Consider the following 144179-nt stretch of genomic DNA (forward strand, 5'->3'; position numbering starts at 1 on the left):
AAACACGTTATTTTATTCGTAATTTCCCAAATAAATGTTTCAATAATAGCTGCAGCCTAACATGAGTCAGTATAAGAAATTCGAACGAGAAAGTACAGTGCGTTTGCTCCGTACCCTTTTTTAAATATATTTTAAAATGTTACACCTAATCGCAATTTTCCGAACAAAATCGAAACTTCTTTTTAAATGTGCCTTGTTGTGGTCAAATGATTCAAGTGCATTGGTTCTGGATTTGATTTCCAGTGAGAGCTAGTGTATTTTCGTCCAAGAGATATGACACATCGGTGCAAAGAAAAGTGTTTAAATAAGCCTAACCAAGCTAATCAATAATACAAAGAAATAATACAATGTTACGAAATTATCGAAGAAACGTTGTTAATATTAGGTAGATGCTACTCAAATGTCCAAACGATGATTGTAAATTCCAAAGGTAAAAAAAGTGAAAAATACAATGCAAGGTTAATCAGTGGCCTCTAGCTAAAGCTATCCTACTAAGAAGTGATTGAGATACCAAAAAATATTGTAATCGCTGGGAGACATGTTAGGAGAATACAGAGGGTGTGAGAGAGTTTAATACTGCAAATCATGGATAGTTTGTACCTTCGTTCGAGGGCGGTATTGAAGTCCGTAGGCCTACATAGGTTAACATTGAAATGAACATTAGAACACAATACCTATTTAATATTGATAGGGGCTTGCTGACAGGTTTGCATGTATTTGACGGGGTTTGATATTGTAACGATCCTTGCGAACTCCTGAGCCTTCCCCACTGTACACTGTAAGGAAAATTCGTGCTTAATTTAAACTATATCCGCCTTATGCAGAGTCGTTTTGATGGATGATTAGAGTCATACTAAAGGCCTGACTACTGCAGGAAATATATGTTAGTCGAACTCTTTAGGATGGTACTAATCATGCGTCAGAACGACTCTGCATAAGGCCCTATTTGTTTAAATTTTAAACTGTTGACTCTTATCAACTGTGCATCACGGACAGCAATCCGCCAGTAATTCTTTGTTTCCCTCCGGCCGGAGCTCATGTGGTTCGGATTCCACGTTAATCAGTAGGTCCACGTCTCATATAGTTTCGCTGCTGAAAGGGACGTTAAACTCAAAATCACATCACACACCTTTGTTTTCGCCTTTGTTTTAGCCAATAAGTGTCTTTGTTCATGAGCTCCTTCGTGGCTAAGCGGTTAGCGTGCGCACCTTTGGCGTGGGAGACTCGACGAGAGCTTACGTGGTTCGTAGTCTACGTAGGTCGACGTCTCATATAGTTTCGTTGCTGAACGAGATGTTAAACTCAATTCTTTGCTCATAAATTTCTTTGTGCATGGTTTTGCATATACGTGGCGTGGTCATTAAATTTTGATTTCTACGCCATATGTATCTAATTACATACGCACCTATAGAACGAACACAACAAACTTGGAATATCTATAGGTCTATTGTTTGTGTATGGAAAATCATCACGCGGCGCTGCACGGGAGAGCCATGTGTATTGAATTCCATACGCATGGCAATCAACGTGTTAAGAAATGTATAATAATAAGAATTAATAATGAACAGAAAACGATACCATCACTTACATAATTTATAAACATAAGTTAACATTTATTAAAGCACATAACTGCAATGAAATTAAGTTGTTTCTTTCTCTCCCTGAACGCAACAGCCTTTATTATGCCAAGGCATAGAAGAGAACTTGTGGCACTCACGACTTTGGGGTGGTGTGTGGTCAGAACATCTGATCCCTTTATTGTTAGTCCTAACTTTCCAGACAGATGCAGTTATTTCTGGTAGAATATACAAGCAAAGAGACTTTTCTATTACTATGAAGGTGAATAATTATACTCATTCCCTTAATGTGATACTTGTGGTTGCTTAACTGTGCACAGACAGCTGGTCCATGGAAGAATCGTTGATAATAATAATAGTAATAATACATAACAGAAACTCGACAAATATTATTGCAAATAATAGGAAAAAGTTTGCATCACACTGTTCACTTGGCGGGACACACCAGCGTGCCGCGTTATACCGATTGTGGCACACTGGAATATAGGGTATGGCTTTTTAATTTTTCCCAACTATTTCAACTGCTTCAATTAAAATGGATCTATAATAATAAGAGAGCGAATTTAGTCTTCTTACCCTTCGATTTAGAAATAAAGTTCGCGAGAATTTCATTAAAAAAATAATATAGTCAGAATTTTATATAGCAGTTTGTTTTATTCGAAATTACATACTTCCTGCAACTGTTTTTGATTGAAATTATTTGAAATGAAATCTTTAAGTTTTACGACCCACGTTTATGCCGGCTAGGCTAAAGGAGACAGTGATGATGAGAAATGAATGAAATGGTTGAAGAAAGTGGGAGAACCCCGAGAACCACGCACACGGCGTTTGTCAGCACAAGGTTCACTTGGCGCGAGCAGGGATCGAACCAAGGACTTCATACACCAGAGGTGAACGCTCTACCACTGAAACACCGCGGCCTCTGAAATTATTTAAAGGGGAAAGGGACTACTCTATGAAAACCTGATAAACACGTTTGTTAAAAAATGCCAGCTTTTCGTGAAATATTGCTTATAGACAGGGATAGATTAAGGCTTTTGGGGACCTGGAGCCGACTATTTTAAGGTAGCCCTATGTTACGAATAGTTCCAGCGCATTAATTACCTTTGCTGCCTTCCACAGCCTCATAGGCTTATCGAACCACCGAGAACTATGCTGTAATATTTTAATGTGCTCCAAGTTTACAATAATTAGTTTAGTTACATGCATTATTAACAGTTAAATACTGCTGATGGAAAGGCTTAAATCTAGCGATACCGCAAGCGTAACGAGACGAAAGAAATTTAGCATAGATCTGAAGTCTATCATGTAATAAGTTGATTGCTATATTTTAGTATTAAAAAGAAGGATTTTAAGGGGTCCCGGAGCCTGCGCTCCATTGGATCCGCCCTTAATCTGCTAATGCTTATAGATTCAAGGTCCGGGCTAAAAATTCCGGCCCGTGCAGACCTCTAGCCCCTGTGTATATGCTATATTTGGAAATACAGTAGAGTTTCGCTTATCCGACATAAAACAGGCAGGCAGAACGCCGGAATTTATGGATGTGTTAAGAAAAGACCTATTATAAGTCAAACTATGATATAATTTTACACATTACGCATCTAATAATCATGTTTTGTAAGAAATAAATATATTACATTGAATCACGAAGGTATCGAGCGTGAGGTTCTGGAAGCTGTCTCCTTCCAAAACTCAAGTACTTTTTAATAAACCGTTCTCCCTTTTGAGGCTCTTTTATATCAGATACTTTGAGGCAGTGTCCACACTGTGGGCAATACGTTGTTGTTATTCTAAGAACATACCGTAATGCCATTGATACCAGGTGGAATTAAACAACACTTTTAAATGGGATTACAATTTCGATTCCGTTCTGTTTATAACGTTAATGTATTAGAACAATACTCATTGCCATTTGCTATTTTTGTTGTGATATACGTAGCAGACAGTTTTCCTTACATGTTTTCAAAAATATTTTTGATTTCGTTTGTCTTACAATGCAGTTTGTTTGAAGTAAACCAGTTCATAAATGAAAAGTAAGAAAAAGTTTAAGAGAAATACAGAATTGTTGCATTATTATTATTATTTATATTTTTGAAACATTAGAATTACGTGCTTATGAGGATTCGTGTTGGGCCTCCTCCGAAAAGAAAACCTGGTTACGTGCCTGCACTGAATAATAGACGTATGAGTCATGACGTAGATGGGCGTCCAGAGCATCAAAAACAGACTAAGACCACAACTTGCATTTCTTCTTGCCGATTGATCCTACATTTTACCTGCAATGGTATGTCGGATAATACGGTATGTGGAATAAACGAAGGTCAGATAAGCGAGACCATGGCGTATTGGTGTTTCATGCACCTAAACCTGTAAAATATTTGTGCAGATAACATCTTTCACTCACTAGCTAAATTTGTTGGTATGATCGCACATCTTGCCTTATAAAATATAGTCTTATACTTAGCATGCTAAAGACCAACTTCAATAATTTTCTATAGCTTTTTTTCTTAATAACGGGAAACTTGTTCATTTCATCACGATAAATCACGTCTGGTACTAAGATGTCTGTTTCTGTCTATATATATTTTTCACACTTCATTGAAGACAAAATTGTTCTTTTTCCAAGAAAAGAGGATGAGAGAAGCTATACAATAGCATAAACTGAAAACAATCGCTATTACTAATAGTACACTAATTCTGAATAAATAAGTCATCAGAGGAAACAAAAAGTTATTTCCTTATTATATAGTTTCGGTTCTTAACATAAAAATTATACACTTTCTATAATGTTTTGTAAAAAAAAAAATTTGATGGGATTCGACCTGGTGTCAAAACAGTATAAGAACTACTAGTCCGCCACTCTACCCACTTGACCACAGAGGCTACGTTTTGTTCCCTGTCTTTTTCTTAATAAATAAATGCTCATGGCTATAGAGGATGTCACTTCCAAACTTAAGAAAGTTTTCCTCTGTTTCTATATTTTCGTACATCTTGGTTACAGAAGTTAATTTATATTTAGCAGACAATTTAAACCTTAAATTTAAGCCGACAAATGCAATATTTTACTTTACTTTCCAGTTCCTTGATTCAGCTCTCCCCGTACTAATCGTGTTATTCCCTCTGCAATCGTGCTCTGCTACTGCAAAATACCTCGAAAACAGTATTGCCAGTATACACTAAACCGAGCATATTTTTTTTTGCTTATATTTTTATTATTTTATTATCTTTTATGGAAATATCTTCTTAGATGGATTACTTTCTATTATCTCCACTTACTAATAACTGAATTTTACCCATAAACGTAAGGAAAATGGAATAATTGCGAAAAATCGTAGGTTACAGTATACGCGCATTTTTTTTTTTTTTTGCGCATGAGGGTATATTCCTGGGCGTGAAATGCTTTCCTACAAGTCACGTGATCGCCCTACCTCTACTGTAGACATTGACTGGGCTACTTTTTTGTAGCAGACTCTGTATAATACACCTAAATGAAATATTTTTATTTCGAACTTTTTATTACATGAAAATGAATTTTTTTTTATTTCAACTTGTAAAAATAATTGTATTACAAACATTAGTTTTACATTATTTATTAACGATACCAATTTTATAATTCAATTGTTTTTCTTACATTTAGTTTTAATATTTGCATTTTAATTTCTTTGAAAAAAAAAAACATTAAAATATAACATTTTTGCAGAAAAGCATATACATTCATTCCTTGGTACATCCTCTACATATCACCTGTTTCCCACATTTTCCACACACAACCTTCTTGCATTTGTAACAGTAATCAATAGTTCTATTCTTGTTGCATGATCGAACTTGATATTGGTGCTTTCTTCATCTGTAACGCTGTCGCTATTCTCCTGAGCAACAGAACTCTCTTGTAACTGCAGGGCAAGCTCTCTCAAAAAGCGCCGTCTGGTGATTATTTTATTAGTTTCTTCCCTGCAACAGTCCATGAGTTGATACGTGTTAAATCCAAAACATTTAAGTAAACATGTAATTGCCATCTTATACTTGGAGATTTTACTCTGTGCACCTTTGAAATTAAGTCAATTACATCACGATATTTCATGTTATTACAATACGTAGATGAATGTCTGTTTTTCTTTCTACCTGTTGAAATTGGAACAGATTTATGCGCTGAACTCAAGGCAGCAACACTTTTTTCAACCTTATACTCGTATACTGCAAGTGTATTTCCTGATTGATCTTAATATACATATGTAGTGAATATTCTTTTCTGATTCAAGCACACTTTTGGAAGTTCTCTTCTATTTGGTTGCATAGTGCTAGTCAAGGTAGTCTTGTTTCTTTTTCGAAGATTTCGCTAATTTTCTACTTGTAAAAAGTTATCGCAAGTAACATCCAGTCCTCTGTTGAGAAAAGGATTCATCAGCTTCAGAACAATATATTCGCCTAAATGTAAATCCTGAGGTCGTTCTTTGTCCTTCTTCAAGAAGGGAACCCCATTTAGTACTTATCTTGACTCTGCAAGTAGCCAAAATTTGAGACTGCTCATCGAGGCAAACACTATTCTGGAGTTATACCGCCTTATGCAGAGTCGTTTTGACTTATGATTAGCACCATACTAAAGGCCTCACTACTGCAGGAAACTTACGTTAGTCGAACTCTTTAGTATGGCGCTAGACACGCGTCAGAACGACTCTGAATACGACCGATAGTGTCTATACAATGCTCAATGAAAAAGGTCCACACAGAAGATGGCAAAGCAAACTTGTCCGCTTTTACCCTTGAAGACCTGGTCCTCTTTTCATCAAATCGAAGATACTTCATTATTTCAAGAGCTTTCTTTCTTCCCATAGTCTTTCTGTAAAACACTGGGCCATAGCGTTCGTTCTAGTTTCTTCACGGGTATACCTGTAGTTGCATGAACCCCATGCCGTAAACGTCGCCAACACCTAGTGGCTCATTTGCCTATCGTCAATATAGCGACGCGTCGAAGAATTGCCGCTAGTGTGCCACTGGCGACAGGGTTTAGTCAGTCGAAACAGATACTTAGAGTCGGGCTGTTGAAGTTACCACCATATAGCAGCGAGGACTTCATTTTGGTCCGCGCTCATATTTGTCGCGGAGAATTGCAAAGGGACCAACTCGAACTACTGCCAGTCATGTGCATGCGATTATTATTATATGTTATTTTTTTATGAATTGTTCCTAAAACGAGTCCGGGTGTCAAGAGTAACCTCCATGAAAAATCTTGAGGTGAGTATAATTGTATAAATTTAGATGGCAACTGTCGCCTATCAATAAAAAGTGAATATGGGAGAACTATGATGAAGTAAATAGATGCGCATCATTTTATTACAAAATTACATAGCGAACGTATTTTATCTGATCCCAAACGGCTACCGTCGAATATACACGGTTAAAGGAGCGCTCTGATTGGGCAAATTAAAAGGACCTCAACGATTTATCCCCCTACAAGCGAGGTTTTCTTCATCGCCTCCGAAGCGCACGCACCCAATAATCATAAGATTGGTGGTTCGCGACCATCCCTATGTACACTTTTCTTGGTGCTTAATGTTAACAAATCAGACATACAGGCGATTTAACATTTTGGAGAAGTAATTTTGTGTTTCATTGGCGTTTCGTCGCGTCTCTACCGCTGGTGATATAATTTTCAAAACGGATGAGAGACCAGAGCGGATCATCGCTACGGGGCTGCCAATTTCTTTTAGCGAGATGTTGCTAGTTGCCCATCGGTGGTCCGCCCACCGATTCTTACGGCATGAAAAAATATCAATATCGCTAGAAATGATTCGAGTTCTGCAATTGACAGCTGCCAAAGGGAATCTTGACGCTGTCTATGAGCTTCAGTAACGGTACATTTCAGAATATTTCTCAACATGGTTTCGTCTGTGAATAAGCGAAAAGCACTAACAAAATCACCATCTTCAATATGATGTAACGCATAAGATGACAAACCAGCTATCTTACGAAGGATGTTGCGTGAGACAGCATGCCCAGCATTGTTCTGTCTGTCCTTTTTATTCCAACGTGTCCCGTCGGGTGTTATGATATTTGATTGATTACTTCTGGTATCTTCTGTATCTAATTCTTCATTTTCATCCGAAGTAGTTGTTTCAGACATTGCATTCTCGCTACTACTGCTGTCTTTATCGGAAGAATCTCTCTCTTCTTCCAAGCCGGATTCATTTTCCTCTAATCTTGAAGAACAAGTAATATTTAATTAGGCCTCATGTTGCGTTTGTAATTATTAATATGTACCTTCAAGTATTACAAACGAGATATGAATATTATTGAAGAAAAAATCATTCACAGAGGTGAAATGTGTTTTACGTTTACAGCAATGAAAAGCAGAAATTAAAATGAAATCTTTGAGTTTTACGTCCTAAGACTATGCAGGTTAGGCTAAAGAAGAAGCTGATGATGAGTAATGAATGAAATGGTGGAATGAAGAAAGTGGGAGGAAACGGGAGAAACCCGAGGAAAACCACGCACATGATGTTTGTCCACCACAAAGTTCACTTGGCGGGGGCTGGGATCTAACCCAGAACCCCAAGCACCAGAGGTGAACGCTCTACCATTGAGCCACCTTGGCCCCAAGGCAGAAATTAAGTCTATAAAAATATTATTATACCCAACTCACTGGAAAAATAATGTAAATTTCAACGTTTATTATTTCCAATAGAGATAATGCCTTCTAGCGTACAACCTAGAAACAAAAACTATTAACAACAACAAAATAAAGATTTTTAAATGAGTTATTCAAATTGACAGTCTGGTCCATCTAGGGATATACAACAAAAACATATTTATTTCAAATACACACACACATGTCAAACTCCTCTTTGAAATAATAATAGTCATAAAGTAAGGTTGCGTAACTCAAATATATGAAATAAAGAAAATTATTTTAAGTGATGCCGCCAAATAACAGCTTGGTCCTTCTAGTGTTAATTTGTAATAGCGCGGAAAAGTTGCCTTTGGTGTAGATATTAAAAATTTGAGAAAAAAAAAATGGAGCACGTCTTGAGGTGCCGCAAGATCGATAAAGTTTCAAAAAATTGCAATTTTCGCTAATTTTTTTTTTAGAAAGTTATCAAATATTTCTTTGATATCAAATACTGTCACAAAAGCAGTTTTTATGTATTAAAAAAAAAAAAAAAAAAAAAAAAAAAAAAAACACTTTTTAAACTATGTCTTGAGCGAGCGATAAAATTATGTAAAAAGGTACTTTTTGTAACTTTTTCAAAGATTTTTGTATCTCGATGATGCACTGAAGTTTCAAATAGGCGTTTCAATATGAATAAAAAGATAAAAACAGCTTAACTATTGAATTGGTATCCGAAAGATGAGTCATCGCCGGAGCTGATGTTGAGAGGTGAAGGGGCGGATGGCAGAGGTTGGTTTGTGTGTGTCGACAAGCTCAGATCAGGTGTCAATCGCTGTCCCGAGTTCAGGTGAGTTGGCGTATATTGTGCAACAGAGTAACGTAATATTTTGTTAGTTTGTGTGCTAGTTTATTGTTGTGAATTAAAATGGCTCAGTCTAAACAACTGAAGACAAGATAAATGTCGAAATGCCCCATTTTTGAAAGATTTACTAATTTGTGTAAAGTTATACTGCCTACTTACGAAGGTGAAATGATGTCGTACTGTTTCATTAGACATAACCTCAGTTGAAAATAACCTTCCTCTGTTGGAGACATGGGCGCCCGAAGGAAGGGCCGCCATATACGTAATATAACAAACCACGTATGTTAAATACCAGAAATACCAGACACAATATAGCAACCATGAAGACAGACCCCTAGAAAATTTTCTTCGGGCGCTCCTGGTTGGAGAACATACATGATTTAAGTACTGATCAGAAGAATTTACTGGATGTGTATCCCTGTATCAAGTGGAAATTGCTCACTAGATTTGTCTTTAAGAAACCCTGGAAAACTTGCACACTCCAGGTGGCATACAATTAGAAAACCATATACTTAGATTGTATGTGCCAACTGAAATTCTTAAGACTCTGGCTGAATGCATTGTGAAAGTGTATGCACCTATGTGTTTAATATTAAGTTAAAAGCTTCATGTGTTTATGGTTCCAAACATTCGTTTAAGCTTATCTCATATTCACGCCATATCTCTGATTGCAAGAACGTTCTAAACCAGGTTATTAAAAGAAATTAGTACTTTGCTGCTGCAGAAAATCTCCTTTTTTCCATGCTATGTGATGAGCGCAAAAATGTAAGAGAACTTTGTTTATGACGTGTTTTAAAAGCAAGAACAGAAAGTAGAGACGGAGTCAAACTTTGACGCAAATGATTACATCGCCATGATCGTATGAACTGAAAATGACGTAACTAAACCCCCCTTGCTAAAACAAGTTTCCAGTCATTCTCTCAAAGACTATATGAAAGACATCTGAAGCTCAACCAAATAGGAAATGTGTTTATAATGTACGAGGGTGAATTGTTGATTTACAAAAACGCGTACAGAGATACGTCGATGAAGCTTTACTATGTTTGAACTATGGTATCACACTATTATTCGAAGAAGGAACCGTAGTTGTCTATCGGCACCAAATCATCCATGCCCTGTTCAAAGAAATGTGGTTCCAGATTTCCTAACGAGGTACGTGTAACCTGTTGTGCCTCTGTCAGTGTCTGGAAACGCTGCCCACGGAGATGTTGCTTCAGGGTGCCGAACAAATGGTAATCCGACGGGGTTAAATCAGGGCTATATGGAGGGTGATCGAGAATTTCCCACTTGAACCCGCGGAGGTGTGTACGGGTCCGTTCGGCTGTATGTGGACGTGCGTTATCATGCAGTAACAACACGCCCTCTCGGAGTGCCCCCCCGCTGTTTCTGCCGTATGGCTGCTTTCAGCCTGTCCAGGGTTTAGCAGTAGGTATCTGCATTAATGGTCGTACCCTTTTTCAGAAATTCAACATGAATAACACCGAGACGGTCCCAAAAGACAGTAGCCATTGTTTTCTGGGCAGATGCTATTGTCCTGCATTTCTTGGCCTGTGGTGACGATGGATGTTTCCATGTCATGCTCTGACGTTTGGATTCAGGTGTCCATAAAGGTATCGGAGTTTCATCGCCCGTTATGATGCGATGAAGGAATGAATTTCCTTCGTCGGCATAACGTGAGAGGTGGCTCAGGGAAATGCCCATTCGCTGGTTTTTGTGTTCGTTACTCAGAAGCTTGGGTACCCAGCGCACACACACTTTTGTGAAGCCCAGTTGGTCATGGACGTTACCGCTCACGGAACCATAAGAGATATTCAATTCATTGGCAATGTCCTGCAACCGCACTCTTCTGTCTTCACGAATCATGGCATCGACAACAGCCACATTCGTGTCGGTGATGGACGTTGATGGTCTGCTATTTCTGCCATCAGCTGTGACAGTACTCCTACCACTTGCAAATGCGTTACACCATACGTACACTTGTTTCAGCGACATAACACTATCTCCGTAGACCTGCACCAATTCTCGATGAATATCACATTGTTTTGTTCCCTTGGCCCAGAAAAAACGAATGACACCGCGCACTTCCTCCTTGGTGTAATGTTCCAGTCGTTGCGCTATCTTTGAGTTGCTCTCAGCACCAGACGGGTGGACATAGAATGTTGTACAAGCCGTTACACTTCTATTACCAGATTACCTGTAACATGGAAAAGAATTAATTAGCTACACACAATACTATGGGTTTGACAGGCAATTTCACCTTATTTTTTGATTTATCCTTGTATGAAAAAGGGAAATTTGGGATAAATACGAAGATTTCCCTCCAAAAACTTTTTTGTTTTAAATTTGGCGCTACAATCTACTCAAATATAATCTACTCTGAAAAATACTATGGATTATACGTAATGCGTATGCCAAGTTTCGTTGTAATATTTAGAATAGTTACGAGGGATAAAATATTTCTCAATCCTGTTTGCCAATTCAAATGAGTTGCTATCGGAGAATCAAAGCCAGTACTAATACAATTATGCTTCTAATGTAACACGCATTACACTCAAATTAGTGGCCCTGCGTAGCGTAGTCGCTAATGCTCTCGTCTTTGGTGCGAATGGTCCTGGGTTTGATTCCCGGTGGAGATAATCAGCAGATAAAACTTATAATCTTTTTCAGGCCAGTCTGCCTAAATGAAATTTCCTTATTCATACTATGCACATGCCGAGATGACACATAACATGATCCCACGCTCCTTCCTTTCTTCCTCCCAACTTCCCCGGGTAGTATGAACGCCGAGGGACGTCATCTCTCATACGTGATGGGCTAACACGGGCCACAACTCTAATTTTCATTCCTACAATCAAATTACACCATTCAATTACCATTCGATAATAGAAATGCAACACACCCACACAAATAACAGCTAAAACAATCCAGACTTCCCTTGTTTCGCTCAGAACAAAATCTAGAATTTTCTGAATATAAGGAAGGGAATGAGAGGGAGGAAAGGAGGAAAATGCTGTAACTCATTTTTTACCATGCGCATTAAATGTGAACCTAGCGTACCGACAAACAATGCCGATAAACTTCCTTTTCCTCTTACTTTTGCGAACTGAAAACACAAATATTTCTACGCTACTCAAAAACACGTGGTTTAGTTTCAAGTCCAAACGTCAAAGGACGTCATCACCCTATATCGTCGAACGCAAAGAGCAGAAAATGCATTTCGTTATAATATTATCCCTGTGAACACAAGAAAAAAAACTTTGAATTAAGCATATAGATTCTAGGGGATGATAAATGATTACGAACGTGCCTGTTACAGGGTTTGTGCCATAAGTTACTATATATACAGGGTTTGTCCGGGAAGTAATAGGACTGATTTTATTCCGCCATGACTACTTCAGAGCGTGCGCGCACCGACTGGATCCAGTAGAGGGCGTCCCTAGCTAACGAACGAGCGGCTGGTCAGTTGTCTCCGAGCATACGGAGGGTCAGGACAGGCTTTTTCGCACGACGTGTTTCTGTGAGTGGTGCAAGCCGAAAATGCAGCGTTCGTTAGAGCAGAGGTACGCGATTAAATTCTCTGTTAAACTCGGTAAATCTGCGACACAGACGTTTGATATGATCAAGCAGGCTTACCCAGATGATGCTTTAGCAAGAAGTGGTGTGTTTCGGTGGCACAAGGCCTTTTCGGAGGGCCGAAAAGAGGTCGCCGATGAAGACCGTGCTGGAAAACCTTCGACTTCGACAAACACCGACAATGTGACTCGTGTGCGCGAAGTTTTGAACTCAGACCGTCGACTAAGTATTCGTTTAATTGCCGAGATGTTAAATTTACCAAAACTTGGTTCATGAAATTGTGACGGAGCATTTGAACATGCGCAAGGTGTGCGCGAAGATTGCCCCAAAAGTGCTCACTGACGACCAGAAATTGCGGCGAGTGGAATTGTGCCAAGAAAATTTGAACATGTGTGAAAGTGACCCTCAATTTTTGAATAACGTAATCACAGGTGACGAATCATGGATCTTTGAGTATGATCCCGAGAGAAAGAGGCAATCTTCCGAGTGGCACACGCCGGCGTCTCCTCGCCCAAAAAAGGGAAGAATGAGCAAATCCAAAGTGAAAACGATGCTCATTGTCTTTTTTGACATCAAAGGCATCGTCCACCATGAATTTGTTCCTCCTGGACAAACCGTCAACGCCAAGTTTTACGTGGAAGTGCTCAAGAGACTCAAACGAAGGGTTAATCGAAGCCGACTGGAAGCTGCACCACAACAACGCCCCGGCTCACACCGCCTTTCTTGTGAACAGCTACCTGACCAAGGCCGGCATCCCAACGCTTCCGCAGCCGCCCTACAGCCCAGATGTGCCCCCCCGGACTTCTTTTTGTTTCTTCGCCTGAAACTCCCGATGAAAGGCAAGCATTTTGAGACGACAGAGGGATCCAAGCAGCTTGCACCGCGGCTCTCAAGGGTATTCCGGAGAATGACTTCCGTGACGCCTTCAATGCTTGGAAATCGCGCTGGCAGCGCTGCATCGACGCAGAAGGAGCCTATTTTGAAAGTTTTTTAAAGAATTGTAACGATTGGCTCAATAAGTTTTTTTTTAAATCGATTCAGTCCTATTACTTTCCGGACAAACCCTGTATATATTTGTCCCTTATATATATATATATATATATATATATATATATATATATATATATATATATATATATATATATATATATATATAAAGGGACAAATAACTTATACTTTTCAGGAACACATTATGCAACATCTAGAATAAATGTGGAAATTCTTACTTTTAGAGAGAAAAGCACGCTGTTTTCCTTTCTATGTATGGGATACACGTGTCATATCGTCGTATGAGAACCAAAGGAACGTAATTCCAAGGATGGAATTTTCGTTTGCTTGGACTATGAACATAATTCTGAAAGCCCCAAGAAGTTTACTTTGTCATTGACTTGTCTGCTATGCAATAATATGTTTACCATCTTATTAAAACATTTGCTTGAAAAAAACACTCCTCTCTCCTATAAACCTACCAAAATTGAGTTACATTCCCCTAGTTCTCATACGAGGATATGTTTCTACTATTAACGGTGAAATTCACTACACTTTTTGCTTACATGATTCCATTTGATTTATGAAATGAGGTTCAAACAAATACATTACATGACTAAAAATACTCTGGAAACATCCCAAAACAATTAAAGCACAATCATAAACATTATTAAAAAAGTGGAGATGTTTTATTTTAGCATCTGAGATACAACAGCGGTGTGCACTATGCCTTTCTCTTGTTATACAAGTAAGGCAGAGGCTTCACTCTTTTACATAAGAAGCAAATGGACTTTTTTTCCTCGTTTTAGCCAGAACATGAGTAGATTTTCAACTAAAGCTGCTTCTGTTACATGAAAAATAGCAAATGTATTACAACAAAATAACATATATATATATATTTATATTATATATATATACTAGGTTTGTACGATTTGACGATGTTTTCTAAACTAAAATACAAAATTAATAATAATATAAGAGCTCTCGATATGAGGATAAAATTTACACGTAAAAAGGATTCAAAAACTTAACACAAAATCTACAGCTCAGTCAACGCCTCTGAAATCTTTAGAAATATTTCAAACAGAGACAGTTCAGTATCTTACAGTAAAAAGAGTAACTAAAGTTAATCATACCAAACAAAAAAAACGTTTCTATTAAGTCCCGAAGGTTTGACTGGACTTGTTTTCCTTAAGGAATAGGAAAAAGGAGGACTGCTAGTTATACGAAAAGCACGAAAGAGTTTTGAAAGAAAAAGCTTCAGGCTTCTTTGTTTCCATTCTCGAGACTTAAAAAAAAAAAAAAGTTTCCCCACAGCGACACACACACTTAGTCAAAATACTGCTGCCATTTCCCGAAGCTGAATATTTTCCTCATCTTTCTTTTCCCACTTGCGTCAACAGACAAAAAAAAGTGCAAGAAAGCGTTCAAGCAGAGAAACGTCATCCTTTTATGTCGTTCATATGCACACACATTCACACACCCACACACAAAATGAAGTCCAATCTCCACTCCTGCATTTCACACGATCTACTGCAAGGTGTTTCAGTCAATGGTCCAACATCGTTTAGAAGTAAATAGCAAGGCATCTGGCATCTTTATGTATATATTAAGTGTTTCATTTATATATATATATATATATATATTTATTCTTTTAACTTCTTTCATATTCATATATATATATTTCTCTTAACGTCAATAATTAACTTTTCACATGACGTAGTAACAACACTTTCTACATTTCCAAAACATTTATATAACTGGCACTTTTCCATTAACCCGCTGCAGGAACCTGTAAAGCAAAATATAAAATGGTTAATGTTAGCATTGTAAGTCAACAAAATCTTAAATAAACGCACCTGATTCCATTTATTTAGAAATTTAATTTAGCTAGCTCAACTCGACTCTTAATGAAAAACATAGTGGAGAAAGATCTCAACTGCAAGGTAAACTGGACAAATCACGTGCAAATCTTAAAAAAAAAAAAAAAAAAAAAAAAAAAAAAAAAAAAAAAAAAAAAAAAAAAAAAAAAAAAAAAAAATCCGGACAACCATCAAATTAGCTGCTTTTATTATTTTTGACGTTACTTTGGAAATGAAAATATAAATCCAAATCAATTTTAAATAGTGTTCTTCTATAGTACATCAAATTATCTTTTAGTTTTATCTTAATTTTTGACGCTGCAACAAAAGATGCAAATCTTCTAACGTTCCACGTTAATGCAGTTCAGGTTAAGGGAGACGGATGACTAGGCAAGTGAATGAAGGAAGTGGGGGTACACTAAGAAAACCCGCAGGCACGATCTTGTCCACCACAAATTTACCTGGCCAGGGATCGAACCAAGCAAACTACACATCAGAGTTAAGCGCTTTGCCACTGAGTCGCTGTGCTCCCAGCAAAGTATGCGTATATATATATATATATATATATATATATATATATATATATATATACGCTATTCATTTAAATAATTTTAATTCCCCGAATATGTATCACTTCGTAAATTCTGACAATTTTATGTGAAATTCTGGTCAATATACAAGCTTCAAGTAAATAATAAACTTACCTCTATATTCCGCGACGAACTTTCTTTTACTCATGAATAATACAGGTCCGCTCTATGATCTTCCTCAGCACAAATTCTGGTTGTATTACTAGATTTTTTAAAAATAATCACTGTTGAAAATTGTCATCTGGAAAATTAGAATCATCTGATAAAGCCAATGACTGGTGTATTACTTGTTACTCCTCCAAATCTGGAATGCCGACTTGCTCAACAGAAATTTTCTGAGAACTCAAATTTCCAAAGATGTAGAATTGAGGGAGTAACAAATAACATACAAAGTTTCTTTTTCTTTTCCTTCTTCCTTAGATGATCTTGTGTTCCTATACTTTTCCAGGGTAACAACTTTCAACAGTTTTTATTATTATTATTATTGTAATACAATTGAAATTGTACTGGGGAAAGTCACAAACCGGACTGATACTGTTCGAAAAGAAAATTTGTCGTAGGATAGAAAATATTTGTTTATATGATATGTATCTTATAGTGTCCATTAGTAAATGTACATCCACGTACTTATGAAAATTTATTTTCCCCCTTCAGGTATTTAATACAGAAACAATACAACATACGATTGGCTTAAAATTAATTTAAGTATTAGTAAGAATAGGAAATAGAAACATAGGTATACATCTGTACCGAAGAAATACCGTATTTACGTGATTCTAAGACGCACTTTTTGTTGATTTTTTTTCTCCAAAATCAAAGTGCGTCTTAGATTTGAGTTACGCAAATTTAGGCCAGATTAGATGGAGTTTTGCCAAAAATTGCTATAAAACTGACGCAAGCAAGTGTTGTATCGTAATTACATTAGGAAAAACGTACCACCAGATGTACATGAATATATCGTAAATTCCAGGAGTAAGTTCAATGCTTCTTTATTTTTTTATAATATTATTTGTTTGCCCATGTTTATTAATCATAATTTTTTATTGGAAAGTGATAACTTTTGCTACAGATTGAGAATGTATGCAAGAATTTATTTTTTAAAACTTTTTTTTTACCTATTCTAAAGTAAAGAAACGCCAATTTGGTCAAGGTATTAAATACTATTCCCAAACGCACTATTAGATACGTTTTCAACTTCTAGAACAAAGGAAGTGGTCTGTTTAGACAAGAAGTCCATTTTTCTAAACGGAAATACTTAAAACAACTAAAATGAAGAATTAATCTACTTTGTTACTCATTTGTCTAACTGGAAGCACATTTATTATATTATTATTATTGATACATAAGTGTCTGAGTTTGATCTTATTTTTTTCTTCAAGTAGGGTTTATTATTATTATGATCACGGATACCCATCTGAACGCAGAGCCAAACAAATGAACGTCCATAAGCAAATTTTCTTATGAATACTTTATTTGTGCATTTTCTGCAACATAATTTTAACTTCATGCACTGTCAAGATCTAAGTTTCAATTAAGTAATATTCTCAAAATATTTATGTCTGGGGAATCATTAATGCTTTCATATTCTGAAATAAGACTTTTGGTTTGGTTTTAGTATGTAAGAAGCCCGGCCTCCTGAAAAAAAAAAAAAAAAAAAAAAAAAAAAAAAAAAAAAAAAAAAAAAGTCGTCATGGCTCCCGTTAGAACTACTTGTTATCTACCCAACTGTGAATAGGTAAATACAACTACGAAATGGATATTACTTTGTTAAGTATGAACTCAGTATTTATTGTTCGGGTACCAAAGATGGATTAGATAAAAGAGAATGCACATTATATAACGAATCCAAGTTTCCTTATTTTCTAGTTACTCCAGTAGTCTGAATTTGAAAAACCGTTAAATCGCTGTAACAAAGTTACTGCTCAAAGCGCAGTTTTGTCATATTTTAACATAACCTAATCAGTTTAAGCAAATTATTAAACGGCTAGAGTTGTTATACTTAGTGATCAAAAATCTTACTTAAATGATATTATATCAAATTTAGATAGCAAGCCAAAAATGTTAATGATTTGTTTGACTAAATATTGACAACAGTATCAGTAACAAGGAGCAACAGTTTCTAAGGCACACTGAAGTTTTGCCTAACCTCAGAGCCTCTGCCGGGCAGGCTCTACAAACTTTGAAATCAGAAACGTTTTAACAGGGCCAATTTTGCTGCCAATGCACTTCAAATATAGTAATGGTAATTACAAAGTTTCTCCGTTAATTCTAAAGAGATCTTAGTTTTAACGGTAACTAAAACAGCTTACCACAGCCATTACAATCTCAATCGAAATAAAAAGTTCTACATGAAATGTTTAAAATGAAATGACATATTTGAATTTTATGCCCGTTATGTCGGCTAGGCTAAAGGAGACGGTGATAATAAGAAATGAATGACATGATGGATTGAAGAAAGTGGGAGGAAATGGAAGAACCCCCGAGGAAACCCACGCATACGGCATTTGTCCACCACAAAGTTCACTTGGCGCGACCATTGAAAAATTTAAATTCACTAACGCTAAAAATATCAATGTCATAAAAGTACATTGAAGGTCTACAACCACAAATACAAACACACCCACCTCAAACCTACCACACGTATTTTATTGGTTCCCCTAATCTCATTGTGCTGACTGTTGTTGAATTTCGATTTTTTCCACAGTCATATCTGGATTCATTGCAGTGGCTTCCTGAATTGCTTCTGCTAGAGCACGGTCGTGATCAATGGGATCACCATCCGACTGAATTGTGATTTTCTGCTCGACTCTAGTTTCCACTACGCCATCACGTTCGGTTTTATACTGAAAGAAAGAAGACACCCTGCCCATCAATCATAGGAAATTTATTCAAGTTCACAAGTACACACAGATTATTCATGTCAAATCACAGATAATTATCGAAATGGTAAAAGATAATTTTAAAGTTATGTTTAATTATTGACATATATAACCACCGTGAGCTACGGAACTACTTGAACACGATTTAAATACACTTACTGCGTTAAAAAAATCCTTACGGCTCTTGGATTGTTGGTTTTTACTTATTTATTTTTACAACTGACTAAATCAAATAATGGTATATATATAAACAGTGAAATGATAAATACCCACAACTCTAAGCAGAACAACATGCGATTGATTCGTTTTACGTTATTTACCTTTCGTCCCAGAACCTGGCTCACGTATTAAGGCACGTTCAATATATTAAACTGAACAATATCTTTCTCGGCACCCACAACATACTAAGAGTGGAAGTTCTACCTGTTACAGATATCCTTATCTACTTATATTTTTATGACTGGTTATGTACTTGGTTGATTCGGGAGTTCAGTATTCTTTTCAGCACCGAGGCCATACGAGACCTGAATCTACAATTTAACATAAGATCCGAACGACGAACTCCCACCCGGACACAAACCTGCGTCTTTCACGCCGAAGGCGCGTGGTCAGGTACTGTATACAAAACTGGTTTCCATAACTCTCTGGCGGAATGTGAAAGTGAACATTTCAACTTATATTTCTTACCTGTTCCATAGAAATGGAAACGGATGTCATCTTAATCATTTCAGTTAAGTTACTACTGCAAGATAAGCGAATTAACCAGTACAAAGTTATAAAGTTTGAATCAGATAGGGGATTAGCTTTCTTTTCTTGCCTCTCATTGTTCCTATATTTTATTTGATTAATAGTGGTATTCGATATCCGGACGGTGGTAGTAGCAGTGAAGTAAATTGGTGCTTATGTTTCTACTTATTTTAACAAGTCAATACACATATGGTCCAGAACACAAATTTTACACTATTTACAATATATGTCCAAATGAAAGCCAAGAAAGAAATGAAATGTGAAACTAAAGTAAAAATAGACCTAGAACTTAAAATAAAATGAAAAAAGCTACAAACTTACAGTAATTGTTTCTACTGTTCGCGTTTTGCTGCTGATGGTTTGTGAACTAACAATTTCTCCAGTTGCAGTGTATGTACCATCCTCTGATTCCATCGCCACTTTCCTACTTTCTGTCTGCACCACAGGAACCTGAGTGGTGCTCTGAGCGGTCACTTGCACAGCTGACGGATCGTATTTTATGCTTTCGGTTTTCACAATCGGAGGCTGTTAAAAGCAAAGCAATACGAAGGATGAAAAAAGCAAAATACTAAGGAAATAAAAATATGCTTATGGATAAAAATATGCTTGTCGGAACTTTATTTAATTAACAAAAATACTACATTTTTGATGTTTTACAATACAAAATCAATCAGTGCGCAAGATGAAAACTGAAGGAACACAAAACTACGAATTAACCGATCTTTACTTATTTGCCAGATACGTAATTGATTATGTCGAACGGGGACGTCAGTTTGCAGGTGCGTTTTAGCTCTCTGATCTCTTAGACTTGAATTATTTTAATCTACCACGAACGTTCGCTTCCTACAAAAGCCTATACGATAACTACAAACTGATAAAGAACAATCTTATTCCATAATCATTAGTTTTCATTGGAGGTTACTCCAAGACTGATCATAAACAAAAGGACATCCTAACAGACTTTGATCACGGAAAAATTACACGGCTACGGAGGAAAATTAGTGTAGACGAGCGGTCTTGTCCATTACATGTAAACACGTTACTACTAAGTCATCCTACCATTAAGGCTGGTTGTATTTCCCATGTCTACTATCTTATCAACCGATTTAACTGTTGAAGTAACAAATGTAGGCGGAGACTAGGGATGGAAGAAAATGTTTGATGTCCGACTTACGCAATTGTCTTAAATGCAAACCATAGCATGTGGTATGTCATTCAAGTAGCAAATTTTCGTAGAAATTGAATGGTACTATTAGTTTTGCTCTAACGTAAACAATTACGAAGTTATGACTATTTCTCTGTTTGTATCACTGCAGGTGACATTAATACGATAGCAGTTAAAATTGTCTACATGCGTCAAGGCTATCATCTGGAAAGGACTTCCATCAGCAATGGTACTGTGTTCGAAGTGCTGAAGAAATGCCAAGAAATCGGATCTGTGGTAGATAAACTCACGACTAGTTCACATGGTGGAAGACGAGACGACTGTGGCAGTGTTGGCATCATTCAGTAATGATCCCAAGAAAAGCGCATGTAGCGTAGCCCGTAAAAGTAGTGTTAGGCACCTTACTCATGCGCATTATGTCAGTCAAATAGTAGCACTCTTATAATCTACAACTTCACCAACACCCACAGAAGATAAGCCAAATTATCGTCTGGAATTTGCTTGATAGCTAAGAGCAGATACGACAAATTCCCCATATTTGCCGCTGTAGTGAGCACTGTTTACTGACGAGGCAAACTTTTACGTGTCAAGCGCGCTTAACCAACAGAACGTCCGGTACTGATCAGATAGTAATCCGCATTTACAGGTGTTCACAGAAAAGTAATGGTGCGGAGTGGCGTGTGGGGGGACTCCCATTGAGTCCCTTCATTGACGGAACCCTAACGGCTATGAATTATCGGGGATGTTAGAAGACATCATCTTGCCATCACAGCTGTCGGAGGATGGGTTATTCCCTAAGTTTTTCCAGTACAATGGCGCCCCGCCCCATTGCAGTATCTATGTCCGTGAGTTACTCAATCAGTTTTCTAATGCGTGGATTAATCGGTGAAATATTCCATCGTTCCCTTGACCTGACGCCACTGAACTACTACCTGTGAGTCCATATGAACTCTATTGTATATGAGGTGAAAATTAGGGATGTTCAGCATCTCAAGGAACGAACTGTGGACGCATGTTTTAACATTACAGCCAACACTTTGCGCAAGGTTTTGCGTGACTAAGAACTCAGAATGCATCTGACAATCGACCTTAATGGGGAACACATTGAACACATCCTGTGACAGTGCGTGGTCCTTGCCGTATGACTAACCTCTTTTGTTCAGAACACAAAAACAATCAACTTCGCAATGATTAGCGCTAGAGCAAAAATACCAATGTCATTCAATTTCTATGAAAATTTGCTATTATCATGACATACATGCTATGGTTTCCATTAAGACAAGATGCATAAAATTCGAGATGGCGGACGTCATTGTGATGACATATATCTCCATTCCTATTCTCCATCTATACATTATTTTAATTATATTTTCAAGCGTTTACCACTTATCACAGTGTTTCCACACTTTTGGACCACCCAATATTTAAACAGATAATAGTTAAGATTACTCATTGCTATCGGAGGTCGTTGTTCGGTGCTAAAAGAAAAGGCTCATACTTTGATTACAAGTGAAATTTAGTAAACTTGATTATCGAGTGGAAATGAAGTCAGTAACGAATTTAGATTTCAAATGTGTGAATACTTTTGAAGGTAAGATTAAACATTCATATACGTACGAAGTATCAACATTAAAACAAATAACTGTAAAACTTATTACTCCTAATTTAAAATCCAATACTAAAGAAGCATTAATAGGGTGAAATTGTGACAAGATTTAGGACAAATATTAGTGTGCAAGAATAAAATCTTGTCATCTTTAAGAAAATGTTTAAAGTACGAGTTATAACTTTTCTTCTTCTTTAATAATAATAAGTTGAGGGAGACAAAGTTCTATATGTTTACTACTGCGTAAGAATATTGTATTACGGACCTTCAACCCTTCAATATGATTTTGGTTGCTTCCAAAGCAGTTACCATATGTTGGAATAGTTACTCTAATAAGGTAACGACACATAGCTAGTTATGAACCGTATGTATTACATGGTAATAATAATGAATTTTACTCATCTTCTTGTATTCTTTGTCATTTTTTTTAAAACATCATTATTATTTCGAATGCTTCAATGGGCTATTTTTCCTCAAAATAAACGTAGGTTTAAGTAATTTTTTTAAATAAGTTCGTCACATGTTTAATTCTATCAACACGGCGGAAATAAGAGTTTCATACAAACTGTACCAGTGCATTGTACTAACAGCTCTCAGTAAAACTGGAGGTGACTTTTTTTTTTTTTTTTTTTCTATCAACAAATTATAACTATATACATACGTTTAGTGCATAAACAACTAAACAAATACCCTGTTTGACTGTATTACAGGTTTCATGAGGAATTTTCTTCAAGTTTTCCTTTAATTGGTTTCTTCCCTGAAAAGTTTCAAGATCTTTTATACAGAATAGAAATGTGAATGCCAGAGAATTATGACAGTGAAGTGCATGCAGATATCTGGGTTGTAAGCATCTGCATTTATTTTACTTAATATTTTGTATGTTACTGGCTGGGCTATTTTCAGAACTTTTAATATTGTCTACTGCTTCTGCGTTATTCACGACACTATATACAGGGTGATAATGAATTATACTGACAAACTGTAGGAGATGAATCAATCACAGAGAAAAAGTTCATATGGAACTGTAGGGAGAAGTGCATAGTATCACAGCTGTGGGTTCAAAACTGTGGAAAAGCTAAATTTCAATACGCACTATTTCGAATACGAGAAACTGGAATGGTGATCCATATAAGTCGCGAAGCAAGTCATACATTTGCAATCCAAAAATATGTATTTCATCAATGTGCAATGGATGTGCAGAGGATTTCATATAGGATATAGCTTCCAGATATGGTCTTACTTTAAAGTGGATCCAAAGTAAGCAAAATATAACCACTAACAGCAGTGAACACGGAAGGATTCGACAGGAACTGCCAGCACCACCGTCTCTTGTGTTCGGAATAATGCGTGCTGCAATGTTTTGTTTTACGGTTATATAGGTGAAAACACGTGAAACAAAATTCATCGCAGTATACGTTATTCCGAACACGAGATACCGCGGAGATGGTGGTTCTTAACCTTCGATTTCCTACCGAAGCATTCCGTGTCCACTATGTTCAAAGCTTTATTTTGTCTCCTTTGGGCCCACCTTTAAAAGCAGAGCGTATCTCAAAATTCTGGAGATCACATCTGCGAATTATACCCTTGCAAGGAATCCCCTGCACACCCATTGCTCATTGATTAAAAATGCATTTTTGGAATGTGTATGTATAACTTCCTTTACACTGAACGGACTGCTATTCCACGGTTCCTCAAATTCGAAATGAAGAGTGCTGAAATTTAGCTTCTCCACGATTTTGGGCAACTCTAGCTTTGAAACTACAAACTTTTCCCTGAAGGTCGATGAGAACCTTTTCTCTTTGATGCGTGGAACAGCCTCTTACAGTTTGTCCAGTTTCTCGGTATAGTTCATTAACATACCCTTTGGCTAGCTGGGGAGCGTTTGCTCAGGCTACGGTCTCGCACCTCAAACTCACAATTTTACGAATTTCAAGTTTATTTTCCTATTTCAACTAACTAAAAGATAAGATTATGCATCCCAAGAAAACGCCAATTTAAACAACATGGAATTTCTTCATCTCCCCTTTAGACCCCTTAACTAAAAATATTCATCTTTGGCAATTTCCTTGTGGGTTAGTTCCCGAAGACTACAATCACGCCAAATTTGATCATTCTAATCCTGCCGGAAGTGCCTAATTATTGTGGGGTGTAGAAAATGTCCCATATAAATAACATGGGAAAGATTCTTCAGTTCTCCATAAAACCACTTTACAGTTGGAAATTTTTATTTTTAGTGATTTACTTACTATCCATTTCATAAAGATAGGCCCCTGACTTCGTGGTGCTGCCGTGACGTTCAGTCAAAACTTATATTGCATTGTCGTACCTCGTTGGAATTGCTGAAATGTTGTCTTTTCAATACTTAAGACATAAAAATTTTCTCTGTACTATGTAGTGAGAAAAAAATAAAAATTAATGAAAAAGTGCGTATTTTTTCGTATTTTTTTGGTAGATCAATGTTTAGAGGACTATATCTCAGAAAAGAGATCACGTGAAATAATTTCCTGTGCACAATATGTAGATGCATCCATTAACTGTAAGTTGTGAAAAGTTCAATTTTCATCACTTGATACTTTTTGTGTAATTAAAACAAATGTACGACGCTCTGATCTCCTTTACCATGGTAGTTAGAGAAACGTACAATCCGCGGCAAAAAACCTGCAACATGAGGATGTAAGTTTATTGTGAAACTACGCCTAACAGCACAGAGAATGAATATAACGTCTAAGTGGAACGAATCACATCAGGATAAACCTCGGCCTCCTCCCGTGCACACTTATTTTGGAGCAAAAGACTTCGTCATTTCACAATAAACTTATATGCTCATGTTGCAGGTTTTTTGCCGCGGATTGTACAAAACACTGTTCGAAAATTTGGAAGTCTAGTGTTCCAAATATTTGAAACTATTAACATAAAAAGGTTTAGTTGATAGAGTATTTATTTTTTTAATTTTTTTAATTCAACATGTTCTCTGCGTTAAGCGGTGAGCCATGTTGCAGCCCAATCTTTAAATTCCCCGCGCTTATATGAAGAAACAGCATACAGTAAGTGGAAGTGCGGCAACGCTGTCGTGCAGTGTTGTCGCGTTCAGGAAGTTTGTAGCGCGAAGCTTACTTCATAAGAATGTAATAGGAAAAAGTATTTATTATAACCTTTCACAACATCATAAGAATAATAATAATGCATTACACATCTCAATTTAATCGAAATAAAACGTTGAAGTAAAACATCCGAAAACTCATCTATTTACTTCATTCACTTTCGTAATGGGTTTGTTGACTCATCGCTGCTCCTGTTATCTTTCTGTATACTTATTAACAATGGCTCCATTTCTACCTCAAGATCCTGTATCAGTATACACACTTTCCAGCTTACGAACATGTTAAAGGTTAAAAAGAAATGTATCCTTGGCAATCACGTGTTCACCTAAGTTCTGCGATCAATTCCCCTGCCGAATGTACAATAACACAGAATGGGTCCTTTGTTTTCTTTCAACGAAAAAAAAAAAAAAAACCAAAGCAATGAGTAGGTGACGAGGGCTGTATTTGGGTCTAATCACGTTGCACTGATTACGTCTTCAACACTTCCCTTCGGTTCGTAGGCGTCAAAAACTTAGACATGCACTCACACCATATGGGTTCATTGCAATGAGACGGACGAATAGGCATTTATATTTTCCTTAGTATATGTCGTGGCTTTTGATTATATATATATATGGATATTCCTTTACGAGTGGTGGTATTACAAAAAGAAGAGAGAAAATTTTTAGGGATAATGAAATTGCAGAACTGATGAATGACTCCGACTCAGACGGTTATGAGTTAGTAATGACATTGATTATTCTGTGCTCAGTGGCGTATTCGGGAGTGAACAAGATAGTAACTCTGTTTCAAGTGAACCTGAGGCTGCGTCGGGAAAGAGAAAAAAAGTGTCGTTCCTATTCAAAGACAGATTCTGATGTAGCTTGGAGCGATAAAATTCAAGTAAATGCATACCCCTGTTTAGTGGTATCCCGGAAATTGATCAAAATGCTGGGCTATCTACAGAGTATTCCGCATATAAAGTGTTTCAGCTGTTTTTACCGATGAAGTTTTATAGTAAAAAAAAAAAAAGTTGAATTGATTTTGAGTTGAGTGAGGCTATATGAGGCGTCGACCTACTGATTAACGTGGAATCCAAACTACATGAGCTTCTCCCAGGAATAGTAGTAAAAGTTATGAATCAATACGCAAAACAGCAGATTGAGAAAAAGAAAAAAATACTAAAACAAAAATCTTTGTTTTCTAAATGAAAGCGTGTTACTTTAATTAAAAACAAGGAAATTTTTACACTAATTATTCACATAAGCCTTGTACGGAAGCCAGCTTTACGCGGTTTTACAAATCAACTACGCAAGAGCTATTAGTATGTCTGTCAAGTGGTGGAACAGATTTTCTGTGAAGTGTAAACTCAATATTACATATCAATTAAGGTTGTATCATATAATAAAGTTTATGCTTGTATTTGTTTCTGTGCAAGTGTATTTTGTACTGCGTGCAGTAAGTGAAAAACTGATAAAAAGCAACAAATTTTCGAAGACCATCACATGCAAATCCAAACAAAATAAGAGTTCGCTTTTCTAATTTTGAACATTTGGCACATTTTCTGTATATCCTGTTAATTACTAAGAAATTGGTTTAAAATCTGTGGAGATAAAATTTTAAAAATATCTCTAAAAAGTGCCGGACAGTGTGCGTGACAAGTTTAAATACCCGTCCGTCTGAGAGTGTATACGCGCCAGGAAAATGTGGCAACGTAGCACTCCGTATAAACTGCGATAGCGAAGGGCGCAAAGCTGAGAAAATCATAATGTCATATTTGTGATTATTTATCTTTTAAAACATGTCAAAACAGTTTGGTTGAAAAAGCTACTTTAAGATCTTTCTAAAAGTTTTTTAAGATTGTTAATACACCGCAGCAATTCAGAGATAATGATGTCTCACTTTTTACTGAATAACAAGAAAATTACTACGTGTTGAGTGATGAAATTTTCAGAACTTACAGGTAACATATGCATCTACATATGGTGCACAGGAAATTATTTCATGTTATCTCCTTTCCGAGATATAGTCCTATAAACATTGATTTACCAAAAAAGTACGAAAAAATACGCACTTTTTCATTAATTTCTATTTTTTTCTCACTACACAGTACAAAGAAAATTTGTATGTCTTAAGTATTGAAAAGACAACATTCCAACAATTCCAACGAGGTACGACAATGTTTTGACTGGACGTCACGGCAGCACCGCCAAGTCAGGGGCCTATCTTTATGAAATGGATAGTAGGTAACGTTAACGTAACGTACAAGCATACTGAATTTCAAGTTTTTATTCCAATTCCAAGTACCTAAAACATGAGATTATAGATCCGAAAAACGGTCCACTTAAACAACATGGGAAAATTCTTCATCCCCCTTTCGACCCCCTAAAAATTAAAAATATTCACTTTTGTCAATTTTCCTGTCGGTTAATCTCGGAAAGCTACAATCATGCCGAATTTCAACTTTCCACGTCAACCGGAAATACTTCTTTAATTTATGTCAGTTCATTTATATATATATATATATATATATATATATATATATATATATAGGGTGTTTCAGAGGCGGACTGGGAGTACAAGGGCCCACCCGGAGAATGATGCTTAGGGCCTTGATGAATACCGAGTTGGTCTGGAGTCTGGACTGCCTTTTTAGGAATGAACACTTAGCTGGAGATTTGAATGGCTAAACCCCCACCTCTACGAAATGTAAAGTTGCGTATGCGTATCTATAGCCAAGTATTATTTTGCTTTCTTTATTTTCTATAGTCTGAAAATCTTTGCAATGAATCGTACATGTGCCTCCAAAGCAGCTACTGCTTATATTAAAAGAAATCTGAATATAAAATGATTCCATCTTCAAAATTATGAGGAATTTAATTTTTATAAATGGCACATGCAAATGAGTGAATACATTATAATAAACTTAATTTCATCGTGTAAAATAATAGTCTATCTTTGTAGATTCATTTACATGATACGTAATGAAGAACATTGAGTAACCATCCAATTATGGAAGTGAGAAAAAAGAAAGTAACATTTTGAAAACACAGAAAGTTTAGAAAAACAGTTAAATCATTTCTGATAAAACACGCTGAGTTTGATAAGAAATAATTTCTTGTTGAGTTCTTAAATAGGGGAGGGAGAGACATTGCTACACGGGACACATATGTACGAGGTAGATATTTTTCCATTGTGAAGAGGTAAATGGACAACAGTTTGGTGTTGACAACTGGTGTCAAAAGAACATCGTAAGGCACAGTTAATGGATGGACGCAGCGTTCTATTCTCTGTACAAAAAACTTAATTTCTTAGAGGAAAAGTAAGTTTTCAGTTGTGTCTTTGTAAGCTTATATTTGTAATATGCACTGGATTTTTGAAAACTTATGTATGTTGCATGAAAGTGTAATTCTTTACAAATAATTTCATATATGCTCAATTACCCTGCGTGGATTAATTTTTCAATTATAGAAATTAATGGTCCTGAACTTCGGTTGGGCCACATTAGTACACATGCGTGTGGGGTGGATTGGTACGGACCTATGTGCCCCCACTGTTCTGTACCAATCTACTCCTTCCATTTGTAATTATAAAGGTAGACTACTCTTTGTGCATTCCCCATGTATCATAGTTTACATTATTATTAACATCACGTAGAAAAAGTTACTGATATTATAGACTATCTCTTGTGTGATGGCTTGATTTCCGTAATCAAAGCATAAAAATAAATTAACCAAAATAATATGGAAAATCTTTCCTTTTATTATATTTCCGACTTTCCAGAACCATAGGTATAGTCGATAGGTAGGTCTACATATAAACTTTCGATTGGAAAATGGTTTAACCGTTTAGGACGCATGATAGCAAAAATGTGAAGATTCTTCCCCCGGGTCGTAACATGCGAGTGATTGCAATACGCACATGTATAACAAAACCAATCTCAAATATATATATTTGTATATGGATGCTAAAAGCCAGTATATAGTAAACGTTATATTTATTCGACTTTCAGCAACCTATTTGAAAGCTATTCGGCAAAGTTCTTGAAACTTTTATATTATAAAGTTAACCAAGAAAGTCCTGTCGCTTTTCGTGGAGGTCTGTGTTTAACTGGCCCTCACACCTTAAGTTGAATGCGAATGAAGAGAAGGCGAAGGTCAGTTCTTGGTGTGGATATCCAACATACTCCTAGTTGTGACAGTTCAGTTACACAGTGAACTTGCGTAAGGACAGAATGAACATGGGACCTCCGCAGAGAGCCCTAAGGGCGTGTATGCTGTACGAGTTCCAACTGGGGTCAAACGTCGCTGTAGTGGGGCAGAAGATATGCCAGGCCTTGGAGAGGGTGTTGTAACTACGCGGACAGTGCAGCAGTGTTCAACAAGTTTCAAGACGATGGCGAATCACTCGAAGACGCACCACGTGCCGGAAGAAACACATGTACAAAATGAAGATCTTCAGGTAGTTTGAGACGAACAGTGGCCAAACATGTGAGGAAATGGGACTGCAATTCAGTGTGAGTGGAGAAATTATTCAGCAGTACCTCCATCAACTTGGGAACCACTAAAAGTTGGGTCGATGGTTACTACATGATTTGACACCGGAGCAGAAGGCAACTTGAGCAGACACCTGTTTCTTAAATGTCTAGTCTGAGGAAGGAGCCATTTCTGGACAGGATGTTGACATATGACGAGAAGTGGGTCCTGTACGAAGCTCCACGTCGTCGTCATCATTGGTTAGCATCCCATGAACAGATTCCGAAATAGCCGAAACCAGCATTGCATCATAAGGTCATCCTGTGTATTTGGTGAAGTTTCGCGGCATTGTGCATCGGGAACTGCTGCCACCTGGTCAGAGCATCAATGCAACTGTGCACTGTCAGCAGTTGAGCCCTGTTCAAGAAAAACAAACTCTGGAGCGAGAAGTTTTGAATCGCAAAGTGATTCTCCTGTTACAGGACAACACTAAGCCCCACGTGGCTATGATGTCCCGGCACACCATTCTACGCCTTGGATATGAAACATTACTGCATCCGCCCTAATCCCCAGACAATGCACCGTCCGATTATCACCTGTTCCATTCCTTCGACAATCACCTTAGAGGACGCCAGTTCAAATCCCCAGTAGAAGTGCAAAATGCACTTGGTACCTTCTTCGCTTCATGGTCCACCAAGTTCTACCGTGATGTAATCTATGGCCTTCCAGAACGTTGGCAGAAGGTTGTCGATATTGATGTGAACTATGTTTGATCTTCCAGATACGTCTTGGGTGACATGTCGATGTTCGACGGTGGTGGGTGAAAAAGCGACAGAACTTTCTTGATTCCTTTATAATAGCAAAACTTGACCTCGTTTGGAGACGAGGGATACCGCTTGAACCAAAAGTATATCTTTTCCAGTTAGTAGTTGGAGTATGAAAGATTTCAAAATTTTGTAAACTTCAGATAGCTCTTGGACTGTTTACTTCTATTTTTCCTTATAGAGACAAACCTCATTTATAGTACGTTATCTTTGTAAATAGTTCGCAAAATTTTTAATTTTTGATAAGAACAGAAGCAAGCATTGCACTTTAAAATTTTATTTTGATTTTTTTTTATTGTATCTTATTTTACTTTTTTGTAACAGGTTGAACTAGATCTGTTGAATTACTAAGGATTTTTACAATTCTTCACATTCTTTTTATGAAACTTTTTTATTTTACATTTTTGCTGCTGAAGGGCCTTAAATCTATTGTTACAATACTAGAATTTGTGAAAGTTTAGTAGAATAATATCTCAAAACATTTCATGGAAAAATAAAACAAAAATACGTTATCTCTATTATCGCAAAGTCTGTGTGATGTTTGACTTTGATCGTACGAATCTGCTCTAAGCCAGTACCAATCTGCCCCTACATGGGAAGATTGGTACGCATTACAGACCTTTCTAAAAGCTTTCATTACAGACCTTTCTAATGTCCTAGCTGTAATTTACTCCAGCTAGGACATTAGTAAAAACAATATTGTACATTGAAAATGTAGCTAAAGAATCACAGTTCAAGTAGGAAAAAAATCATGTTTCTCAAGCTGACGACATGTTCTAAAATCTCGGGTAAGTAAAAATCGTACCAATGTATCCTCCTCTCCCCTACTAATTAAATTGGAAAATTACTACAATATATTAGCACTACAGCCTAAAATACTTTTTCTACTAACGGTAGTTAGGAATCACCCTCTCAAAATCAAGAAAGAAAAACATAATGAACAGAACGAACTTTTGATATAAAATTTTGCATACTTATTGACTACACAGAGGTGATAACGCATTTGTCAGTCATGTTTCTGATGCGGTTTGCAACTCTTATAAAATACGTGAGTAATGAAGTTCATTATTCAAACCAACTTTTACAGCAGCAGTTTTCTAAAGACAGAAGAAGATTTCCCAATTTCATCGATAATTTTATCATTAGAGATTTTCTGCAGAACATCCTTTCAATGGCCATAAACATAAGTGATTCCCGAATATGATTTGACAAAGATGAACGCGTATGAGTTTTATTTAATTTAAGATAACTGAATGCTCGCTCACACGATACTTGAGTAACTGAAAGAGTTATCAAATATTTGTATACAGTAAACAGTGTTTGTAAAGTGGAAACATGCATATTATATCTTCATAGCAACCTGTAGCACAGTGTAACACAAGTAACACTGTTTACACGGATGATTTTCGTTGCACACCTTATAAGACTGCCTTCTGAAAAAGAGGCAATTCATTCCTCAGGTTCACTTTCGCCCTCCAAGGCACTACACTTAGTAGAACTGTCGCATTCTGCAACATCTACGTCGGGTTGTATGTCAGTACAGTCTTTATTATTTGTTTTATCACAGTAGTCTGGCAGATTTTTCTGGAGTTTTTCCCAAAATTTTAGCAAAATTCAACTATTCAGATTTCAAATTTTCATGCTCAACTAAACATTTTTCAGCTATCTCCTGCAAAGCATCTTCTGAAATACCCTCATTTCGTAAATCAATAAATTGGCGAACATCAAGACAAAAAGCATCGAACATTAATTTTTTGTTCATCTGTCCCGTGGCCCGAACCTCAAGAATTTGAGCACCACATGTTTGAACTCAGGTCCCTTCTATTCGCTATCAAATATATTGCGTTGTCCCTTACTGACATGCAGCATCACAGTATTGTCTTGTAATGTTCGGTTGAATAACATTCAGGCAAAGCATGGAGAATGGCATGAGATCCTCTGGGGCCAGATTTCTTGGACTTCGGTCCCGGGCCAGATTTACATAACCGGTGTGCTCGGAGGAAACCGACCCTTCCAATGCAACCATCCACGTAGAAAAACTCCGTGTTTCATTGGTGAATAGAAGGGACCCGATCCTATACTTTCGGGGCACGACATCTGAGAATATCAGGCCTCAGGCTCGATTTGTGATATCACCGCTCTGCTCAGGGGACCACCACCTTTCCATTGCCACCTCCCACATTCCAAAAACTACATATTTCATTGGTGTATCTTCTATTCAATGAACAGAAGATATCCAAGCTCGAAACTTCGGGGCCTGATTTTTGGGGCTTCGGGCCCGTTTTCTGACATGACCACTGTGCTCAGGGGACCATTATTTATTGCCACCACTCGCGTCCAACAACTTCATGTCTAACACGGTTTCCTTACCGTAGATGAATCAGCTCCATGCTCTTTTTATGTTATCGATTGATCATCACATAATTGAATACATAAATTATGGACGAGATTACATTTTTGAGTTAATAATTTACATGTATTTTTGAGATTTTTTACTGTCTTATTGATTTTTCAACAAACAAGGCTACGGGTTGGGCACGGGCCTCTTTTGCTAGTGCCTTCCCCCTTCGCTAGCACTGCGGGCCCATCAGTTACGCCACTGGTTATTATGAACGAGAACGGAGTTTTGAATTAGTTATAACTAATCGACCAATATCTTAAGTGATTTTGCATAGGGCAGGGCCCAACCGAAAATCCTCTGCTGACAACGTTTGGGAGGTGATTGCTGACACCACGATAAGACAAAAAGTATAGACCAACCTGGGTGCACAAATACCTCCTTTCGGAGTTATAGACTGCCGAAAAGATGAAAAAATTAACTTTAAAAGCCCATAGTTCAAAACTAGAGAACCTACCGTAGTCAAGTCAAGACTTCACTTAGGAACTAGTATGTGCCCTATCCAAATACCTATGTTTCAGAACCCTGCGGTACTTCCGCAACAATTTTTATATAGGTAGTTGGTGAGTACTTCAGATTATATGCCCATAGTTCAACTCCCTCTATAAAAATTGTCGCGTGAGTACCTTAGGATTCTGAAACATGTATTTTTGGATAGTATACGTATTAGTTTCTAAGTGAAGTCTGAACCCGACTACGGTAGGTCCCATAGTTTTGGAGCTATGGACCTTTAAAGTTCATTTTTTCATGTTTTCGGCAGCCTATATCTCCGAAAGGAAGCATTTGTGCACCCAGATTGGTCTATACTTTTTGTCTTATCTTGCTGTCCGGAATCATTTCCCAAACATTGTCTGTGTTTTGAAATATATATATATATATATATATATATATATATATATATATATATATATATATATATATATATATATATATATATATATATATATATATATTGGAGGGAGAGAGGGGGGGAAGAAGGAAAAACAGCAAGTCTCATAGCTTTAAGTATGATATCTGTATCAACGAAAATAAGTACAACTGATACACTAATTATATCATATTAACACAATATGGGCTCCACACGATGCTCTAATTGAACTTGCTGAAAATCAATGAAAAATGTGATAGTAATCTATTTTCTTCTCAGAAGATTTCATATAAGTGTATAACAAAGTATTGTCTAACTATATTTATGAAAGGTGGAAACAATCGATTTAAAATATGTACACACCACAATCCTCTGTAGGTGCGAATTCAATAACTTACAAGAGAGGAATTGACTGGACCGTGATTCGAGCCCGGGATCTCCGGCACACTGTGCTGATGCGTTAACTTCACGCTACCAAGTACGCTTCCCAGACCAACCAAACACTCCCTCACTCCTGCAGTCGGTGATCTTCATTTAGACCACATGGCTTGTACCACAGCCTAGCAGCAGTACTTGGACAGTCCAGGGTCCATATATTGAGAACACCTTCTTGACGGTTGTGATTTACTATATCCATATCATTGACGGTTGTGATATTATATTCAATAGAATATGAAATCATAACCGTCAAAAAGGTGTTCTCAATGGACACTGGATTGTCCAAGCACAGCAGCTAGGCTGTGATACAAATCATGTGGTCTGAGTGGAGAGCACCAACTGCACGAGTAAGGGAGTATTTGGCTGTTCTGGGGAGCGGATTTAGTAGCATAATAGCGCATCGACACGATATGCCAGAGGTGTTCCGGGCTCGAATCACGGGCCAGTCAAATCAATTTTTCATTCTTTGTAAGTTACTGTCTACTCTGTAGCCGAATACGAATAACCATCTTCGCAACCGTAACCTTAACCGCAACCGCAAGCTTGACGAAATTCCACTTGAAACTCATCACTTATTAGCAACAATGTTGAAACAATAACAAACACTTGATGCAGATTGGGGACTTCAACTTTATAATCATAACTTAGATCAAAATGAAAATTATAAATCAAATTATACTGCAACTTTGTAGAAATTTATCTGGATATTCCATCTCATTCTATCGGACATTAATTTCTTTTGTTGGGTTTTGGACATCACACAACATGCAGTTTGGGTGCAACTTTACCTTGGACGAATTCATCATGCTATGAGTGTCTTCCACATCAATGGGTGTGCCAGAATCATCGCTGCTCAAACTAGAAGTGCTTTCTCTCCTATAATAAGCCTAATAAGTCATGCAAGTTAGTAGGAAAGCGAAGTTACATTTAAAAATAAGAGGCACCATGTAAAAGAATCCACATTGTGCAATGTAACATGCTTTAATAAAATAAAGTTAATAAATTAAGTTTTAATAAATAGGAAAGAAGTATAAACAGAAAATATATATTTCAAAATAAAATTTATCGTTATTTATGATTACAGCTTATAAATTATATAAAAAGCACAAGCACCAACACAGGTATTGTTATTGTTTAAAATTAGCGAATATCAATCACTTTTTCAGACGCAATGTCGTTCCAACTATACGTGGAACAGTATGTTATGGAACTACTTTTTTGTGTCCTCGGTTTATCACGTACTTAACGCACAACCAAAATCTTTCTTACAATTTGCAGAAGTAAATTAAATAGGCAAAAATATGCATTTCACTACATGGAAAAACAAGAATGTAGATACCTAAAATTAGAAGTACCGGAAATATATGGCACAGATCACCATTCACGTATCTGAAATGCGTAAGAATTACAAGCACACATTCAACTAGTGTGGAACATTTACACACAGAATTAATGGAATATTTTAAACATCTCTTTTAGAAAAAGTGTTCGCGGACGTTGATGATAAAAGCATTACCCGCAAAACGAAAGCCTATGCAGACATGGATTTCCAAATAGTTTTCTTATATCTGGAATATTACTCTGCCGCATACATCAATTTGATATACTACGAATGGTCAGTGTGGAAAGTAGGGAAAGGACTATTATGACTAGTCTCTATTTTGAGGAACAAATCATAAGCTATATTATTTTGACAGAACTAGGAAAACTTAAAATAGTATCAAGACGGTCCGCAGGCCAAACTTAGAAGTTAATTCAGGAACCTTTACAGTCTCTACTACTGTCATTTTCTTTCTAATCTAACTTGAAATAAATGATTAAAATGTAAATTGAAACATACAATAATAATAAAAACATTTACAGGTATCCACAGATAAGTGTTTTATAACTTCTACACGACTTACTTTATCTGATAAATATAAAAAACACACAGTAACAAACTGTTTCGAATTAAGAATATTTCATTCGATTCTTTCAAACAATATCATCGAAGTAGTTTTGTTGAGCAAGAATCTTAAATATGGAATTCATGATATATTGATTTTTCATGCTGTTTCCACCATGTATTAGTATTTAAAAGGAATTTCTGAAATGCTTAGGATATGTTTTGTCGTTAAACTATTCCCATCTAGTCGATAGAAGTACGTTACAAACAAGGAATGAGGACAAAAGGAAGATTTGACTGAATTCTTATTACGGAAATTTACATTTCAAAGGTTACCTGTTTAATGCCCCATTACCTTTCGGAATATTCTTGGGCATACTGATTTGATCTGATTTTGAGTTTAGCGTTCCGTTTAGCAGGCAGGCTATATGAAACGTGGGCCGAACGCGAGCTCCAGCATGGAATCGAACCCGGATCTCCCACGCCAAGGTGGGTACGCTAACCGCATAGCCACGAGGGAGCTCTCTTTGGCATACTGAGATCCCCTCATTTCTTTCAGTGGCATAAGATAAAAATGCCGATTAATTAACTGAACACACTTGCACGTTAGTAATTTTTAACTTCTGAAAGATAAAGAATTATTTTTGTTGTGATGAGTGTACACCGCCTTTCCAAATAAAAAATCGAATAGCTACAGCTCAAATATCAAGTATTAGCACTGTACCCTCATCCAAGATTAGCAGTACTGTTTGTCAAAAATAGAATCCATCCACCTTTCAGGGTTTTGCAAGTTGTTTATCAAAATTAATACACTGTGCGTAGCAGTACAACATGCACAAACTCTACTAAGGAATTTCTGAAAGCAATTAAAAACAAATCCTTGGAATTAAGTATCGTGTTACCTGTGAATCTCCTGTTAACACAGTTGACATCGCTCTAACTTCTTGTGTTAATACCCGCTGCTCTTGCCGTGTTGCACTTGTTGTGGTAGTATGTGCAAACGTTTTCTCTTCAATCTAAAATACATAATCACCAAAATTAGCATACATATGTTAAGAAGGAAAATAACACAAATAGTTAATTGCGTACATAAAAAACTATTAAAAATCAATGTTAATCTTCAGATTCGAGGAAACCAACCTGTTAAATCACAAAATAGGTCTCCAATTTCGAAGCGCTATACTATGATGGGCGCATAAGGCTGTAACTGCTTAAACTTCAGTTGAATGACCAAACTAAAGGTGGAACAAATGCTCACTTCTTTTGAAAAAAACGTTTTTCGACTTGTACCTGCTTCCAATGAAAGGTGAGGAGTGAGTATTAGTATCATATCGTCTAAATGCATAGTAGGAATGTGGATCAAAACCTACTTGTTAAAATACAATGTAAATTTGGACACTGTCTATTTTTATCTTCAGCTTCAACAACTTATTCAGAACTACCAAGACAACTGACGAATATTTTACCTACTAACTGCTACAAAACGAATAACTGGGTTATTTTATCTTACCTTAAGAGGGAAATACGAATATGTTGCGAAGTTAAAAACTAACTGATCATTCTATTTTAAATATGGTACGGTACTATCTACGATTTGTTGAAATATTCTACTGGGCAGTGTTGTTCTGCATCATCATCACGCCCGTTTCTTATGTGTCAATAAAAACATGACAGGGCATTGCCACAACAGAATGGGTAATAATGACGCAATTCTTTCTAGTCCTGAATTAGATTCATCAGACTTCGATTTTCTCAAAAACAACCTTCTTAGATAGCATTTTACAATCTGGAAGACATAAGAATCTCCGCGAATGCATGGGTGAAAACAACCTCTGAGATTGTTTTTCTTTTTTTTTTTTTCAGAGTGGATTTCACCATTAAGTTGAACAGTGGCAAAAGTGTATAGAAAAAATAAATAAATACATAAATAGCTTTGGTACGTAAATTCTTTCTCCTTTACATTAAACTTTTGGAACAGAAGTGGCATTACTTTCGGGATGACATACTTCGTCCTGAAAGGTTCTGTCGTCTAAACTAAACTGCTCCACGAGTATCCTTAATCTGCTGAACGTCGGTAAATAAATGGGCATAATTATGATGAACTACTTCCAGCTCTGATACTGTGATTTAGCTCGAACTTGTAACTGCATGACAACAGAACTTCTTGTTACAATCAATACCTTTAATTCACATCATTAGACATGCGAAAAGTTACTTGAACTGAGAAGTATTGGGATGCATGTAGTCAAGGAAATCAGAAAAATAGCTTTTGGACACAAAGCAACGGCCACGCATTGATCAGGCGCTCTTTGGCAAATAACACCTTCGTGGGTTGAAAAGGACAGTTTATTTCTCATTAATAATATAAAACTAAATTCTTCACTTTTTGTCTAGTGTTCAATGTAGATAAAATAAAAACCATGGTGTAAATTAACTCTCCTCATAAATCATTAAGATTAATTCAATTATATTCATAAATTCCAACAATAATATAGCAACAAAAACAAACTATGGTTTCCATTTTGAGCAGAAATATCGCGGAACTCACAGTGGGTCAGTTAACCCTTAGTCCTATTACCATGGAATTGTTATACTTACATTAGAACTATGATATATTGTTCATGTGTTCATACACGGTTTTTGATCACTGGAATCATATTCAAACTTATTTTTCATTATCCAAAACTATATTTCTATATAGAAAATTTGGTACACACTACAACAAAAATATTACTGAAAATGAAGGGTAAGGGGAAGAAACAAGGAATGTCCATTTATGCGCTTTTAAGGGTGCTTTGTCCTATCTGTTGGTGACTATTGGTAGTATTTGACTGTATATGCCATGTATGCGTAGATGTAGAAATGTCCATGTAAAAGGGGCAAAAGATTTAATTAACCCTATTCTTTTTACGCGGTTTTCAATATTAAAACGTCGTTTTCTCGAAAATGCAGTTTTGTGACATTCCTTCTTTTTTCCCCTTACCCTTCAAATATGATATGACTCCATAAACATGACTATACATAATAAAAGTATAAGAATAATATAAATTATCATGTAATAATATAGAAATTATTACATGATTCATAATACGGATCACAAAATTTAGTATCTGCACTAATAAGATATCAAACCAACCCTGTACTTTTCCTTCCATAGTAATGCAATAGAATGCAACAGATGATGATTTCAGCATTTAGCACAAACAGAAAGCTGCCACTACTAATCGGCAGTTAGCTCATTAGTACACGTGATGTTCATAAAATTATCAAAGGAGAGTATCTAGCAAAAGTTCTACATTTGGAGTTGAGAATAATGCGGGATTTCACCAGAAACTCGCTATAATGAGTAAAATTATGTTACATCTCTATATTTTTTTTTTTAAGTATCACTAGTAGGAAAGTTATCTTAAGCTAACCTGGCTTGTTTTGGCATTCTTCTCTTTATCCTCGTGTGTTGTTGCAGTTCTCGTTGTTACTTGAGTGGCTGTAACGTACGGTGCAGACGTATCATCCATGCTCTCCGCCTAATTAAGCAGAAAAATTATATAGAGCGCATCTACAAAACGACGAGCAAAACTGCGAAACTTACCTTTGTTCAGAAACTGAACTTAACCAATATGCAATAAGCAAAATCATTAACGCAGCATGAATTAGCTACGAAAAGGGAATGGGAGAGGAGATATGCAAATAAATGCACATACAAAAAGATTTTATTCTTACAGAAGCATCGACTTGTTGACTATCTTTATATACTAAATACATAAAGGAATGAAGGGTAAAGTTATTTAAAAATCTACAAGAAAGTTAAAAGCAAATAAACATGCTCGTTTATTGGTAGTAAAGTAAACTAATTTCTTTATTGTTTATATTTCGGATTTATTTGTTTTTTCTATGAATCGGACTTTGTCTCCTAACAATGACTTACAGAAATATCTGAAGAAGGAAAAATAAAGTATTTCGAAGAAAATGTCAAGCTTAATGGCTTAATTGATGATATAATTAGAATGCTACAAACTAACATGTAACACTCTTTTCTTTTTAAGCTTCCGTCCCATGGTTACCCATACACGCTAAACAACGAACACTCTAGCCTAGAAGGGACTCTGAACCCAGTTTGATACGCGGATCTACTCGCCAACCCAGTGCCTGAAGACTACTTAACTACACCAGTCTGGATAATGAAGAAAAAAACTAAACAGCAATTCTTAGCTTTCATAGCATACGCTTCAAGAAAATGGAGGATGACAAATTTTAATTGAAATTAGTTAAGTTTTAAGATGAAAGCAAAACGAATGCTGAATTAATTTTACGATCAAAATCTAGGAATGTTACACAGTCAAAACTATTAAATCATATCACTCCTTTCCTAATACTGAACTCAATCCATGGATAAGTTACTCAATGTACACTCATGTCCAAAATTACTGTCGCATGTCTATAAATATGTTGTTGCAGGAATATAATTTGATAACGAATTCGCTCGGTATTTTTTATAATGTTAGTATATGTATAATCGGCAAAGACATGTATGTGGCAAATTTCCATGTCAAAAGAGCGGTAAATAAGAACAATAAAACGAAAATAAAACTTTCTTGTTCATTTAGCAACATTTTGTTTTACTCATTCCAATTTTCGTATTTATAATTCTTTTCCTATGAAATTTACCACAAATATACATTTCCCGATTATACACATAGTATCAGTATTACAAATACCCTGCAAAATCATTATCAAATTATATTCTTACAAAAAAGACAGTTATAGATATGCGACAATCATTTTGGACATGAGTGTACGTAAAAAGAAAGAACAGAAATACTAACAACGTACACTATGGAAAAACTTTCATCAGATAAGTAGGGAAAGAAACGAACAGAAAAGCTGTAAAGAGTTCAGATGGACGCCATGCTGGAATGCAGGATCACAGAGATACGTGATAAATTTACCAGGCTGAAAGTAAATGGAGTTCTAGGGAAGAACATAGAGATATAGAAGAGTGGTGTAGACTTTTGAAACTACTTATGCGAAAGGTGTGATCAAATGTACTATTTTAGTGTGTGGTGTGTTTTGAGACAGAATGACAAAATATGAGCACTGTTGGAATATCGATGATTGCTGATGCGAATCGAAAGTAATATCAGCAATATAGAAAGCTGAACAGAAGGTGCATTTAAAGATCAAAATAAGACTGGAAAAATCACAACGCACTGAAAGGTCAAACTGGTACCGAATATAGGAGTTTCTGGAGCTGAGAAGGTGAGTAGATGGGGGTTTTAGTAAATGATTTTACAGTCAGTCGGGAAAGCGTTGCAAGTGTGGTAAAGTATAGGGGGTAAGCAAGATCCATTAGTTTCCGCAGGGAATGAAGGGTGGAATGATGTTGGTAAATCAAGTTTGAAGTAAATGATTTTGTAGTTGTTTATTTATTTGGTGGAGTTTTTACACGATTGAACTATTTGCTGATAAGGCTGAAGAAATACCATGATTGGAAAGGACTAACGAGACGATCCTGAGGTAGTTGCTGATGGACGATGTGGTGGAACAGAACGAGTTCCCTAAATGACCAAGACATTGAGTAGGGAACGTTTTATATCCTTATGATGGGAGCTCTTACAGTGGACGAATGCACACTGTTGGAAGTTTTATGTGTACGTCAATCTTGAGATGTCCATTCTCAAGTCTGACGCCTATATTCAGAAAGGTGACTGTATGGTTAAAGATGCAGTCGAATTTGACTGGGCTCTTGCTGTTTAGGGACTGTAGGAAATCTTTCAGTGCTAGTTGACCTTGGCCACTGATTTCAAGATAATGGTTATTTTCAAGGAATTGTGTACTTAGTTTTTGAGATTCAAGGTATGTATTCTGGAACTCAAGAGCGCTGAGCCCATGAGTAAATAAGATAGTGGGGTATAATGTCGTTAAGTCTACGGAAGCTAAGATAGTATTAGGAAGCAGAAATTCAGTGGCAGTCTTTGAGGTACAATAAAACACCTTAGACGTGGGGTTTGTTGCAGTGGTCGTCGAGGAAAGTAGAGATACGTTCGATGGGGCTACTTAGAGACGAGTCTTCCTGGGTTATAAGGTTTCTGTATTTTGGGAAGAACAGAATTTAGGGGTTTGGCTGTTCTTTTAGACTTGAATCGAAGATAGTAGCTTGACATATGCCAATAGAATGAACCCTAGATAATTAGGTAAAACTGAATTTTAGTGAGCAAATCATTTGAAGTTCCTTATCTGATTCTGAAGGACAATATATTCTTCGCAGCTTTTTCTCTGATCATTATTTTTTTTTTTCTTTCTTTATTTTTGCCCTATCAATTTCACGAAGTGTTTAGCGAAAGAGATTATGGTATATACTGTTTTCAGTGTGTGTAATTATGTTTATACAAGAGTAGAAAATACTTTCTAAAAATAGTGTAAATATGATTACACACTGAAAACATTACACTATACGATAAAGTGGAAATTATTTAGAAAAGACAGTCAACCAATTTTCAATTACTTGTACGGAAAGATTCAATTGTACTTCGTACTCAAAGCATCAAAACTATATTGATGCTCTTTCATTATGGAAAAAATATATCGCATTGGAGTTAAAATGCACACTACGAATATCTATTCCTAACATTAACAGGGAAGTATGCCCCTCAAGTTTTATATTTATATTTGTTTCGCTTAGTTACTTAACATGTCAGATAAGCAGGCATCATCCATAAAATGTAAAAACTTGCATAAAAGAGTTGGACACTAGCAGGGTAACTACAAGGCTCAATACTGTTTGTCTTATGCAACAGAAACGCTATATACGCACTAGTATAGATGTATAGAACTATTTTCCAAGCACTCAAGGCAACTACTTCTTACCTTTACTTATGCCAGTTAATGTCATCAGTTCTTGTTTTAAAAGAGTCCAAATACATTATATATACAACATAAAATTATACAGCATTAACCTGCGTGAATTACAGACTTATACATTTGTGTCAGTGTATAAATGCAGATTAGACTTAAACAGAGCAAATCAGAAGGAAACAAATACTGCCCTAACTTAACTGAAAATATCTCTGATATCTATCGCAGATCAAAAGAACGAAAAAAATCAAAGTGTCAACAGAATGATTTCACTCTAGGATTCCAACTATCAAAAACAGAAATTAATACAACTTTCAAACAGAATGAATATCAGACCGGTAAACATTAGTGATGTCTCAGTCATGTTATAATTCTAAAGGAAACTACGTTTATAGAAAGAAAACGGACGCAGATGTAACACTTGTACAACACGAAAGAAAGGTAAACAAAACATGAAAAATTTAAAGAAGAAAATGACGCATGTTTTCGAAAATTGGAAAATGAAAAAATGATCATTATTAAGCTCTTACGTCTACTGCGTTACGAGAAGTTAATTCTGAACTGTTTCGGTGGTTGTTACTATCAGCCTTGTCAACACAGATGGATTATTCAAGCAGCACATTTATTCAATGATGAAAAAATCTTGTACTTTTTATGGTGCGAATCAAGGTAAAGCTATATCTAACTATCTTTTTAAACTGATTTCTTTTACTTATAGGTGTTTTCTGTAGTGAGATTTTGCTTTGTGCAGCACCATAAAGAACAAGCGTTTATGCTGAAACTACGTTTTGATACTAAATTTTGGGATCTAATGTAATTTTCAGTCTAATGTCACTTATTGCTGAATTATGGAACTTACAAAATATTAATACATATACCAATCATAGTGTATTTGTATTCATTATATTACTAACAATGAAGTAATGAGTAGCTTATTTTAAACGTCTCGCAGAATCCAGAAATTTGTCAAGACGTAATTTCAATATATATATAAATGTTTATAGTGTTTTATAAAGAGAGCTCTTAATGCAACAAATAACTACGAATGAAAGGAATCAGTGTTTCATGATCGCTGAATTCAGCTTCATCCTGACGCGTCATAAAAGCACAAAATGTTTTCATAAATGTGCTCCACTAGTGACCCAACCCTACTAAGGCAGTGGAAAGAACTACTGAAACAGTTCAGAATAAACTATTTCTGATCCAATAAAAGTACTTATTTATTATTTTTCAATGTTCAAAACATATGAAAATCTCCCAACCATTATTTCCAAAATATGAAATCAAGTTACTCGTTCATTCCCACATTTCCACAGTATAAGTTAACTACTAAAAGAAATAGTTCATATAATATTCATATTTCCTACCATAAAATATTTGTTCAAGGTATTCTTTTAGTTTTGTGTCAAAACGAAGCACTATCAGACACAGAATTTTAGACAAAATACATGAAATTTTGAGTTGCAAATCTAGTAAATAAATTCAGATAGAACACGTAATCGTTAAGTGAAATTCAGCAGCAGAATCACAACATTAACAGGGTGTCAGATTTGTTATTTGAAAATCTAGCTAATTTGAATTACGTGTAAGAAATAATAAATTAAGTTCAACTTTTTCAGCTCAAATTAGCTGGCCTTAGCATTGTACTTGTGGTATGCTTTCACATTTCTGTTTGGGTACAAAAAACCGCGAAGTACGATAATCTAACACTATATGCTTCTTAGCTGTCGGAAGTTTGAGAATGATTTGTTTTAACTTTTTAAATACCTGCATACGTATATATTATACTAACTTCTATCACAATTATTTGAACCCTATTTGACAGACTAAGTCCTTCTCAAAAATATTCAATGAATTAATAATTTCAGTTCAGCTCTATTTGACAGTCAAACTCAGAGCTTTTGTCGCCTTTTTGTATCTCTCATTACAATTTGTCTTTTAAAAATTAGAAATTAGTCATTTCACATGAACAACAGAACGTCTACTGATCTCTAGAAAATTAGCTTTGATACGTGAAATGAAAATGAATTTCCTGAATATATACGAAATTCGAAAACTCAGTCAATATCAACTCAAACGTCATGCAATAACTTTTAAAAGCTACTCAACTATAAGATGATGAAAAGAAACATTATTTACCTTATTCACCTGCGTAGAAACGGTAACTGCACCGGAAGTCAGATCTTCTATTTTCTCTTCTATGTTTTGTGTAAGGCCCTCAGCATCTTTAACCACGGTGTGCTTCGTTGTCGTCTTAACAATTTTAGGGGTTGTTGAAGTGTTAATCTTGGCGCTCGATGTCAAATCTCTTATAGCTTCCCTGCCTTCTTCGTATTCTGATAAATCAGAGCTTGAATCTTCACTTGAAACAGAATCTTTATTTCCTTCTTCCTTCTTGCCATCTGATGGTACTGAAACTCCCACTATACCACCAACTTTATTCTTATTTGTTCTATCCTTCTTAACTTCTGCATACTGTGGAACCTGGTCACCAATACCTGCCCTAACTTCTTTACTGCTCGGCTGTGATTCTAATCTTTCCGCATCCTTAGCATGCTTGTTTGCATAGATGTCTCCTGGTCTAGGAGGCCTATAACCTACTAGAGACGCCACAAAATCTTGTTCTGTATTGCCTTGGTTCCCGATTTCCTCTGGAACATTCGCTGCATATTGTTGTTGATGTCTAATGCCAAGTTCTTGTCCTTGCATGCTAGAATAGAGTGGAATATCTCCACCAGGCTGCTGCTTCATTCCTTTTAAATTTTGTTCATGAATGCCTTGGGTAGCTGCAGCAATCTTCTGGTTATCTCCATGAAGACCTTTGGCTTGTTCTTTCCGAGCTGCTGATTCAACATAGTCAATTTTTGGTGTGGTGATTCCTATAGGAGGTGCACCACCTTTTGGCTCAACAGCTGCCTTTCCTGACGTCTTGCGTTTTTCAACAGTCTCAACTACCTTTTGCTCTTCTCCTGGAGCATAATTAAAAGCTAACCCTGTTACTCTTTTACTAGTAGGAGATACTTCCATAATTGGAGGATTTGCTGATTCTTTGCTGACGTTTTCCTTTTCGTACCTAAACCCAACCTCTTGAGGTTCGAAATTCTTCTTCGTAGGTGATACCTGTTCTTCATAATCATACTCCTTGGTGTAGCCTGGCAGTTGTGGAGAACCTTCGGGTGGCCCTCCATCTTTAAGTGCTGTTCCTGTTTTCTCAATGCTTTTCTCAGGACTCGCTTCTCCTTTCCCAGCTTCTTTCGATTTATCTTTATCCTTTGTCGGGGACTTGAAGAGGAATCCAGGACTCTACATGCAAAGGAAAACATGCAATGGCAATAAAAGATAAATCTTTTATATACATGCAACTCAAAAGAACAAATTAACTTCAAAAACAAGCATGCAAAAAATATATACATCATAAAATAAACAAGCAAAATCAATAATATAACTCATTAAAAAAAAAAAAAAAAAAAAAAACACTGAATTCTACAAAAATTGAATGAATGGGAAAAAGTTTAAGACAGTACTCATTCGAAAGATAAAGAAAAAAATCTCTTAATATTCTACTTTACCATATACAGGAACTACACCGGCAGAATTAGGAAGTGCAATACATACAAATACATGATATTTACATCGATTTCTCGTAAAACAAACCTTTATTTTGGACTTTTCCTTCTTATCTTTTTCTTTGTCCTTATCTTTCTCTTTGTCTTTCTTTTCTTTCTCTTTCTTTTCCTTCTTTTGTTTCTCCTTCTTCGATGGTGAAGTTTCTATTTCAGCTGCATCTTTTGTAGGGGATTCTCCGCTCTCCTCTCCTTTGGAACTCTCTTGTTCCTTCTCTTTCTCCTTTTCTTCCAATTCCTTCTCTTTCTTCTTAGACTTCCCAAAATTCAGTGCACCCGGTGGCAACACAGCTACACCACCTACTGGTTTCTGAAAAGCAATCACACCAATTAAGTATTAACATTATTCTTTTTAGTATGTCTGGAAAATCACATAGATTACAAAGGATAGAGGAAAATTTAATTTGTGAAGTATTGTGCCAACGAATAAGCTACACTGATCTCTACCATCACCACAAGAACAAAACGTGTTCACTACACAAATAAACAGCATGCAAATAATAATAATAAAGCTTAAGCTGGATTAATACTTATTTAAGTACACATGTGTTATGGTTTACTCTCACAGTTAAGTATGACTAAGTAATCTGATAATGACCCTAATATTTGCCTATAAATAGTTGGAATCTCAAGAAGAAAATATACAATTAAAACTTGTAATACACTGTAGAATACTAAACAACAGTTCTATCCAAACACATCAAGTTCTTTTTTCCCCTCTTTTCCTATGACTTCAATAAATTCGGCAAGAATATATGTAACAAACTCTTCGTAATAAACGTCCTATCTACGACGTGAGACAGAACAGTTAAACCACGCATTTATGGTAAGATTTCTTTTCTTTTCTTTTCTTTTTTTCTTTTTTTTAAAATCCGATCTGATTTCACATCATTGCTTTCAACCTTAATATATATATATATATATATATATATATATTCTTTCTTCAGAGTGAGCTTGCTCGAACATTACTTTGCAACTCACTGTCAGTGAATTTTTCGCTCGTGTATCCAATAAAAGAAACGACAGTGCGACATTATTGCATCAACCAAAATTTTTTGGTAAATGTCTAATAGAAGTTAATACAAATCAAACAGTAGTGAAATAATATAAAAGACAACTGCTAGTCGGTAGAACGTAATGTTACAATATTATCGACGCAAATTGTGAAGGAAATGCACGAATGGTACAGGGAAATAGGTAAGCTGACAGTAATATATTGTGGATCTACTATTTATGACTCCGACTTTCTGAAAAAGATGACAACTACAAATGAAGCTTAGATGTACAACGAACAATTCTATGCCATAATGGAAACGAAAAGCTTTTTTTTTCCCCATAGAAGTTACTTTGAGTATTGCGATGTCATCAATTATAAATACTTGATGAAATCTATTTGGTCGTCTCCCGTATGCAATTCGTCGTTACATAGCTGACATAATTAGCAACGAATTTAATTCTATCATGATAAATGCCCCATGTTTTCAGGAATTTCTACGTAAATGACTATTCAAATTCACTGACTTCCCTACCCTCCATCAACATAACATAATTAGTAGTTTTGTTGAAAAAATTAATTCATTTTCTTCTAAGTTCCGTACTTTCAGCTGTAAAGACGGTGCGATAAAAAGGTGCAATCTACTTTTTATTTTACAACTTGAAATTCTAATTCATAAAACAATCTTTCTTTTTTGTATTAAATTCGGAATAAAGAGTGGGCAGACACCCATATTTTCATTCCAAAACTACAGTTTTATTATTCTTAGTCTTTCATTCTTATGTTGTTCACAACCATGATCTCCATAGCATAGTAACGAATTTTTCTAGTTTCTGTCGTTTCTCGACAATACATTGTTCACTTCATATTGCATTTTGAAATTGAAATAATAGTATTAACAAGAATGTATGCAAGAGAACGAGACCAAAGAGGCGTCGTAATTTAATGACTGTTGTTTGCTTGTTGTATTTATACTTCCTTCGTTATTCCATAGTTAGTTGTAGTATGTTTTCTCGTTAGCACACATACCAGTATGTGTTACGAACTTGATGTGTTTGCATACATCTTACAATAATTATCTATTTCCTAACAATACCTGTTCTCACGTAACTAGTTTCAGAGAGAAAATATTTTCTAATGTTCGCATTTGAAGACCATACAGCGAACTTTTTAAATCAGTATTACAGCAATTTAAAATTAGTAAATATTCTTTAGAAAGACTCAGCATCTTTCGAATTTAAAATTATGTAAACCTGAAAACCACAACAAAATATTAACAGTCATGGACAAACAACACCTCACTAAAGCAAAGCGCCACAAGTAATCTGAAGCTAGATTGTGCAAAGTTCATAGTGATTAAAGCACTGCTTATGTGATTGTATTAACCAATATTTACAAGAAGTAAATTTTAAAATTCATCCCAGTATGTCATTGCAAGGACCACGGCATACTTAAGAAAAATATACTCCCTTAAGCTCCTTTTCCTAATGAATATTCGATCTAATTTTCTGTCGACAGCTACAAGCTTCAACAAGGTTAGTGAGAGACTGATATTTTCGTTAAACTTCTGCCATCTCTATGAAATCGTACTTTTACCACCATTCTTAACTAACATGATGATGACAGACAATTTACGAAACAGACAACGATGACAGAAATTTCTATATTTCAAAAAGATAAGTATCCTATCTTTCCTTTTACATAGCCGAAAGCCGAACTACCATTTCCTCACAATGCCTATAAAACTGACTCTGTTGAAGGTCGTAGCTTGTGACCGAACATTAAGCTTAAAATTCATTAGAAAATGGATCTTACAACTGGTGTAATTTTTTTCAACTTTCATTCTTACGTTGTTCACAGTCATGGTTTTCTTGGCAGTAACAACGAATTTTTCTAGATTCTATCGTTTCTCAACAATACGTTGTTTACTTCATAATATCATTTGAAATTTAAATAGAATACTATTTCTCCCACGGATACGCTTTCCCACTAACCTGCCTACCATGCGTTTGTTTTAATTAAAGAAAAGGAAAACTAACGGACTACTTCAACCCAACCACTAACGTATAAACTTATCGTTTAACTCTTTTTTGATTTAATATGTACATTTTAACAGATTTTAAGTGAAATTAATAGACATAATGACGTTTCATATAATTAGTGGTTAATTAAGATTCAAATACTTAATAGATTTTACGACGACGCATGAGATAAGACAGATGTGGCGTTTCCTATGAAAAGCGTACAATTCTCTGGTAAATAAAATTAATATACAAAAGAAAGATGATCTCAAAATCTGCAATGATAATAAATGGTTACCAAAACACACATTTAAAGTTCTAAGTTCCATCTCATTTAAATATTATTCCAGCATGATTCAAACGCTCCCACCTAAACGCTTCACAACCTTTCTCCCTACTTCTTCCCCTTTCTATCTGATAAAGTGTATAGTAGAAGTTTTTTTTCTGTACGTGTATGATCATATTTCTAAAATATATAAAATCAAAACAAAATGTTTCTAATAAAACTTAAAATATACAAAAAACTGATCTGATTTATCCATGTTCATGTTCGAAGTACGATAAAACCACTCAACAATCAAACTAAGGTAAACTTTATCATCATTAACTGTTAACAGCTGTACATTAGCTTAATGATTAAAATTATTTCATAAAATCTAGTACCTGTCTACAAAGCTGCGTTTTTATTGATTTTACCACGACATACGAGCTGAAAACGAAGAATTAAGCGGAAGTAGAAGCGATATATGACTTAATGATCTGTAGCTTGCTTACTAGTAACTTCTCAAAAGCTACCGCTATAAAGCCGAACTGTTGTTTTTCGAAATTCATGAGATCATAAATAATTAATTCTTTTCAAAATAGAATACCTTGAAAGCACTGTCCATATTAGTTAAGCATTGTGTAATAAGTCAAATTATGTAGTGGTTTAGTACTTTGATATATTAAGTGGAAATTTCGGCACAGTACCTCTCAAATGTAACTGCAATAGGATTAGAAACCAATACATGTTGTTGCAGCTATCTGTTCTCTCGGTGTCCTATTTTACATGCAGGAGACGGTACGGAATTTACATATGTAAACGCTACAAATATTTACCAGATATTCGGCAATACTGCTCCCATCATGGAAAGATGTACTTATCAGAAGTAAACTAAAAATATAATCCTTAACGGGAAAGAAATGCTCTTAAAAAATAGCCGAAATAATAATTTGAAATAAATGTGCATTAGCATACCTATTGGAAAGGAACTATGTACAATGTTGATCTATTTTGGGAAACAAAACATTAGGTTGAAAGTTTTTTTTTCTTTCCTTTTTCTTTTCTAGATTTATCAGCATATTAGCTAGAGTTAGAATTTTTTTTACGAAATAGAAGGTTCCTGTTTCCTTAAGGGGGCAAACTACTCTAGCCACATGTCTAACAAAATTACGTTCAACGCAACAGAATCGAATAATTCGATTAAATATCCACTATTTTTTTTTCTCAATAAATCCAAATTGAAGAATTTAGCTCACTACGGTCAACATTGTACAAAAATGTTAGGAACTCTTTTCCCATTAATCAACTACACTAATTAATTATAAAATAAAGAGTCAAAATCACTAATTTCATTACTGGCGTTTGCATAAAACATCTGCAAAATGATTATGTAAATTAGTCTCCGAACTGTGTGCAGAAAGCTACTCAAAGCAAATTAATGTAAGCTTTCATAACTATTCACTCTAAAGTTCTATCTTGCACAATACGATCTATTTCTGAGGCTTTTACATATTTCATATATAGACAAGCAATGGGAAATTATGTATCTTACACAAACCCACTTCTTTCTTGCCCTCCCCGCTGGTCTAGTGACTAGTGCATCTTTGATGCACGTGGTCCTGGGTTCGACCTACAATGGACAGCTTTAAAATCTGAACGCATGACGATGGTTCTGATTACACCTTGAACATTTCATTACCACGATCTTGAAGAGGAATATTATTATTACTTAATGAATAACAATAGTTTCAGTTTATTGTCTGTTTTCTGCAAACTCAAATGAGAAACTATGCTTCATTTTGCTCATGTCTGTATTTACACAACAACTGTTCTTCAGTTCAAAACTCATCGTTACATCTCGACTTCCTTTGAACTCTATAAAGAGTCACATGTATGAACTTATCAATACCAGTTATACCATGATGATCTGATTATGACAGACCAAGGAATGTTAGGATGCTAAGGGAATAATGCTTTAAGTGCGATCCATTACTCCGAGGATTAGATTCTTATCGGTCCCGGGGCCACTTGAAACGAAAGAGTAGTTTGTTCTGATATTAAAACATTAAAACTAATAATAAAATTATCTCATGTCAGCGAAGTCTACTACTAGAAATATATATATATATATATATATATATATATATCTGACAAATTAATGATGTCATATCCAGATCATACATTGGTGCACTCATCATTAGATCGTAAAATGCTGAACAAGGACATACAATAAAATACATCAAGCGTACGATGCAGTCTTGTCGCTCGTCAACATACTTCAATTGTACATACGTATACACAATTGTTGACATACCCAGGTCACTCCTATTCGGACAAACAGAAAAAACTGTATTGTGCAGTTATACGAAAAGTCTTTGTTATGGCCATGCAAAAAAGCTTATGATAAAGGTGCAGCACACCACAGCCACTCTACCTCCTCAGGAATTGTGCCATGCTTTCTATCGTTAGAGGCCAGCAGACCCACTACCTTAGGCTTTCCCTCGTGTCCATCTGCCTTCGTCCCCTGCTGCGACTTTTGGTCAGCGTCGTCTTTCTCAGCTTCATACTCCCCTTCCATAGAACTGGAGGAGCTCGCTGAGGTGGTGCTGGCCTTGCTGGCCTTCCTATTCAACTAAGGTGCAAGCACAAACATGCAGGGTTAGTCAAAGATGCATTAGTTCCCAGCGAAAACCATTTATCATCATGAAAAGTTAAAGATTCATATTAAAATCATCACATATAAATATTCTCATTTAGATACTCAGCACAATTATTAAAAAAAAAAGTTTATGAAACTTTATCCGGTTAGCAATATCAGTTGGAATTACATTTCTCACGTCACAAGAAAGGAAAAATGCATGCCTTCCAAATGCTTATTAGCAACTCTGTATTCCTAATACCCACTTGTTAAAAAGAAACTGGAATCCAGGCACAACACACACATTCATTCAAAAATCCCAACTAAATTATGATCTGTTAATACTGCCACTTACTAATTCCACACTGTACTTATTTTTTAGATTTTCAATAACTGTTCCAACGAAACATTTATGAAAGGACAAAATTAGTTTCACTAATTAGATTATTTCATTAGACGTTAACAGTACTAGTGTCGGTTTACTTTACATTATGCTCAGAACTAGGGTTTTACTATCTGGGAAGTATCTAACCAGTGCCAATTAGTTTTAAAGTAGTAAATTCTACTTACCTGTGTGTATAATTTATATTTTCAATTTATTATTTCAATACCTTGTGTAGTACTGGTATCATCTTCAGGGATAACTTTACCTATGAATATGAATCTACTTGACATTTACATGTTTATCTCCTTATCTCCATCCATAGATTCCACTAACACAACACTTCAAGTCCCTTCACGGAAATCCTAAGAACTTCAACACCCCACTTTAAAAAAATATTTGTAAGCTAATCGGGAAAAAATATTTTTTCTTTCTTTTGTTTCAACATATATGCACGCCAAACTTCCATAAGAAATAAAAGTAGTCAATCACTATCTTAATACATTATTTATCAAAAATCGTTGAAAACAATCCAGTAGAACAGCATGAAAAAAATGTTCGTACTCAATCTACTGCAGTTAAAAATTATTTTTGGCGGCACTAATAACTTAAGAGTATCCAATCCCTATGACTAATGCATTTGACACACTCGACACACGGAAATTTGTAAAAAAAAAAACCTGAAGAACAGTTTTTTTTTAAAATCTAGTATTAATCATAGGAACTGGTTACTCGGATATATTAGTAACACCAAAAATAGCAGTAAATTACGTACATTTTTTTCATACTGTTCTATAGGATTGTTTTCAGCAATTTTTTCATAAGTTAAGTACTAAGCAACGGGAATGACTACTCTGATTTCCTATAGGGGTTTGATGTGTATGTGTGTTGGAGGAAAAAAAATCCTAATTAGCCAACAAGGTGGAGTGTTGAACTTCTTAGGATTTCTTTGCAATGACTGAGTGTTGTTTTAGTGGAATGCATGGGTGAAGATAAGGAGATAAAAATGTATCAACTAAATTAATATTCAGAGGTAAAGTTTTTCCTGACAAAGATACCAGTACTACACAAGGAACTGAAATAATATGATTAAAAGTACAAATAATACGCACAGGTACGTGGAATTTATTTATCATCCTAACGGTGTATAAAATGGAAACTTCAGCTTATTAATAAATAAATAAGATTACGTCAACAATTATTCTATTAATATTAGATTCTAATAATTTGAGATTGCAACAGAATGAAATGATTCCGCATAACTACGTATCACACATGTTAATATATTCTTCTGTAATTCATAAACAAAAATTAAGGTCATCTACTTAAAAATCGAAGTTAGCACATCATTCGGGACTACCAAATCAAGCTAACAGTTGGTGTGAGGTGCAGTCACACATTTACGACGCTTCGACACGTCCAGATGATGTGGTCGGCACTACTCTCGGAACCCTAACTCCCAGTTTTTCTCACGTATCCATTTTACAGAGGCTGTGTGAACACCTGAACAGCATTGGAACGAGGATAGAACACGTAATAAACTCCGTCCCCATCTAGGATCGAATTCGAATAATCTAGTTGGTAGTTACACGCTTTATCGACTATGACAAAGAGGCTCTAACATTTCTACACGTAAGTAGCACTTACAATATTAAGATATATTTAGCTAGACACAAACTGAAAATTCCAACTACAAGGCAGTTGTGATAATTAAAACTTTGTGTTAAGATAAATTTTATTGTCATATATTTAGTTACTTGAACCCTTTATTTAAGTGTCAGTTGACTGAATATTTAAGAATAAAAATATACATAGTGTGTTCTGGTATATGTTGTGCATTTGTTGTGAAGACTGTGCCAGTTAACATTCCATTACTAAATTGAAAAATATTAAATTTATAATAAAATTAATAGTTTCGCTAATTTCCAGTCTTGTAGTAAACAAAAATATAGTGCGATATCTAGTTAAGCGTAATGTGCATAGATATTCTATGAATATGTTTATGTTTGTGTGTGTGTATGGGCGAGTGTCATTATCAATACAAGTTTACCTGTTAATATGATGCTACATCTTCTTCTTGGTATCCACTGCTAAATGGGTTACTATTTTTATCTAACTCTAGCCTCTTCCCCTCTCCTAAAAATCTGAATTACCTGACAACTGCTATCTTTGTACTAAGTATCAAGATAGATATGCACCGTGAATTTCTTTTAACATTAAATTCAAAACCTTAGTACCTTTTAGAACACTAAGACTCGGCCAATACAAGTATGAACTATATTAACAGCACGAATTATGTAAACACTCGCAAATTATCGTTAAACGATTCATCAGTAACGATAATCAATATTTTATAGAGTTCCTAAAAAGTAAAACTAATCTGACATTTTTTCATGGAATATATCCAAATGGGGTGACCTTAACGTTAGATATAGAAAAGTTAATTAAAAATAATTAAATAAAGAATAAATAAAACTGTTATTGCAATTGTAATTTCATTTATTAGGCTTCCAAACTATGCTATGCATAAGCATCGGAAGTAATATAGAACGGCTTTGTCCGTTGGTCGACAGGTATCAGAGCAAAAACGATAAAAGATATAGAGATGATGATGCTTGCAATCGAATCAGCTTTCCAAGGATAGATTCTATCTCCTCTGTTAACTGGATCTTCAAACCGAAAGTGGTTCAAATTAGTAATTTCTGGCTTCAACGTTTATCGACATACCACGAAAGCTACCAGATAGCGAGTTTTTTTTTTTTTTTTTTTGATTCGGCAGCATCTCGACATCATATGACTATCTACAACACACTATCGAAACCAGAAAGGGTTCAAATTTACTATTACTTCAGGTTTTAACACTGAGTTCCGTAAAACGAAAACAGTAAATGCTATCGAGATGCTTTTTTTTTTTTTTTTTTTTAAATCAATTCAGCCTCTTAGGGCAACATAACATTACTATCTACAAAATTCTACTAAATGTGGAAGTGGTTCAAATTTATTATTACTTACGGTTTCAATACTAATTTCCGTAGAGCAAATAGAAACTGCGTTTTGCAATCGATTCAGTGTCTCTAGAATAGGTTCTAGCTCCTTCCTAGCCCTCTATCCAAACCGGAAGGTGTTGAAATAAACTATTTTTGATTTTAATCTTTATCCATAGAACAAAAGTGGAAGGGATAGCGAGTAATGGCTTTCTGATATGGATTCAAGTGTCCGATGTAAGATGTTCTATCTCTGATCTTATTATTCTATTGCAACCAGTACTTACAGATGGACTACTTCAAGTTTGAGTTTGAATTCGCATAGTTTGGAAGTCGTGAAACTATATTTACTTGTTTAAATGTGAAAGCGGATATTGTGGAAACCAAAACCTAAAGCCACCAGGTTCATGTAACACCTTGATTACCAACCAAGACTTTTTATCTTGGTTTGAAATGTCCTAAATCTGATTTGATACCCTAATAGTGTATTTTTAAAAATAAATAAAAAATAATTTTGTGTATCCAAGATGCAACTTGAAGCTGGCACATTATTTTTACCACCAGAATACTGTTTTTCATACTAACAAATTCACAGCTACTGTCCTTTCATAACACTTCTTGAATAAAACATCTTCCGAATCTCCATTCTAACCGTGAAAGTAGTAAGTGGATCCACGAACTTACGTACTCCTTTGTAAAGTGGTAAATCACAAACATACTCTATATACTGTACTATGTCAACACTCTGAGGTTTGTAAGTTTGCAGACATTAACAATTTATATTTAAATCCAATGTAACGAACAAAACACAATAAATTAGATCTACTAACAGATGTCCCAATATATATTCGACCTCTTCGAACTCTTTCAAACAGATATAACACGAATATTTAATAACAGAAGTGCTACATTTGCAGCCATGGTTTCCAAAATTCCACATTTTATTTGCGATAATTACTATTACGAGGTATTTTTTGTAAATCATACAATGAAAAACAATTTACTACTAAAATTGTTTTTTACTATAGGATTTTTGAAAAATCGATCATACAATTCAGAAATGAAAACATACTATTTCGAACTATGGTATTTTAACGTAATGAAATAAATAAGATACATATAAAGCCTGTATACGTTTGCAAAAAGGAAAAGAAATTTATAAGCAATTACTTAAAGGTGATATTCTCTTTAGTTTTTATTTAAGCGGTTCGCACATAGGTTCGCTTATGCTAAGAAGTTTCAATATGAATGTAACTTAAAAGCATTTAGAACAATTTTGCTCTCTATTTCCACTCATTAGCCACCGAATACCAATCACAGACTATGTAATAATATAACTGTATACATTTTGGGAACCATTCTTGTTGCTTATGGGAGCTTAATGTCTAGTTACATAAATATATATAGGAAAGAAAAGAAAACAAAGAAAGAAAAACTATACAATACAAACAGAAGAAATTTACTTTTTGCATGTTACAATAGCATTTCTTTTTTATAGTAAGTATTACGAACAAACACAAACGTTAGGACACTTTTAATACATAAATATTGATCAAATTAACTCAGTTGGATACATAAAAATTTAGAAGTTGGTTAAATTACATTCCCCCATTTTTAAAAATCATGAGATAGAACAACATAAAGTGCACCTGACATACGTAAAACATTAAAACATCGCTGAACCATAACCGAAATGTGATTTAGAAATAAATTAAGAAAGAAAAACAGATTATGTATCAATGGGAAAGCACATAACTTCAATCATAACGTAATAAAATGAATTTGTTCTACAAAGAGGAAGAAATATCTAAATGTAATGCCTTTTCTAATTTCTCCACACAATGCAAGTAGCAATTTGCAAACTGGCAGGCACTTAATACAAAGCTCACGCTAAAGATCGGTGTAGCCGAATCGCCTGTGGGTTAGTGGAAGAGCTATAATCAATATCACTCTTCTACAGACGAACAACGACGTGTAAACGAAACATTCCGACTGAACTACAACGAAATAACGGAAGTGCCTGAAGCTGAATGCATGCACCGCAATATTACCGCCAAATAGTGCAAGTTCTTTAAAAGCGGACGGGCAAATCTTACCGATATGCCTCATTACGGTCAACCGTGCCGCACTGACAGAAGTACTGAGAAGGTAATTCGGATTGACCGACGTATTCATCTGCTAACATTGTAACATTAATTACAGAAGTACTGCATTTTATACGTCACGGCATATTATACAGGACAAACTGGACCTGTGCAACGTGTGACCAAAACCCTATGAGGTGATGTTTAATACGTCTGTGCTAAAGTTGCTCAATTCGACTTGAAGACGAAACTGCTCAATTTGGCTCTTTCAATTCTTTGGCCCTATGAAACGATTAATGGAAGGTCAACGACTCGATTAGGCTGAAGAATTTCCATCTGATCCCAAGTCTCATATGTTCAAAATATGGATTTTAATGAACAAAGTATAAATTAGTGTCACACTAGAACAAATGTCTCGAGTGTCTTGGTACTTCTGTTAAAAAATTAAGATATTGTGCATTTCTGTGAAAAACATTTCGTAGAAACAAGTGTACGTTCCTTTTCAGTCTTCTACTGAAATCATGCAAATATTTCGAAGAACTTTTTTAAATTTGTTCTCTATATATAAATTTATGACAATAACCGAAGTGTTACATTAGCTTTTCTATTAAATGTACAAACGAATAAGTGTGGTATGATATCGTTACCAACAGTAGTCGACGTAGCATAAAAGGGTCAACCATTTACGCAATTTTTGGTTATTTTTGATAAAACTACACTAAGCATCTCTATTAATGGCATCATTTTTGTTTTATCCCTAATCTACTATTGTCTTACCATCAGCTCTCCCAAAATAAGTATCACCTGAAACTAAATTACAGACTGAGGACATTTCGACCAAGTTGATAAAGTATATTTAATGAAAAGAAAATAAATAAAAAAGAAATTGTGCTTATTGTTATGCACTTCACACTAATTGAAATTATATAAATGCAAATAAAGAACTTTTAAAATTACTTTGAAGAAAACCACGCACAGTGGTTTATACTCTGTGCAACACGTAAGAGTCAACTACATCCTAACAATAAAACCTGTGCCATTAAACGAGAGCTCTTCATTGACCATCAGTCATCCGGAGCTTTGCATTTTTAATAAAATATTCGAGAATCCTTAATGACGATGCTTCAAAATAGAATAAGAAAACGAAGTATGAATTCGTATTTCATCTTACCTCTGTACGGGACAATACCTTGTTTACACTTACACAAAAAGCGAACACTAATTACCTTATCTTTTGGTTTATCTTCTTTCTTCTTGAAGTTCTTTTGGTCCTTTGGTTTCTCCTCAATACTGTCCATTTCAGGAATGTGCTCTGGAGGATGGGACATCGTGTGCCTCTTCGAAGCTTCAAAATCTTCATCGGTTTGTCGTGGTCCTCCAAGAGCTTTAGGGTAACAAATAAGATGCAATGAATTAGGACTCATCTCCAATTAATCACATCCTATTGTACCTCATATTTAAGCAATAGCACTACGTTTGAATATGAAACAAATATATTTCTTTCTTACCTATTTTTCAAGAATAACAATAAATTTATTTATATTTAAAGAAAATGAACTTCAATGTAATTCAACAATAACGATAGCTGAATGGTGCGCAATCCAACCTAGGCTGCTTTCTTGTCTGGGTGGATCCTTTACTATTGTGCATTGGGAAGAATGCCAGTTTTCTTTGTATGTTATTAATTATATCACAGACGGACAAGTGAGCTGATTGTGTTGCTCTTAAGTATAGAATTCCCCCCAAATGACTAAGGTTTAATTAATCCACCAATTTTATCAGATTTCTTTCAATCTCATTAAACAAGTTCCAATTATTGAAAGAAAGAAAAAACGGTAATATATATAACTTAATTTTCTTCATAGACTTATCATCAATACATCTGTAACACTTAACTGTACTCTTAAGAGTAACTTCAGAATCTTCCACGAAGTTGGAGGATAAGCAAATAAGATGCAATGTATTAGAACACATATCCAATAAATCTCCTCCCTATTGTATTTCACATTCAAGCAGTTTTTGTATGAAAAATTCAATTCCTACACTTCAACAGAAAAGTACAGCACAATTTTCAAATACGAACACTGAAGTAGCCGAGAGGCTAGCAGATTCTTCTTTAGTGTAAGTGATTCTACTTGTATGCCCAGCGGAAGACATCTCCGTTAGTGGTTCACCTAACAGGGCATATTTGAGAAACGTAAACAGAAAATATAATTGTTATGTTGCTATGTTTTACGATGCATTCTTATCTGTACGTAGGTCGTGGGGGATACGATGAATTCAACTATTCTGCATGTCACTGTACATTATATTATCATTTTATTCATTAATACAGAAATTATAATTGCTCGGATAAAAAATTACAGTAAATACGTATGTACAAATTATCTTCTCTTCGCATACTCATACTATCAATATACTACCTCAACCGGTTTTATCTTTTAGAGATAGCTTTAAGCTTAACATTAGCAATATGTTTTGGTGTGTCTTTTTAACTTTGTTCCACATACCCATTTTGTTGTAGTATTCGATTCTTGTTTAATAGAATATTATAGATTCACAATACAGCTTTCACTGTATCTTTCACTTCCATTATTTTATCTGAGTGTCAAAATAGATTATGAAAGAGATATTTTATTGTAATTAAGAAGTTTTTAATAACCTGAAGTTTTCCTTACTTAGAAAGATGATTATTAACTTAAGAGCTACGACTTTACTGCGTAGTTGATTCGATGCTAAGACAAAAGAAATTCGATTAGGTTGCGCCACAACTTTTATATCAACATATGTGAATATTTAAGGAAATGAAATGAAATTTTTGAGTTTTACGTCCCACGTTTATGCTGGTTAGGCTAAAGGAGACGGCGATGAGGAATGAATGAAATGGTGGAATGAATAAAGTGGGAGGAAACGGGAGAACCCCGACAAATCCACGCACACGGTGTTTGTCCACCACAAAATTCACTTGGCGGGATCGAACCCGGTACCCCAAGCACCAGAGGTGAACGCTCTACCACTGAGCCACCGCGGCCCCCAGAATATATAAGGAGTAACTGGAATATTGATTTTATATATTAGGTGGACAGCACTATTTTTCATCAGTAGATCAGCACGCAAAAATGTAATAACTACGTCAATGAGTATCATGGATGTTTTCAGGAGTAATCAAAATGTAGTTACATCCTTTTGGTTCTCACTCATACATCTTCCACAAACGATGTATTTTTTAATCCACGAACTTCAAGTTTACTACAGTTAAGAATACAAATAGGAAGTATCGATTAAAGTTGTAAAGGCCTTGGATTTGTCAGCTGGCGCATACCTAACTGAGCACATCACCAAATGTCACTATTTCTGACTGTGGACCATATTTTACTCCTCTGTTCTCCTTACACCAGGGATCAACTTTGGAGCATAGATCAGCAATGAAGAACGTTCTAACTCAGTTTTTCTTGCACCACTATATACACTGACTGACAACTGTTAGAGAATAAACACACATGAGCCGTAACTTTTGATCACACGGCTGTTTTTTTTTTTTTAAACAAATATATCAGTCGATGGGACTAGCCACCCGTTGAGCGTATCTACAGAGATGAACGTGTTCTGTCAGCGTCAATATCAAGAAAACAACGCAACATTGAGTGAAAAGGTGTTACTCACGAGATGCAGTCAAATACGGCAGAGGCTGCTGTCAATGTAATATTGTCAATGACATGTAAAGTGAATAGTCTCTTGGAAGATGGAAGGTTTAACTGACTACAATTATGGAAGAATTGTTGGTCGGCTTGAAGCAGGTCAAAATGTCACAGAGCTTGAATGTGTGATGAGGATATAAAAAAAACGCCATTTCTAGGCCTCCGAAGCCGCTGTTGCAAAAGTAATAGCTGTGCGTCTGCATGATGGAGGTTGTAGAAGATATACAACAGTCTAACATGGTCGCATATTTGCCGGTGCTTTTGAAATTCATGTGTCCCCTAGGGTCATTTAACAACGACGAGTAATTTTGGATTGTATGCCCCGAAGCCAGTGAAGTATGATCCATTATCCCCTGCCAAAGTAGTGCCAGATTACAGTGGTGTAGGAAACATCGTGATTGGTGCCACGGAAGATGTCCTCAGATGATGTGCAAATAGTGATTCTAAAGAGTTTGGAGAAAATGGAAAGCACTTAATCCCATCGAGCATACCTGGAATACCCTCTGAAGAGGAGCTGTATACAGGAATACACTACCCTAGACCCTCCAGGCTCTCCTGAACACACCTATCGACAGTATATCAAATAGATACGGAGGATGCTGTGTTGTCGAGATGGCCATACGCCTTAAAGATGTGTGCCCTTACGAGATATTGCATTTCATGTCCTCTCTTCACATTGCTTTGCTTATTTAGATTTATTACGTTTTTCGTTTATTTATTTATTTATTTATTTATTTATTCATGGTGGGTAATTCTATCCATCTATTGACAATAAAGATGGACTACTATTTGTATAGTTTATATACTCGAATCATGCTTCCAAAAGTTATGGGTCAGTATGTGTTTGTTCCCCAGCAATTGTCAAGCAGTGTAGTATATGGAATCACTGAATACACTTTTACTTCAAGAGAACATAAAAAACAAACATTTGTTCACAAAGGGAACACACACACACACGCACATACATACTCGTATGTATTAGTTAACGGGGCATGCTATGAAAATTATTTCGATGCATCTGTACTTGAGTGAGATATGCATGCTTCAGCTGTAACAATTGCATGCTGATATACTTGAAAATTTCTGACATTCTTTATTTCTGTCTTAATAAACTAAAGCAGAAATAAAACAAATATGTCTAGCTTCATTGAAACTCATGCGTAACAAACAACCACCACGCACTGTATTTGAGGAACAACAAAAAATTTTTGAAATTTCAATGCATTTATCTTTTGTATTGTTACGTTCTCTTGCTAATATAAATCTGACTACTGCTACTATTCATCACATTATTGGTAATATTAATAGAGTTTTATTAGCTATTAAATTAGTAAATTCATAATTTGGTTAAACTACATCAGGACACATAAAATAAAGAATTACCATCCATACTTCTCGATGTCATTCGTCTCCCACTAAGACTTCTTTCAAATTGTGGAGCTGGCCTCTCTATGGGAGTTTTTTTAGTCTCATAATGAGTACGCCCTGAGTATCTGAATTTAGAACCAAACCGAGGAAACAAACCACCCTTCTGTGTTGGTTCAGGTGTCATCAACCTGAAAATAAAAGTGAATATTTTGATCTCAGTTCAATTCATATACTGAATGTTTTAAATTTTCATGATTCCAGTTTTAAGTATTAATACTACTTTGAAAAATATGTTTCATATTTCTAGGTATACACCAATGTTCAAAAGAAACTTATTACTTCAAGTTTATTCATTTTACACAAAAGAAAACATTCTCTTTTTTCTTTTCGATCATTTTTCTTAGTGTAAGAATTGGAAACCGTTCATTTTTAAAGGAAAATAAACGAAAAATTGTGTATTTCTTTTGTAATTTCGTATTTAAAATTCTGCTGGTTAGAATCTACGTATGATAACATTTTAAGCAATATAAACAGTGAAGTTCCACGAAATATGAATTTCATTCTGTGGCTATACTATTGCAACTCTTCTAAAAATAATAATGCTAAGTGTTATGTTCTGTCTCTACCAATATTTATTAGAAACCTTAGAGTTAAAATATCATATTATCGTTCTAAGTAGAAAATCTCAAAAAAAGATTAATGGCAAATTTCCTGAATAACACTGAATAAATCTTTTCCCTAACTTTAGATAATATTCATGCCTAATTCTCAATTGATTCGGCTTAAGGATTATATGACTGAATAGACCTTAACTTCGACATAGAAAATTTTACAATTTCTAGAGAAACTTTTATTCTTAGTTATAGTGTGACCCACGTGATACCTTAGGTTTAAAATTATATATACTTACTGTTAACATATTACCCTAAAAGAGATTTGAAAGAAAGAAGAAGAAAAAAAAAGAGCTGAAAGCTAAAAAGCCAGTAAGCTTTACAACATACATACTGGGTGACCCAAAAGTAGGTATACACTCCTTCATTGATCAAGTATAACATTCTAGTTTATGGATTTCTTTGCCTCGACTGTACCTGGCTTAGGTTGTAAGTAAAAAGTCGTTAAGAACAAATAATAAAGAAACTAGATCTACCTGTTTGATAACAATAGGAAATTATATAAAATATAGTAAGCTGATCAGTACGGGACAGTACATCTTCTTTTGGACCACCCTGTATATCATCCTATTAAATCACTATCAAAGTAACACCTGTTACTAAGCTAGTGTTAAAAGTTTTTTCTAATACATTATATTTTAATTTGATCATTATAAATTATGAAATTATAGCAGAAGCTTTACAGGGCACAGTATATTTCATTCACCTGCATCTTCTGCTTTTCATTCTAACTTCTACTTTTAAGCCTACCTGACAACAATATTTATTATTAAAGTGTTCCTTAATTATATGAGGCATATTCCAAAAGTAAGGGCCGTTTGATGATAAAAGCATCGTGCGGATCGGGATTTATTGCCAGAAATAGGTGCCTATAGTGCTCTTCACTTTTCCACAATCACCATGCTGTTCCAAACACTTTTCGTAACACTGCACCACCTTCCGTAAACCCTCTGCATAGAAGTTTGCCGCTTGGGATTGGAACCAGTTGACAACGGCAGTCTTGAGATCTTCGTCGTTTTCAAACCGTTGTCCACCAAGCCACCGTTTCAAATGCAAGAAGAGGAAGCAATCGCTCGGGGCAAGGTCGAGGCTGTATGGAGGGTGGTCAAACAGGTCTCAACGAAAATCTTGAATCTTCTTAACGACGGCAACGGTATGAGGACGCGTGCTGTGAAAGAAGAATTCCGGACGACAGTATCCCACGGCGTCGATTTTGAACCGCACGTTGCAGTTTGGTGAGCGTGTCGCAGTGCACGTCAGCTGTAACTGTTGTTCCACGTTCCAAGAAATCAACCAACAGGACGCCCTTGTCGTCCCAAAAGACTGTAGCCATCAGTTTGCGACTCGAGTGTGGTGACTGTATGGCTCGGGGGAACCTGAATGGCGCCACTGCATAGACTGTTGTTTGGATTCGGCGTTAGTGTACGAGTCCACGTCTCGTCGTCTGTCACAATGTGGGAAAACAAATCATCTCCCAGTTGCCGATAGCGATCTAAAAACTGTCGGGCACATTGCACATTCGTTGCTCTTTGTGCTGGTCCGTTAGCATTTTCGGCACCCACTCAATTTGTGATATCCAAGCATTTCTTTCTGTGACAATCCTGAAGATGGTGGTTCGTGCAACGTGGGGAAAGTCATTAGCCAGAGCACTGATCGTCAATTGCCTATCATTTCGCAGGTTTTGGTTCACTTGTGCCACGAGGTCATCGGTCTGAACACTAGGCCTGCCACTCCGGTCTTCATTGTGCACCTTGGTGCGGCCCTTTTGAAACTCGCGATATCATTTGCGAACCTTTCCTGCACTTATTACTGTAGGTTCATATACTAGGCACAACTCAGGACGGATATCAGCAGCAGAAGTTCCTTTTGCAAGCAAGGCATCGTATCACACCGCGCACTTCACAACTAGCGGGAGAAAATTTTCCCGGACATTGCAATCTGCCTTCCACGGCTGCCAAACTCCTACTGACTCAAGGCAACCGCTGCAGTGGCTTTGTCAATAGTCCATCCTTGGCGCTGCATGCGTGAAATTGTGTTCCGGCCTACCCTTATTTCACTATACGTCGACGGCCCTTACTTTTGGAATACGCCTCGTATACTTTCGACAATTAATTACTTGCCAGTGTTTACACTTAGAACAACCACAACTACATACTCTTCCACTACGCATTATGTATACTTTAAAGTAATACACAGGAAACTTTCAGTTTATATTCAGTATATACACTAAAAAACTGTTCTGTAATTATTAAACGTCGTTGATACATTATAGCGCGGGGCAAATACTAGAAACTAATTTTATAAAAACAAATTTTTTATGAAGTTCTCACGTTACCTTGCTTTAATTAACTTCAAAATATTCAAAACAATTTTTAGACGATACTTGTAAATAATAATGTTTATCAACATACCTAAAAAATGTGTGATGCTCCACACAGACTTTCCACAACTTCTTGGCTGCTCTATGATTAGCTAGTTTAAATCCAATAGTTGACTCGAATTGTTCGAATTCTCCTGGTCGTATTTTGATATAGAAATTATGACGTTTGTACGAAATTTTTAATATTTTCGGCCATGCGAATCTATTTATCCTTAACCTGAAATGATAAATAATACTGAGTATGTATATTGTTCTACGATTACGAAAACGAAAAAAAGAAAGAAAAGAAACAAAGAGGGAGAAATAAGATAAACTTCTATTTACTGTACCTAGAGATACGCAAATTACAAGAAATAAGTAAAAATGCAAGTACAATGACAGGAACAAATGACCACGAGCCACGGTTGACTTAATATACCACCCCTTCACGTTTTTCCCATGTTTCAACACATACGGAAACATCTCACTGGGTTACAATAGTTTACTGCAACGACAATAATCTGATGGTAAGGTTACAACTCTTACCACTTTTGACAGCATGTTTGTAAACCAATACTTACCAAAGTAATGGAAACTCTAATTTAAAGCAACATATAATCGAGTTAGCAACACTAAACATTCATGTATTGCGATTGCATTGCTTCAGCACCACGGTAGAAGATAGTAGTACGCAACGCAAGTAGTCGTTTGTGCATAGACAAGACGTTGGTGGTGCAAAATGAGACGGCCATTTCCGATTTTCACAGAGAGCAAAATGAGAGTGTGCTGTTAGAACAAATGTCCCCAACACTGTCTGCGTGTTAGGTGTATCACAAGCAACAGTACCCAAACTGACGAAGGTATACAGAACTCGTGGCAACGGACGGAAACCAAAGCTAGTATGGACGGAAACCAAAGCTACGTGAGACCGTTTACTGAATATTTAAGAAAACTGTCACAAAGAATCGTAAAGTTAATATGGAACAACTGACTCCAGATCTTCACCAGCACCTGGAAAGACCTGTTCTTACAATTACAGTTCAGCGAGAGCTGTATACCGTCAATATCCTGGTTCAGTTGTGACTTCGAAAATGATGGTGTCGATATCAAAACATGAACCATCGATGATGGAAGACAGTAATGGGACACAATATGTCGTGTTACTATTTGTTTCCACTATAAGGCCTACTTTATGTATGGCGGACACCTGAAGCGACGAATGTTCCCGATCGCCTATTATCTACCGTTTACATGGCCGCGGCTCTGTACTGCTTTGGGCAGCAACTTCATGGTATTTCATTGATTCTATTCTTGCTTTCACAGGACGAATTATTGCAAATGATCATATAGACATCTTAGATGAAGAGGCGATTCTACTGCATACTGCTCCGCAACAACGACGCGATCTTCTAATATGACAACGCCCAATATAGAGCCGAAACTGTTCATGCGTCGTTAACCCCCTCCGATTTGAGTATCATTGTACATCTACAGTCAGTTTAAGAGCAGCGCAAGATTTTTGCTTCATCGCTACGAAAAATTTAAATATTTTCTTTTAGAAAATTGTAACAATAAGAAAAAATTATCAAAGAAAGAAAAATTGATGGGATGGAGAGGCTATTGCAGACGGTAAAACCAGAGTGCAGTTCGCCGACAACATAGTAAGGCAAGTTTCTTCTCACTGATGAAGAGCACGGAAGAGTGCCAGGCAAGAAACTTGAGAATACTTACGTGGAAGGTGTAGTCAAATATACTGTTGTAATGCATTGTATAATTTCGTCCAACTAGATGGGAATTTAAGCGCTGCATGAGTATCGGTTATTGCTGATACGAATCGAAATAATTAAAAGCATCGCCAATATAGAAAGATGAACAGAGGTTACATTTAAGAATGAAAATAAATTACAAAAACTATCGGAATGACTATGATGGAGTGTTGCAAGGTCGAAATGGATTTCTGGCACTTTTTTTTTTTCGGTGCAGGTGTAAGATCTTTCAAGAATTGTCTACCTTTCCACATGACCTGATTCAAACATGACGTCCACCTGATCGCTTTTTAGCTTCTCTGGTTCCTGTTAAATGCAGGAGTTTAGTGCTGCATTACTAGTAGTGTTATGGAATCTGAGGTGTTAGGATGGTTGAGATATCACATACATAATGAAAGCATAAGGCAGAATTACATAACTTGTTACTACTTAGTTTGTTTCTGTAAAAATCTCATTATCAGAACTTCACAGCCGATCAAACATGTAATGTTCTCTTGATATATCAAAAATAAATGAAGTTTTTAGTTTTACGTCTCACGTTCAAGTTCTTTAAACTAAGAAGACGGATTAACGAAAGTGAATGATTATGAGATAACTGATAGAATGAAATGAGCCCCGAGAACACCCACGGATACGATGATGTTCATCACAAATTTGTGTGGCCGGGAATCGAACAGGGATGCTTCATATCAGAGGTAAGTGCTCTACCGCTGAGCCATTGTTATATCTCAGTTTCTATACTTGATGAAAGGACTAGTATATACGAGGAACATACATATGAGCAAACACTAGAAAGTGAATGAAATGAACAAAGCCAGATATTATTTTTTTCATACACCACCCAATTTTCAGATTTTTTTCTTGAGGGTTAAGGATTAAACGCAATGGTCACCCTCAATCCTTCTTTATAAAAAAAAAATATCCGCTTGAAGAATGTAGTAGGTAACTGGAAATAATGTGGTACAAAAACACCACTTATAAATAAAATCAGAAGGTACTCAATTTGCTCTCCTAGATCCTGTTACGGATTAAAAATAAAAATAAAAATATTAACTTTGGCAGAACACACAGAAAAGAAGCGGAATAGCTCAAAATTTTTGGATTGCAGAAACTCGAATTGGAAGTCTCAAAATGTGTGCTTATATTGATGTCAGAGTACAGCTATCAACTGTTTAACTGATTCCCATCCTTCTTTTCGCCGCTAAATACTTACATATGTCTTGACAATAATGTCAGCACAGTATGCGAAAATTCGACGATCAATGTTTTAAACGAATCCATAACAGTATCGAGAAGAACAATATAAAAACATTTTGAATTTAATTGTATGTATATCTCTTCAAGAGGATTACATTAAGAATTTATCAGCATATTTAGTAATAAATACAATTGTCATTATGGACTCCTTATGTTCTTTTAAGCTGCATTCATTTATCTGCAAGGCAGAACAGTGGATTGTGACGGATGATCGTAACTCTCTTGGACATCACCGTAACATTTCCTCTGATTTTTCTAATACCATGAAGCAAATTCTAAACCATTAAACTTCTGAAGGTACATTGATGGTATAAATGTTGCAAAGAAAAGATATTTATCTTAATTTTCTATCGATACAAATTTCTATCATTACGAAAGCAAATTATGGTAAAAATGTATGAAAAATCCATTTTTCTTTCTCACATTTATACTGTCAACATGTCCTCGAAACGACTATCGTACCTTAAGAATAGCTATAACATGCAAGAACCATTTCCGAGATCCGAACCATTACATATAAAAGGAATACTGTCATTAAAAAATTACTACAATAATGAAGACTAATGTAATTGAATCAGCGTGTTTATCATGATGCAAGTATCTAATTACTAACAGTGTTACGATACCATACTTCAAGGTTAAAAACAGTATCTAGGTTATTAAAGTCAGAAATCAATAGTTGAAATAAACTAATGAACAAAATTTCATACTAAGTTATTGAAGTGAATTAACTTGTTACAAGTGTTATTTCCAAAGCAACATTTTGGAAAATCTTGATTAATCACTGCAAACAAAACAATACATAAGAATTATTCTAAACTTTAATTATCTTATTAGTTATCAGACAACACAAGCATATGTGCATTAAATCTAGAAATCATCATCTTACCTGCTACATTAATTAATAGTTGGCTAAATGGATCATTCCATATAAAAGATGAAAGAAGAATTTTAAAGAGATTGGAAATAAAGATTTGGAAGAAAATACCTGACCTAAAAAAGATGAATACAGTTAAGTGGGAGGAAACTTATAACAAGGTGATGCATATACGCAGGTTGCATTAATTGTCAATAATAAGACTAGTGCAGCTTACTGAAGTATGAGACGGCAAGAACAGATGAACATGTAAACGTGACATCTGACGTTGATTAGTAAAACAAAATTTTGATTAGTAAGACAAATTTTTTAAAAATAAGTTTGAAAGTTTACAACGAAAGAGAATGAATGCATGGCAGTAATATATTTTAATAACCCGAATACAAAGTTGAACATAGCGGCAATGGAGATATATGTTGATCACAAATCCCCCACCAATTGCCGGACCAGGGCCCTTGACAGGCTGAAACGATATGGAATTTAGTATTTTAATATTAACAGCCATGAAAAGGATAATCAATTGCTAGTTCTTAACGTTGGCCTACCCTCAGGACATTATTACGGTCTACTTCAAATTAGTTCGTCTCAGAGAGCGAGAGAGAAAGAGAGAAAAGGCGACAGAAGCCAATGTACTAATCACAAACAATCACACACCTAGGGCTGTGTAGTCGGCTTCAGCATTCTTTAAGTTTAACGTCATAGACTTAAATTACATTTTAGTTTTATTTTATTATTATTAGTATTTACAGTTTTACGATTATTGTATAACACAGAACTGTAGAAAATAAAGTTAATAAATTGTATTATAGACGATTCACTCCTAGTAGTACGAAATGAACTTATATTTGCTCTTTATTCTTTACTGAGCACTAATTTTCAATCCAGTAGTAAATGGATCAGTTTCATGAAGCTGACGTTTGGAAAACTGAAACAACACATAACACTAATCATGACTGAAAAGAAGCAGAGATGTTATAATTGAATTTGCTAACATACTTCCATGTCTGTAAACAAATAGCTGTGACGGCATACATAGATTTTAACTCTTTATTTCTTTTCAGAGTGTATCCTTTAAATGTGATTTCAATGAGACGGAATCATCATTTATCAGGAGTACCGGATTCTATATTCCAGATTGAGCTCCTTCGTGGCTAAGTGGTTAGCGTACGCGCTTTTGGCGTGGGAGACCGTGGTTCAATTCCCGGCGGGAGCTCATGTGGTTGGATTCCACGTTAATCAGTAGGTTCACGTCTCATATAGCCTCGCTGCTGAAAGAGACGCTAAACTTAAAATCAAGTTAAGACTATATTTCAGATTTAATACTACAACGATAACGTTGCAATTTATTTGTAATTAATTTATAATTTATTTGTAAATGTGCTTAAAATATACCTGTACCAGCTATTATGAATATGGATCAGAGGCGAACTGTGTGAGCCGTTATTTGTAATTGAAAGAAATATGTGTTAATCTTATTTTCGATTGTCATTTTTTTTTATACCGTTGCTATGGTGATGTGTAATGTAATAAGTGGTAATATCCGACAGGTTGTGTAAGGGATCACGTCAACGAATAGAATTATTCGTAAGTTTTAATAATTAAATAATATAAAAGCAAATAATTATATTGACTTGTCTTATTACATATTGAACCAGGTAGTTTAATGGTGTTACGTGAACCTATTTTAATTAATATATGTGTGTGTTAAAAGTAAAATAAACTGTATATATGAATACGTAACACTTCTATATGCAATGGAATAATTTATTGTTCCATAAATAATGGTGCCTTTCAACCGCGGGAACCTGTGTATGTCTTGAAGTTAAGTAAAGACGGGATATTGAAAATTTGTAGTAAGACGTATGAATCTTCAGTTTACATATTTACGCAGTGGTCGAAAAATCGAACGTAAAGTAAATATGGCAAGTGAACAAAATAATGATCAAGTACTGTCAGACAATACTCAAGAATCCATGTCTCAATCTGTGGATAATAATCAAATTTTGCAAATGTTTAAGCAATTAACACAACAAATCAATGATCTTAAGCAAGATCAAACACAGAAGTTTGAACATTTTGAGCAAAGTCAATCGCAACAAATCAATGATCTTAAGCACGATCAAACTCAACAAATTAGCGATCTCAAGGAAGACCTTAAAAATAGGTTAAATCAGCAAACTTTAGACTTTGAAGAGAAGTTTGAACAGTTACAACGTTGTCATGAAAATAAACTGAAAGCTATTCAACAAGAATTTGTGCGTATGAATCAGAGTATTGTGGCTAAATTTGAAAAATATGATGAAAAACTGGAAGAAGTTGAACATAATATCGGTGAATTTCAAGATTCCATAAATGGATTAGAATCTATGGTATGCGTACATGAAACTGACATCAAGCGACTACAAGAAGAAGTCAACATTATCAAAGAGAAATGTGTTCCTGAAAGTACGTCCCAAGAAGATGGACCTAGTCATATAATACACCCGGTGTCTACTAATCGTCATCCTAATCACCAGCGTCGCCAAGTGTTGGAAAACAACAACTCTACCAGTGGTGAAGAGGATAGCATTGATTTTGAGAGAAGAGTGAGACCGCCATCTAGACGTAATTTCAATAGGCAGGCGAAAACAGTCACAGGTAAATTTATAAAATTCAGTGAGGTTAAGTCCCTTACTAAATTTAGTGGTGTGCCTGAAGATATTCCTGCAAGATCATTTCTCGAAAAATTCGAAGATGAATGTGAACTTATTGGTGTAGATAAGTCACAATATTTAAAATTACTGCCTCACGTGTTACCGCTTTGTTCAACTTGGTTCAAAGCCATTAGGGGTAATTTAAGTACTTATTCTGACTTTAAAAATGCTCTCTTGTCGAACTATGAGAATGATTTTATGATTGCAAATAGAGATGCCGTTTTAAGAACGAAAAATTATTCTCCAAAACTTCATGGTAGCATTACTGAATTTGTAGTTTCTACTTATAATGAATTAAGATCCTTAAACCCAACTTATCCCGAATCACGTATAATAGCTTCTATTAGGATTTTGCTTCCTTTTAGATTACAGCAACTGTTGATGTCAGCACAATGTATTAATTTCAACCATCTGATCATGCTAATTCAAAATTACGAAAGCCAATCTGTAATGCATAATAGTAACAATAGAATTCAAGATAGAGGGCAGAACAATTCTCGACGTAATCCAATTCAGTATGCAGCAGTTCGTAATATCAGTGTGCAACCTGATAATAATGTTAATGTACGTAGTTTCAATAAAAGGAGAAATTGTTGTAATAGTACCGGTAATCAGACTCAATCTAATTACAGAAATCAAGCTGGAAACCTTAGAAATTTGAGGAATGGCAACCGGAATTTCAACAGAAATAATAATTATTGTAGATTTTCACCTAATCGCTTTGTAGATGGCAGGAGTTTTGTAAGCAGAAATCCAACTAATGTAATTATGCCTATTCGGCAAGGTAGTACTACAGATTGCGGGATACAATGTGATTTAAACGAAGATGTAAAACAACATAATTTAAACTAGGATATGCTGATATGGGAGGGGTTGAAACCATATCAGCATCGTGTACTTCTCATCAACTTTCAGATTATGAAACTGATTTAAAGTTTTTTGATACAAATTGTTGATATATAATGTAATTCATTGAATGTGACTCTGTGTTATTTTGTCTTTAAGATTTCCAATTGGCTACTTCAATAATTCGAGAATATATTATTATCAGATTTGCTGTAAATTTCTTTTTATAATGTTAATTAAGAATTTGTTAATTTATATTTCTTGTCAAAAAAAAAAAAAAAAAAATTCATTGCTTCTTGATCCTACTTATGTTAGTTATTATAAAGATCTTGATTTATACTTAGTGGTGCTTACAAAAGGTTACTTAGTACCCTGAAGAAAATTGTTATATAATTTTAAAATCTGAATAGCCACATTAATATTAATGTTAAATTGACACTTTTATTATATTGATATGATGTGAAAATATGGAAAATGAAATGTGTTGTTACAATGTAATATAATGTAAAATATTTATATTGACGTGATGTCAAATATTTAAGGGCTATTCGAAAAGTAAGTCAACTTTGATTTTATATCCAGGGTTCTTTCCTACGTAGTTATACTACTACGGAATTCCGCCTTCGAGCACCATTTATAACGATAACGTTGCAATTTATTTGTAATTAATTTATAATTTATTTGTAAATGTGCTTAAAATATACCTGTACCAGCTATTATGAATATGGATCAGAGGCGAACTGTGTGAGCAGTTATTTGTAATTGAAAGAAATATGTGTTAATATTTTCGATTGTCATTTTTTTTATACCGTTGCTATGGTGATGTGTAATGTAATAAGTGGTAATATCCGACATGTTGTGTAAGAAATTAGTCAACGAATAGAATTATTCCTAAGTTTTAATAATTAAATAATATAAAAGCAAATAATTATATTGACTTGTCTTATTACATATTGAACCAGGTAGTTTAATGGTGTTAAGTGAACCTATTCTAGTTAATATATTTGTATGTTAAAAGTAAAATAAACTGTATATATGAATACGTAACACTTCTATATGCAATGGAATAATTTATTGTTCCAATACAGTGCGCCTTAGAAATTTCCATTTCTATGTTATAGTTAGATTTATTTTGTCTTCACATCACTTATACTGTGCTAGTTCTCTGAGCCCAATAAATCTACGGAAATTACATTTTTTTTTCAGTTCCTAATATTTCCCTTCATTCTAGTGGAATTTATTACACCAACATGTTTTTCATGACACTAGCCAAGAACTTGATACGCCTGAATATATAACCAAATCTTTCTAATTGATCAAGTTTTGCTCCAGATTCTCGGAGATCGGAAAATTGGTTTGAACTAACACCATTTAAAAATTTTACCTATTTTTAGCCAATCTCGAATGCAAAAGAGTATTCACCCATTCGGACGGGACTACTGCTACTACAATTATTATTATTATTATTATTATTATTATTATTATTATTATTATTATTATTATTATTGGCACCTCCTTTTAAAAGTTTCTTACTTCCATCTACCATGATACTGTGTCTATTCATTACTCACCATTATGGCACATAGGAACTGAAATTCCCGATGTTAGTCTTTCTAGCTGAACACATGAACCAACAATATTCTGCACCTGTATTTTTGAGTTCAAAACTTTTAAGTGAAACAAAGTTACGTTACACCAATACTAGTGCTAGAGATAACTTTTTACGTAAGGACCTCCAAAAATTATCACTAATATTAAAATTACCTTTTGAAAGAAAAACTTATTTTCTGAACCCTACAATACACAGGGAATATAATAAATTAAAATCGAGATATTTTGACAATTGGCTTCAGGTATTCATTATTTATGTTCTACAAGGGCAGATTCATTTGACTAAATATTATTTAGAAAATCATTTGTTGGAATTTATGTTGAAACAGGAGAGAGAGAGAGAGAAAAAAAAAGAAAAAAGTATTTACATAAAAACCTGCGTTCCCTTATGGTAATATGGTTGGGATACGCATTCAATTCCTGCTGACAACTTAGTGGTTCGCATTACACATTACGTTGTAGTCCACGTTCCATGAGCCTCTGTATACTCAAACGAGACAAACCCCGAACCAACGAACAAGAAATATGTTTCTGTTCACTACTGGAGAATAATTTATAATAATACTAATACTAATACTAATAATAATAATAATAATAATAATAATAATATGAGGGTAATTTAGTTATTAATTAATGTTATGGTTCATGTCAAAAATGGGATATTTTCTTCCACTGTACCCTGAAATGGCCAAAAATATGGACACAATTTTACATCTGTATAAGTTCAAACTGGTTTCCCGGCCTCCGAAGAATCTGGAGAAAAATTCACCAATTCAACGAACTATTTGATACAAATTCGTACGTTTAGTCGGATCAGACGTTTGCCTCAGATATACAGGATATAAAATATTTAATGCTTTACCCAATCATATAAATACAAAATTTACCAATGTATCTAATAGAGAAAGAATTTTATAGTATAAAAGAATACCTAGGAATATCTGTGTAAAAATGTATGACTACTGTAATTTTCTTTTTAAATATTATACAAATTCTATGCACATATGAACTGAACGCTCCAAACATCACGTATTGGTTAGATGGAGTAAATAAATGAAATGTGTGCGAAGTTGTCAATGTATGAGAAATCTGTCAGTGTGGCAAATTCCAACGTACACTTGAAGAAAGAGGAGAATATTAGGAATTCAAAAGAAATGTAATCCATAGTTATATGTATCCAAACACACTGTAAAGGAAGTGAAGATAATATAAAACCAAAATGCAACATAAAACGCGAAAACCTCAATTAGATACAGAATCCGGTATTCTTGATAATTAACGGTTCCCTCTCACTAAGTAATACATTCAAACGAAAAGAAAGAATGAGACAGAATCTGAACATCGTCACTCATCCGTCCGTTCATAGACATGGAGGCCAATTTTGTGTGTTTTGTTGATAGTATTTGTTGTGTGTAAACTGGCTCCTTTTCGCGGAATGAATGTTATAGGATATATTTCAAATGAATAAACAATCATGAATAACTGATTTTGAAAGTTGTTGCCCTGAGGATGGAAACAGAGTTCTAAAACCAATGTTGGTTTTGAGAAAGGTCTCAGAGTAGACCGATATATGCACAAATAATTAGAAAATTCGTCACCGGATACAGAGACAGGTTATTATTTATTCATTGTTCTCCCTTCCCTATACAATTTAAGCTACAGACAAAAAATAAATTGGATATTTTTTTTAATGAAAAGTGAGTGGCGAAAACGTTAAATCCACTTTACACTACATGAATTCAAGATACTCACATTAGACTGGTCGCACATTGACAAGAGCAGGACAGCCAATACGAAGCTGAGAGAGAGAGAGAGAGAGGATGTGGGGAGAGAGGCCTGAATGTATTCACCATGTGACTCAATCACAACATTGGAGAGGCCTTTGTCTGGCACATGCTTGAGTGAATATGCGGTGCTACACAGGCTTTATTGCATTGTTCACAGTACTTCACCTTGCCTTGGTTGTCCTCTCTTAAAGTCAATGTGCAGCCGGCCTTACTCATCCCATTACGGATTCTTGTAAATAATAATTTAATCGGCGAATTTTCAATCAATGTTGTTAGCACCAAGACAAAGGTAATAAGAAACAATTTCTTTACCTCTGTTTTGACAACACTGACGGTAACTCAGCGGAAATTCACCGATTATTTTAGGGGGGGTGGGTGATTTGGAGTTTAGCGTCCCTTTTAGCACCATTGCTATATGAGGCAAATCCACAGCTTAACGTGAGATCCGCACCACGTGAGCTTCCACCAGGAACTGCACCAGGATCATCAATGCCAAAGACGTGTACAATAATCACACACTCACGAGAAAGCTCACATGACAAGAGAAGACCAGGGCGATTACCTGTTAAATTTATTCGTAATACAGTTCAAGCCAGTAATAATTTCGAAGTTACTGTCCAAAATTTGATCTGTGTAGCATCGAAACAAGCAACTGGCTCTCATAAATCACTAGTACATGCTCTGGAGCGCTCATGTATTAATTCGTGCTTATACACAAGCCTTAAGACATCATTTGCTCGAATTAGAGAGAATAACCCATTGTAATGAAAATTTCTTTCAGATTAAAATGATCATCTGACTTAAATAATGTCACTTAGCAGGCCATGCTTCTAGAGATATAAATTATGAAATGAGACATTAATAATCCTACTCTAGAAGAGAGAAAAGGAACATATACAGAAGTAACACTTAACATCCATTAGTAACTAAAGATCAACGAGTACACTGGAACATTAAATTGATTCTTATCTTCTACTCTCATTCTACATATACAGTAGTTAAGTTTTAATTTACAAAAATAGATACGACAAATAAGAAAGAGAAAAGATGATAATTACTTTACAAAGAAGCACAAATGAAAACCTTCAAATGTTCATTAGTTTAGCACTTCTCTTACCTATCTCTGTACACAAGAAGGCCTGATGCACAAACTCCCAGCATGATGTCAACGCCTTCCGAGTCTTTGGCCGGATGTAAGTCAACTCCATACATGGCGAGTTTCTTTGCATTTTCCAAATAATGAAGCTCAGCTTCCGCAGGTGTTTGGCCTCTGTAACATTAATGAATGAATGAAGATATATAGAAAGTTAAGCTGTATTATACGACAGTGCAAAAATCTGCATACATCATTGCAAGTTGGAAACGACTGCACGATTTGGGATTAAGTTTGTACGATGGTTACGGTGGAGCTCTACCTAAAAGGAAAAAGTATGTGAGATCTGCGAAATCGTCTGAGGTTAGAAAGCCACCGAAATACTAATTCTGCATAAGGTTTTACTAAACTTATTCATATAAGACTGTTTTCCTACAACAAGGTAATATTTCTAACGTCCCTGCAAGAAGATAAACGCCAAAACATTTTTTGTTTGTTTGTTTGTTTCCTGAAAATATAAGGCTTTGGAAGTGGACGTTTCTTAGTATCAATCCTTTACTTTCCTCAATCAAAAAGACCATTATCATTACTTTGAAATTCAGAACGCGATTTACTATTGGCAAATAGACGGCAATTTTTAAGTACTGAATTATGAAATGCATTTCTTCCACAAAAATGAGTGCTTACTTATTTTGTTTGGTAGTGATTCACTAAACTATGTGGATCTGAGGAAACACTGGCTCAAGGGCGATTAGAAAACTGAGAAAGATGATCTGACAAACAAAAACAAAAAAAAAAAGTCATGGAGCTAACCTGATATTTTGGTGTCCCATGTTAGAACCAAAGGGAGTCGGGACAACGGCATTATTATTATTAATAATAATAAAGTAACACTGCCACGTGTTGGTAACCATGGCACTTCCCTTCGATCAAGTTTTGTTCTGGTATCATGTCGTATGTGCACTAATTTGTGTAATTCCAAGCGTATGTAGGCATATGTAGATAGTTCAACAGGAGAGTAAATTATTTTATTGGGAGATTTTCAATTATCTGATAAAATAAATAAATCTGTTTGTGTGCTAATAATACTCTGTGTATGGCAGCACCGAGCACTGACATTTCTTGCAATCGCATAAGAAGGTTGATCAAGAGGATCAGTTGTTCAAATTTCAATATTAGAATCTTGCACCAACGAAGCAAGGTTTCCAAAGTGATTTGATTTTCATACGAATAACTTCATCTACTGAGAATGGTTACAGTTCAAGTGACCGAAACCCCACAGATAAATGAATTAACCGTGCAGAGAAAACAAGTAAGAAAAAGGTAGAATCATGCTATCAGCTTTTAAGTGATATTAAAAATGCGTCAATTAGTTGAAATAGTCTATAGTAATTTCTGACAATTTCAAGTTTAAAAAGATTCCAGTGATGTTATTATCCAATAAACAATACAGCTGAATTTACTCACTTGTGTGTTTTATGAAGCTCCATGACTTTCTCTTCGAGTTCCAGTGTCTGATTCGGTGCAAATCTGAAATCTTTGAGGTACGTCCTTCCATGTTCTTCAGCGTCATAGTCTCCCAGCTCTGACTGCACAAGGTAAGACCCTAGAAGGGCATGCGTCACGAAGGAGCATGGTAACCTAATACGCAAAAAGAAACAATTAATTAACTTCCAATAAATCTTATTTAATGTTTACATCTTCCTGCTTTTATGCAGAATTACTACTAGTTGAAATGGTGATATTAACAGTAAATGCGATAAAACATTTCATGAATTGACAGAACAAATTTTTATATATTTAAAACAATCACAAATTAAAAAACGTACACTATAAGTGCTTCAGATAGGAAGGTAAAGAAAAAAGTAGAAAAAGGAACACAAATTAACGAACACAAAACCTGTGAAGTGTCCGGGTAGGTGTCATACCGGAATGCTGAGTCAAGTGGCAACGTTACCAGTGTTTGGATGTATATCGAGTTTAGAAAAAGATAACACTAATGAGATAGGTTTGTTGTCGACAGTGCACGAGCAAACGAACAAATGGAAAAAATCATGATATGGAAAATGATAACTTTAACTTTTTATAGAATTTCGAAATCATAATAAATAAAAAAAATGAGAATGAAAAATGTATGTAATAATAAAATTAAACGATAATAATAAAAAAAACTAGCTAAAAGAAATGCAGTACAGTGAGGTAGGGTATTACAGATAGTTAATATCACTGGGGGGATTTGGGAACAGGATATATATGGAAGACCTGGGGAAGGATTTTGAGAATACATACACCTAAGGTGTGGTCAAAGGTACCGTTCTGATGGACTGTGCGTTCTGGGGTAGATGAATTTGAATGCAGAAGGAATATTGGCAATTCCTGATGCGAATCGAAAAAGGGTTGGAATTTCGGCTATGCATAAGTTTCCAGTGGTACCTTTGAGCAGCTCCATTAAACTGTCTGATGAGAGGGGGTAAGAAACGTAGGCAGGGTTACATAGCTTGACACCTAGTTTCTCGATAAAACGAGTTAGTAATTAATTTGTCGCGGCTGCCGACAAGACACACGTCGGATTGCATGTTATTCCTTTTCAACCTTGCAAAGTCTGTTGCAGAAGCCAAAAGAATGATCGACGAAGCATGTGGAGAGGACAGCGTTCGTACAAGTACGATGAAAGAATGGTTTACCAAGTTCAAGAAGGGAGATTTCGACTTGAAAGATAACCCTGGAAAATCTCAAGAATCAGAAAAATGATCTGAAAGCACTACGCCAAGATCTGTTCAAACAACCAAGGAATTAGGTGAGAAGCTTTGGAGTCGACCATTTGCCAATCGTCCAGTCTGCACATACTTAGCATGATTCAGAAAGAGGCAAATGGATGCCACAAAAGCTTACAGAACGCAATGTAGAGAGTCAACTGAATCCTTTGTGTCACTTTTCTGCTCACCATAAAGTTTTTTTTTTTTTTTTTTTTAATAGTAAAATTGAAAAAGACGGATGAAAAGTAAGTTCATTGATGTTAGCCCTAAAAATCGTAAATAAACCCTGATGAACCGTCAACTTCCGTTGCTAACACGTATATCCATGGCAAAAAGGTTTTGTTGTGCATCTGGTGTGATACAACGGACGTGTTTTACTACGAATTGCTGAAGCCCGGTGAAACCAATTGCTCAGTTTGAGTGAAAAAATTAAGAAACTACCTTATACTGACCAAGGGACGCGACAGATCATATTGTTGCATGACAATGCTCGTAACATGTCGTTTTGTCAACAAAAGAAAGTCTTCAACCCGGGTCGGGAAGTTCTTTCACAAGCGGCGTATTCACTTGATCTCGCCTCTTCAGATTATGATTCGGTCCCTATTCTCACTATTCACTATCTGGCCAGCACTTTGCAAACATCCAGTTTCTACTTTGTATTCCTATTTCTGCGAGACCCATCCTAATATTGTCCTCCCATCTGTGCTTAAGTCTTCCTAATGGTCGCTTTCCGATTGGACTTTCAGTTAAAACTTTGAAAGCATTCCTACTTTCTTCCATTCTGGCTACATGACCTGCCCACCTGAGCCTAATAGATTCGATGACCTAACAATGTTTGGTAAACGGTAGAAATCATGCAATTCCTCGTTATGAAGTTTCAACCATTCCCGTTCCTCTTTGGCATCACTGAATGGTTGGAGATGGATTTGGCATTTTTGTTTGGAGATTCCCTTGTTTCTCCTATGTATACCTGATTGTTAAGATTGCTTTTAATGACATATATCGGTTGGAAGTTGATACAATATGAATGTACATTATTAATATTACATAGAAATGAAGGTATAGTATGAGTGTACGTTATCAACGTTATATAGATATAAGAGGAGGGAGAACACTCGTGTGTGTACTGCTCGATAAAGATAATAAGTACGATATAATGAACATTGAGGTTTGAAGTATACGAATAATGCAACAACAAATAGAATTTGAACTGGATCTATTACGTAAGTATTTACCATTATTCAACTAAAGTTAAGCTAAATTCTGCACTCGAAAACAACCCTAAAACTAGTCAATTACATGGCCATGCCTGTACTCATTCTAATAACTATAATAATTCTAAAATAAGAGTCTAGAAACTTATCCGCTAGTTCTTCATTTACAATAAGCATATTATTTAATTCTTGATACATAATGTTTTAATTTAAAGTATTTCTCTCTTTTCTTAATTGTATATTACTTTTATATAGATGCCTATACACGAAATCCTTTCATCTAGGCTAGCATGTAATCTTTAAAAATATATATCCACTATATTATTTCATAATCATGATTTAGTTATTATTTACCAATTTCGTATTGCTATAAGAGCGAATAAACAAAGTGGAATACTTACTTTCCTAACAATATGTCATTCCTTATTTGAAGACACAGGTGATATCTGAAAAATAAATAGTAATATTTCAATAATTTATTCGATAATCATATTTTCCATTCTTTCGCAAATACTTGACGCTTTTCTACAGTTGAAACATGTTTGGTGGCAAGAACTCACAAATATTGGATATCACTGAACAACAGAACTTTATTAAAGAAAAAAACAATCATATGAAACATTATTTTTAATACTATAATATTTCTTCTTCCTGTTTTCAACACTTTACAAAATTACTCCCTTTCCGAAATTTTCTACAATTCCTTCCTAACAATAAAATAAATCGGTAAAACTTTATTTGCCTTTTAAAATTAAATTAAACTGAAAGTTACAACAGCAATTATCTAACAATCTCACATAAAACTTGGTACAGTCAGAAACAATATTACCTAAGTATAGGTTGTTGCTATAATTTCTTATGCCTCCAACCTATATTTAATATTGTTTCTGACATGCATGAAATACATACAGTAAAGAAAAATGAATTATATTTCCTCCATGTAACTATATATGTAAAGATACACCCTCACTCGAGACCGGTCAAATTTTAATACTTTATGACCTTACCCTATACAAGAGATAATGTGGTCAGAGCCATGCCTCCGGCCCAGGGTTTGAAAAAACCCGGGTTTTTTTTTAAAAAGCCCAACCCACCTGGGCCCATGTGGGTTTTTTCGGGTATTTTCGGGTTTAATCGGTTTTTTTCGGGTTTAATTGGGTTTTTTCAAAATATTTCAATGTCTTTGGGGTGAAAGTGTTAAAATGTGATTTATATTTCAAGATTATCATTGTCACAACTTGCAATAATTTTCTATTCACTGCTGTTTTGAAAAACTGGTCGCCATTTTGAAATTTTACGTTATATCGCCGCCAAAATATATACAGCTAATTTAGTGTGTCTCGTGCTTATATTCTAAAAATGTCAACTTAAAAGACCGAAAACTGCACTTTGTAGCGTGGATACCCGCTATTTTTTTTAAAGCCACCATTTTGAAATTGTACTTTGGTATGCCGCCAAAATCGATACTGGAAATTTAGTGTGTCTCGTGCATGTACCCTGAAAATTTAAACTTAAAACATCGAAGGTAATACCCTGTAGTATGTGTAGTACAGGCAGACGAACGAACAAATGTAGATCGAATCATCCCAGAAGCTTCAGTGACGTTTGCCAAATATGAACCCCAAATATATTAATTTAACAGCGTAAAATAAATGATTTTATTTGAAGGTCACTTTCGATATTTTGTGCGTTCAATTAGGTGAAATTCTCGAGCATTTGTTGCAAGACGTTTCTTTCCAGAAAATTAATTTAAAACAATTAACAAAGATATAATTCATATTTTATAAAGTAAATGTTTCAAAATGTCTTAAATGAAATCTTCCAGTGTAAAATAAATAGTTGTATTGAAGTATTCAGTTCAGATGCTTTGTGCGTTCAGTTGCGGGGATTTCCCGAGCATTTCTTTCGCGACTTTTTTCCCCCCTCGAAAATGCAGCTTTCTTTACTGTACATCGAAACTTCCACTAGTACGAAAGTTTGAATTCAGCACTTGAAGTAGTAAGTGTTACGTAGTTTTCGGAACTCTGAGCATTAATCATCTTAAATTTGACAATAATTTTTACGCTATTGTTAGTGTTGATTCTAAAGAATGCTTATTTGAAAGAGTACCAACAAATAACTGAAATAAACTGTTATTGTTGGAAAACTAAATTTTACTGAAGAATACTTCTGCTACCATCAAAGGTAAGAAATAATACTAATAGTTTTACTAATGCACTACATATTTACTGGTAGTACTGGCACATATGGCTTTAAACTCGTCAAACGTAGGGGAGACCGGGGCACGTTGTCACAGTAGCAATTCTGAAAAAAGCGAAAACATTAGCGCGCCGGTGCTGCTTTCTTATTTACTTACTAGATGCCACAACTAACTGTAGCCTATTCGTTTGGAGATGCGCGGGAACAACGGTGCTGCGTCAGTTGAACTTTGTCTGTTTTCAGTGTCATTTGTCTGTAGAAGCAAATATTTTTGTGTGTGTTATGTAGGTTACAAATAGAGCTTCATAATGTGCTACTTTGAATGCGCCTAATCTTGTCGTTTGGTATAGATATTTTGTAAAAAGAGTAATGGCGACGCGTGAGACAAGTTGTCACAAATAAGGCGGGGTATATTGTCACTGTGACAATGTGCCCCATTGTGTGTTATGTATGATACAAACGATAGGGTTATCTCTGTTTTGCAGACGGTGAGTATATACAGAAGAAAGACAGAGAGGAAAGAACCAGCAATGGAAGATCTACTAGTTGCAGCAAGAGCTATGAAAAGAAATAATAACCCCATATTAATACGTAGGCCTGAAACTGCTAAAGAATTTCATGTCCACTACAGAACATTGGCAAGATTTTGTGCACGTGTTACAGATGGCGAACTACAGTTCGGCCAATGCTCATTTACATTAGGTTATTCTTCGTAATACTAGGAAGAATTACTAGTATCATACCAAAACAAGCTTCGCACATATAATTTGGACTCACTACAAAAGAGGTTCGCGATTTGGCTTACAACTATGCAAAAGCGCTAGGATTGAAATGCCCAGAGTTGTGGAATGAAAAGGCCATTGCTGGCCCAGACTGGTATCCGGTATTTCTGAAAAGACATGGTGCTCTTGCTATAAGAACTCCCCAAGCAAATAGTTTTGCACCTATAAACAATGTCAACGAAGGTCCAAAGAAGATTACGATTCTTTCTCAGAGGAAGACGATACATTGTGTTTAGTTTATGGCAATCCATACAGTGCGAGTACATGTAGCGATAAGTGAATTCAGTGCATTCGATGTACGGAATCGGCGCACGAAAACTGAGGGAAGCAGAACTTGTTTTACGTGTGTATTAACTGTGGCTCTGACGATGACCTCCAGGTATGGTACTTTGTAGAAGCAAGAGGATAAACATTTTCAAACTAGTTTGCGGTTCGTACTAATAAAACGCAACTAAACTTCGTAATAATATTTACTCCTCTCCTAGCTATACAGTAGTCCTATCAGAGGAATTCTTTGCAATTCATAAACTACAATCAGAAACAACTTTTTAAGGTGGCATTTGGCTAATTTTGTGTAGGCCTATTGGAGACGTAGGCTATGATTTGATAATTTCGTCATTTTGTTATGACCTTTCAGTTTGTAGTTTTGATTTCTTAGCTATGAGTTAGTTCTGTTTTCATGGCAGTTTTGGTTTTCCTACAAAGCTTGATGTAACAATAAATATTTTAGGTTAAGAAAATATAAGCTACAGGTTCCCCTACTTTCTTTCCTATTTAACTAATATAGTTTCACCTTTCATTTAATTATGTTTTGATTCTCTTTCAGACGCTAAGTATTTAATGCTAGTAACATTTATAGTCTTTTTGCATTAGTAATAGTTGCATTAATAATATCTACCAATTTCTGGAAAGTGCCACAAGAATAACTTGTGACAATTTGCCCCATATATTGTGACAACTTACACCGCTTATGGGGTACATTGTCACAACTGTATTGATCATAAAACATAGTACATAAGTCCAGTTCAGAGCGAGTTACATTGGACAGAGAAATATATGTTATGCACAAGATAACAAAGTATGTGTATACTAAAAATTATAATTTTCGGCCTTACAAGAGCATCACAAGAAAATAAAACGTGAAAATTGTGACAATGTGCTCCGGACTCCCCTATGAGGGATAACGTCCCTCGGCATAGCCGAGTCGGCGAGCACACTATTTACGGAAAGTATTTTCTAAAATATAAAATTGCATTTTTTTTTAAAAAAAAAAAGGCTATAAGCATAATCAATACATTAATTTGCTATATAATTATCTCAAGCTAAGGTAAGTTTTTTTTTCATTTATTCAGTACATTCAGAGCTTTATAAAGATCTTATGAAGAATGTTGTTGTATAATTTAACGTGAAAGCATTTAATTCGCCCGAGGAATGTCCAAAGTTTGATAAAAATCACTTTCAATGTAATCAACTTAGTTGTAGCAATAATATATTAACAAAAAGCTCAAAAACCCAGGTGGGTTTTAAGGTGGGTTTTTTCAGGTGGGTCCAACCCGAAAAAACCCGGTGGGTTTTTTCGGGCTGGGCCCACTTGGGCAAACCCTGCTCCGGCCACCTTTGGCCCTTGACCTACTGGAGGTATCCATTTTGTTTCCTTTCATTTATAGATTACATTGTTGATATGCTCCAAAGTGGCATTCGACAAATCTCACATTACTCAAATATTCGCAGTTTTGAATTTATCTTCGAATGTTTTTCATCTTCGTATGATACAATATTCCTTCTACTATGAAAACTGGTAAATTAAAGAAGTAGTGGTACAAGCTGTATTTAATATTATGGATTAACTGCGAAAATTTTAATACCAAGCTTTCTGCTTGAAGAAATCAAAATGTGGAACGATGTTCCACAACTTATTCTCGAAACTTGAGTTTAACGGAGTTATATAAGACGGAACTTACTGTTTAAAGAGGAATCCGAACCTTTAGTTGGTTTTGTATCCGATGCAAGTAGTCTCACTGGTAATCAAACCAGGGACTACGCGATCACAACATGTGAGTTAGGTACTCTGTCAAAAAATGCTTGGTTGTAACCGTATACATTCCAACCGCTCATATTCCATGAAACACTTTTATTTCTAAATAATGTTAGTTAAACTATCTAAAGTTATCATATTTGAAATTTGAAATAATAAGCTGAAAGTTACCAAACACTCAATTTTAACTTGCGCAACCACCACAAACAAACAAGAAAAAAAAAATTGAAATATTGCAATTATTCATACCAATTAAAGTAGTTCGATTGGTAAGCTAAATAAAGAAAAGCTTCTGACATAGGAAAGGCATGTGTATAAATCTTACTGTATAAGGATAAAGAGAGCGAAGTTAAATTTGGATTATGGTAATCTGGACAAAAACTGGAACGGAATTATTAAGAGTTTTACTCAAAAATTAAGTCTGCATCAGTTTTGAACTTACTCTTCAATTCTCCCAGGTACATAGTGAATTGGTTTGGCCAAATTGTTATATTATTATTATTATTATTATTATTATTATTATTATTATTATTATTATTATTAAGTATTCTGCCTTTCGGCAGGTCCTGGGACTAATGAGTTTTTTTTCCTTCCTTCCAATTTTAGATTTTGGCCTGGAAATGTTTCTTCCACTTTTGTCGATCTTCAGCTTCCTCTTTTAACTCCCAATATTTTCTCTTATCCTTCAAATCATCGATCAGCTGTGTTCTTCTTCTTCCTATTCCTCGCTTCCCTTCCATCTTTCCTTTTACGGCGGTGTGAAGAAGAAAATTTCTTCGCAACATGTGTCCAATCCAATTGGCCTTTCTACGAAGGATGGTGGCTAGAAGTGTCCTCTTTTCTTCTATCCGTTGTAAAACATCTTCGTTTGTTGCTCTCTTTGTCCATTTTATCTTCTCCATCTTCCTCCAACACCACATTTCGAAGCTCTCCAAATATTTCTTCTCTAACTTCCGTAATGTCCAAGTCTCTGAACCATACAGTCCAATGCTCCATATATAGCACTTGACCAACTTCTCCTTAAATCCAATATTGAGCCTGCTAGTTAAGAGTGATCTTTTCTTGTTGAATGCTTCTTTAGCTATGGCAATTCTTGACCTGATCTCTTTGGTGCAGTAAGCGTCTCTCGTCAAAATACTTCCCAGATACTTAAAATTATCAACCTCTTCAAGTTCTCTTTTTTCTACTCTGATTCGTAAGTGCATGTTTCCACGGGATATTCTCATGACTTTCGACTTTTCAATGTTAATTTCATTTCATACAGTTTTCCAGTGTCAACTATTTTGTCAATCATCTCCTGTAGTCCTCCTTCGGTTTTCGCTATTATAACCGTATCATCTGCATACCTGATCTTGTTAATGATCTGCCCTCCAATCTTGAAATCTCCAGTTCCCATTAATGCTTCTTTTATTAAACATTCACTGTAAATGTTGAATAATTGGGGCGACAAACTACATCCTTGTCTGACTCCTCTTCCAATCTCCACACTATTGGTTTCTCCTTCATTCAAGCGTAGCTTCACTCATTGTCCTGTGTACAGGTTTTGAATGAGTCATCGATCTCTCCAGATGACTATTTCTTTAAGTATTTTCAGAAGTTTCGTCCAATTGACTCGGTCGAAAGCTTTTCGCCAGTCGATGAAGCACAAACACAACTCTTCCTTTACATCAAGAATTCTTTCTGATATAATTCTCATCAATCCAATAGCATCTCTGGTGCCTTTTCCTTTCCGGAATCCAAATTGATCTTCTTCTAACCTCTCATCTATTTTACTTTCCAGCCGCCTATTCAGTATGCGTGCAATGATTTTTCCAGTATGGCAAATCAGGCTAATGGTTCTGTGATCGCTGCACTTCTTTGCTTGGTTTTTCTTGGGCAATGCAATCATTGTAACATCAAGAAAATCCTTTGGCCATTCTCCACTTAGGTAGATCTCGTTAATAAATGAAGTCAGTACTTTCATTGCGTTGTCTTCTAATCCCTTGAGCAAATCTACTGGTATGTCGTCTTTTCCAGTGGCCTTTCTCCTTCGCATGTCTTTGATTGCTTATACTAAAAGATTACATTCTTGTGAAGCAACGTTTCAGGAATAGTGTACGAGACATGAAGACACTGCCAGGAGCGGACATTGATTCGGATCACAATCTCCTGGTGGCGGAAGTGAAAACTTGGTTAAAGTCGATCAAGAAAAATGGGAAAAGAAAATGAAAATGGAACTTGGAGCGACTAAGAAATATCGACGATGATGTGAAAGAAGAAATTGAAGAAACATTCTGTGCAATGGGCGATGTGGTAGACAATATAGAGAATAGTTGGGGAAAAGTTAAACAGATTCTACTTGACACACTCCCTCCACAATAACATTGGCAGGATGGAAAGGGTACCGAGAAAACCATGGATGACTGAAGCAATGCTTAAGATGATGGAAGAAAGCAGAAGGGCGAAAAACATGGACATCAAGGAATACAGAAGACTGAATAATGAATTAAAAAGAGACAGACAAAGAAAAGTACATGATGAAGAAATAATGGAACTTCAACGGTGCGGCAGATATGATCTGATGTACCAGAAAGCACAAGAATTAGGAGGGAAAGCTAACAAAAGTATACGAACGTTCGGCATCGAAGATCAAGAAGGTAATGTAACCACTGGCCATCAAAGAAGTTTTAGAATTTGGAAGGAAAATTGTTATAAAGTGGTAAAAAATACACGGATTATATTATGAGAAGTTATTTTGACAATTGATTTGGTGGTTAATTTACTGTGATTTTCGGCATGTATAAACAAGTATTATTCCTTCCTAGCTAGCCAACTAACTGTAATACGATTATTTAAGTTTCATAATTCAGTTAATTAAGCACAAATTATGTAGTTATATAATTATATTATTCTTCGTACATGAACGAAAGAAAGAAGAGAACAGGAACGGCTCTCGAAAACTTATCACTGGGATAAAAACACTGTTAGTGTAAGCTTAAATTATTTAGGTTATTTATAAGTTATCATACCTTGTAATATCTTCTTGAAGTTGCGCTGGATCTGGAGGATAAAATTTGACTTCGAAATTAAACTTCCATGGTTCATCTAGAGAAAAGAAAGAAGGGAAAAAAGAATTCGTGATTACCTGCAAACACACAACTATATTGATCTAAAAGGAACAGTCAGAAATTATCATCAATGCGACAATTACACGGCCATACACAAAAAAATAAAAGTTTTCTGTGCCGGACCCCAGGGTATGGATTCAATGTATTTTGTTACACAGAAATCAAATTTCGAAACTCCAGCACGATTGACCGTGCTTTTTGACTCCAGCTAAAGTAATTTTAACACTCCTTGCTAGCACTAATTAAGGCCCTTATTGATGTGATTTCTACTTTTTTCATTATTCAAACTTGTGTACTCTATTCTAGTTATAGGTTTAGGCTATTCCTGAATGCCACTTGCTCTTCCGAGCTTTCGATTCTCCCCTAAAGTCTTGATCACGGAGGATAAAAACAGGACAGAAAAAAAAAAGAAAACAAAAAGAAACGAACTTACCAGGGTTGATGTGTGACCTAAGGTTTTGACAAAGTATCTGCAGTTCTCTCTCCTGTTTATCATCCATTACGAAGACTCCTGGGGAGTAGGAAGCACAAAAGCAAGTGGTATTCAGGAACTGCATAAACTTGTAAGTCGAATGATTATTAGAATTCCTGAGTGTCATTAAAATATCACAAAAAGCACAAAACTATGAACCGCTTTCTATGGTCAGAAGTCTCTAATGCTGACTCTTTGCAGACGAGTCAAAATAACAATGATAGGGTTTAACTTCCTCACTCCCAGCCGCCCCCTTAAAAATGATCTAAGATGGTCTTTCTGCTTTAAACACTATAAAATCAAGAAGGGGTACACTGCTTGGTTGTCTGTAAACTAGAAGGTATCTTTCAACGCTGTATAAGTAACGCCCAGCATTCATGGCCAAATGCCATGTATTGTAATTTTTATGCTAGTTTCAGAAAGACTGCAATTTCACGATTTCGAAGTAATTTGTTGGCGTTTTCCAGTTTCTACTCCACTGCTTTTTATCCATGCATGAATGACATACCAAAGATTTGGCTTGCTCGTCTGACCAAACGATCGCAGTGTCTGATAATAGGTGCCGTCTATTGCCGTAGCAAGTGGAGGGAAATGTTAGTGCGTCTTGAGTTCTTGGAATTTTAAGTGACCAAGAAACTAAAAAAAAAAGATGCTTACTTTAAAGAAATAGCCACGTATGGGCAGTTATTGGAGTTGCTGGTGTACGTGACACATAGCCGCTGCGGGTGTGCATTTCAGTGTTTCAAGATGCTGAAAGTAGGCCTTTTTAGGAAATAGAAGATAGAAAAATTTGTGAATGAGTTTGAGTGTAATGCGATGATTCTGTACTGTTTTGCAATATATGTGGAACTGTGGTTTCCGCTAAGAAGCGTTATTTTATCATACACGATTTAAGCGCTGCAACGACACGCAAATCAGACGGTGAAAAGGTTCAGAATCTACTTGGAACATTCACGAATCCCGCTTCGCGTACTAACAATTCTGCGAATGATCTGTGTGAAGTCCTAATTAACGAGGACATTCCTTTATGGAAGTTAGAAAAAGTTTTGTTTAAAAATTTTCTCGAGAAATACACAAAAGAATTCCATATGAATATCTTTGAGAAAGACTTATGTTGACAGCGCGTACAACAGAACTATTGACGATATCCGTAGAAGTGTTGATGACAAAAATATATAGATTTCAATTGATGGAGAATGCGATATTCTAAGCTGTTCCATTGCTAATGCTGTAATTCGAACTTTGGACGGAAAAGACACACACAAAGGTATTTGACTGCATCAGGAGTCCTGGAGAAAGTAAATGGTACGGCAATTGCACAGCTTTTTACAAAACAAAACAATGACTCTTCTGTCACCAGTGTTCAGAACTGAGTTTCACGTTTTGTCACAAATGAAGCTACATACACGCACAACACAAGAAACACTCTTAAGGTTCAATTTCCGAGTACGCTCCAAGCCACCTGTCTGGCACACGCACTACGTAAAATTACACAGAAAGTATTTTCTCACTTGCCCGACATTGATCTTCTCGTCAAATGTGAAAAAGATATTTCTGAAAACTTCCTCGCGAATCAGTGCCTTTCGCGAATTAGCCCCAGAACTTTCGCTCCCACCATAACCCGTCTTAACAAGATAGGGTACATGGATTACAGCTGTTCTCTTATGCTAAGAACTTCGAATTGATCAAACGAATCATCGATACTCATGAACAAGATGATGCGTCTTCAATTAAGATTGCTCAAAGTTTGCTTAAGAATTCCTTGAAAAAGGACTTAGCTTTCATTGCAACGCTGTCCGACAGTTTTCTGTAAAGTTGTCGGACCCTACTATCAAGCTTTTCTTTAAATATAAAATAATTCTCTGAAAGCCTTCAATGATCTGTGTTGCACCGGTGAAAGGGTGGACACATTCAGCTGAAGTGTGATGCTGATGTAACTGTTGGCAATGACACAAATCCTTCCCGAATCACTAGTCTTTATGTAAGCTTAGTGACATTTGTAGATGTGGAAATATCACTTCCACATCTAAAGTGAAATCTTTGTAACAGGAGACAAAGTATTTCGTTTGAAAACCTTAAGAAGTTGCTGATAATTTCAGAGGAAAAAAAAATGAAGTAACTTAAGTGAACATAAACTGCTAGTATAGTGTAAAACAATTTCATTTTAGTATTTTTCGTTCTTTGAATGTTTCATAATTGCTAACGGAGCTGCGTGTGAATGAAGTGTGAGTGTTTTTGAGTAGCATTTTGTTTCATTATTACTACCGAAGAATAACGAATGGATCGTTAGATATCGTTCCTTACGGGCTGCATAATTTGCAAGTTTCCAGAAATTTTAACCTGCAAATACTAACTGAAAAAATGAAACATTTTACTTCTTAGGGTCTAAACTTTTTGTTTGATTAGTAGACTATTATAGTTTTTGAGTATTTAACACTAATTTTTCTAAAAACAAAAGCTCTTGTTTCTATTATTTTGCCATTTTGGGCTTCTTATTTTACCATTAATTCCGGGCTCTAGTCATAAGTTTGTCGGAAGATGCACAAGACAGGAAGTATATTCTAAAATGTTTAAATTTGCTCTACGTATGCTTAGTAATACAAGGAAATGCTAAATTACAGATTCCGATGAAATAATAAATATTTTCTTATATTTAACTTATTGACTGAAGTTTTTCGAAAGAATATTCGGGTAAAAAAATTGAAGCAGGCTTTAAAGGGTGAGAAGAATAATTCACAGTTTACAACTGTATAAAACTGTTTTCAAAACAAACACTGCGGATAATTTAAGATCATCTTCTATTGTTTACGATGTTCAATACCAAGCTACAGCAATAATAATGATATTATATATATGTATACGTATAAAACCAAATAAAGGACATATTGATACGATAGGATTAAGACTTCCGAACTTCTCTCACTTTCTAGAACACTGTTCTTAATGGAGTGTGAAAGAAAGAAAAAATGTTCTTGACAGAAAATACAAAAATGTTGAAATTCACTTACTTTTCAAAACCTTCACCACGCGTTTATCCAATTCTAACCAATTTCTTGGATCATGACGGTCTTCGTAAGTTAGACCAAAATAATCCTTTTCCAGTAAATTAATGTTTTCACATACTTTTTCCAACACTTCTTGTCCACGTGCCTTGCGCTGAAATAAATAAAAATTATATATATAATTAGGGGTAGTGAATGAAAAAAAAAATATTCAGGTTATCCAATTTATTCGGTGAAATTTGTTGTGATTATTTTCTACTGGTAATTATTTTGAAAGTAGCAAATAAATTGGAAAATTACTTACTGAATGTATGGAACACATTTACAAAAATAATATAATGACTCATCTGTAATGTCATGCATATTTTTTAGCTAATATTTCAATTGCTCTAGCGGACTATTTTCGTCAGGACAGAGGGCATATTATTTTCCTATGCAAATCTTTACATAGTTGAAGCAAATAACAATGGTACTTTGTAGTAATAATAATAATAATAATAATATAGGTTCCTTATATCCGGTATTCATGTTATACGGGTATCCAAAATTTTTGCACACATTGAAATGCATGACAAATTCAGAAGCATCTCATCAAGACTTGATGCAAGGAGAGCCAGACGGAAAAAAAATCTAACATATTTCTCTGATAACAGTACAAAAATGAATTGATTGTTGACACGCAGCTCAAAAGAGAAAAAGAAGATAAAAATGAAGCCGAAAAGCTCAACTGTTGGGATGATGTTGGAAGGGTGCTTAAGAAACAAAAGAAACATAGTGTGAAGTTTTTTTTTTAAAGATATGGAAAAAAACTAAATAAGATTGATCCGGGCATCATTTGGCTGCAATACGAGTTAGGAAATTAAGTTACCGCGTTTTTGTTATAAAAATATACGTTTTCTTCGTGGGTTGCGTAATGCCAATTACCAGTTACTAAAGGACATTATTAATTCAGCAGTTGATAAAAAAAAGTTTCATGTGAACAACCAGTTAATCTGTAGAACAAGATTAGTACTTAACAAGCAATATATATTTTTCTTTTCCTCTGTTTTCCTTTTCATTATAATACGCGTTTGTTATATACAAAAATTGTTTATTATTATTTCATGACGACGTGAAACAGTAAAATAAATAATTTCCATTTCCATTGCTATCGAAAATGCTATACAAAATTTATAGACTGCGATGCAAATTTACACTTGTTTCGCAAATTGCTATGTAATAATCAAAATCTAAAATATATAATACGTAGTTAATTAGTAATTTCGGTAGAAGTTGTTACATTACAGTCTATAATAGATTCTACTTCAAACTGCATTTATTTTCTGTAACTTGGCTGTCTACGTTGGCCACTTTCAATGTAGCCGGAGGTGAACTGATTAACATACACAGGTTTCACTGTACTGTGAATGATATAGTTAGGACGTAATACTTTCTATTCGTGCAAACAACATTCAAATAGTATTTCGGCTAAACGTTATTTGAAAAGAAGCAAAGGAATTACTGTATTGAAAAATAAACCAAAAATTGCAAAAATCCCGTTCTTTTTTTTTCTTTCTTCTTCTTCTTTAATTGAAGAAGGCTTCAACAGGGAAAAGTTTATTCCTTTTTAAGCAACACTACTCGTGATAGCTTACGTTGTGGGAAGCCAAAATGTATTAGTCAAAAATACATATTCAGGACATTTGGTTTTTATATTTCTCGAAGACACATAAAACATCAGGGACTGGATTTACAAGAGAAATTCGAAAAATAATAATAGCTCGACAATACAAATTTACAGTATCTGTTGCCATAACTCGATCACACAAGAATACTTACATCCACTTGTAAGTCTAAGTCGCTGCCATCAAGGAGCCTTATTCGAGCCAATACTAATTTTCCTTTTGGGGCAGCCTTTCGCTTTGATGGAGAAGGAGATGCAGGAGTGGGTTCCGATGGACCATTCTCTACTCCCTTACCATTGTCTTGCACTTTCTCTTCTGGCATTATTGTTTATTAATCAGCTTCTACAAGACAATAATTATTAATTAGCCTCATATAAATGAACACTGTTACTGAGTAATAGTTAACATTAATAAGAATGACTGAGTAGATAACATCTTAGCAAATGCTAAAAATAACTAACAATCACTTCTTAAAACTGGCTTTCCAGATTTTTATATTGTAATTAAGTACATACCTCAACAATTGTATACAGAGAATAAGAAACTGAATTACAATTTAGATTGAATTTAAAAAAATAATCTTTCTAAAATATGGAAAATCTTTATGAAATAAAACGTAAATGTCTAAATAAGACGAATAATTTGTGGAAATAGAAATTATTTCTAGCTACGAATTATCACTACTGATTTTTGGGTAACAATCTGCAAGGACATATACAGTATTAAAGCTTTGTTACCTTGTAACTATGTAAATTTTCAATAGACTCAATATATTTCAACCATCTATTCTTCTGTGGCCGTCTTCAGGATTAATTTCCTCTTCTGTATATATGTTGAGTCTTTGAAGGCTTACATAATTACAAGATAGCAAAACTAATTCATTTCATATTAGTATCATTTGCGTAAAATGAAATTTGTTACATTTTATGTAATGACATTTTGCAATCTGTTAGTCCGGTGTAATTAGTTTTAGATGCCACTTAATTAGAACGGTAATTGAGTAATTAATATTTTTTTCTCTGACCAGAGTATGTACTTCTTTATTCCAGGGTTAATACAGAGTAAATAATTCTAGAGTCAACATGAAAGGAGTTACATGTGGATTATTGAGTGTGTTATATTCACGCAAGCAGGGATAGGTTCAATTGTCTTTCTGAGCACGAAATTCCAAAAATGAGATTTTAAAAATTACTCCTGTCAATGGTTGTCAAGATTAGCCAAAAGAGAGAGTACTTCACATCATTTATTTAGGTGCGAGACTTCCAAATAGGCACTGAAGATGGATTGACTACTCCGGAAAGTCTGCGAAGAGTTGCAGGTTCCAAGATGATCAAGGTAAGAAGTATTGATCTTTTAAATAGCTAATATGCATCAGTCATTTCTTCAAATAAATATACTACATATCAGCTCAATATTCGTAAGACTGCTGAAAGGAAATCTTATCTTACCGTCCAACGTATTCTAATGCCCTATAGGCTGAAGGGAACGAATGCAAATATATGAAATTCGAAGTTTTTAGCAACATATTTGGCGCAGGTACGCCATCGTCGTTTGACCTGGCCATTTTCTGTAATAGGTGGTGAGTACCAATGCCAGCTCTATATTAAAAACTAGTCTCGACTCTAGCAAAATGACACACTTCCAGTATTACAAAACAGAAAAGAATTGAAAGAAATGAAAAACTAGGTTGCTACGTTTTCGGTTTCACTATATTGAATATATCTAATTATGGGATTAATTATTTCTTTCCCCACCTGTCAATTTCCTAACTTACTTGACTACCACTTACAGCTTAAACTAACTTCCACAATACCAGAAATGGTTAGTCAACAAAATTATAATGTATTAGAGTTTACTTTCGTGACGATTATCAGATACGTTATTCATTACCATCACATTAACTGATTAGCTAATGGAATAGGACCTGAATACTTCAAACAGAAAGCAACAAGGTAAGTTGGAAAAGCTTCACTGAACTTTTTTCTTGAGACTTCAGTTCCCATCATTTCAAGTGTCTTGTTTCCAAACTTACAAAAAGGACTTACAAAAATTCAGGCATGCAATTATATTTTCGAAAAGTGTATATTCTCTAATTTTGTGCTAATTTCTAACTTACCACAAAAACTGGATCCAGTAAGAAAACTTCACAACATTTCTCTAGATGCCTTTAGCTGAAGTTGTTAACTGCAACGAAGAAAGTACAAACGTTAGAATGCAAATCCCTAATCACATTGTTATTGTGCATTTAGGTTTACTACATTACTTTGGAACAAACCTAATTGCACACACAAATTTTAGAAAAAGACTTTCATTTGTATGCAAAGTGTGCAGTGTTTGAATCTGACGCATAACCAACTTTCGTTACCTGACATCAATTTTTTAAAAACATTGCAGCTCGTATAAAATGTCACCGAAAGAACCGTAACTATATATATATATATATATATATATATATATATATATATATATATATATATATATATATATATATATAAAAGAACCAAATTAGGACATGATAGCTCTGGTAGAGGAGGGACAGACGGACGGTAGCTGCGAGCTGTCCCTGGTTCGATCCGCGGCCACGCTACTTTATGATGGACAATATCGTTTCAGTGGGTTTTCTCGGGGTTCTTCCGTTTCCTATCACTTTCTCATTCCATCAATTTCCTTGTAATCATTCACTTTCACCATCCACTTCCTTAAGCCCAAAGAGTATTTCTCATTACAAGAACTAGATATTCTAAGTTATTAAAATGCTCTTCAGTATTAGGGTATCATGTAACATTAAGTTTAATAGTTTGCTGAATTCTAATTTGCTCTGGTCATGACATTAAACCCTTTAATGAATTTTAGAAATCTAACTTTTCGTTAAAAGTTTCCGAGAATTCGAATACGATTTTAAAAGTGACCCGGTATAACGTTTCCTTAAAAAAAAAAAATAAAAAATAATTAATTAATCCTTCTATACGTGTGTAAATTACCTGCTTAAAGACTAATGTACATAGTGATTTTACTGATGGTAAATTTATTACAGAACATTTTTTCTTAGTCCCTATATTCATTTCGTCCCTTCGAATCGATACAATCTTTTCTAAATTTCGATCACATTTCATTTCCAACACACATTCAGTATTAGGAATCAGATGATATTACTCGCAGTGAAAGCGTTTCAGGTCCACTTTTTGGGTGAGTTCTGGTACAGAATGGAAGTGTAATGATGCATAATGGTCAATGATAATCTGTATATAGAACTGTCTAATTATTCACGCTTGGATATGATTTAATTAACTACGATATATATATATATATATATATATATATATATATATATATATATATATATATATATATATATATATATAGAGAGAGAGAGAGAGAGAGAGAGAGAGAGAGAGAGAGAGAGAGAGTCGTATGTATACAGGGTGGACGCGTAGATTGAACCTCGATCTATAGATTCAAAATCCAATACGTTACTCTTCTGCCTTTGTTAAGATCCTTATAGTCGTATTCGTCAGCAGCATAACCAGAAAGGAAATCCATGCCAGTGGTGTCTGAAAGTCTTATTCAGAGGTTTCAATTCTTCACTGCTTTGTACGTCTTTTTAGAAGCTTTTCCGAGGTTATTCTCAATTTGAAGACATATATAAGACAGCTTGGTTGCTTGCTTACAAATTCTATACTTTTTGGTGTTTGATGAAGAGCAGTTACTATTGTCCTATTGACTAGTAGGAAAAAATACTTAACCGGACCAGGACTCGAACATGTATCCCTGTGGTGCTACTTTAGAAAGTGAAGACTTTAACGATGAGCTGTTTTTATAACCAAAGAAATATGGATACGACTTGGCTTTTTTAAAACAACAACAGACTAAGTCACATTAAGTGGACCATTACATTATATATTACTGATTGTATATGAGGAAGATTAGATTGGTTTAGGTCAGTAATACTTAAACAAACTTAACTGCTTGCGTAACGAATGATATTTTATTTCCGTCTGTTGTTTTCGGAACAGAAAGTCTGTGGATGATTTTTCTAGGTTTAAATCCAGAATGTAAATTTCTGTACGTGTAATGGCAGTATAATGATTCAACTTTTTAAAACAGCTTTTTTAAAGTATTAACTTATGAAAACTGTTTTTATTATTATTACATTCCTTGCACCATTTTAAGATTTCATTCGCGAATTGTTGACCAAATCGTTCCCCACAACGGGCGTGTCCTGCAAGTAACCAATTACATGCCAATTACTAGCTGTTACTTATTGCTTGGTGCTCAACTCAGAAAACTGCTCACCATGGACAGACGTTCAGCAATGATTACCCTATAGAAGTTGGAAGGCTATACTGCAACTGCAGCTGGTAGGTGAATGGGTATCCTGGCCACTACAGCCAGGCGATGGATTCAGCAACATGGTACTACAGGTCAGCCTGATAATTTACGATTTCCTAGTCGTCCTCATGTGTCTACTGAGGCGGAAAATGCAAGATTAGTACACGAAGCCCACCAGGGTTGGCAAAAACCATGGTTTTTATTGAAAAAACCCAACAACCGAGATTTTTTTTTGTTTAAACTTTTTTTTTTTTTTGTTGTTGTTGTTTAAACCAGGTTTTTTGGTTTAAATAATTTGCTCTATGTATTTATATCACATATGGATAAAAATAAGTTTGTTTCGCCTTTGTGTTATTATGAAACAACCGGGTTATGTTGGAAGGGGTCACATAACACTTAAAGCGGAATCCAACCGCTTCTCGGCCAGGGTGTCTACTGGAATACCAGAAAGTAAATTCATGACTTTTTCATGACTTTTCATGACCTTTTTGTTCAAATTTTCATCACCATGAAATTAAGCACTCAGGGAACTGCCCAAAGGCAAAACAAATTATAAAAGAAATTGGTTTTAAAAAATAGATAATCAAATTTAAAATCTGCAAACTCAAACGAATAATATTACTTGCATAAGTCTAAAGGCCCAAAAATACACAATTTACATTTCTTAGAAGTAAAGAAATAGCAGATTAGAAAGTTGGACAGTAAAAAGTTGTTACTATATTACAGAGACTAGAAGATGAAATGGGGAGCAGCTAGGAAGACAGTAGAGTACCAGTTAGCCAGCACTAACTGGTGGGGAAATTTCTCACAATTACTGACCTGATACAACTGTTTCAGTACATGCAGTATGAGGTATAAAAGTATGAAGTATAAAAATATACTCTGAGATTTCAGATTTTCATGACCAGTTGGGTAAAAAAAAGGACTTTTTCATGGCTTTCATGACCACTAAGCAAAATATATGACTTTTTCATGACTTTCATGACTTTCATGACCAGTAGACACCCTGTCGGCTTACATCCGAATGAAATTGTCCTTCATTTGGACTCGAAACCGGGACTAATTGGACACAACTGCAATGCGTCTGCCGACTCTCACACGAAGGACTCCTGATAAAAATACGTTGTACTAATCTTTACATACTTGTTAATATAATTGTTAAGAGTCATTTCAGAAGGACAAAAAGATAAATGGTTGAACAAGTGAAACCATTATACAGATTTACATAGAACAATTTCAAAATACTGCAGAGTACAGAAGAACTAATTTAGCCCAAGTTAGTTCACTACGACTTTTATTAGCCCAAGTTAAAGAAATAGGACGACCTAATTTGCATATCAGTAAGAAAAGTGAATAAAGATACGAATTATTAACTCCACTTTGACCCATTTTTACATAAATAGATATCATAGATACTTCTGATTTCAATAAATGCCTCTCGTGCGGTTTGTATGACTCCCCCCCCCCCCCCAAAGTACGGCATTTCGATGTATTTTATCAATAGTACACATCATTAGAACGAAACAATATTTAGAATTTTTCTTTGATTGCAACTGCATAATAATAATAATAATAATAATAATAATAAACTATAAAAAAAATCACATAAGAAAAATTCATAAACTTATACAAAAAACAAAAGTTGTTTTTGTAGTATAATCCCTTTGAGTACTGAATGAGGAATTTAGGTCTGAATATAATACGAATAATATACGGGAGTGAAACGTGATAACCCACAAAGTGTGTCCATCAAGATTTTACGAACACACACTTTATCGAACATTTTTCGCTTTTTGGTTTAAACCAGTTGATTAAAAAAAAAAAAAAAAAAAAAAAAAACTGGTTTAAACCGGTCAACCCTGAAGCCCACCCACTCAGGATGTTTAAAACAGCTAAGGGAAGTTTCCCACAGCCACAAACAGCCAAGGGAAGCTAAGGGTAGTATGCAGACAGTTCCGAAGACCTCATCATGCTGGGTTACGTGGCCGTGAAGAAAAAACTCTCAATGAACATAAAACCATCTCGCATTTGCAGTGCAGGACAGCTTCACAGAATTGAAGGGCACTTGGAAATTGCTCAGTACTTACATATGAGTAACATCATCGTACCATCAGTACGCGTACTTCAGCCTCATGTTGTCATTCATTCCCAGCAAGACCAGTCTCCAATACATACTTCCCGTGTGATTCATGAATGGTCCGCAGGGCAGCCTGAGATTGATTTAACTGACTGGCCGCCTAGTGAAGCAGAACTCAATGCCATGCAAAAGTGTGAACAGGAGTGAATTTTACTCTAAGGGACATTCGGGCTGAGGCAGATTTACCAAGAACTCGGGATGACCTGCTCGGCTTTGTTTCTGAAGCATGTCTGGAGGTAGAGGAAGGAGAGATTTGTCGACCATTTAAAGGATTCCACGCCCAGAAGAATGGAACGTGTAAGGGTCTTGGGACACGACATTAGTGTCTCATCTATACTTTTCTGAAAACATTTCTCGTAGCAACCACTCTTTATATCATAGTTTTGTCCAATTCTACTAATAAAGAAAAAGTTTCGGTAGGATTTGAACTCAAGACTGAAGATTGGGGATCCCGCGTTCTACCAGTAAGCTAACATGAACCAGGGTGGCCACTCATTTGGAATTTCAAAATTCCCTGACTTTTCCAGAAATTTTCCCGGTTTTCCAGAAAATTTATAGAGAGATCTAAAATTGGTATATCATTGTTTTTCAAAGCTTAAACAGAAGCTACAAGTGAAATGCAATGTGGACTAGAGGATCATTATTAAAAAAGAATCACAAAAAACACTAGCGAGTCTAATTTTAATCACTTACTTGCCTAATTTTCAATTCTCCTGTGTGTTTCCACTCCACTGTAACCAACTGCTGCACAGAACGAGAAGAGGAATGTCTATCCCTATCGCTTTCCAACCTTAAGCTTAATACTAGTCACAAAAGTACACACACTTACAGTCCACTAGTAAAACACAAATTACTGGAACGAACACTACTTTACTGAAATGTTTTAAAACCTCAAATCACAGATTTGCAGTTCACTAAAGTCAAACTGAAGTTAAGACTACATCCACTTAAATGTTTTAAGACTTCAAACCAATAATCTCATCATCAATTGCAGACAGTTTCTCCTTGACATCATTCAACAACTTCATTTTCTTCGCCTCGAGTTCAATAACTTTATCCTTAATGGCATTTCTCTTTCTTCTGTTTCTTCTCTTCCTCTTCTTGATTCCTCAAAGACTCAACATATACTCCATAAGCATTGCGGGCAGCAAGGACAACCCTCTTTGTAATTGGAAACTTATCAATACCACCCACAGCTGAAATTTTATCATGTACCTGCCTGAGTGCAATTAGACTCAGCTCGCTTTGATTTTCAATTAAACATTCTTTGTTGATTGAAAATTCCCTCTCCACACTAGCATTTCCATGAGATAAAATGAGGAGAAATTTCACAAAATCAGTCATATGTACTGAGCATGCGCCTAAATGCAGCATGTCCATCCAATGGTCATCTAATCTCTTACTTTTCCTGTCATAATTCCTCATTGCTTCCAATACAAGAGGATTTTTAGCAAAAACTTTGAATTCACCTTGGATTTCATCAGCTAATGTTCTTAAAATCAAATTTTTGGATACTACAATTTCTAGGCAATTGGACAATCTCTTTGCAGCTACAGTGTCATCCATAACAAACACACTTGGATCCAGGAAAGAAATTGCTCTTGTCAGGTTGCATTTTAGAGGTGACCTGTCCATTATTTTCAGTATGAATTTCTGACATCCTGCGCGAGTCTTGTCGAAATTCAAGAGTCTGTCTATCCGATACGGTATTGGTTTTTCGTATAGCATCCTTTGATGTGTACCCAATGTTTACAAACTTGGCTGGCTTTAAGTTTTCGCTATTATTGAAATCAATCTTAACCAATGGCCGGCCTTCCAAAACACTATCTTTTACAAAACGACCTGCAACAGACAATACTATGGCCTGGAGCAAGTTGTAAAGGAAAGGAGCTAATGGAGCTTCTCCCTGAAATTCACGCAGGAAAGGTTCAACAGTTTTTGCTAATGTTGTGAAAAAGCCAAGTTTTGCACGAAGAAGGTTATCATTTGTCAAATGTCTTACAGTATCAAAGCTTTTGCACTGTGGTACTTTCTTCTCATCAACAGCCCACTGTACGTATTTCCTTACGTTCGGTAATATTTCCATCGCCCGGGAAGCAACGTCTGAATTTTCTGTCCATCTAATGCTGCAAATTTTTTTTCGGAAACACAGAAGACCCTGTGCATCTTATGTAATCTGCACGACGAGCTGGAACGTCTTTGAATAAATTATAAGACGCCCTTAGGAATTCTTCTAATTTCCAACCTGTTGCTTGCATGGCAGCTTTAAAAGCACAATTCATAGTATGCAGCCCACAACTTCCAATATCAAGAAGAATTGGATCTGAAGGTGAACTTGCAAGATCTTTCTGCAGGTCACTTAAAAATTTGAAGTTAACATGTGGGCCATCCATCGAAACTTGAACAATTTTCTTGAGGTCCAAACCTAAGATACCATTCTTGAAACTAACTTGAATGTCTGCTGACGTTGAATGTCCGAGGAACACTGAATTTAAATATCTTGCTGACACTTGATTTCTTTCATTGTCCCAAAACTGAATCGTAAGGTCCATTTGCTGCTTTTGCGAGACTTTGTTAAGGCTTTCATCAAACCCAATAACATAATGCTTGCAAGCTTCTATTTCTTTGAGATGATCACCTTTAAAAAGCCGTCCAAGACCATGAACGATAGTATAAGCTAACTTGGTACGTTGTAATTGCATCTTACTACAAATTTCGCCATCAGGGAACATGAGCTTGAAATTTGTTAGCCAGTCGGGAAGCAGATATACTGAACCGGATGGTTAGCGCGTGTGCGTACGATGCACGTAGTCTCTGGTTCGATTTCTTGTGAACACTCAAAAGTTTTGGTGTTGGCCCAGAGAGTATGGAGAGGACAATTATGGAGCTACATGTATTAAGAAGTAGCGGACTTCGGTCTAGAAAGCCGGCATTAACAACTTTAGGTAGGCCCGAGTCCCAAAGGTTTTGTCGTGCCAGCAGTGGCGTGCGGTGGTTGTGCAACCGGGGAACAGGTCGACATAGATGGGAAATATTGTGTAACAAAACAACGGAACTGAAGTAAATGAGCACTATTAAAATGTGCTTTTAAGAAATCAGAAAATGTTGTTTGTAGCTGATTTTTTTTTTTTTTTTTTTTTTTTTTTTTTTTTTTTATAGAACAGTAGTACATGCAGTAGCGGAATTGGGTGTAAAAACTAGGGGGAAGGGAATACCATTACTTCAAATTGGTGGTCAAAAGGTCAAATATCTGTAAAAAGCATGGCCAATTAATCGAGTGTCTCAAAAAGTACTGCAGCCACTGAGTACAAATGCATATGGAATCCACACAGTTTTTGATTCCACATAGAAATACACGCATTAACCAAAATTCCACACATTTTGTGGAATTCGACACACATTCGGAACTCTTCCGGCAGAAATACTCAACTATCGTTCAGCTTTTATATTAATCACGTGACTACCAAAACGAGATGCAAGGGCACAGCCCCGAGCGAATTCTGGAAATCAAGCAGCCATCGAACTAAACAAGTGTGTTAATTACAAAATGGTCCCGATTTCGCTCCAGCTCAATTCATGGGCAGCACTAAATGACAAAAGAATATGAAGAAAGTATGCGCAGCCCAAACCAGCAGAGCTAGATAAACGAAACCTGGAACGAAGGAGAAATCTGGGGGCGAAGCCCCCAGCGACCAAAGCTATTTTGTATATAAATAAACCGGCTAAATGGCTAGGAATACAGCAGAACGTAAATTTTCCCCCGAGTAAAAATTCCATGTTTTTCATCAAAATTCCCTGACTTTTCCAGAATTAAAAAATTCCCTGACTTTTCCCGGTTTTCCAGGTGAGTGGCCACCCTGATGAACACACATACGAGCCCATTCTGAAGAAAGATGACTGAATTTCCCGTGTTCGATGACAATGATATTCATATCCATTGAAAATAAATTAAACTTGGGATATTCTGAAACCCCGGAGTCTCGATGTAGCAAATATTTGACCACACTGAAACAGAAAATTGCAATGACAACATTTGAATTTACTTTCATTACTGAATTACAGAAAATTTCCTACAACCCTATAAAATTTGTATGTCATGTTTCATACTTTTGATTATATAGGATTTTCACTTTCTACGATTGTGAAATTCTGTTATTTCGACATCGTGGAATTCGGAAATTGAATTAATGACTTTCTTATGTTACCTATTCGACCACCGCTAGTTCTTACACGAGATGTTACAAAAACTCAGGTTGGAAGTCTTTAACGAAATACAATTACGTGTTTTAGTCTCACATGTAAAGTGTGTGGAGAAATGCTCATAATTTCAAAAGAGTAGAACAAACCGCTTACTCAAATTATAAAACAAATAATGTACTTTACTCTGCATAACTGTGATTATGCATTAGACGAATAAAGTGGATGCATAGCAGTGAATTAAATAAATGCTAGATGCAAGTACCTCATATTTAGTGATTATCATACTAAACGTATCTCTACGACCGTAAACCCCATGCTATAATGAGAATATTGTAAGTAACTTCCGTATGACAAATAGCTGCAGAGAAATACACAACACATACTATTTACTGCCATTACACGATTTACTTCATTTGTATTTTACATCCACATATAATATACTGATATTCTGTCAACACCCACCACATCTCAGATATACTTTAAACACAATAATTACTTATGATTTGAGATAATTGTATGAATATATATAACTTATTTATGTTAATGTGATTATTTTATATAATTATTCATTTATTGAGGAATACATCATTAAATATCAAAAAACTTTGATCCAACGCGAATCGAACTCAAGACCAAGTGCAAGAGTTTACCACTGTGTTAACGCGAACACCCCCTATCGAGCTGCTCCTAAAGAAATATAACAATTTCCGAGACGAATCATTCATATCCGTTGCAAATGCTGTTGTTTTTTTCTCCTTTGTCGTTTTTATTTTGCTATGGGTGCAAGAACTATGTTCCCTATCTCTTATTTCATTAGAAATTCCCTTTTACGTATGGAAATGTAGGTGACTAAGCCAACATGTGCTCACAAGAATACATAGTTAAACGAAATACTGTATCATTACCAGAGTTGGCTGGTTTAAACCGCTGGTTTTTGCCAACCCTGATCATTACGTATTTCAATGAATGTTACTTTATTCTACACATAATAGCATTTCAACATAAAAACATATTTGCATATTTTATCCCGATTGCAACGGTTGACTTGGGGCCTCGAAACTAGCATCTTTGGTTTACTGTTTCTAAAGATATCTGAAATTGGGCTCTCAAAATGTTTAGCTGAAAAACAGTCAAACATATCAATGTGCTCATTCTTTTTGGAATAGGGCGTACCTTCTAGCTTCTACCAGTATATTATATATATATATATATATATATATATATATATATATATATATATAGGGGGGTTAAATTAAGCCGATTTAAAGCGTTTTCTGTCTATTACTTCAAAAGTCACATGGCCGCATCAAGGTGAATAGTCCATCCTGTAGTGCATATACAGATGGTGATCAGAAAAATGGAAACACCTATAGTTGGCAACACGTCAAATGTATGGCCTAGCAGTGGTGTCGTGGCGCCTGCAGCACCGGACCGCTGGTGGTGGTGTTTTAGGTCAGTCTCCATACTACATCAAGCGCAGTGGAACAGCAGTGTCCAGTGGCTGCAGCAGACGGAGGTAGTGTAAAATGGGAGACTTCTCAGATTTTCAAAGAGGGCAAATTGTTGGTGCGCGGTTATGAGGAGTGAGTGTGACGGCAGTGGCTTCTGTGTTAGGTGTGTCGCGTAGGACAGTGTCGAAGGTGATGACGGCCTACACAACACACGGGAAAACCACATCGGGGAAGCGGAACAGTGGGCGGAAGAAAATCATGAGTGACAGGTCACGCCGGGTATTAAAGCGCATTGTCACGCAGAACCGTCGTGCCACTGCGGAGCAAGTGACGGAGGAACTCAATCAGCACCTCCCCCACCCTGTTTCGACAATCACAGTCCGCCGCGAATTACATGACATGAACTTACGGGGTCGTGTTGCACGGGCCAAACCGCTCATCAGGGACCATAACGCTTTCGCACGCCGCAAATGATGCCGTGACCATGCAACTTGGACCGTGAGGACTGGAAACGTGTGATATGGTCGGATGAGTCATCCTTCACCCTATTCCCAACCACGGGCCGTGTTTATGTGTGGAGAACGCCCAAAGAAGCTTATGATCTGCAGTGTCTCCGCCCAACTGTGAAACATGGCGGCGGCTCGGTGATGCTGTGGGCCGCCATATCATGGTTTTCATTGGGTCTTGTGGTCACACTTAGCGGACGAATCACTGCCAACGATTATGTCGCAATTTTAGGAAACCACTTGCATCCTATAATCAGGATTTTACTTTAAAAAAAAAATTATATATTTAAAAAAAAAACTATGATTTACATTGTATGTTTTTATTAATAGCTTTTTAGATCGACACTCGTTTGTAAACGAGTGAATTACTAACTACTCTCTATGGGCTGTCTATGCTCTGACTTTTGTTACTACTACTACTTGTTTACTGTATTGCGCAACTTGATGATAATAAGGATGATGATGTCACCTTTCCACATTACCATGGACGAGCAGTTACCCGAAGGGGTCAGTCCTCTGTACTAGGTTAGGCCTACACCCGTTCAGAGAACAAGCTCTTCTTGTATATGCTACTTCAGTGCAATATGGAATGGAAGACTCAAATACAAGCCTGGATTCGAACTCGGGCCTTGACTCAATCTTGGTTGTTGACCCTCACGGCTCGTATACATACCTCCGACCTTTGACTTTGATTTGAGAACCCAATCAATTGCCAGGCATGGATACAAAACGCGAGTACTTCAACTTTCCAGATTAAGCAAGCGCTCACAGGAAAAAAAAAAAAGTAAGCTCGAAAAATAAAATTAATTATTCAATAAAAATATTGATTTTTGAAGCCGAATGTTGTCTAACATGAAGAAGATTCCAAAAACTGTTTTTCCAAGCACGGTTTCATTCTCATACAACGCAAATATGAGGCTTGTTTACATTCGAAATAACCCTTGCACTAGCTTCCGCTTCCTAACGAGAATATATTGAAACAACAGCAAATCTCTACTTAGCAATACGAATACAGTTCTGCTTGTGAAATGAAAAGTTTCTTCCACTGAATTATTTATTATAAACTCCAAATAATAATAATATGTACAGTAAAGCTACATTATTCAACTACCAAAACAGGTTTATCCAAATAGTTTCATGTACTTCAAATAAAACAGGATTTAATTTTGAATGTCCTCTTTTCGAAATAATTCTGAAATTGTTTACATAGTTTCTTGCCAATAATGTAGAAGGAATTCAAAGCTTATTAAGAATTTAAAATATTAAGTACCTCTGCTCTGCATTGTACAATCTGCGGATCGCATACTACGCTCTCAAAACAGCTCTATACAGTACGGGTTACTTGGCTTATAGAGAATCAGGGTAAATGTCAGGGCTACTTTCGGCCCCTTTCCACATTCTTACGTTTCATTCAACATTATCAAGGGACACAATATTTATTTTATTATATACCTAATCTAACCTACTACTACAAGACCTATTCTAAGTACACATATAAAAATACACATATAAATACTCACACACGAAAATATTACAGGCACTGACCTTCAATGTAAATATTATCCACAAAATTTTAATCTAGATTCCCTGTTCTCAAGCGCTTCTCCCAAAATACATCCTATGACGATATATATGAGCCTCGAGCAAAACAACACGATCAGATAGCACATAAACATGCAACGCAACTGTTTACATTTTTCATATCTGGCAGAGAGAAAATATTTATTCTACTTAATAATTTACTTAGCCTTCTTTCAATAGGAACTAATATGAAGTATTGAGTTCCTCTAACAAATTTTTAGATCAACATTCCGAATAATCCATCACTGTAAACAGTTTTCTTTTAATTCAGGAAAAATGTCATCATAAACAAATGAATACTATATAGCGAAAGCTCATACTGAAGACGGAAGCAGACAAATGACGATCGAACCTCGTTAATTTCTAGCACCCAATTGCATTGTTGTACAAGATTCTGATTTCTTTCTTTACTTTATATTGAAATATCGAACCATCATACCACAAAAATAATGTCAATAGTAATTTTAAGAGCCAATTATTTAAGATATTAATTTGGAAGGTTGTTATTTCTGAAATAAGACTATCTATATCAATGTAGCCAAACTATGATCACATTTTGAAGTTATGATACAAATTCCCCCCTAACCCCAAAAGGTATACTTTCGAACTACATGTGGAATATATTATCGAAGGTATCCGAGGGAACTTTAGCTTACTACACCATCATTGCCATTATGATTCTTGCACATACGAAATTTTAGCCAAAGAGTTAGTCAAGGTTATCACTTTTGAAGATTCCGTAAAAAAAAAAAAAATAAATAAATAAAATAAAAATAAAATCCACATAAACAATCCACTAATTCTTGTAGATTCCACTGACGAGTTTCCGTAGTTCACGAGACACGCATTAATCTGAATGAGACTTACTTGCTGTCCTAGTTGGAATAACTAGGATACTGACACCTCATCACTCCAAGAAAACAGTAATCCAGCCTCCTGGTTACTTCGTTATTACAAGGTAAATCACAAGTCCAACTGAACTGTCCCAAAGCCATGTTTTATCTGGATGTAATCTGCCATACTTTACCTCTCCAAAAGAAACTCCAAGGTTATCATGAACAATAGCGATTGTTCCAACTGTCCACATTAACATGGATCCGCCAAGCCGTGAACCTCGAACACCACGTTCAAACAGATGACAGAACTGTTTTACACAACCCTCACTGACAAATCAGTTTACATTCAAATGTAGACATTCCCCTAACATCTTGAAAGCATAATTTTAGTTATTTTGAGGGTTGAATCACGGATTTAATCGTTTTCTTGAAAGTTTTCCAGGAACCATTCAATACGGGTCCCTCCTATGATACAGCATCCCGCCATACCAGCGTCTAGAAGCGTCTTACAACAGAACCATGGGTAATTAAAAGCGAATCATAGAATTGTTTTCATGATGACGTAACTGAAAACCAATTAAATCTAAACACCTTTCTTTTATCCCTCTAGAGCCTAATTGCTTATTGGATACCTGGATTAGAAAAGAAATATGTTTTCGAAGAACGTAAAATATTAAATATGGCCGAACAAGAAATTTTGAAGATTAAAATAAATTCGGTTATTACCTAGTTCAATCCATTTCCTACTTCCCTCTTAGTAACTTCGAAAATCCTAAGCAAATAAAATAATAATAATAAAAGTACCATCCTTGAAACGAATTTCCTTACTACAAACTGTATGAAATAATAAACTATTACAACAAATCCTACACTACCTTTCCTCTACAAACAAAATATTGAAATGACAAATAATAATTAAAAAATGCTAATATGAAGAAATAAAATCAACTGCGTAATCAATATCTATTACATGAGCATATTCTCATGCGCCATGCTTGACATTACTCACTTCTTTTTCTCAGCAGTTGGATTTTTTTTTTTTTTTTTTGGAAATATTCCAAATGCTCCATGTATATTCCAGATTGGAACATCCAACTGGGATGTTACATCCTCCTGGTCGAACAGGAGAAATTCTGTAAACTGGAAAATACCAGTTGGAAGAATTTCTTTTCTTCTTTTCCCTCTTCCGCACAAGTCTACAGAAGCTCTGATTTGATGGAACTGCATGTCTTACTTTCGATGACATTAGTCCAGTTACCATCGGTGGTCCACTGGTATACCAATTGCCTGGTATTGACCATCTATTCAGCATTAAATGCCTGTGTCTTTTCACTCGTAATCTTTGACCATGAAGCTTGGAGAATGCATACTGATTCCTAACTTTCCACCTTTTCTTTCGTTTTTCTGAACTCATCACTCTATTCCTTTGACTTCTCCGCTTCACACAAAATTCTGTCATGTGAGATCGAAATCTCTTCCCAGGGCATGCTACGCCACTGAATCGCTTTTGTTTTCTTTTTACTAATGGATTACACCCTTCATAACCTACGTGTTCCTGCCGAGTATCAAGTTCCACATGTGATATACCTATATGACTCACATCGTGTTCGTTGTTTGTCATCATTTGATGTCCCGTCTCATGATTTGTTGAACACCCTGTCTTATCAAAACACCTTACATCACTCTTTTCTATCAACCCTACAGTTTTCTTTATGTTCACACGGGATTTTATTGGTAGGTGGTATCCGCCACTGAAACCACAATATTGCTTCCCTTGGGACATATCAGAGTTTACCTTTTTCGTCTGTTTCACCGAATTGAGGGATCTGAAATGCGGAACTCGTCTCTCACCCTTTCCTCTCTCTCGTAGTAAATCGTTATCTGATGTGTTGCTAATCTGTTTCATTTGTACCGTAAATACCGAATTAAGAGGTACAGAAGAGATGGAACCATCATTTCCCATTTGCGATTCACCATTTGATCCTGTCATTTCAATTTCCTTTTCCAGCCTATTATCCTGCATACACTCTATGTAACAAAATCTGTCCACCTGACTACACGATAGCGAACCTGAATCAACCTCAAATACTGATCTACTACTTAGAATCCGACCTTTAGAACTTACTGATGAACGAAAATACTCCTCACTGTTATCTCTCGTGTCAGTTCCCTTTGACATCATCATTGATATGCAAACTGAAATAGAAATCGTCCCAGGATATTCCGCATCGAAACAAGTCGAAACACAATTCCATTTATCGATCTCCATTCCAGTTTTCATATCCCCAACATTTGCAGGAGTTCGAAAACATTCCTTCACGCTCGAAATTCTTTCAATGTTCGCGCACTCTATATTGGATCGCTCACTGAGTTGATCCACCTCACTTTGTGATAGATTGTCTACAGGTTGATTCACGAATGCAAACTGTGACCTTTCATGATTGTAATTATTGCAGTTTGAATTCGTGTGCTGGCCAAAAATCCGATTGTTGAAATTAAATACACCTAGTCTATCGTTAGTTCCTTTGTAACATACCTCCGTATTATCCTGAAGGACATTTACGCAAACTTGAGACTCGCATGTATCGTCATTTACAATACTATGATTTACATTAGAAACACTAGACATTATAGACATGTTTCCAAATACATCTTGGTTTTTGTCTTTGTCTGGTGGTTCACAAACCACACCTCTGGTATTTAATAAACATTCAACAAGTTTCGCGAAATTTCCATCCTTATCATACTCGCTTACACATCTATCACGCTCATTCTGATTGATGTCCACTGAAAGACACACAGCATTGTCTTTGCACAAGAACCTACATTCCTCACTTCTATTATCATAAACAATTCCAGTTATTGTAACTATATTTACATCTCTTGAACCTTCATTACTGTTAACAACTAAAACATGATCTGGCACTATAGATTGCAGTGCAATATTCTTTTGAATGTTTACTACTACACCATCACCTTTGATAACTCTACGTATGCGCACCATTTTCTTAATCTTCTGCTACACTTTTAGTTCCCAGACTACCATCTCAAATATACTCCACATACAATTACGAATACCCTCGGGATTTTGGCAATTTGTATCACAACTTCCTAATAGGCTGCTTGCTATGAGAACGGTTACGTGCTCATGGAAACCATATCCTAAGGCTGAGTCGCCAATTTTACTTTAAAAAAAAAATTATATATTTAAAAAAAAAACTATGATTTACATTGTATGTTTTTATTAATAGCTTTTTAGATCGACACTCGTTTGTAAACGAGTGAATTACTAACTACTCTCTATGGGCTGTCTATGCTCTGACTTTTGTTACTACTACTACTTGTTTACTGTATTGCGCAACTTGATGATAATAAGGATGATGATGTCACCTTTCCACATTACCATGGACGAGCAGTTACCCGAAGGGGTCAGTCCTCTGTACTAGGTTAGGCCTACACCCGTTCAGAGAACAAGCTCTTCTTGTATATGCTACTTCAGTGCAATATGGAATGGAAGACTCAAATACAAGCCTGGATTCGAACTCGGGCCTTGACTCAATCTTGGTTGTTGACCCTCACGGCTCGTATACATACCTCCGACCTTTGACTTTGATTTGAGAACCCAATCAATTGCCAGGCATGGATACAAAACGCGAGTACTTCAACTTTCCAGATTAAGCAAGCGCTCACAGGAAAAAAAAAAAAGTAAGCTCGAAAAATAAAATTAATTATTCAATAAAAATATTGATTTTTGAAGCCGAATGTTGTCTAACATGAAGAAGATTCCAAAAACTGTTTTTCCAAGCACGGTTTCATTCTCATACAACGCAAATATGAGGCTTGTTTACATTCGAAATAACCCTTGCACTAGCTTCCGCTTCCTAACGAGAATATATTGAAACAACAGCAAATCTCTACTTAGCAATACGAATACAGTTCTGCTTGTGAAATGAAAAGTTTCTTCCACTGAATTATTTATTATAAACTCCAAATAATAATAATATGTACAGTAAAGCTACATTATTCAACTACCAAAACAGGTTTATCCAAATAGTTTCATGTACTTCAAATAAAACAGGATTTAATTTTGAATGTCCTCTTTTCGAAATAATTCTGAAATTGTTTACATAGTTTCTTGCCAATAATGTAGAAGGAATTCAAAGCTTATTAAGAATTTAAAATATTAAGTACCTCTGCTCTGCATTGTACAATCTGCGGATCGCATACTACGCTCTCAAAACAGCTCTATACAGTACGGGTTACTTGGCTTATAGAGAATCAGGGTAAATGTCAGGGCTACTTTCGGCCCCTTTCCACATTCTTACGTTTCATTCAACATTATCAAGGGACACAATATTTATTTTATTATATACCTAATCTAACCTACTACTACAAGACCTATTCTAAGTACACATATAAAAATACACATATAAATACTCACACACGAAAATATTACAGGCACTGACCTTCAATGTAAATATTATCCACAAAATTTTAATCTAGATTCCCTGTTCTCAAGCGCTTCTCCCAAAATACATCCTATGACGATATATATGAGCCTCGAGCAAAACAACACGATCAGATAGCACATAAACATGCAACGCAACTGTTTACATTTTTCATATCTGGCAGAGAGAAAATATTTATTCTACTTAATAATTTACTTAGCCTTCTTTCAATAGGAACTAATATGAAGTATTGAGTTCCTCTAACAAATTTTTAGATCAACATTCCGAATAATCCATCACTGTAAACAGTTTTCTTTTAATTCAGGAAAAATGTCATCATAAACAAATGAATACTATATAGCGAAAGCTCATACTGAAGACGGAAGCAGACAAATGACGATCGAACCTCGTTAATTTCTAGCACCCAATTGCATTGTTGTACAAGATTCTGATTTCTTTCTTTACTTTATATTGAAATATCGAACCATCATACCACAAAAATAATGTCAATAGTAATTTTAAGAGCCAATTATTTAAGATATTAATTTGGAAGGTTGTTATTTCTGAAATAAGACTATCTATATCAATGTAGCCAAACTATGATCACATTTTGAAGTTATGATACAAATTCCCCCCTAACCCCAAAAGGTATACTTTCGAACTACATGTGGAATATATTATCGAAGGTATCCGAGGGAACTTTAGCTTACTACACCATCATTGCCATTATGATTCTTGCACATACGAAATTTTAGCCAAAGAGTTAGTCAAGGTTATCACTTTTGAAGATTCCGTAAAAAAAAAAAAAATAAATAAATAAAATAAAAATAAAATCCACATAAACAATCCACTAATTCTTGTAGATTCCACTGACGAGTTTCCGTAGTTCACGAGACACGCATTAATCTGAATGAGACTTACTTGCTGTCCTAGTTGGAATAACTAGGATACTGACACCTCATCACTCCAAGAAAACAGTAATCCAGCCTCCTGGTTACTTCGTTATTACAAGGTAAATCACAAGTCCAACTGAACTGTCCCAAAGCCATGTTTTATCTGGATGTAATCTGCCATACTTTACCTCTCCAAAAGAAACTCCAAGGTTATCATGAACAATAGCGATTGTTCCAACTGTCCACATTAACATGGATCCGCCAAGCCGTGAACCTCGAACACCACGTTCAAACAGATGACAGAACTGTTTTACACAACCCTCACTGACAAATCAGTTTACATTCAAATGTAGACATTCCCCTAACATCTTGAAAGCATAATTTTAGTTATTTTGAGGGTTGAATCACGGATTTAATCGTTTTCTTGAAAGTTTTCCAGGAACCATTCAATACGGGTCCCTCCTATGATACAGCATCCCGCCATACCAGCGTCTAGAAGCGTCTTACAACAGAACCATGGGTAATTAAAAGCGAATCATAGAATTGTTTTCATGATGACGTAACTGAAAACCAATTAAATCTAAACACCTTTCTTTTATCCCTCTAGAGCCTAATTGCTTATTGGATACCTGGATTAGAAAAGAAATATGTTTTCGAAGAACGTAAAATATTAAATATGGCCGAACAAGAAATTTTGAAGATTAAAATAAATTCGGTTATTACCTAGTTCAATCCATTTCCTACTTCCCTCTTAGTAACTTCGAAAATCCTAAGCAAATAAAATAATAATAATAAAAGTACCATCCTTGAAACGAATTTCCTTACTACAAACTGTATGAAATAATAAACTATTACAACAAATCCTACACTACCTTTCCTCTACAAACAAAATATTGAAATGACAAATAATAATTAAAAAATGCTAATATGAAGAAATAAAATCAACTGCGTAATCAATATCTATTACATGAGCATATTCTCATGCGCCATGCTTGACATTACTCACTTCTTTTTCTCAGCAGTTGGATTTTTTTTTTTTTTTTTTGGAAATATTCCAAATGCTCCATGTATATTCCAGATTGGAACATCCAACTGGGATGTTACAAGGATGTTGTTCCCGGACAATGACGCCATCTTCCAGGATGATAATTCACCCATTCACACAGCTGGCGTTATTGCAGCGTGGTTTGAGGACATCGGGATGAAGTTCAACACCTCCCCTGGCCCGCCCAATCCCCAGATCTCAACATAATTGAACATCTGTGATCCGTCTTGGAAACACGACTCCGGCGACGATTTTCACCTCCATCCTCTCTCATAGAACCGGCCGATGCCCTGCACGAGGAATGGTGTAAAATTCCACTTGCTACCATTCACGACCTCTATGCCTTCATCCCACGTAGCATCAAGGCTGTTCTGAAGGCGAAAGGTGGACCGACACCATATTAATCTGGTAAGTTGCAATTTCGTACAGGTGTTTCCATTTTTCTGATCACCGTCTGTATATATATATGCACTACAGGATGGACTATTCACCTTGATTTGCCCATGTAACTTTTAAAGTAATAGACAGAAAACGCTGAAAATTCTGTATCCTACAAATATCGGAAGAGGGACATTGCTTGGCATCGGAAGGTTAACAGTGGGTACAGAAGATATCAGAAGGTTACACATTTTAAATCTATGCTAAATGAAAACTTCAAGTGTTATATTTATTATTCCGTATTGCAAACTAAGGACGCTACAATAATACAAACATCAAAATGTTGGTGGCCTCTACAGCAGTAATAACCCAAGTGAGACAGAAGGGGCAACGTACACTCAAAGTACTACTTAACTGTCTAATACCATGATCATGATGACACATTTCGAATAAATAGGAACAAAGTTACAACTGAATGAAAATTTTAACATTTTCAAAAGCCTTTATATCGAAAAACTGCTTAGATAAATACCTCACCCAATTGTATCGATGGTGTTCAATATTTGTTTAGATCAAACGCCGTCCGGAGTAGAAATGTGAAAAACACAAAATTTATAGTGAATCACTTATTTTTCAGGAAATTCATACTAACCACACAAGTTTAATGTGTTATATTGACATGTGCCGTGCTGGTGCATGTCAATATAAAAGCTGTGCCGTGTTGGTACTATTTTAAGTGGAGACATGCCGACGTCAAACATTAAATTATAATGAGCCACAGTTAGCTGAAAGACGGTAGTTCCATGCCATTCAACATGACATTTCTATTTTCAGTTTTATAACTACGTATGTTGGTGAGGAACAGGAGTTATTACGTTTTATAAAGATGCAGGATTTGTTGAAATTGAGCAGAAATTGTGATAAGTAGGACGACCACCATAAAATAAAGAAATGGAGACAGTTACACATTTAGATCTGAATATCGTAGTGATGGTGTGAAAATAAAAGGTGAGGACATGGAAGTTTATTTATCAGAGTACTAATTCAAGTCCTTTACCACAATGTAACGGTAAGTAACTACAGCAAATGTGCTAAGATACCAACTAACTCAAACGTAACCAACCGTTTTTATCGACATCCCATTTGCTCTAATGCCCACTATCGCTGACGCGCCTGCTCCCTACGGACGCATCCCTCTCTACTGCTAGGACCCCCAGCTGCTCTCCTGCCCTGACTCGGTTAGACAACATTCATACTTTTTAAAGGCCACCTAATACAGGTTGGATTGTGCTTTTTACCCGTGCGCCCCACAAGGTAAATATAACGTAATGTAACTAAACCTAACCAAAATTACGCTATAGTTATCAAAGAAGTATGAATTAAGAAAAAAATCTGCCCCCCTCCCCCCCCGTAATTAGAATTTATCCATCGATAGTACGAGCAGAAATTAATAGCTTCCTAAAGTACTGGGTGGAAGCTATTGACATTCAATGTGACTTAAAAAATACTTAAGGAAATGTACAGCGAGCAAAGTGTACACAGAATAAGGGCGATGAGGGAAACGCTATTTGAAAATATGACTTCTAGCATCTTCGGAGGATGTTACCTACATACGTGCTCACATTGTAACCGCTTCCCTTACGGCGGATTACTTTCTTGTTATCCATACATTAATTATGTTACCTCATTACTTTAGTTAGATGTGTCATCCGCATAAACAACTTCTCTACATATCGCCCCTTTTTGCGAATTACTAAATTTTACCAATGGTGATCCCATATTCTTAACCCGCACCATCATTCTAGGAAAAACATTATATTTCTACCTGTTGCTGACTTTCAGACTGCAAGGATAGAAAACTGTAAGACTCCCACTTTCTTAAACTGCATTTCATCGAGATTAATATACATTTCATATTGCTTTATTTATTTTTTTGATTCTTTGTATACGTTGTCATTACTACAAATACGTAATAAGGAGTTTTAGTACATCAAACTTGGTATACTACTTTCATTGAGCCTGTCGTGGTTCAAAATTATTTTCTCATATTTGCAACTACTGCACGAACATGCACTCAATTTACCTAATTATGCCTATAATAAACTGGACTTGGGTCAGTAGTAATTATTTCCGATTTCACAGCAATCTAATTTCATTTCCTTGAGCACGCCCATTTTAGTTTACATCCACCACCTACACAATCTTGTGGTCATTTGCACTATCTACCGCGCCCAGCTGAACCTACTTAAGCCAGATTATTCTACAGTGGCATTAAGCTTTAATACACCGCTGTATACTAATGGTAAGCCCTCCTACAAATCAATTTATCTCTGATTTTATCAATAACTGACGCCACAAGTTATCTCTGTTGTAATACTTGTTATCACTGTTATTACTTCATATACAAACCAAAATGAAACGATAATTCCATTTACTGTAATTTGCTGCGAGTTCTCTTCTAGTACGTAAGGATACTGTATAGATTGTATGGCTGATTTCCTCATTCTCATCAAAATATAATCATCAATTCAAAACAGATTAATTTCATAAACCTCAGCATATGATTTCATCAACAAAAATACACCGTTATTCATTAGCTCATGTCCTAAAACCCCGATAATTTTTTATATATACTCTGAGTTTTCGATCGACGTCACAAAACTGTGTAACACCAAAACGACGTAAATGCATGTAGATATTTTAGAAAATGTTCTAAATTACTTACTTATTTCATATATCGGATCCCCTGCACATCGCAGACCGAACAAATCTTCACCCAACACTGTAAAACCATTAACCTCCAAAATGGGTAGGGCACTTAATAATAGGACGCACTGACGCAAGTGAAAGTAGTCCAAGCTCAATTCAACTACCTATTAGTTTAAAAATCCAAACCATGATGCACTCTTTTATCAGAATAATTTGGTGTGTAAGCTTTATACTGATATTGAAGTGTGAATTCTAAAATATTTTTGTTGATATATATTTTTATCGCCCAAATCCGGACTATTTGAATGCAACATATACAATGACCAACGTTGCATGATTTACGAAATGACTCATAGATGGCACTGTATTTGTCAAGCTGCTACATCTGCTGCTAGAATTCTAGGAGCGTGCGGGATACCAATTCTCAATATCTCAGTCCATTGACTTTCTCACTTGAAGTGCTAATATAGTTGTAAACACACGAACAATAAACGAGGTGCATTGGCCCATCAGTAAACATTTCTCGTTAGGTTTTTATCACAAGAACTATTATGTTTGTAGGAGTGTCTTGTTTCTTTCCAACGATCATCATCTTTCGTAAACCTGTTTTCATACGATTAATTACTAATTATAAAAGTGTAGGTTAAAGGCACTATACCGGTATTTTCTAGCTTATATCTCTGTGCCGGGGATAATTTCTCGAATTACTTTATTTTTAAAATGTTATTGAGCAATACTTTAAATTACGTTGTTATAAGCAGGAAGTAGCCTATGTACGTATATATTAAAGTAGCAAACTAGTTTTTTTTTTCTTAGAACTATTGAAATAGTTCTTTAAGTTATAAAAGCAGACATTCGAGGGATGAAAAAAAGGACGTGACACAATTCAAACCATACTATGACATCATCTTCATGAATAACTCGCCATTATACCTCATTGAGCTTGTATTGTGTTTAGAATTACGTGACGCGATTACGCAAACACCAAAAAGAGCCTTCTTCCGTTCTCCAAGGAACAAACGATATTATGTCTATGTCAGAACTTTGTTAGACCTGAAAGGAATGTGTGACCTCCTCACAAACAGTTACATGCCACTCATCAGTCCTGTCTCCGCTTTATTTAAAAAAAAGAAAAAAAAAGAAAGAAAGAAAAAAAGAAAAAGAAAGAAAAACGAAAAATTACAGAATTAAAGAATAATATTTCAGTTTGTTTCTATATGTAACTTGAAAATAAGCACAAGAAATTACTGAGACAACTAGACTTTTTTTTTTTTTTTTTTGCCTACTGCTTATCATTCTTTCTCAATTCATCCAAAACGTCATAATCTATGTGAATAGGCTACGTTTTCATCGACAGTTGAGAACGTATCGACAACACGGAATATTTAATTACGTAATATCTTTTTAGTACTATGTAGTATGTTTCCTCGTAGTAAGTAATTACACAGGAAATACTTGCATTGATATACCTGCAGACTGTAGAATTTTTGAAAATATGAAGAAATGGTGGTAAAACTGCAGACCATCCGAGCAACTTGAACAATTTAAAAAAGTATTCCGTATTTAAATTTTTTCTCTCCCCGGGCGATTTAAAAATACCGCCCCTCAATACTGAATAATCAATATTTAAGGGAATATATACATACACACACACACACACACACATATATATATATATATATATATATATATATATATATATATATATATATATATATATATATATATATATATATATATAAGGGCGCCCATGTGGTTTTGAAGGGGGGAAATATAAGCGAGGTTTCAAATATAGTTTCAAATTTTCCTATTACTGATGTAAAAAATCTATTGGGCTTTCGATATTCCCAAGTACGATTTCCTCTTAGGGAGAGCGAGCGCCCCACCTTATCCCTCCTGATGGACGCCCTTATATATATATATATATATATATATATATATATATATATATATATATATATATATATATGGGTGTTGCAAAATAATATACTGATGAAGGAACTGAATTAGAAATATTTGCCTAGCAGCGTATAGGATCCCCTTTTGTTTTGATGACGGCAGCGATGCTGCGTGGCATGGACTCAGTAAGACACCGGAATTGTTGGGGGAGACATACTGTTCCATTACTGCAGTTTAGCGTCAGTGGCACATCCAGGGAAGCGATCGGGGCAATCGCCCCCCTTCCCAGAAGAGGAAACTTTCTGTTATATATATATATATATATATATATATATATATATATATATATATATATATATATATATATATAAAACCCATTCCAGAGTTTGAAGCTCTTAAAAGTAGCTTAAGTAGCAGTATGACAACGTACCGCCCCTTCCCTCCCCGAGATGTCAGTCCTGGATTCGCCCCTGCTTAGCGTCTCATTAGCCACGAAAATTATCAGAGCGGAGTTTAGAGCCCTAACGTTCCTCTTCACACTATCCCAGATTAGTGTTGTAAAGGCCCGGAAAAAACCGGAAATTTTGGGTAAAAACAGTTTTTTACCGTTTTTTCCCGAGCTTGAAAAAAAAACTGAAATATTGGGGAAAGTTGAAATTTTCGAATAGCCTATTTTACTACATTATGCTTTTAAAATGAAAACTATTTTATATTTATTATTTTACAGTATACAGTATACAGTTTATTAACTAGATCATTGAGTATTTCTTCTATTAGAATAGGCAAATTTTGTGGCAACAAATATATTTGTACCACTCTTTTAACGTTAGTACCGTTATAGTATGGAGTTATGACTACAAAAGACCCTAAAATATAATCCTAGTTAGATTAATTAATATAGACGCATTTAAATTATGTTAAGTAATCTTACAAAGTAACCGTTTTATGCAGGGAAGTGTTAAATAACAGGGCCAGAATCATTTTAGTTAATACCAGTATGTTAAAATCAAACATGGTATATATTTTATGGAGATACGTATTGTCCTTGTGCTGTGTAAAATTTCCGGAAATTTTGAACCCATTAGAAAAAAATCTTTTTTTTTTTCGGAAATATTGACAAAACCCGGAAAATATAATTTGAGAACTATTTCTTCGCCTGATACTAATCTTATTTGCTGTAACGTGTCTCCAGCATATATACAACGTATTTCGCTAGCAGGAAAAATACTTAAAGCAACAGCTTTTAATTTTACTTTTTAGTTTTCTGATTTCTGATAAAAATCGCTCTTTATTATTTTTGTTTTTCGAACAACTCAGAGAAATTATCTTATTTACATATAGACACATACACCGCACAAGTGGGTAAATTTGAGCAGCGACAAATATATTAAAGAATTTAACGTGTGAGTTTTCCGTTCGTTATTAATAAAGACTAACAGAATACCCGTTCTTCGCACGGGGAGAATATGTTTCATTTTGGGTATAAAGGGCATAAACTATCACCAATGAACTTACGGACCCCAAAAACTATGAATTCGACACTAGTATCAATCATTTTTATTTACTTTTATATGTCACTTTCCCGCTTTAGGAGTAATTAATGGGGGCTGAATTGGGATTTAAACGGTATCAAAAATGTCACTGTTCATCTCAGCCACCCCGAAAACTATGGATTAGACACTAATATCGGCCATTTTCGATCATTCTTATATATCTACCACTCCTCCTTCCCCCAAGTTGCGGCACTGAATTTGGATTTAAAGAGCATCGGAAATGTTAAATGTTCATCTCAGGACCCCAAAAACCATGGATTGGACACTGATATTGGTCATTTTCGATCATTTTTTATATATTCCCCCTCTCCCCCACCCCCAAGTTACGAGGGTGAATTTTGATTTAAACGGCATCGGAAGTGGTACTATTCATTTCAGCGACCCCAAAAACTGTGAATTCGACTCTAATATCGGTCATTTTCGATCATATTTATATATCTCCCCGCCCCCAAGTTGTATGGATGAATTTGAATTTAAACAGAATAGGAAATGTCACTGTTTATCTCAGCGACGCCGAAAACTATGGATTCGACACTGATATCGGCGATTTTCAATCATTTTTATATATATCTGTTCTTCCCCCTCCCCTAAGTTGAGGACCTGAATTTTTATTTAAACAGCATCGGAAATGTCACTGTTCATCTCAGCAACTCCGAAAACCATGAGTTCGACACGGTGAAGATCGGTAATTTTCAATAGTCCACACTTCCTTCCTCCAAGTTGCACTTTTAAAGTGAAATGGTAAAATCCATCCCAGGCCCGAACCTCATCTATGCTGAAAATTTTTATCGAGATCAATCTGGTGGCTCAAGAGTTGTTAAGTTACAAATATAGTCACTTTCATTTTATATATGTAGATTAATTTTCGCATTAGAAAACAGGTATTTGTTTACATACAAAATTTTGTACATAAAGTTTATATTAAAGCCTGTATTTGAATATTAATTAATAGTAATTATATGTCTTAGTGCATGAGTATTAGTGAAATTTGCTTACTGCTCTTTCTTTTAAGAAGTAATTTGGTTGAGATTAACAAAATTTCACCAGATAAAAGAGCACATTAAGAACTCAGTTTCATTCATGAGCCCTATTTGTTGCAACAGAAACGCTTCATGATGGTAGATGTGTATTCAATTGTAAAATTTCTGTAATTAATGCATAACTAGGAGTAAACGACTAGAAGGCACATAAAGGAAATGAGCGCAGACTATTAATTTTCAAGAATAATTACAACTGCTTCTTTTTTTTCGAATTTTCGAATTGTTCTTTTTTAAATATTCACAATATTGAAATTTCTCAATTTACATTTTTCACGCCTTCGAAAAAAAGAACGGTTCCATTACTACTTAGTAAAATTAACCTAAACAAAGATTTTTAAAAATTTTTCCAATTTTTTCGGAGAGAAACCGGAAAAAACGCTTTTTTACCAGCTGTTTCAAAATTTCCGGAAATTTTACAATACTATCCCAGATATACTCAATGGAATTGAGATCAGGGCTCCTCGGAGGTCAGGCAAGCATCTTCCTTTGTGGAGTGCTCATCGAAATAGCCAGCCACAATTTGGCAGTGATTTGTCTCGAATATTGTCTTGCTGTAAATAGAGGATGCCTGCAGAGTGGCAAACAAAGGAGTGAACTTGATCTGCGATCAGTTTACTGTAACGTTCGCTGGTGAAGGGTGTTATCAAGTATACAAGGAATCTGATTTCATCCCACGTGAACAGTCTTCATACGAGACTACCAGTATTACTGACCTGAACTGTACCCTGCTGGCAAGAGGGGTCTTGTCCTCATGGAACGCGGGGGGGGGGGCGCTCTTAACGCGAAGCGCATATCCATTTAAAATTGCTGCTATACACATGACTCACGATAGGAGCATGTGAGTATTTTATAACAAAAATAAAAGGACTTGATGTGTTACCTTCTCACGAGTGAATAACTGAACGGTTGAAATTAATTTTTTAAGGTGCTTAACACCTGTTTCAAGCCGGGCTTGTATCATGTTATTTTAATCCATATGTATTTCCTAATGTGTGACAAACAGGGTCCGAATTGTATGCCAAATAGTGAGTATCTCATCAGCTATGGTAGCAAAATCGGTTGGCACAACGTTGGGAAGAGGTAGCGATACGACAAACCAACTGTGGCCCAACGTCAGGTTTGGCCGCTTGTGCAACCATTTCCCAACCAAATGAACGTTCGGCCATCTTTCACCCAACCAAATCCTACCAATCTCTCTTCGTTTGCTCAGCCAAACCTCGATGTTGAATGGTGGTTCACCATTCAAATCCTGACGATTAGTTAATCAAATCTATCATAATTCCCTGACGTTCTCAAACATGTCCTCGCGGCGGGTGGATTAGGGTGATGATGCATTCGATTTGGTACGTTTTACTTTTTATATGATATTCCTGAGATATTCCGATTATTTCATAGAGTTATGGGTCCCTATGCAGAGTCGTTTTGACGTATGATTAGCGTCATACTAAAGACCTCACTACTGCAGGAAACATATGTTAGTCAAACTCTTTAGTATGGTATCAATCACGCGTCAGAACGACTCTGCATAAGGCCGATGATCTTTTAATATTCGATTAACTTTAGTTGTACTTTGACCGTTTGCAGGAAAAGCAAAAGTGTAACCAGCAGTGTACGAGATGCGAATCTTAGTTGCTCGGTTGGCGAGCAGGCATCTTCCAACTTTTTTGTAACTACTTATGGCTAGGTTTTTGCTTGTTTCACCAGTAACAGAACGACAAGGACCATGAACACAGAAATATCAAGGACAGTTAAAATTCCAAAGGGTCTCCCACCGGGAATCGAACCCGGGACCCCGTACACGAAAGGAGCACGTGGTAGCCACTTGGCCGGCAGGGAGGGCAACTTGGCCACAATCACACACTTTACAAGTGTTGGATATTTAACAGTTACTGTGCGTTATAAATCTTCTTTTTTAAAAAGCTCATTATACACTGTATATAGGAAAATGATTCAACACACACAACACGAACTCCTCTTTTGTTTTCGTAATTGGAACACAAGATGGCGGTGAAGAACTGCGCATGTTCGGTGATGCACTCCACCAGCATCAAGTATGATAGAGTTAGCGAACATTAGCCAACGATAAAACAAAGTGGCCGAGTAGTGGGAAAAGTGCTATTCGTAGAGCGGTTCCCCGACGTATAGCCAACGCTAAAGTAACGTATTTCTTGGTTGGGGAAACAGTCAATTCTAGTATCGTCGCGTGAAGGTTGGGAGAATAGTTGGTTGGCCAACCATACATTTAACCAACGTTTGGCCGACGTAAGTTTTTCCGCTATAGGCTCGCAGCGACCTTTACCCACCGTTTTGACATCCCACTCAATTTCCAAAGGTGGGCAAACCAACCTTGCTACTAGGTAGCACTCGAAGTCAGGGAGTTGAAACTCGGTATACAAACTCGTAATTCGAAGTAAGTGAACATGCCTCAGCGTTTGCGAAAATACCACTTCTAAAGGGAGAGGAGGTAATTTCTGTAGATTTTTTCTTTCCGATTTGTAATCATACAATGTGGGGAAACGACTAAACCTTCTTAAATGAAATTTTGAAAATACTGTAGTTAGTTGTTGGTTGATTTGTGTACTTATCCTTCCTGTTTGATAAAATACATATCCAAAGCGATAGAAAGAGGTTTCAAATAATTTTCCTAAACCTTATTCTTCCCGAGCTTGTATTGATCAGAGAGAGCTTTTAGTACGGAGCGGGAAAATTCTCGGTTTTCGCAATTCGAGCGGGCTATTGAAATGTTTACTTTTTATTTGTCTTTTTAAATATAGGCTTATTTCGGAGATTTAATGCTAGTGAGTTAGTGTTGTAGTTCTGGTTGGTGTTCTATTGTATATACGTGTGCGCGCATGTGTAGGTACGTAGTACTATGTTTAGGTCGAATTTAAATAACAGTTTCTCCCTCCCTCTCTCTCTCTCTCTCTCTCTCTCTCTGTGGGGAGGGGGTTGTATCTTATTGTGTTCTAAGTGTAGAGCTACACTATTTACAAAAGTCAACATAAAAAGAATAACTAGCTGCACGGTTGCCAGATGTCCTAAGTACAGCAGAAAAACTATTGGCAGCGATTGGGATGAAGCATTGTCTTGCTGTAGGTATAGGATGCCTGCACGGTGCTGGAGGCGAACAAACGAGTGAACATAACCTGCCAGTAGGTTACTGTAACATTAGCTAGTTTGGATGTTATCAAATGTACAAAGGATTCAATTTCATACCACATGAACAGTCCCCATACGAAACTACTCTAAGGTTGTTGTCGTATGAGAGTTTAACGTATCATTTAGCAGCGAAGTCCTAAGAGACGTGGACCTCTGTTTAACGTAGAATCACACACCTCACGCCGGGAATCGAACATCCAAGCTCCCACGCGGTAGGTGTGTACGCTAATCATATAACATGAGGGACCTCCTGTGCAAACATACTATATCACTCTTTTACAAAAGATCCATTTTCACAAAAAAAAGAAAAAGAAAAAGAAAAAAAGAAAACACAAGAAATTCTTCAATTTTACGTTCCACTCCTATGCCCTATAGGCATAAAGAGACGGATAATTGATGAAAATTAATGGTTACGAAAGAATTGGTGGAATGAAGGTATGGGAAGAAATCTAAGAATCCCAACAGATACTGTTGTCTACCACACGCTTACATGGACTGGGATCTAACCAGGAATCCCTCGCACTTAAAGCGAGAGCTCTGACACTGAGTCACTATATCTTCCATTTTTACAAGACATCTGTAGTGTCGAAGGAATGATCACTTCAACTCCCACTCTCACTCCCACTCCCACTCCCAACATTTCAACTCCCACTCTGTTTCCAACATATCAAAGTAGTGAAAAAGTTTCCATATCTTGCTGGATACAACGCTCATTCATAGACGTCATCTAGATATATTTCCTCCCATAAAGCATCTGAGATTTGGGCAGAGTTTCTGTGTCACATGGTGGTCTCCATTGACTCTGACATTGGGAGCCTGTCCTGCCAAAGTTTGAGAACCCCAAGAATTTGGATATACTGTACTTGCTTGAATCTTTGCTTGGTTATGTGACAATGAAACACATATAGGCCCTACCTGTAGCCCCCTACTCAAAATTAAGCAGACATGCGAAATGAGTGGCAAAAATAAATTGATTCGAGCTGATTTTCAATTATGTAAACGATAGGGATAATGTTCAGTAAAATAAATAAATAAACGAATAAATAAATAAATAAATAAATAAATAAATAAATAGATAAATAGATAAATAAAATGATCACAAAAGTAAGTGAAAAATATCCTAATATACACTCATGTCCAAAATGATTGTCACACATATATAACTGTTTTCTTGTAAGAATATAATTTGGTAAGGATTTTGCAGGGTACTTTTAATACTGATACAATGTGTATAATCGCGAAATGTATATTTGTGGTAAATTTCATAGGAAAAGATTTATAAATATGAAAATTAGAATGACTAAAACAAAATGTTGCTAAATGGACAAAAAAAAGTTTTATTTTCGTTTTATTGTTTTTATTTACTGCTCTTTTGACATGAAATTTGCCATATACATGTCTTTGTCACTAATACACATACTAACATTATAAGAAATATCGGGCGAATTCCTTATCAAATTATATTCATACAACATATTTATAGATATGCGACAATAATTTTGGACATGAGTGTACATAAACCATAAATTAAGCTGTTCTGAGAACTAGGATGTTCATTCACATGAAGTCCATGAATAGATAAAATTATATTTAAAAATCAACCTCAGCTTAAAAAAGAAAATATCACCAGTTAAAATGAATCCCAAAACCAATAATAATTGACCAGAAAAGAAAGGTACGCAACGTGGTAGCGATTAATATCATTAGGGATCGTCCACATATTACGTAACGCGCCAAAGGGGGAGGGGTGGCCATGCGTTACGAAGTGTGACAAGGGGACAGGAGGGGGTTTACGTCTTCGTTACCTAACTCATGTTTTTTGCTGTCATTTTTATTTTTATTCAGGTTTAAACAAATCTTTTAAACAAATAATTTTAATAAGTTCTTTTCTTTTTATAAATAAATAAATACTTCTATTGGTTTGAGAAATTGCGAACATATAGCCTATATAAATTGAATCATGCAGAAGAGATTCGAAGACGCTACTAGACACCAGTATGACTGACCACGAATCATGCATGTGTTACAAAACAACAAAACTTCGTTTTTTCTTTTTGGCTATCGTAGAATTGTCTCTATCGTAGGGGCCTACATGCTTTTCTGCAGTTAGATGTTAATTATCGTAACCACTGCTTGAAAATGCCCTCGCGTTCCCACTTGTATCGCTATCAGTCGTTCTTTCAGAAAAAGTGTTGAGGGGGGACACACTTAGTATTCCGGGAGGCACTGCTGGTACTATTCTATTTATTATATAGGTTCTAGACGTATTATTTTGGTTTCCTCCGGGGGTCACTCTCAGAACTCCGGGGGACAGAGTAGGATAGAACGCAAACGTCCAGAAAAGTGTTGCTAACCCCCTATGAAAAAATGATCTGTTTATTAAATTTTTATAAATTTTATCCTATTTTGTGGTACAATTTATGGTGATTTTATTCAATTAAGGTGATTTTATGATAAGTTTATACTGTTTTTGGTTATTTTTCTCAGACTTTGCAATTTTTATAGAGATTTTCAGTGTTACCATCCAATAAAATTATTATAAAATATTTTTGATAATATACTTTGATTTCTAAGCCCACCTTTGGTAACACTTGATGGAAACACACAAATGGTTGAGGATACAAAGTTGACATACCATTCTTCCTAAGCCTCTAAACAAACTTGTTCCTCCCCTTTTTTGTCCTTCCCTGAAGCGATGAAAAACAGGTGAGTGAACTTGAAGAAATTACCTGGAAAGGGTGGGAGGAAGGAGACACAGGTGCATGAAAGAATGCTAGGAATTCCTTTGTGCACGGAGTAGAAGTGGATCGTAATGGTAGTTCAACCCTTTGGGTTCAAAATGAGCCATCTGGCGCAAAGACAAGATCTACTGTTAAGAGGAATGTTGTTTGTCCTTGAGTACACATGTACACGTATGCGAACAATGGATGGCGCAGATGTTTGTATATGTAATAAATTAGGGTCATTGACATGCCTGCTTCCTTTATCCTTCGTTGACAGAGAGATGGTTGGAATGACTACGTGACTGGATGCATGTACAGAGAAGAAACTTGTTTAGGGAGCGCAGCTGTATGTTACTTTTTTCTATTCATGACAGGAATGTGGTTGGAATGATTACGTGACTGGATGTATGTACACATGAATTGAATGTTTTGATTATATTCAAGAAAGTAGGTTGAATTTTTGATAATAGGGTGGAAAGGTAAAATATTTAAATAATTGTAGGCAATGCAATTATGTGGAATGTGTGAGGGATTGCCTCTTAACAGCTAGTTGGAAAAACAAAACGTCCTTGTTGTGTTGTAGTAATGGTTATTGATATTTTTATTAATAGGTAGATAAAATATTCATATTATGTGTATAGAACATATTGATAGAATGGAGGAAGACAATCTAATCAATTGTGTTAATTTGTATAAATTTATGTTTAAATTTGCATGAATTATAAGCAGTTTTTGGCAGCTTAGGAGATAGGAACATATACCATGGTAAGAGGTAGTTATTTCTGTTCTAACTTGTTTGAGCTTCGACGCAGGAGGTGGAGCTTGTTAACTTGTATAGAAAGACTCCAGCAAATGAAAAACAGGAGACGAAGATTGGTTTTACAAGTTTTTATTCTGCCCAGAAACTTGTAGGAACCAATAATAACAGGATAGAGGAGGGACTAGGCAAGAACGAGGAACGAATGATAATTTGTTTTCCATTGCTTGGAGGAGGTCGTTTACGGCTCAAAGAACCCTTTTCAATTGGCCTGTCCCCTGTCAACCAGCTTGTTTATGATCCTGTCACAAGTGGTTAGAGAAGATCGACCCTTCTCTACCTGAGTTTATTTTTATTGCAGGGAATTAATAAACTTGTTACCTGCCTTTAGGTTTATGAGGGGTGCAATGAAGTCTTTACCTGACCAGAGTCTTCCTTCTTTCTTTTACAGGTAGGCTTCAAACAAGTTTTCTTTAACATATTTTTGCATAAATTAGATTAATGAATTAATTATTCATGAATATTAATTAGCAGGTAATGAAAGGGTTAGAAAGAATGATTTTTTCGTATTTAGCGTTTATTTAGTGGTATATTATGACATGTACAATACAGAGTAGTATATATTGTACATCCATATAGCGGATATTGTGGGAGGAAACGGACACAACTCTAAGAAAAGTATCTTATGCATTTATATGGTCTTTTCACTGAATGATACGGGATTTTAACGGAGAATATCATCTTTTCATTGATGTTTGGGTATAATCGTGTACGAAACACAGTTGAATCACAAATAACGTATGTATATTAGTTAATTTTCTCAATGGACGTATGTATACGTGTTCTTGTTGAAATATGGACAGGAATATATGTGCATCCATATTAGGTTTTGTATGCATGTAAGTGTTTTATCATCACCTTAAATGCAATGTGGGGTTTAATAACATCTTGTTAGAGTTATAATATTCGGTTGCATAACTTCCACCTTTGGTTTGTATTGTGGAGTTTTATATTGAGACTCTTTATGTATGTAAGTGCTTTAACCTTATCTTCAACGTAATGTAGGGTTGCATAACTTCTTCTTAGGTGGTATCTTGGGTTGCATAACTTCCACATTTAGTTTGTATTGTAGACTTATATATAGTGACTATTTACCTATGTAAGTGTTTAACCTTATCTTTAACGTAATGTTGGATTCCATAACCTCTCCTTTTGGTATGTTGGTTGCATAGCTTCTACCTTATGGATTACATTGTAGACATATTGCGATTCTTTATACATGTAAGAGTTGTAACATTGCCTTAACTGGATTGTTAGGGATCCATAACCTCTTGTTATGATTCTAATGCTGGGTTGCATAACCTTAAATTTTGTTTGTAATGTATGGTTATATATGATTCTTTACCTATGTAACTAATTTAACCATGCTTTGTATTGTTGAGATATATATGGTGACTTTTACCTTTGTAAGTGCTTGTTAGTTATGTTCTATTTGTATTTTAAGCACATATGATATCAATTTTTAATTGAAGTTTTAACTGAAGTCTAATTTTGCAAATAACTTAATTGTGCGTTCATGTAGAAGACATTATGACCTCATTGATTGCAACAGGGTTTGCAGCACATGCCGATTTATCGTAGGGTGTCACATAAATAACCTTATATGAACCATATGTATTCTTCTTTATCTTATATAGAATACCATACTTATTGATATGATACCAAAAATTGTTTACATAGGTGATCTATATTTGAAATAAAACATGTAATTGAAATTTGTATTATTTGTTTATTAGCATTAATTGTTGTTCTACAGTGGCACGGTATGTTATTGATTAGATATATTATTTACATATATTTAGGTGATTGATATATTTATAAGTATTCAATATAATAAATAATTATATATTTACAGTATTGTTTAAATGAAGCATTCATAATATTTACATACTTACATTATTTACAATAACAATATTTACAATATACTATTTACATATTTATAATATTTAAATTCTTTACAATAACATTATTTACAATGTAATATTTGCATATTTATAATATTTACAATATTTACATATTTATAATATTTACAATAACAATATTTAGAACATACTATTTACATATTTACAATATACACGTAGGGAAGTGCCAATTGACAGTTGTCGTGAAAATATTTACGAAATTTGTCTCTGTCCGAGAATATCATGACTATGTCAGTATGTTAGGACACATTTAACAAGATATCTACAAATATTTACCGAACACTCATACCAGTAATGCCAATCATTTGACACGCCTAATACTTTGATAGCCGTACAGTAATGTCCTAAAGTCAAACTGTGAGGATCAAGTCGTCGTCTTTTATTTTCAACCTTTTGGTGTGTCTTTGTTTCAAACCTGGACACAATGACAAACCTCTGCTTTCGAACAAACTCACTGGATTGTTCAACTGTTTCTTGTAAACTTTATCGCGAACTAGATCATGAAAATGATCAAAATTAATTTCTCGGCGCGTACGATGATTTAAAGTTATTCCCGTAATTTTAAATACATAATCTACTTTCCCCATTCCAACCTCTTAAACGGTATGCGTAATTCTTTGGCCCTAATAATATAAATGCATTAATTTCCCACCCTTTGGGAACTTCGTTAGTTAGTTCACCCAAGTAGGAACCCAAAGAAAGCGGAGGTTTCTCATTACGTGGTTGTACAAACATAATACTATCAGTGTCGCAGTACAGCACACGGTCAGGAACTAGTGTTGTCAATAATCCATAAAGTTTTAGACGTGCCCACGAGGTGGTGAACGCGGCAAGGACAACATTCGAGATCTTTCGTGGTTTGTTTTTATTCTCAATGTTTTTATACGTTACAATGAGTTGCCGCTCTCCAACAAGTAATACAGCTTGCACCTCGTATTGTGGTGCCCATAGAAGAGTCAAAATTTTTCCGAAGTATCGACAATCACCAATTGCGATAAATCCGTTCGCTGTCCCCATTTTCCATATAGTGAATTGAAGAATATTTTAGAAATATACCGCAATCCAGGGTTCAATTCAATGTTTTCTTCTGTTACTGTATGCCTTCATGGGGAAAATAATCTGCAATACATTTCATTTTATTTTCTTCGCTTTTACAAGAAGCAGGAAAATTCCGATGATTCCTGCTTCATTTGAAGAGAGTAATTCACATAGTCTTCAAACAGACCATCTGAATCCTCTTCTTCGGGGTCCATGAGTTCGAACTTCCAGATTTCAATTACTTGCAGAATTTTGTATCCGAGCTGTAAAGCTACATGGAGTTCAGGGGTACAGTACGTAGCCGTTAAGGCACGCTCGGAATCGGTATGCACGCAATTGTCAATACTTTTTTCCACACACGTACGGCACAACCCAAACAAAATATGACAATTGCACGCATATGGTAACACAGGAAAATACAAGTCATTTGGGGGCAAGACGGTGCATTGAACTAACCCATTAATACTTTCCGCTTCTGGAAAGTCCGGCCCCTTGTATATTTTTTGCTTACCTACAGGGATTGGTTTACGTGCCATCACCCAAGGATATAACGATGTTACATCATAGTATGCAACGGTCTCCTCGCTGGTACATTTGTACAAAGCATTAAAACATTCGGTACGTCCGCCATGAAAACTGTTACGGGATATGAAGTCAGGACAAGCTAGGACATCTTTATTTCATGTGGAAATTCAACCAGCCATTAATGGAAGCCAAGCAGCCTTCAAGAGTACACTGCCTGATGTTATTAATACCAATATTCTGTTGTACGTCGCAATCTGACTTTACATTAAAAGATTAATTAACTATTGCTTTGTTATTGAGCAAGTCTTTGTATTTGTAATTTGTAATAAACACTGGTAGCAACTTCCTATTACATTTTGCCTACCAAACAGTGTCACACGCGACGCTTTTAATTTGCTTTGTTAGATCAATTGCTTCTCTCAATTGGTTCGACCTCATTGGCCCCTCAGTTAGGTTACTGCAAGACATTGTCCGTTTCGTTCGTTTACCCACGACACGATGTTACAACAAGGAAGTAATAAATACAGAAGTAAGTACTTTGACTCAGGTGAGTCTCCTTTTGGTTCGTTTACCTGTCAACGATAGCAGTCTCAGAAGCAAGTTGAGAAGTTTGTGTTGAGTCGACGACATGTAGAAACATGGACTTGGTCAGTGTCAGTTTTAGGTAATCGACCACACTCAGGAAACCCTGTGGTGTCACCATCATCTCATTCTGACGTCAGAGGGACAGTCAGGTCAAACGCAATTGAGAGAGCACGATCTGGGTCTTTCGAATCTGAAAAACGACGCGAGACACATCAGAGTCTCCCTGCCTTTGGGGTCCGGCATTCAATGCCATGATTGATTGTCGGACAAGTTTTCATCATGGACTTCATCAGGACAACCCAATCTGGAAGTCACTGGAACTTCGAGGACAGCGCCTAAACATCACCTATGAGTAAGAGGGAGAAGATTGGAACTACTTCGAATTAGGGTGAGACTGTTCAAAATTAGTTGCTATTCTCTTGCTCTACCATCTATTCCTTAACGCCCTTATTGCTACCAATTTTCAATGAAAGTACATTTGTTATTTTCAAATTATTTTAACACTAAATTCATATTCATTATCTTGTCCAATTTTGCTCATGGTTCTAGTCGCCTAAAACTAGTAGTGGAGTCGCCCCCAATTAGCATGTGCTTTACTGCTATAAATTTGGTATTGTTATCCCGCACCTCTTAGCTGCCTCTCGTTTCTACCCCGACAGTTAAGTGGTGTCGGAACATGATGAATTGCGGCGTGATTTTTGGTATCTCTGTGGTCCTCTCGCAGCTTCGGATTGCTTTTCCTCCCGCCTTTATGAGTAGTGGAATGTTTCTCCCGCCCACCAGCCTTTCTGGAAGTAGGTTTGGATGTTTATACGCTTCTGATTTTTTTATTGCTGAAGTATGTTTATTTAAATTGGTTTAGAATTTTACCTCCCACCTCTAAAATTTTATTAAATTTTACTTTAGTTAAACCCCCTCCCAACCGCCCTTGACTGTAGGTTTCGATTATGACGTTGTCAGTTCGGTTGTATGTTTTGTATATATGATTATTTTGATTATTTGGGTTTACTTATTATTAGTTATGACTAAGCTCAGTTTTTTTGACTTATTAGCGTTGATAATGTTTTATTCTCGAGTAGTTTCGATGACATTTTAAGAAATTTATGTGACCATTTTTGATCTCCTCGTATATACATTTCAATTTTTATTATATTCTTATTTTGGTAAAGTTAGTGGTTTTTATTTAATTATATTCGATATTTCTAGTTCGGTAGAGTTTTCTGTTATTTTATTTAGGATTCTAATATTCAGTGCAATTTTCGTCGTTTGGTTTCCTTAAAGAGGGAAACGTAAATTTATTTTCGTTCGAAATAGTTTCTTCTTTTTATCGTTTGCATTCTCTTGCGAAGATTTTGTGGAATGGATGGAGTTCGTTTACTCTAGTAAACATTATGTTAGGTCAGTGTCGTACTTTGATCTGGAATTTTCAGCTCGTATTTCTATCTGTATAAAGGTGTAACGTTGAGTATGATGACTGCAGCATTTTCAAAGAATGGATGAAATCTCAGGAAGGCTGGTGGATAGGCCTTCATATCCCGTTACACTTGGGTATTAGGTGATCAACAAGATCCCTACATTGAGTTTGAATAAACTCTTGCAATGTCTTATCAGTCTTCACCCAATGATCCCATTCCCATTCCTACATTTGAACATTAAGATTTAATTTTTCAGGAATGCTATGGCAGTACTTTCATACCGGTCTTGTAAAGATGTACCTTGCTTAGAGGTGGAATCTAGGAACACGTGTCGAAGTGTAGGATGGGAGGTCAAGATCCCGTGGAAAAGACACCCATAAAATTCGAAAATTGTATTTGTTTGAGGTTCAAACCCTCGACCTTATACCTCCCAAATCGTTTTTCTAGCCATTCCGGGAATGCTTGATTTCACTACCTCTGGTAGGTTCTTAGTATCATAACCAGTACATTGCCTTCAAGCTTTGTCGGTTAGGATGGTTGAACCCATAGGGTGTAATAATTGGAATAATTTCTTTAGGCAAATATAAGGTACGATAAGTCAGTATGGCCAAACTAGCAATAGTAGGCGCGACGATAAAACATTGAATGCCATTCGTTTTTCCTCAATTAAGTTTGAAAATTTAATTACAGCCTCTGCTAAAATTTTGACATCATTTCGACAATACGCAATCATCTCCTTTTGGAGATCATACTCCTCGGCACTTGCAGCACGTTCTTTGTGCGAGGCGATTAGTCGTCTTTCTTCCGTGCTTCGCGAGTCAGGGTCAAAATATTCAAGAGTGGAAAACGGATCTACATAATTTTAATTTTCCAAGATGTTAAATAAATATGGGAAATCTCCCTTCTTCAAATTTCCATATAGGCCTAAAATTTTTGGGAGTTTTGATAATTTAACGCCTATATACAAATACGAGTCACGGAAGTAAATCTTTTGTCCTAATCACATTTCAACAATTTTTTGCCTGGCATTGTTACTTCAGGTGTATGATGCTGGGTCATTATCAAAGTTTTTCATAGCTGTTCTAATCAACTTCATATCGAAGCGATCCATAAAAAGTATTACGAAATATTAAAAAGATACGATCCAATAAAAACATAATTAATATAATCACAACATAGATGATCTACGGAGTATGCTTTAGCATACGATCGAATTAAATAAAATAATTAATGTGATCACAATCAGCGATTGTTCATCGAGTTTTTTTAGTACGCTCACAAGAAGCGTTCGAGTAATATATTATGTGAGAAATAATTTTAATGAAAACGAAAAATAAAATATACAGGTCATTCAACCTTTCTAGAAACTTCTCCATCCCTCCTATCGGTCAAGCTTCCAAGAACCAGTCAGACCACCTAACGGTCGGGCAATAAATCTTTACCTTCCTAATGACCTGACCAACCACACCTGACAAGAAAGTACACCGAGTACTTAATTATAACCCCTGCAGTTCTATTCAGGTGTAGAATCACGTAGATCCCTACTGAAATCCTCCCGAGGAAACCGAATTTGAAGCAAATAATTAAGATTCCAAAGTTAAATTAAGTGGTGAAATGTGCAAATAAGATATCACATATTGTCAAGAATGTGTACCGTCGTAATTAACAACAGAAGCGAAGTAGCTTAATCATAGGCGTGCTTAAGTTTAAGCTTAATTTTTCTGGGGGGACAGTACTTTCACTCAACATTATGGACCGAATTTGAAGAAAAGTGACAGCACTGCACCCCTTCCCAAAGTTTTAGAATGTCACCTGATATTAATTAAAGTGCTGCAATTTTGGATAAATAATATTAGCGGTGGGTAAGCACCATGAAAATTCCTATTTATGGTACTGTTTAAAAAGTTTATTAGAATTAATGAGGTTTCCAGGACAATGATATTGACTTGTGAGTTTCATGACGATACAAAGAATTATAGCCCAGTGGCAGAATATTAGTCATATCTATGCCTTCATTCATTAATTGCATTGCTTCCCAACTTGACACTGAAAATGGTCTTTGAAGTGCCCTATTAGGAAGTTCTAACCTGCTGATAATATATCTAGCCATTATGAGCCCAAGAAACGTAGATCCTTCTCCAGAAGGCTGGAAAACCCCAGCAGCTTATCTGAAGATGTGTTTGCAATTCCTCCAGTTTTCATCTCTTCAAATGTACTGTCCCCTTCAGAGGAGAATACAAGTGCGGGGTGACGAAGCGGGGAGCAGAGGGTATAGTTGTTGCCCTCTGAAAAGTTTTACGATAGTTTATTATTCTCCAAAAGCAAACTTTTTTTCAGAGTTGCCAGATATATGGTGAATGCCATTTTTGTGTAGAAATCCAAAGAAATGTTCCCTTCTGATCATTTGGAGGGAGGAGATGCTGTAAATCAAGCTTCAATGACACCTGACACATGGCTAGCCAGCAGTTAAAGAGCAGAGAATTTCCGTCTTCCTGTTAGTCTTTAAAATGAAGGAGAAAAAAAACGTTTGAAAAACATCAATGAATATATTGTATTTGAGATTAAATATGCTACTCATTTCGCTAGTTTAATTTATTAGAGTACAGGGAGAGTCTGGAGAGATTATTGGAAAAAATAAATACAAATTATTTGACACTTTTTTCAGTCTCGATACTTCCATAGTCAGAAAATAAAATTATAAATCAATTTACCTCGCATCACCATTGAATTTATACATCTTGCAGCTAGCATTCATTATCGACTCGAACAACTTTATTATTATTATTATTATTATTATTATTATTATTATTATCTCATATTTTGGTTTAAAGTAGTTTGGAACTTAAATATTTGACAGGATCTGTGATTACTGTCCTTCTTGGTGATTACCCGTTTGTTAATTTCGTAGCTTTCTTCCTGAAGAAGAATATCATCATGGTTTTTACCTAAAGGAATTAGCTGTTATTCTTTCAGTTCCCAAAACTTTCTTACAGCACCTAGGAACATTAATGATTGAAATGCAAATCGGGATAATTTATACAAAACTGAAGGGTAGTTACTGGGATACACATAGTATGTAGTTGAAACATGAATGCAAATGTTTACTTTTGATTGGTCAAAGCAGGAAATTGTCAATAAATGTTTATCTTGTCGGTGTAACAGCTGCCTACAGATTTTAAAGGAAGTTTTTCCAAACATTTTTTAAATAGTTTTAGTTTTGTTAACAAAATTTCAATAAGTAATTGTCAATGGTTACTCAAAATATAACTTCCTTTCTTTTTTAGTATCGTATCGAGATACTTGTAATTACTGCTATGAAACAACTATCCAACAACTTACCAACGTGAGCGATTTGATCCAAAATTGTCCATTTCAGTTGCAGTTATCCTTGGCTAATAAGGGCAAATGTAGGGGCACTTGATCAGATTTGATTCGGAATCTGAACAGATTTCACACTGATTAAAATTATATACATATTAATATAAATACTTATCAGGCATACAAACAAGCAGTAGAATTTAGTAATAAACGGAATGAGACATTCTGAAAGATTAGTGAAAAACAGAAATTAAAAAACTCGAGCAGAAACAGAAAGGTAACAATCAAATGATATTTCTGTTCATACTCTAAATATATGCCCTTTAACGTACAAACTATATATTTACTAACATTCGGATATAAGAAATAAATTACAAATTAAGAGTACTTTCTAAAAATTCTCACTTTTTAAAGGATGAACAAAGAAGGATTAAGAATGGAATACAATGCAAGCAATCACATACATTATAACCACCCCACCCGCAGCAATAAAAAAATCTTTCTTTAATTTCAGCCATCATATCTTAAATATATGCCTCTTTATCTTAAATATAATATACACTACTTTTTTCGATTATGGAGTGGTGCTTTGTTGATGATTAACGAAAAGTAATTAGAAAACTTCTTTGAGTTCATCTTTTTAGGTTATGTTGTTTCAGTTTGCGACTCACATAAAACCAAAGAGTTCTTCAACTCTAGACTAAATCATAACTAAAGGGAAAGGCCAGGCCGGTAGCCAGACCAAATATGTATGGGGGGTTAGAAATTACGGAGGCCCGATCCAACCATGTTATAGTTCATCTACATATTATAGTTCATTTGCAAACCTACCGTGAACATTTTAGGGGGCCGGCCCTCCTAGACCCCCTTGGATAAGTGTAAAATAACTAAGAGGAACTTACGATAGAGCAAAATCCGTGCAACGATCTGACGGACAGCTATGTCTAATAAGTGCAATAAAAAGAGTTCTCTAAAGAACTTTCTTACCACACGACCGGGATCAAGACATACTTTTTTTGGGGGGGGGTCTTAGAATTTTTTTTGCATTTATCTATTTCAATTGCGTCATAATGCTTTTATGGATAATAGATTTAGCTGAGGACATTATTATTTAATATTCTTATGTATAAGTTCATGTCTAGAAAGGTGAGAAAACTTGCGATTGTTGGACATCAAAATGCCACTAGACTAAACTTCACGTTGTTTCCTTTGTTGGCATCTTGCACGTATACTTTTATCTCAAGTCTAAATACCTGCTTATATTTTATGACATAAAATGAGGAAGAAAGTGGTTCAAGCTTTTCTAAGTGTCGGTCCCAGTATTTGTCTGATATGAAAAAGGAAAACAGGAAGAGTTTGGGCATTTGGTATCCAACATAGAAGCGGGATCTCGGTCAAATGAAACGAAAAAGTTGCAGTTAGTATTCTTAGTTTTTTCTATATTGTAGGATACTTTCTATGGATGAATTGTCAATAAGTGAGAAGATAATCCTTTATCTTGAAGCACGAATGGATACACATTTAAAAAAGTTCACTGGGAGGACTTAAAACGAGTTCTAAATTATCGTGGAATGAGAGTATTCTTTACAAATGTGAACCAGTAGCCATGTGATAAATGTGAAACAGATTGTGTCAACTGCCATGTTGAGAATGGACAATGCACACACGTAACACTATCTGCCCTTTTTTTGCTTCGTTTTCTCCAAGACCCTTCCATTTCAAGAAATAGTGTTAGTCGTATGTTTGTATATATAAGACTGGCCACCCTGAAACAAACTTCACAGCCGGGAGTGGGTGGAGAAACTCAACTGGAAGGGTCGCGAAGATCGAATTCCGTAGACTGGCAACCTCCTGAGATGCGGATATTACAGACAATTTCTTTATAATGTTCAACAACTCCAGTTATTTGAGTGACTCTTCAAATTCACCCAGTGGACACAAGGATATAATATTTACAATATCTGAGACGGGATCACCAGCATTAGCCTTGGACTGACCACCAGCATCAGAGCAGAAAATAATGACCTCATTGGAAGTGACTATGATAATAGTACTCCTAGTACATGCACCCACTGCAAGGAGTTTTTCACTATTTCAGACGCACTACAGGCATCTTTAATGACAAGATTAGCACAGTGAGCTCCACAATGTGCATACAATGCAAGAGGTTGCTGTTTACACATGATGGATTGAACACCAATACTTACACCACTCATATTTCGAGCGCCATCATAAGCTTGTCCTCTGAGTTGAGCAATGCAAAGCTGGAGTCTCACCATTGCATCCAGAAAAACTGAAGCTATAAACTCACAATAGGGGAGCCAGCAAGAGAAGGTCTCTGAGAGCTCGCAGTGACGTCGCCACTACTCAGGTGTCAAGGCTTTTTAGGGACATCTATTGTGGTAATTTAATTAATGGTCTAAGACAGAGTGACCGTGGTTGGTAACACTAGTATCAAAGTAGGGGTTGCATTGTCCCTCCGCATGTGGTAAGAAACGTCAGAGACCATCTCTTGTTGGTAATGCTATAGTAGTTTTTGGTATATTGTAGAATACAAGAAAACTTTCATAATAACAGATATCATCTATTCACCTGGCACGAATACTTAATTGTTTTTCACCACTCACATCACGGTAGCCATTATACATGATAGAGAACAGAGGAGGATTTTTAGATTTGATTTTTCGATTTAGGTTTCAGTTGCTCGTCTGAAATTTGTCTGTTTAGTTGGTTTTCTACAGGATTTTTTCTCTACGTATAGCGGAGTAAGGCAGTTTATGATATTTTGATGTAATGAAAGCATCTTCCATGTTTTTATCTTCTTCTTTATTGTTTCTCAAGAACTCCATACATCAGGGCCGTACTGGCCGGACGGGAAACCGGGAAAGTTCCAGGTGGGCCCTTGACGGTGAATGAGTGACTCATTTTATGTTTTTTAAACTTATGGTGAGAATATTTTCAGCATTTTTAAAAAATTTTGAGGGCCCCCTTGTTTACAGAGTCCCGGATCAAAAAATGGAAGCCCGATTGGAGTGACACTCGTGGACTACTTTTCACTGTCGGGTGAGGGGGCAGTATGGTACAAATGAGTGGGTCCCCTAGAAAGTATCTTACCGGTGGGCTCCTGGATTGTAGTACGGCCCTGCCAACAACAAAAATAGAAAATGACGTTACTCCTGTTTAGATCGACGGGAAATGTCTAGAAACAAGTTGGCACAAACAGCGGCGCAAATCTATCTTCAACATTGGGAGCAGAGTTGTCTTCAACATTGTGAGGCGGGCAGATTTGAGGCCTATTCTAGGAAACATCAATTTCATCTCACTTTTCTTTGTGGCAATCGGACACAAATAATCATTCTCAACAAGAAACACGTTTGTAATCGGATTATTGGGGGAACAGTCCCCCCAGTTCGAAGACTGGGAGGGCATGTCCCCCTCTTTCCCCCGGGATTTGCGCCAATTGGCACAAATGTTAATGTTTGGAGACTTATGGGAAACGTGTAGATAATACTAAAGTTTGATTGGGCTTCGAAAAACTCAGAGTAGGGAGAATCTGAACCACTTGGTAGACATGGAGATTGAGGGTTTTGTCGTATAGACACTGATGGTGATGGTGACCTTTTCCGAAGATCTGAATTCCCATTGCCGGTTTCAGGTAAGTCATCAGCTCATTTGAATTATCTTTCCTCTTCGTTTCTACAATAATGGTACTGTTTTGGCCCACGCACTGTCTTTTCCTATTCTTATGACAAACATAAATTTCAAACAAGAAAAATCACTAAATAGAAGCGTTTACGTTTTCATGTAAAATTTGTATCATTAGCCTTCTTGTTCACTCAGTGGTAGTGTGTTTGCCTCTAATAGAAGGGTTCCAAGGTCGATGCTTAGTCATTTGTGTTGGTGGTGGACAACGTCATAGCAGTGGCTTTTCTCCGGGGTTTTTCGTTTCTTCCCACAATCTCATTGCAGCAATTACTTATAGTTCACAGTAGCATTGTATCCTAATGTCTACGAATCCTTTTTATCCTTTTATAGAACTATATAGGGGATTACGTTACTTTTTATGTCCTTGGAGGGGTCTTTTTACTTGTTTCTGGACCGATAATGACCTGATTTACGTATAATTCACCTGGATTTTCATTTAAAAAGCAC

At 35.6% G+C, this 144179-nt stretch overlaps 1 protein-coding gene across 6 annotated transcripts; it reads right to left on the minus strand.

The window, feature by feature from the left end:
- Positions 1–14273: 14273 nt before the first annotated feature.
- cora (erythrocyte membrane protein band 4.1 like coracle) lies at positions 14274–120373 on the minus strand. Of its 6 annotated transcripts, none has more exons than XM_081742724.1 (20): positions 120050–120373; positions 97637–97704; positions 95675–95862; positions 93863–94010; positions 90284–90359; positions 82661–82705; positions 79757–79930; positions 78314–78466; positions 66412–66597; positions 63354–63517; positions 59490–59647; positions 52610–52807; positions 46930–47208; positions 45415–46578; positions 39840–39947; positions 37326–37439; positions 35327–35425; positions 20006–20209; positions 18683–18901; positions 14274–15398 (listed from the first exon to the last, which is right to left on the minus strand). In XM_081742724.1, the coding sequence occupies exons 3-19, from the start codon at positions 95840–95842 to the stop codon at positions 18722–18724; spliced, it is 3618 nt and encodes a 1205-aa protein (XP_081598850.1). In that variant the 5' UTR covers positions 95843–95862; positions 97637–97704; positions 120050–120373; the 3' UTR covers positions 14274–15398; positions 18683–18721. The 6 variants fall into 6 exon arrangements, with proteins under 6 accessions (XP_081598850.1, XP_081598858.1, XP_081598842.1 ...); XM_081742732.1 differs by having other exon boundaries at positions 52664–52807; positions 63345–63517; XM_081742716.1 differs by having other exon boundaries at positions 18694–18901; positions 63345–63517.
- Positions 120374–144179: the final 23806 nt, after the last annotated feature.

This window comes from Thermobia domestica, chromosome 2, assembly GCF_964235325.1.
Source record: "Thermobia domestica chromosome 2, izTheDome1.hap1.1, whole genome shotgun sequence".
Lineage (NCBI taxonomy): Eukaryota > Metazoa > Arthropoda > Insecta > Zygentoma > Lepismatidae > Thermobia > Thermobia domestica.

Bases quoted from the DNA above. Each gene is read 5' to 3' on its own strand.
- cora (XM_081742716.1), bottom strand. From the start codon at position 95,842: ATGCCAGAAGAGAAAGTGCAAGACAATGGTAAGGGAGTAGAGAATGGT. The intron at 59,648-63,344 runs GTAATTCTTTAT...GTTACCCTAAAG, and splicing joins GACATCGAGAAGTATGGATG to CTCTTGGAGGACCACGACAA. The intron at 39,948-45,414 runs GTAAATAATGTT...CTGCTTAATTAG, and splicing joins TTTCTACGCAGGTGAATAAG to GCGGAGAGCATGGATGATAC.